At 46.7% G+C, this 142,888-nt stretch overlaps 4 protein-coding genes across 7 annotated transcripts; 2 read left to right on the forward strand and 2 right to left on the reverse strand.

Annotated features, from left to right (window-relative positions):
* Positions 1-3,534: 3,534 nt before the first annotated feature.
* On the reverse strand, positions 3,535-26,138 carry LOC137095848 (cytochrome P450 2C29-like). The gene is made up of 9 exons (XM_067463169.1): positions 25,899-26,138; positions 19,943-20,105; positions 14,322-14,471; positions 11,350-11,510; positions 10,029-10,205; positions 9,284-9,425; positions 9,009-9,196; positions 6,973-7,132; positions 3,535-3,795 (listed from the first exon to the last, which is right to left on the reverse strand). Exons 1-9 carry the CDS (start codon positions 26,079-26,081, stop codon positions 3,614-3,616), a joined length of 1,506 nt encoding a protein of 501 aa, XP_067319270.1. The 5' UTR covers positions 26,082-26,138; the 3' UTR covers positions 3,535-3,613.
* A 4,897-nt stretch (positions 26,139-31,035) lies between these two features.
* On the reverse strand, positions 31,036-92,939 carry LOC132781507 (cytochrome P450 2C18-like). Of its 4 annotated transcripts, none has more exons than XM_067463166.1 (9): positions 92,687-92,939; positions 90,316-90,478; positions 89,208-89,357; positions 86,941-87,101; positions 84,804-84,980; positions 84,067-84,208; positions 83,792-83,979; positions 81,163-81,304; positions 31,036-31,471 (listed from the first exon to the last, which is right to left on the reverse strand). In XM_067463166.1, exons 1-9 carry the CDS (start codon positions 92,867-92,869, stop codon positions 31,290-31,292), a joined length of 1,488 nt encoding a protein of 495 aa, XP_067319267.1. In that variant the 5' UTR covers positions 92,870-92,939; the 3' UTR covers positions 31,036-31,289. The 4 variants fall into 4 exon arrangements, with proteins under 4 accessions (XP_067319267.1, XP_067319268.1, XP_067319266.1 ...); XM_060785798.2 differs by lacking the exon at positions 31,036-31,471 and adding an exon at positions 77,518-77,975; XM_067463167.1 differs by lacking the exons at positions 81,163-81,304; positions 83,792-83,979; positions 84,067-84,208; ... (3 more) ...; positions 90,316-90,478; positions 92,687-92,939 and adding exons at positions 34,403-34,544; positions 35,102-35,518; positions 36,031-36,207; ... (2 more) ...; positions 46,481-46,643; positions 46,965-47,191 and having other exon boundaries at positions 31,043-31,471.
* LOC137095846 (cytochrome P450 2H1-like) lies at positions 53,002-64,743 on the forward strand. The gene is made up of 9 exons (XM_067463164.1): positions 53,002-53,242; positions 54,426-54,588; positions 56,638-56,787; positions 57,577-57,737; positions 61,745-61,921; positions 62,183-62,324; positions 62,412-62,599; positions 63,507-63,648; positions 63,837-64,743. The coding sequence occupies exons 1-9, from the start codon at positions 53,060-53,062 to the stop codon at positions 64,016-64,018; spliced, it is 1,488 nt and encodes a 495-aa protein (XP_067319265.1). The 5' UTR covers positions 53,002-53,059; the 3' UTR covers positions 64,019-64,743.
* Positions 92,940-98,077: 5,138 nt separating the features above from the next.
* LOC132781361 (cytochrome P450 2C29-like) lies at positions 98,078-118,697 on the forward strand. Its single transcript, XM_060785591.2, has 9 exons — positions 98,078-98,343; positions 102,368-102,530; positions 105,899-106,048; positions 106,921-107,081; positions 109,688-109,864; positions 114,668-114,809; positions 116,510-116,697; positions 117,314-117,455; positions 118,351-118,697. Exons 1-9 carry the CDS (start codon positions 98,161-98,163, stop codon positions 118,530-118,532), a joined length of 1,488 nt encoding a protein of 495 aa, XP_060641574.1. The 5' UTR covers positions 98,078-98,160; the 3' UTR covers positions 118,533-118,697.
* Positions 118,698-142,888: the final 24,191 nt, after the last annotated feature.

Raw genomic sequence — 142,888 nt, forward strand, 5'->3', positions numbered from 1 at the left:
AAGCCTCAAAATGTCTGCTTCTGTTAAGTGCAGTTGGCTCCACCCCTTTCTCCATGACAACCTAACTCAGAGTGCTCAGCTTGGTCCCATCCCCCTAGTTCTGCCATTTCTAAATGGCTAACCCTTTATGTACATACATAACTGTCTTTTACCTCCTAAACACATACATATAATAATATTCAACCATCTAAGCATATATATATATATATATATATATATATATATATATATACATACAATCATATTTAACTGTAGAGACACATGTCAGGAACCGGTTTCCAGGCCTTGAGTCTTGGCGCAAAAAACCAGAATCCTGACATGGAGTGCTGATAAGAATGTGCAGCTGGTGGCCTTGGGGGGAAGCAGTTGGCATTTGGCAGGGAATATTGCGCGGGATTCTCGGCCGGCGGGAAAGGGGAATTCAATTGTGAGGGAGGGTATATAAGGGTTAAACTGCGGCTGCAGGCCAATCCTGGCTTTCTTCGTGTATGAATGTCCAGCAGTAAAAGTTCCTGATTGATTACGGATTGGCGTCCTGTGTCGTTATTGGGAGCGGCTGCTGTGAGCTTACAGACACATATTATTATTATTATTATTATTAACTTTATTTGTACCCCGCTAGCATCTCCCGAAGGACTCGATGCTGCTTACACGGGCCAAAGCCTCAAATACAATACAATAGAAAACATAACACAACAATAAACAAAGCAAATCAAAACAATTAAGCAAAATAACCACAATGACAATACATCAAGACACTATTAAAACTGGTTCGGCTGGCGCAATGGGGTACAGGGTTAAAAGTGCTGAGATGGCAGGAGGAACGTAAGATTAAAAGTGCGGTGTGCAGCAACAATAGTTGTGCTAAAGTGCATCTAGGACTTGGGATGGGATTCCTATTCTGCGAAGGCACATCGGAACAGCCAAGTTTTTAGGTTCCTTCTGAAAACTGCTAGAGTAGGGGCCTGACGAAGCTCTTTTGGAAGGGCATTCCAAAGTCGGGGGGCCGCCACAGAGAAGGCCCTGTCCCGTGTCCCCACCAAGCGCGCTTGCGACGTAGGTGGGATCACGAGCAGGGCCTCCCCAGATGACCGGAGTGAGCGTGTGGGTTCGTAGATGGAGATGCGGTCACGCAGGTAGGGTGGTCCCAAACCGTTCAGGGCTTTGTAGGTGAGCACCTGCACCTTGAATTGCGCTCGGAAAATAAATGGCAGCATATACATAAACTATGCTTAACTTACAGTTAAAAATCAATGCTTCATCACAATGCTCCCTATAGTTTGCTTCAGTAAGGAGCTTGGCTGCCACCCGTTATACCAGTTGGAGCTTCTGGGCCATCTTCAAGGACAGCCCCACGTAGAGCACATTGGAATAGTCCAATCTGGATGTAACCAAGGCATGGACCACTCTGGCCAAGTCAGACTTCACGAGGTATGGTCGCAACTGGCGCGCAAGTTGTGCAAAAGCCGACACCTGAGCATCAAGCAACAGCATTGAATCCAGGAGGACCCCCAAGCTATGGACCTGCACCCTCAGGGGGAGTGTAACCCCATCGAGCACAGGTTGCCACCCAATACCTCGGTAGGCCCCATGACTGACTAGGAGGACCCCTGTCTTGTCTCGATTAAGCTTCAACCTGTTAGCCCTCATCCAGTCCATCACAGCAGTCTGACACTGGTTCAGGGTCTGGAGGCTTCCTTGGAGTTTGGTGGAAATGAGTAGTAGAGTTGGGTGTCATCTGCATACAGATGGCATCCACCTCCAAAACTCTGGATGACCTTCCTGACAGTCAGAGCTGGTTTGAGAATAAAATATAGACTGCCTGGGAGTCCAGTGAGTCTCCTTCTCTGGAGATATTTAAGTGGAGCCTGGATGGTCATCTGTTGGAAGGGCTTGCATTGTGTCCTCCTGCCTGGTAGGAGAGGGTTGGACTGGATGGCTTTGAGGGGATCCTCTCCAACTCTTATGAATGGATCAGATTCCAATGGTGAATATATACTGTAAGGATGAAAGTGAGGAATGTGGTGGAATCATGATCCCGTTCCCCTTCATTGAAGTTCTGGTCAGTTGTCCTGTGCTTTTCAAAAACCCAGTCTTTCAATGATAACAGTCCCTCCTGTCAACAAGAATGGTGCCAGAGCCAGATATATAATGAACTCCTATATGCTCTGAGTACATCTGTCTATAAAGGATATTGCAACTTTGGCCATTAGGGCAATTCTTGGCCAACTTGAATCAAAATCTCATATTCACAGAGAGGTCTCCAAAGCAGAGATTTTAGTGAACAAGCAGCAATCAAGACATACACAACAATAGCATTGGAGAAAAACAAACACATGTGTGCTGTCGCATGCTGGGCCTGTGCATCAGACTGTAGACAGGACATAAATTCTGCATGCCCAACAGGACGCCGGGGCTGCTTCAGACTAAAGGCCTTTGGATTTCCTTAAAACAGAGTCTTTAGATTTCTTAAAGGTTCAATAAAGTTCTTTATTAATGAAAACAAACAGGTATTTCAAGGCTTTCTTAATAGTCTATTGGCTCTCTATCAATCCTGTCCACAGGGAACAGGCACTATCTTCATAACTGTATTTTAGCTAATAGGGAAATCCTTATCTTCTAATCTGGGCAGTCTTTCTTTGTCTCTGTTGGTGTGGAGCGCCTGCACCCGGTACCACATGCTTCTGGCTTCCACGAGTGACCCTTACCAAGCAGAGCTTTGTAGACTTCCAGGGAAAAAGGAGTTCAGGTTTCAGTGATGGCTCAGCGAAGGAGCTGTAAGGCTGTATATCTTCCGGCCAAGCTGTAAGGCTGCATCTCTCCGGCCAAGCCGTAGAAGATGAAGCTTTCTACAGGTGCTCTTGGTATTATGTCCTGCATGAAAGGCTTCTCTGTGTGGACTGACCCAAAATGGCTCCTATTCCTTCCAAAAACCCCAAAAGGGGGTGGGACCAGGGAACCTAACTATAATTGACAGGTGGTTTGCCCTATGATTGCAGCCAAAAGAAGCCACCTATCTGCAGAGTCCCTGAAACTTAGGACTACAACAAACATTCAATGCAAAGCAAACAATATTGGAGCTCCTGGTACCTGCACAACATGCTTTGGAAGAGTTCCAAAAATGGCAAACAATACATGCAAAATGCAAACACTAGCAGCTAGAAAAGTACAATTGCTCAGTTGGAAGAGACCACGTGGGCCATCTAGTCCAACCCCAAGTCATGCAGAAAATGCATGGCAGGGGGTTGGAGAAATGCTAACTGAGATCAGGATTGGAAAGGTTTGGAGTTAAGCAATGTGAAGCCATAATGGTTGCTATGGCAAAAAGGGGGTGAAAAAAATTAAGGGAATATAATCATTTCCTTGATAGGCACACTAGAGGAAGAGGAGATGGTTTTGAGGAGCTGCAAGGTGCAGGACAAAGACTCTCCAAAATGAAGAACACCACCTCTGAGGATCCCTGACCTAAAAAAAACCCTGTGGAAGCAAGGTAATGGGTACATATCCTTTTGTGCTGCAAAGTGGAAGGGCTAGTAAACATCTCTTAGCACAGAAACAGAAGCCGGGCCCTCTGGCCATCTGCACCTATGAATGGTGGCCTGGTGTGACCCTCTCATCGGGGCACAATGCAGAGCTGATAGGGCCGTGGGATGTTGCCAATGCCGCTTAGGTGGGGCTTCAAGTCAATGTCCTGGGGGTGGGTGAGGGGCTTCAGCTTGAAGTTCTGTAGGATGGAGGTCAAGAACAAGAAGAGCTCCATGCGGGCCAGGCCTTCTCCTGCGCAGATCCGTTTCCCTGCAAGGAGGAAGAGAAAGGAAGGGAAGTGGTCTCACAGGTCATGTTTCAACATTTCTTTCTGGCATCATATCACTAAGAGGCTGCCAAAGTTGCCACCCTTTTGTCCCATCTACTATTGTCCATCTCCCCGGCATGTCCTGCTGTGACTCCTTTCTTCTCTTCCCTCATGCCACCTTCTTCATTGATTGAACGGAAGTGCAAGAAGACACAGATGGTGCATCTACATTGTAGAATGAAGGCAGGTGGAAACCATTATTATTATTATTATTATTATTATTATTATTATTAGAAACACAACATGATGAGTCCACAGCAGACACTCTGCTGGCTGTTGTATTGAATCACACATTGCACACTTCCCAAGTGTCTAGGACTGTGTGATGTATCGGTGAATAATGCATGCAGATCCCAGTAAGGTAGCCAGGGAAGAGTTTATAAATGACTTGTGAGCCACGATTGCTTCATAGAATCATAGAATCATAGAATCATAGAATCAAAGAGTTGGAAGAGACCTCATGGGCCATCCAGTCCAACCCCATTCTGCCAAGAAGCAGGAATATTGCTTCAGTTGAAGCAACGTTGGATTCGTGCCAAGTTTCCAGCACCAAGGTATGCCTAGCTCATGTTTAGTCTATGGAATATGATCCTGTATTGTTCATAGATTCAAATGCTGCAAGTCGCTTCTTGTCACTTCTGGAGTGAGAGAATCAGCCATCTATGAAGATGTTGCCCAGGGGATGTTGCCCAGGATGTCTTGCAATCCTGTGAGGAGGCTTCTGCAAACACTTAGAAACAAATGCAGTCATCGCTAATAGTCAACATGGATTTATCAAAAACAAGTCATGCCAGACTCATCTGATCTCTTTCTTCGATAGAGCTACAAGCTGGGTAGATGCGGGGAATGATGCCGTGGATGTGGCGTGTCTGGATTTCAGGAAGGCCTTCTTGGACAAGGTCCCCCATGACCTTCTGGCAAGGAAACTAGTCCAATGTGGGCGAGGCAAAACTACGGTGAGGTGGATCTGGAATTGGTTAAGTGGACGAACACAGAGAGTGCTCACTAATGCTTCCTCTTCATCTTGGAAAGAAGTGACAAGTGGAGTGCCTCAGGGTTCTGTCCTGGGCCCGGTCCTGTTCAACATCTTTATTAATGACTTAGATGAAGGGCTAGAAGGCAGGATCATCAAGTTTGCAGACGGGACCAAATGGGGAGGGAGAGCCAAGACTCCAGAGGACAGGAGCAGAATTCAAAACGATCTTGACAGATTAGAGAGATGAAGGGCCAAAACTAACAAAATGAAGTTCAACAGTGACAAATGCAAGATACTCCACTTTGGCAGAAAAAATGAAATGCAAAGATACAGAATGGGGGACAATGCCTGGCTCGAGAGCAGTATGTGTGAAAAAGATCTTGGAGTCCTCGTGGGGAGGAAGTTAAACATGAGCCAGGAATGTGATGTGGCGGCAAAAAAAGCCAATGGGATTTTGGCCTGCATCAAGAGGAGCCTAGTGTCTAGATCTAAGGAAGTCATGCTACCCCTCTATTCTGCTTTGGTTAGACCACATCTGGAATATTGTGTCCAATTCTGGGCACCACAATTGAAGGGAGATGTTGACTCTAAGCTGGAATACTGTGTCCAGAGGAGGGCGACTCAAATGATCAAGGGTCTGGAGAACAAGCCCTATGAGGAGCGGCTTAGGGAACTGGGCATGTTTAACCTGAAGAAGAGAAGGCTGAGAGGAGATATGATAGCCATGTATAAATATGTGAGAGGAAGCCACAGGGAGGAGGAGGGAGCAAGCTTGTTTTTTGCTTCCTTGGAGACTAGGACGCGGAACAATGACTTCAAACTTCAAGAGAGGAGATTCCACCTGAACATGAGGAAGAACTTCCTGACTGTGAGAGCCGTTCAGCAGTGGAACTCTCTGCCCCGGAGTGTGGTGGAGGCTCCTTCTTTGGAAGCTTTTAAGCAGAGGCTGGATGGCCATCTGTCAGGGGTGATTTGAATGCAATATTCCTGTTTCTTGGCAGAATGGGGTTGGACTGGATGATGGCTCAGGAGGTCTCTTCCAACTCTTTGAGTCGGGATGGCTAAACAGAGCCTCCATGTTCACATGCAGTCTACCTTTGTTTCTCAATCATAGAATCATAGAATCCTAGAATCCTAGAGTTGGAAGAGACCTCTTGGGCCATCCAGTCCAACCCCATTCTGCCAAGAAGCAGGAATGTTGCATTCAGATCACCCCTGACAGATGGCCATCCAGCCTCTGTTTAAAAGCTTCCAAAGAAGGAGCCTCCACCACACTCCAGGGCAGAGAGTTCCACTGCTGAACGGCTCTCACAGTCAGGAAGTTCTTCCTCATGTTCAGATGGAATCTCCTCTCTTGTAGTTTGAAGCCATTGTTCCATTGCATCCTAGTCTCCAGGGAAGCAGAAAACAAGCTTGCTCCCTCCTCATCCTCCCTGTGGCTTCCTCTCACATATTTATACATGGCCCTTGCCATATCTCTTCTCAGCCTTCTCTTCTTCAGGCTAAACATGCCCAGCTCCTTAAGCCGCTCCTCATAGGGCTTGTTCTCCAGACCCTTGATCATTTTAGTCGCCCTCCTCTGGACACATTCCAGCTTGTCAATATCTCTCTTGAATTGTGGTGCCCAGAATTGGACACAATATTCTAGGTGTGGTCTTACCAAAGCAGAATAGAGCATGGGGAGCATGACTTCCCTAGATCTAGAGTATTTGTTGCTGTCTTCCTTTATATCAATTTACTGTGGATTACTTTTTACTGCTTTGGCTACATATATTCCTAAATAAACTGCTTGCTGATTTTACCCAACTGGTGTGGTGTAAAGTCAGAGGTGATTCTGCTCTGGAGTACGACACCATGGCAGGGACACCTTCCTAACTTTACCTTTGTGGCATGTGCATAACACGGAAACACTGGTGATGGTGGAAGATACATCTCGCCATTGCAAATGCTGGATGAATACTGAAAGACAGCAGGAACCCATTCTGCTGACATTGGGCTGTGGATCTCAGTGATCTCTCTGGAGGAGAACCAATAGGAAGCCCTTCCTTCTCTCCAAAGGATTCTAAATATTATGGCCAGATTGAGATGGAGATGGCACTGCTCTTCCTTGCCCAAACTGACCCGTCCAAAACCCACCCAAGACCTACAGTGCCATCTTTACCTGTAGAAAAGGGCATGAAGAAGTCGCTCTTCCTGAAGGTCCCATCCTTGTTCAGGAAATGCTGTGGGTCAAACTCTGTGGGGCTGGGAAACTCCTTGCCATCGTGCAGCACCGAGGTCAACACAGGAAGCACTGTGGTGTCCTGCAGAGAAGGAGGCACCCAGGGAGAGAAGTGGTTTACCATTGAGTTCACACTAAGCAGACACCTCACATTCCTTTCAATCTGAGACCTTCTTAAGGGCAATATGGGACCTCACTCGTGGCAACATTCTGTGTGGCTCAATGGGGGGGGGGGGGGGGCTCTTGATGTTGTACATTATGGTATCTACATAAGCACAAAAATAATGAGTGGAATAATATCTTTGCTACTATTGGGCTCATCAACACCGCAAGTCCTTCCTTCCACTGCGAAGCCCTGGCCCTTGAGCCCTGTAGTTGGAGGTCAGCTGTGACCAGTGCTATGGAATTTGAAGGGACACTAATAGAGGGTGAAAAGGAGAAAATTGCCAAGAGGAAGCTAACCTTGACTGGGACTGCCTTCCACTTGGAAACCAGTGTCCTCATTGTAGAAGAACGTGTGGGTCAAGAATAGGGCTCTACAGTCACCTACGTATCCACCGCTAAGACACTACACTTGGAAGGCCATCATACTCAGACAACGAGGGATGGTCTAAATAAGTAAGTAAGCATTGGTTCATTCCCAAGCAAGATTCAAGTGGTGCGATGTGGCAGTAAAGAAGCCAACATCATTCTAGCTTCATCAATAGGAGTCTAGTGTCCAGGTTGAGGAAAGTCATGGTCTCATTCTATTCTGCTTTGGTCATAGAACAGCTGCCTGAAATGTGTTTGTCTGCAAGTCTTTAAATAGAGGCTGCATGGCTGTGTGTGGGGAGGGCTCGGATTGTGTATTCCGCCATGGCAGAAGGGCATTCAACTGGAGATCCTGGGGGGTCTCTTCCAAAATGAAAAAAAAAAGAATGAATTGCATAGATATAGAAAGCGTGGCAGAGAATACTTGCAAAATAGTCAAAGGACTTCAAATGCCTCTCAAGTGGGTCACCAGGAGAAATTGTATAGTTCTACATGTGAAATGCACAGATTTAGGGTCAATGAGACCTTGAAAACAGTTCTTGTGGAAGGGATCTCAGAGTCTTAGGAGACTCCAAGCTGAACATGAGACCAGAGTGTGATGAAGCAGTGAAAAAACCAATATAGTTGTAGTCTATATCAATAGGAGTCCTGTGTCGAGATTGAAAAAAGTCATAGTCCCACTCTGTTCTGCTTTAGTCAGATCTCAGAATTCAAAGAAAATATGGATAAGTTGGTTAAAGGTTTGGAAACCATGGATCCCTATGAGGATGGAGTGGACTTGGTTTGTGTGACAGAAGAGCTAGATGTTGAAGTAGTTTAAAAATGTGTAATGTAGATTTCAAAGTATGTATGTATGTTTGTTTAAAATGCAATGCTATGTGCCAAGAGTATTCCTGTGTGGAAAGGGTTAACTGTATCATGAAGGGAAACAGCATTCCTACAGAGGTCATAAATCAAAGTGCATAGAGCAATCAATGCAGTGTTGTGAGTCCTACGCCATACGTCACTCTGGAATGCAGGAGGTGTGGACTGCTACTGATAACAGCTGGTCTATGTTTGTTCGCGATGTAGCTGCCGGATGGAGAGGAAGCAGTTTTACAATGTGCTTAGCTTCTAATGTGAATAGTTGAATAAATAAATTAGTTGATAGCCTAAAGGAGACTGTGATCGATCTGTTTCCTTGCCTTGCTGTGCGGTGATGCCACTAACACTAGATTGAATGGCCCTGGAGGTCTCTTCAGGATTCAACAATTTTACTGCTTTTGACATGGAAAGCCCACTCTAATTTGGGTTTATGACAGATCAAGGATGGTATTTTTCTATCAAGCCTTCCCAGACCTTCATGGGTGATATTTGAAGGCCGTAACCAATTCCCTCCTTCATAGAGGGATAACCTTGAGTTCTTGAATCAGACAGAGAAGAGTTACCTTGGGGATGGTGTATCCTCTGAACAGTGTGTCTTTGGCCACTGAATGGGGAAGACTCATTGGGATGAGAGAAATGAACCTCTGAATCTCATGGATGACAGCGTCTGTGTAGGGCATCTCTCCGCGGTCAGCCATGCAAGGAAGTCGTGAGCGCCCAACCACCCGGTCAATCTCCTCTTGCACTTTCTCTGCCAGGAGATGAAGGAGACTCAATGTCAGGAAACCAACTTGCAGGAAACATCAGAGGAATCCTGTAGGGCCTGCATTTGTTTTACCTTCTATCTCTGGGTACTTCTGGAAGATCAGGAGCCCGTATCTGAGGGTGGTGCTGGTTGTTTCAGTCCCTGCCGCAAATAAGTCAATGGTGGACATTAGCAGGTTCTCAGTGGTGAACTCAGATGCCTCGTTGTTCTTTTCCTGGAGAAATGCACATCATGAGCAGTGGGATCAATTTAATTCCATTCAGTCATCTTTAATACCAAAGATCAAAGGTGGTAGAAAACAATCTGTCCATGCAGCCATTGGAGGAGTTAAGAATCTGTCAGAAGATCAGAGATACATTTGAAGGACAATGCCTGTCTCTGCCAAAAACTTTGCAGAATTGCAAACAAGTTGGAAGCATCTGAGAAGAACAAGGTGGACCACCAATGTTGTTATGCAGATGAACATGTGGGTCAAGAACAGGGCTCCACAGTAACCTACGTACCCACCACCAGGACACCGCACTTGGAGGACAATCTTACTCGGACAACAAGGGATCACCTAAGTATCACAAGAGGCTGCTGTTGCAAACCCTTCTTGCTTGAGACTAGCCACTCTTCTTATTTCATTCAAATGTATTGGAGAATTGATTGGCTGATTAATTGATTGATTGATTGATTGATTGAAAAATGATAAGGAACACAGAGGAACAAGGGGATGGTCAACTGAAGAGGGTCCACCTAGAATTAAACCATCTTCCTGGATGATCCAGACTCCCAGGACCCCCTCCTGGCTTGAAGGGTCCATGGATGGTCTTACCTGGTCCAGTTTGATAAAGAAGCAGTCAATGAAATCCCGAGGGGAGCTGGGGTCCAGGGTCTCCCTGTGGGCCTCCATTTCCTCCATGACAAACACCTTGGCTTTTTCCAAGTTTGTCCCCACTCTGTGATGAGGTCCCGGGACCAAACCCATGAAGGAAGGGAAAGTGTTGGCCACCTGGAACAGAAGGAAGAAGGAATGGATTGAACTTCCTTGAAAAAATTGAACTTCCTTGAAAAAATCATTTTTCATTTCCTGGCCCCAACGACCTGGATATGCCTTTATATTTTATCAGTCCTAACAGACACACCCTAGGACCTGGTCTCCATCCTGCCAGTTCTCCTGTTCTAGAGCTCTCTTGTTCTAGAACACCTTGAGGTAAATTTCCAGCTTTTTAGGGTTGTAACATTGTAAATCATACAATCATATAAAAAGCTGGAAATTTACCTCAACGTGTTCTAGAACAAGAGAGCTCTAGAACAGGAGAACCGGCAGGATGGAGACCAGGTCCTAGGGTGTGTCTGTTAGGACTGGATAAAATATAAAGGCATATCCAGGTCATTGGGGCCAAGAAATGGAAAATGATTTTTTCAAGGAAGAGAAAAATTAAGCATGGGTTAAGCAGAGGGGAGAGGGAGCAAAAAAGAATGAAAACTGAAAGAATTTGGGATAGATAAGTATTGCTATGTGCCAGAACTATAGATTTGGGAAAGAGGTAAAGAGAGACATCAACTTGACCTGATAGAGATTGAAGGAGGGGGAAATTGTGCAGAACTTTACCTGTCCAAATGTATCTCCCTCTCCACCAAGGACACTAAGACTTATTGCACCATTTGCAACTGCTCTTTGAGTTACTCCAGCCTGTCAGAACCTGACTGGGGACTGTCTGAGGACCTTTTCATCAGCCGCCCCAGAACTGTGGAATGACCTGCCAGTAGAGCTCTGGCAGCTAGATCAGCTGTTGCAATTCAAGATACAAGGGAAGACCTATCTCTTCTGGCAGGCCTGTCCAGACAGTTTTAATTTAAAAATTGCATCTTATTTTTAATCTCTGTTTTGTGTATCTTGTGTAAATATATTTTAATATGTTTATTTTAAAGCATGTTTTTAGGTGATTGTATGATTTACAATGTTGTAACCAGCCACAAGCTGTATTCCCCAAAGTCTCATTGCAAGACAACTACTATATTTCTCCAGTTGCCTAAATATAGCTCACTCACCCTTCCAGGATTCCTTAAGTTCTCCACATACCATAAAAAAAAACAAACCAATATCTGCAACGTACAGGGGTGTATTTGCAACCAAGCAGCAAAGGACGTACCTGGCCCCAAGGAGAGCTGACAATCTCAAAGTTGTCATTCATTACAGCCATGATGGCGAGGAACTTCTTGTCGTCATAGTCGTAGTGCTTTCCAAAGACAATGGAGCAGATGATGTTGGAAGTAGCGCAGTTGAGCAGGAAAGTGGGGTCGAAGGGTCGCTCTGGAAGGACAAGAGGCAACAAGGCTTGGTGATCTGAGCTTGGCTTGGCTGCATTTTCAGGCTTCACCAAGACTTTGACTCACATCAAGGCATTACACTACGCTATCAACTGCCTTGGTGGCCAATCCATGCTGTAGCAGGTTGCCTACAGTACATAAAGGCATCCCATCCCTTTTGTTGGTGGTTTCACTTTCTGCATCTCCCTCAGTGAAATAGACCCTGACCATCCTTGGCCCAAGATCTACAACAGTGGTTCTCAACCTGTGGGTCCCCAGGTGTTTTGGCCTACAACTCCCAGAAATCCCAGCCAGTTTACCAACTGTAAGGATTTCTGGGAGTTGAAGGCCAAAACATCTGCGGACCCACAGGTTGAGAACCACTGATCTACAAGGATAAGAGTCCCCTTGGATTGGGTTATGCACTCCTCTATGCAAGTAGGAGGCTACAACTTCTTCTTGAAGGCATTGCCTGAATAATAATGAAGAATATGCGGAGTTGGCTTTGCTATCAGAAACGACCTGGTGAAGCACCTGTCCAAAGCACCCATTGGCCTTAATGAATGACTCTCAACCCTCTCAATTAACCTTACCAAAAACCAGCAGGCAGCTATCATAAGTGTCTATACACCAACACTTATGCTCAAAGTGTGGCAGACCTGAGGAGTCTGTTCCACCTGCTATGCTCTGCTCCATGGGAAGGAAAGAGATAGTGTACCTATGGAGAGTGGCAGATTTGCACGGGAGCAGTCTGGTCACTTCCTTCTCAAGGGAAGAGGAAGAAGTGCACTTTTGGAGTCTTGGATTTTGTACATGGAGTCAGGTTCTGCTTTATGGAAAACAGAGGTCTGGTCCTTGGCATTGATCTTAGAAAAGAAGTTTTGGCATCTTGGCGTTTTGAAATTCTGGTGTTATGGAAGTTATGGAACTATGCATTGACAGGCGGCAGGAAATCAAGGTCTGGCCTAACAGGTGCTTCTCCAAGGAGAGAGAAAAGGATATGGTAATCATAGAATCCTAGAATCCTAGAATCAAAGAGTTGGAAGAGACCTCATGGGCCATCATCCAGTCCAACCCCATTCTGTCAAGAAGCAGGAATATTGCATTCAAAGCACCCCTGACAGATGGCCATCCAGCCTCTGCTTAAAAGCTTCCAAAGAAGGAGCCTCCACCACACTCTGGGGCAGAGAGTTCCACTGCTGAACGGCTCTCACAGTCAGGAAGTTCTTCCTCATGTTCAGGTGGAATCTCCTCTCTTAGAGTTTGAAGCCATTGTTCCCTTGCGTCCTAGTCTCCAGGGAAGCAGAAAGGAAGCTTGCTCCCTCCTCCTCCCTGTGGCTTCCTCTCACATATTTATACATGGCTCTAATCATATCACCTCTCAGCCTTCTCTTCTCCAGGCTAAACATGCCCAGCTCCTTAAGCCGCTCCTCATAGGGCTTGTTCTCCAGACCCTTGGTCATTTGAGTTGCCCTCCTCTGGACACATTCCAGCTTAGAGTCAATATCTCTCTTGAATTGTGGTGCCCAGAATTGGACACAATATTCCAGGTGTGGTCTAACCAAAGCGAAATAGATCATGGGGAGCAGGACTTCTCTAGATCTAGACACTAGGCTCCTATTGATGCAGGCCAAAATCCCATGGGCTTTTTTTGCCGCCACATCACATTGTTGGCTCATGTTTAACTTGTTGTCCATGAGGACTCAATCTACAAACAATTCTGTAGATTCCATTTGTATTGCCCCTGAAAAATTCTGCACATCTCTTGGGACGATAGGTAGAATGATATCAGTGTTCTAAAAGGAGAAGCAAAGACCACCAGCAATGAAGCCATGATCCTCTGTGATCAACTCTGCTGTTCCGACCACATTGTCCAAATGCCCAAAGATCGTCTTCTCCCAAAGCAGTTACTCTACTCCTAATTGAAGAATGGAAAATGGAAGGTTGGGAGACAGGAAAAGAGATTGAAAGATGGGCTTAAAGCCATCCTTTAAAACAGTGGCAGAGACACCAAGAGAGAGCTGGAAAGGCCTGGCCCTTGAGCATTCTCTCTGGAGCCTAGCAGTTAAAAGGAGAAACGTGTCAAGAGGAACGTGTGTCAAGACAAACCTTGTCGAGACCACCTTCCATCTGGAAATTGATGTCCTCACTATGAAGGAACATAGAGATCAAGAATAGATCTCACTCTTGACAGTCCACCTACAATCCACCACCAAAATCCTACACTTGGAAGGCAATCACACTCAGCCATGAGTGATAGTCTATGAGATGCAAGTAGGAATGGGGGATGATCAACCTCTGAAGGTCTTCTTGGGCAAAAACCAAACAAAGGAAGCAGAATAGAAAAACGGTGACCCATCTTACCCCATTATCATCATGAGAACAATACAAGCAAGCAAGAAGAAGAAATTTGAAGCCTGGTCTCCAGAGTCAAAGTCCAATGGTCAAACCACTTGACTACATTGGCTCTACAGAAGATGGAAATTCCCCTTCCCTCATTCCACTTAAAGAGGTTGGAATGCCTGACTTGGCCAGATGCCTCCATCTCTAAGGGAGAAATGCCCTAAAGGTCCAAGATAACATCAGGCCATAGATCCTTCAAGCTCTTGGTAGGAAGTTCTCAGATACTTGCTGAGCCCCCAAAGAGGTGAGTCACTAACAGGCAACACAGCTCTCCAAAAGGTCCCAAGACCAAATGCATGCAACGGTTCCAGTTTCTACCCTCTCTGCTTCTGGGCAAGAAGAAAGGGAGGAACCTTCCAGAAGGCCCATAACTCAATGGAGGTGGTGATGGTGGTTGACCCAATCGATGTACCTTTTGTGGCCTGCAGCTGTTCCAGGAGATACTGGGCTTCTTCTCGGATCCTCTCCTCGATGCTCTTCTTCCCCATCCCAAAGTTGCGGAGGGTGGTCAGGGCAAAGCGCCGGAGCTGCTTCCATCCTTCCCCGTTGTTGAATATGATCCCTGCAAAGGGAAGGAGGTAGCAGAGGCACGTTCTATATCCTAAGAGTACTAAGAGAAAAATTATTTCTCCAGACCAACTGGTATCCTGTTCAGCAATTAGAAGGTGAGTCAAAACTATAGGAGAATAATAATAATAATAATAATAATAATAATAATAATAATAATCTTTATTTAATACCCCACCACCATCTCCCCAATGGGGACTCAGAATCATAGAATCCTAGAATCCAAGAGTTGGAAGAGACCTCATGGGCCATCCAGTCCAACCCCCTGCCAAGAAGCAGGAATATTGCATTCAAATCACCCCTGACAGATGGCCATCCAGCCTCTGCTTCAAAGCTTCCAAAGAAGGAGCCTCCACCACACTCCGGGGCAGAGAGTCCCACTGCTGAACGGCTCTCACAGTCAGGAAGTTCTTCCTCATGTTCAGGTGGAATCTCCTCTCTTGTAGTTTGAAGCCATTATTCCAATGCGTCCTAATCTCCAGGGAAGCAGAAAACAAGCTTGCTCCCTCCTCCTCCCTGTGGCTTCCTCTCACATATTTATACATGGCTATCACATCTCCTCTCAGCTTCTCTTCTTCAGGCTAAACATGCCCAGCTCTTGAAGCCGCTCCTCATAGGGCTTGTTCTCCAGACCCTTGATCATTTTAGTCACCCTCCTCTGGACACATTCCAGCTTGTCAATATCTCTCTTGAATTGTGGTGCCCAGAATTGGACACAGTATTCCAGATGTGGTCTAACCAAAAGTCAAAACTATAGGAGAGTAATAATAATAATAATAATAATAATAATAATAATAATCTTTATTTAATAGCCCCCCACCACCACCACCACCACCACCATCTCCCCAATAGGGACTCAGGGTGGCTTACACGAGGCCAAGCCCAACAGCATATTACAATAAAGTAAAAACCAAAACAAAATAACAACACAGCAAAATACATACAACATATGAGTAAAAATTTATTTATTTATTTATTTCACTTACTTATACCCCGCCCTTCTCACCCCGGGGGGGACTCAGGGCGGCTTACAGTGGGGGCACAATTAGATGCCCAAATCCATTGACAAGCAGTACAAAATACAAAGCAATTCAACAGTTAAATTAAAAACATCAATACATCATACAATAATAAAACAGTCTCATGCTCAGGGTTCAGAGTCCATATATCCATTCCATTCCATTTGCCCTTGTCTATCATCAGATCCTTAAATTAGTTGTCAGAATGACCAAAGGCTTGGTCCCACACCCAGGTCTTCAGTTTTTTCCTAAACACCAGAAGGGAAGTCGCCGATCTAATCTCCCTGGGGAGTGAGTTCCACAGGTGGGGGGCCACCACTGAGAAGGCCCTGCTCCTCATCCCCGCCAACCTCACTTGTGAGAGTGGCGAGGTCGAGAGCAGGGCCTCCCCAGAAGATCTTAAGCTTCGAGGTGGGACGTAGAGGGAGATCCGTTCGGACAAATACACTGGGCTGGAACCGTATAGGGTTTTGTACGTCAAAACCAGTACTTTGAATTGTGCTCGGAATTGGATCGGCAGCCAGTGGAGCTGGGACAACAGGGGGGTGGTATGCTCCCTGTACGCTGCTCCAGTGAGCAATCTGGCTGCTTCTCGCTGGACTAGTTGGAGTTTCCGAGCAGTCTTCAAAGGCAACCCCACGTAGAGTGCGTTGCAGTAGTCCAACCGGGATGTGACAAGAGCGTGGACCACCATGGCCAGATCTGACTTCCCAAGATACGGGCGCAGCTGGCGCACAAGTTTTAATTGTGCGAAAGCTCTCCTGGCCACCGCTGAGACCTGGGTTTCCAGGCTCAGCGATGAGTCCAGGGTCACTCCCAAGCTGCGAACCTGCATCTTCAGGGGGAGTGTAACCCCGTCTAACACAGGCTGTAACCCTATACCCTGTTCGGCCTTCTGACTGACCAGTAGGACCTCTGTCTTGTCTGGATTCAATTTCAATTTGTTAGCTCTCATCCAGTCCGACACAGCGGCCAAGCACCGGTTATCATACATAGTAAAATAAAATAACATAACATTACAATGAGTGGGCCACATGTGCAAGATAAAAACTAAGATACTAAAAAAATAATACTCAAATCAGGATGAGATAGGGATGGAGCAAATTGTTTGTGGGGGAGAAACTTGTCTGTGGAGGAAAAACTCACGGAAATGTGGCAGAAGTCCCTTTGGAAGGTAAAACATCCAATTTTTTTTCGAATTACGCCACTTCCGAGTGAACCTATCCAACCCTACCAGGTACATAAGCTAGAACATGATTACATAAATAACCACAGTTCAGGTGGATTCCATGAATATATTCCTTGTCCCTATTTTCCCTGCCTGGTTTAGTGGGTTTCCTCGTAAGCGTCTTTCCTTCCAGGAAGCCAGAAAAAAACATTTGCCACTTTAAATGTCCCTGCCAACACAGTCTCAGTTCGTGGAAGTTCAGTTGGTGGCTCCTCCCTCGCAAAAGCTAGCCAAATGGTCCAGAGTCCATTTGGCAGAAGGCCAGAGGGCAGTTGGCTGGGTCTGACTTGTGGCAACCAAAAGGAGGGCCTCCCATGGGGTTTCCTGAGGCTGAGAGTGTGTGGCCCCCAGAGACTGAATAGCAGAAGGAGGTTGGGCTGGATGGCCCTGGGAGTCTCCTCCAGCTTTGTCATGATTCTATGATTCTATGACCCAGTCTGCAAGGCAGGAAAGATACCATTCAAGCCCTCCTGATGGATGGCCACCTAGACTCTGCCTATAAACTTCAAGAGACAGAGACCCTGCTGGATTTCCAGGAAGTGTAGATTCCAGTAGAATTGGAAGGGATCCCCTAATCCAGGCATGGGGAACCTTCGGCCCTCCAGGTGTGGTGGACTTCAACTCCCACAATTCCTTGAGGCTCGGCATTCGCCCCAAAGGCTTACCTTGGCCCAAGGAATTGTGGGAGTTGAAGTCCACCACACCTGGAGGGCCGAAGGGTCCTGACCCCTGCCCTAATCTATTCCAAACAACACCTTTCCATGCAGGAAGGCACAATCGAAGCCCTCCCCATAGACAGCCATTCAGCCTCTGCTTAAAAACCTCCAGAGAAGGAGACAAATTCCAGAGAAGGAGCATATTGCACTGCCGAATGGCTATGACCATTAGACGTCCTACCTAATGTTTTGGTGGAATTGCTTTTCCTGCAGTTTGAACCCATGCCTCTTGAGTCCCAATCTCAGATAAGCAACTTGGCCTCTTCTGCTCAATGGGACATCTTTTCAGATCCTTAGAATCATAGAATCATAAAATCAAAGAGTCGGAAGAGACCTTCTGGGCCATCCAGTCCAACCCCATTCTGCCAAGAAGCAGGAATATTGCATTCAAATCACCCCCGACAGATGGCCATCCAGCCTCTGCTTAAAAGCTTCCAAAGAAGGAGCCTCCTTCCACCACACTCCCCCTGGGGCAGAGAGTTCCACTGCTGAACGGCTCTCACAGTCAGGAAGTTCTTCCTAATGTTCAGATGGAATCTCCTCTCTTGTAACACGCATCATGTCCCCTTCTCTCAGCCTTCTCTTCTCCAAGCCAAACACCCCCATCTCCCTCAGCCACTGTTTTTGAGCCAGGTGCCCCCCTCTTCCTAGATCTGTGCATTTCATATCTTATCCTCATATTCATTCTGCAATTCTTCACCATTTTGAAGCAACGGAGTGTTGTGTAGTTTTGCGGCTGAACAGCATTTTCTCCTGACGTTTTGCCTGTATCTGTGGCTGGCATCTTCAGAGCATCTGAAGGACCACAACAGGGAGAGACAGCACTAATAGAAATGCCAGGACAACATCATCCTCTGGGATGGGCCTCGGGGGCGCGGTTCTGTCGTGGCTCCGGTCCTTCCTGGAGGGACGGACCCAGATGGTGAAGCCGGGAGACGCCTGCTCTGACCCCTGGCCTTTGACCTGTGGGGTCCCGCAAGGCTCCATTCTGTCGCCCATGCTTTTCAACATCTACACGAAACTGCTGGGAGAGGTCATCTGGAGTTTTGGAGTTGGGTGCCATCTTTATGCGGATGACACACAACTCTACTACTCCTTTCCACCTAACTCCAAGGAGGCTTCTCGGGTGCTGGACGAGTGCCTGGCCGCTGTGTCGATCTGGATGAGGAAGAACAAGCTGAAGATCAATCCCGACAAGACAGAGGTCCTCCTGGTCGATCGTAAACCGGATCGGGGTATAGGGTGGTCACCTGTGTTGGACGGGGTTACACTCCCCCTGAAGCCACAGGTCCGCAGTTTGGGAGTCCTCTTGGATTCATCGCTCACACTTGAGGCTCAGGTGTCGGCGGTATCCGGGAGGGCCTTTGCGCAACTGAGACTTGTGCGCCAACTGCGACCGTACCTCGTGAAGGCTGATCTGGCCGGGGTGGTCCACGCCTTGGTCACCTCTAGAATGGATTACTGCAATGCGCTCTACGTGGGGCTGCCCCTGAAGACGGCTCGGAAACTTCAATTGGTCCAGCGGGCAGCAGCCAGGATGCTAACTGGGGCTCCTTATCAAGAGAGGTCAACCCTCCTGTTTAAGGAGCTCCACTGGCTGCCATTTATATTCTGAGCCCAATTCAAGGTGCAGGTGCTTACCTACAAAGCCCTAAACGGTTTGGGACCACCCTACCTGCGGGACCGCATCTCCATCTACGAACCCACGCGCTCACTTCGATCATCTGGAGAGGCCCTGCTCGTGATCCCACCTACGTCGCAAGCGCGCTTGGTGGGGACACGGGACAGGGCCTTTTCTGTGGCGGCCCCCCGACTCTGGAACGCCCTTCCAAAAGATCTCCGACAGGCCCCTTCTCTAGCTGTTTTCAGAAGGAATTTAAAAACTTGGCTGTTCCGTTGTGCCTTCTCAGACTAGGAATCCCCACCCCAAGTCCTAGTAGCACCTTAGCATAACTAATCGTTGCTGCACACCGCACTTTTAATCCTACGTGCCTCCTGCCATTTCAGCACTTTTAACCCTTGTACCCCATTGCACCGGCCGAACCAGTTTTAATAATGTCTTGATGTACTGCCATTGTCGTTATTTTGCTTATTGTTTTGATTTGCTTTGTTATTGTTGTGATTTGTTTTCTATTGTATTGTGTTTTGAGGCTTCGGCCTGTGTAAGCTGCATCGAGTCCTTCGGGAGATGCTAGCGGGGTACAAATAAAGTTAATAATAATAATAATAATAATAATCCTCTGAAGATCCAGCCACAGATGCAGGTGAAATGTCAGGAGAAAATGCTGCTAGAACACAGCCATACAGCCTGGATATGACACAACACCCCAGTGATTTTGGCCGTGAAAACTTTCAACATATTTGAAGCAACTTTCTCCCCTCTGTTTCTTCCTCCCATCGTTTTCATCTGCGTGCTTCCAAATCCCTTGTACTTGGGGGGAGAGAATTCCCCTTGGTCCCCATCAGTGTCTCCTCTTGGGAGCCGGAAAACACCACGATGTACCTTTGCCTCGAAAGTATTTATCAATGAATGGCATCTTCCCTCGTGGAGCAAACTCCTCGGCCTGATCAATCAGGGCTTCTTTGACGGCATCGTAGCCATGGAGCACCACAACGGGCTTCGTTCCAAAGTGCAAGGAGAAGACGGGGCCATACTTCTCACTCAGCTGCAAAAAATATTATTTGTTTATTTATTTACTGTATTTCTATACCACCTTTCTCACCCCTGGAGGGACTCAATGGCAAAAATTCAATGCCAACATACAATACACAAAGAAATTATAATAACATAATAATAAGCGCGGTTAACAATAGCAAAATTCAATGCTCAAAAACATCATAAAACAGTTAAAAACAATTAAAACAGTAGCATAATAAACAGTCAACTTCTATATAAATAAAAATGTCATGTTCGTTTGTGGGATTAACAGAACTCAAAAACCACTGAACGAATTGACACCAACTTTGGACACAAGACTCCTAACAGTCCAATGTATGTCCTTCACTCAAAGAAATTGATTTTGTCATTTGGGAGTTGTAGTTGCTGGGATTTATAGTTCACCTACAATCAAAGAGCATCCTGAACCCCACCAACGATGGAATTGAACCAAATGTGGCACACAGAACTCCCGTGACCAACAGAAAATACTGGAAGGGTCTGGTGGGCATTGACCTTGAGTCTGAGAGTTGTAGTTCACCTACACCCAGAGAGCACTGTGGACTTAAACAATGATGGATCTGGACCAAACTTGGCACTAACACTCAATATGCCCAAGTGTGAACACTTGTAGAGTTTAGGGGAAATAGGGCTTGACATTTGGGAGTTGGAGTTGCTGGGATTTATAGTTCACCTACAATCAAAGAGCATTCTGAACTCCACTAACAATGGAATTGAACCAAACTTGGCACAAAGAATTCCCATCACCAACAGAAAATACCAGAAGGGTTTGGTGGGCATTGACCTTGAGTTTGGGAGTTGTAGTTCACCTACATCCAGATGGCACTGTGGACTTAAACAATGATGGATCTGGACCAAACTTGGCACTATCACTCAATATGCCCAAGTGTGAACACTTGTAGAGTTTAGGGGAAATAGGGCTTGACATTTGGAAGTGTAGTTGCTGGGATTTATAGTTCACCTACAATCAAAGAGCATTCTGAACTCCACCAACGATAGAATTGGGCCAAACGCTCCACACAGAACCCCCATGTGGGCCACAGCAACACGTGGCGGGGGATGGCTAGTAAATCAATAAAACATCTCATTAGTAGGCCTGGGTAACAACGGAAAAAATTGTTTCTAAAATTGATTTGTATTTGGGTTTTTTTTGCTTCGATATTTAAAATAATTACAAAATTTTCCTTTTAAAAAGTTCGATATTTACAAAATTTCGTAAATGGTAAAAAATTAACGAATCGATTTCCGAAACAATAACGAATCGATTCGTTAATGGCGGACGCGACCGCGAAGTACGCTAAAAAACCTCCAAAACCTTCTGAAGCTTCCCTCTCCCTCTGTTGTTGACTGTTGGTGTGATATTATAATTTTTTTCCACTAATTAAACCATAAAACTGGCCCAGACATGCGGAAATAATAACGAAACGACCTCAAAACAATAACGAAACGAATACAATATTGAAATACGAAGCATTTACAAAACGTTTTTGAAAATTCGTTTTTTTTAATAATTGCTCCAGAATGGTTCGTTATCGTTTTGTAATTGAAAAAATTAACGAATTATTAACGAATTACGAATTAACGAAACGAAACCGCCCAACCCTACTCATAAGCATCTCATCATTAAAATCAAGATCCAATCTCATCGTCCATTTGTTCCATTTTCCTATGTTCGTTACACTGCCTATTCAAATGCCTGCTTGAATAACCAGGTCTTCACTTTCCTCCGAAATATCAACAGGGAGGGGGCCGATCTAATATCTTTAGGAAGGGCATTCCACGCCGAGGGGCCACCATGAGAAGGCCCTGTGTTGTAGTTCAGCATGGAAGTAGCGTTGTTACTACAGGGAGAAGGGGGAAGAGGGCTGCACAGCTGGAGGAGGAGGAACAGCAGCGAAAGCGCATTAGGGAGATTTTACTGGCTCCATCTGACACAGAGGAATTTGAAGGTTTTGTTGCTGAGGAACTGGAAGAAGGGGAGGAAAGCAGGGGAGTCAAGCGGGTTACTCGGGATTCCGATTCTGATGGGGAGTTGCAAAGAAAGCGTGTTAGGGATATCTTTAGCACTCAAACTTCAGACGAAGAATTTAGGGGTTTTGATAGGTCCTCGAGTGAAGATGAAGAGGATCGTGGATTAGACTGGACCTGTGTACAGGAGATTCAGAACATATGTAATCAGCCTACCTCGAGCGAGGAGTTTGAAGGTTTTATGGGGGATTGGCAAGCGGGGAGTTCCTGGATGGATGCTAGCCTTGAGCAGCGTTGGAGGAATGGTCATCAATCTGGTGGGGGAGATGACTCAGCTGACAGTGCTAATGAGGCAGAAGGGAGTAGTCTCAGTAGCGATAGCGATTGCTAAATAAATATTGGGCTGCTAGCATTAGTTCCTCGCAGAGGACAAAGCGTCGTATTATGTGTTATTCTTTGTTGCTGCCAAACTTTTGATTGAATCCTTGGATTACAGCTTCCGTGTTTTCGTGTACCCTGACTCCTGGACTGAACTCTGTAAGTGACGTCATCATCCATCTTGCTGACTTCGGACCGTCTTGTTGACTACGCTACCTGTTTTCTGGACTACGTTATCTCACCTCTTCGTGTATTGACCTTGGACTGGTTTTCCTCTACGATTCCGTGTACTCCAATCCTGTCGTTAAAACCTTTGTTTTGCTTTTTGAACTGCCAGAAGGCTGCCTTTATGTTCTCTTACTCAGGGATAATCCAGTTTATCTTTCAGTTGCTTTTTCTGCCTTAAAGAATGTTTGGTTGCTAGTGGCACTGCAGTTAAGTGTCACTAGTCTTGCTAAAGTCCAAGTAAAGCTTATTTTTGAACCTTTCCTGCTGTGTTGGGCATTTCTGCACCTCTGGATCGTGACACCCTGTCTCTCGTCCCCGCCAAACGTACTTGTGACACAGGTGGGACCGAGAGCAGGGCCTCCCCAGACGATTTTAACGTCGTAGCTGGTTCATAGCAGGAGATGCATTGTTGTGTTTCTAATAATAATAATAATAACAACTAGGCCTGGGCGGTTTCGTTCGTTAATTTTGTAATTCGTTGAATATTAGTTAATTTTAGCAATTACAAAACGATTACAAAACTTATTTTTAAACCCGGAAGTGTTTTTAAATATCGAAACGGCAGGCGCCAAAAAATTTTGTATTTCCGTCCATTTCGGAAATACGTAAGATGGCCGCCTGGCGATGCTTGCTGGGAGCTCTCCTCTCTCTCCTCTTCTTAGCCAATCAGAGGCAGAGCCTGAAAGAGGAGGAGGAGGAGGAGGAGGAGGAGGAGGAGAGGGCGGGGAAGGCGCCGGCTGAGCAAGCGAGCGAGAGGGCGAGCGACCCTCAGCGGGAAGGCGGCCCGTCCCTCCTTCCTCACCTTTGCGGTGGGTGTGCTTCGTTCTCCCAATTCCGCACTGAAACCTTAGCGGAGGGCTGGGCTAGATGGCCTTTGGGGAGCCCTTCTCCCAATTTCGCATTGCTTCGGAGGAGCCGGGCCCGACTCGGCGGCAGCGCTTGAGGGCCCGCCAGAGTGAGTGAGTGCCTGCCTTACCTCCTTAATAATAATTTCTCCTCCCTATTCTACTAAATTAATAATTAAATTAAAAAAATATTTTAAAAATATTGAAAAAAAAGGGCGCCATCTTTACAAAATGATTTGTAAATATTAACGAAATTTCGTAAATACCGAACTTTTTTAAGGGAAAATTTTGTAATTATTTTAAATATCGAAACAAAAAAAAAAAAACCCCAAATACAAATCGATTTTAGAAACAAATTTTTGCGTTGTTACCCAGGCCTAATAACAACAACAACAACAACAACAACAACAACAACAACAACAACAACTTTATTTATACTCCGACACCATCTCCCCAAGGGGACTCGGGGCGGCTAACATGAGGCCAAGCCCAACAAATTACAACAAGGCAGAAAGAGTACAAATCTACAATAATGCACCGGGATTGTGGCGCAGTTGGCTGAGTGTCAGCTGCATTAAGATCACTCTGACCAAAAGGTCATGAGTTCGAAGCCAGCCCAGGTTGGAGTGGGCTTCCAACCATTGTGTAGCCTGTTGTCGACCTTTGCAACCCGAAAGACAGTTGCATCTGTCAAGTAGTAAAATAAGGTACCACCTTAAAGTATGGGGAGGCTAAATTAACTGATTTATGAGCCATAAAGAAGACTCCAGCAAAGCATTTTAGCGGGGAAGCATGCGGGGAATGCGGAAGTGCTTCATCAGCATCGCAGATGGACAAGGAAAGCGACAGCTCCCCTGGTGGCCAGAAAAAGTTAAATAGCCTCTGTGTATGTCTGTATATGTTTGTATGTCAAAGATTGGCATGGAATGTTTGCCATATATGTGTACACTGTGATCCGCCCTGAGTCCCCTGCGAAGTGAGGAGAAGGGCGGAATAGAAATACTGTAAATAAATGAATAATAAATAATACATCAAATAAAATATAACAAAACAAATAATACAAAATAAACACAGATGGATGAGTGGGGTAGTGTGTCTGGTGGGAAGTTCAGATGGGACAAGCGATGGGGATTAATTTCACTAAAGGGTGAGATAAGGTGCACCGAAGGGCATTTTGTAGGCCTGGGCAGTTTCGTTTCGTTAATTCGTAATTCGTTAATAATTCGTTAATTTTTCCAATTACAAAACGATAACGAACCATTCTGGAGCAATTATTTAAAAAAACGAATTTTTAAACACGTTTTGTAAATGCTTCGTATTTCGTTATTGTATTCGTTTCGTTATTGTTCTGAGGTCGTTTCGTTATTATTTCCGCATGTCTGGGGCAAGTTTTTTGTTTAATTAGTGAAAAAAAATTATAATATCACACCAACAGTCAACAACAGAGGGAGAGGGAAGCTTCAGAAGGTTTTGGAGGTTTTTTAGCGTATTTCGCGGTCGCGTCCGCCATTAACGAATCGATTCGTTATTGTTTCGGAAATCGATTCGTTAATTTTTTACCATTTACGAAATTTCGTAAATATCGAACTTTTTAAAAGGAAAATTTTGTAATTATTTTAAATATCGAAACAAAAAAAACCCAAATACAAATCGATTTTAGAAACAAATTTTTCCGTTGTTACCCAGGCCTAGCATTTTGTACTGAGTTGGTCAAGGTATGGGGATTTGTCGTTCGTTCCTCAAAGGTACATCAAAACAGCCAGGTTTTTAAGATCTTCCTAAAGGCTGCCAAGGTGGGTGCTTGCCTAATCTCTCCAGGTAGCGGGTTCCAGAGCCGAGGGGCCACCACAGAGAAGACCCTCTCTTCGTCCCCACCAACAGCACTTGTGGCAGAGGTGGGAGTGAGAGGAGGGCCTCCTCAGAAGATTGAAGGGATTTAACAGGGTCATAGAAGGAAATGCCATCGCGAAGGTAGGCGGGTCCCAAACCATTTGTAGGTGATAACCTGCACCTTGAATTAGGACTGGAAAATGACCAGCAGCCAAAGGAGCTCCTTAACTATGAACTTAAAATCAATTGAAACCATTTAACATAAGATATACATAAAATTTAATAATCAGACAAAGCATAAAACCATAAGAAAGAGGCACATCACCGAAGAGCCACCAAAGCATTGCCATTAATGGGTAGAGGGCCATTCCACATCTATCCTTCAAACCATTATGGTGTGTCCTCTTGGTACTCTCTTTAAATGGAAAGTAAGTCCCTTGGAAAGAGAAGCACGAGCAAGCTAACAATCCTGCAATGAAGCAGACCATATCGCTCAATTGAGGAGATGGGGGGGGGGGGGTCCTTGGACTTGCCTTGCAAAGAGTCAGGTCCAGGCGGTTGGTCTTGAGCTGCAGAGCGTTCCCGATGATGGGCAATGGGGGTGGTCCAGGGGGCATTTCCCCCCTCTTGTTGGCCTGGCTCTTCCAGATGGCAGACAGGAGAAGGCAGGAGAGGCAGATGACCAGCAGAACTGTCGATGTCCCCAAGGGCTCCATCCCAAAAACTGAAGGGAGCACAACAACGTCTCCAGATCCAATGAAAGGGAAGGTGAGTTGTGGTGCCCCACACCCAGAGATTTATACTCCGGGAATCATGGCTTTATCAGAACAAGTTCATTAATCATTAAGTCCTCCAGGTTCCTCGCCATCATCTGAAATGAACTTCTCTCTATTTTTTATTTGGCATTGATCTCTAGGGTGTTATACAAGTCCTGTGTACTCTCTGGCCAAGTGTGAGTGGAGGTGTGGTCATGATGGTTTTCTGTAGGGTGTTATATAAGTTCTGTATGCTCCCTGGCCAAGTGTGTGTGGGGGGGGGGGGGGGGACGTTCATGCCATAACAAAACCAGCTAGAAGCCACACAATCAGAAAAGCATACAGTTGAAGACTACTGTGTGTGATTCCTGTTTTTGGTCCCATTTTAGGCTCCCCCCCTGCTCCATTCACCAGGAGATTCTCGAAATTGGGAGGTGGAAACTACAATTCCATAAACCATCAGCCGGAAGCTCCATTTTCGGTCCAGGAAGATCCTAATTTCCTCCCTTTATTCCTGGATCTTCCTGGACCGAAAATGGAGCTTCTGGCTGATGGTTTACGGAATTGTAGTTTCCACCTCCCAATTTCGAGAAGAGAGCGGAGGGCCGCTACCATCAACACATACACACACACACAACACAACACACACATGGGTTATCCAAAAAGTAAGGTTACAAGGCACGCAGCTCTTGTGGGGAATTTTCAAAGAGGAAGTGTTGCACTCCAGGTCATGAAGAAGCCCTCTGACTTTAAAACACACCACACGAAGAGTGAAGAAACAAATCCTCTTTTATTGAAGCTTAGTAAATAGCCAGAAGAAATAAATGCTTTTAAGAAGATAAGAAGGTTCCAAAAAGTAAGAAGTTCATAAAAAGTAGTGGCTTCAAACTACAAGAGAGGAGATTCCATCTGAACATTAGGAAGAACTTCCTGACTGTGAGAGCCGTTCAGCAGTGGAACTCTCTGCCACGGAGTGTGGTGGAGGCTCCTTCTTTGGAAGCTTTTAAGCAGAGGCTGGATGGCCATCTGTCAGGGGTGATTTGAATGCAATATTCCTGCTTCTTGGCAGAAGGGGGTTGGACTGGATGGCCCATGAGGTCTCTTCCAACTCTATGATTCTATGATTCTATGATTCCAGTAACACAAAGTGATGTCCACACCAAATATAAAAGCAATCCAAGACAGCATTAATCCAGACAGGAATCAACAGGATGCAAAGACAATCCAAAAGGCTAAAAAAACTCCACAGGAACAAGACCCCTTGAACAGGATTTCCATGGCACATGAACTTGGTTTCCAAACGATGCCTGATCTAACAGGTTTCCCCTTGAAGTAAACCTTATATCCCAAAACTCAGGAATTGGTTTTGCTTTCCCCCACATTCCCCCCTTATCAGACAAAGCCTTTCAGAGCAACGTAAACACTGAGTTTGCTATCGATCCTGGCTAATCCCCAGCCGACTATTCTTCAGCTCCCTATCTGGCTGCTCATTAAAATTCCCAGGTGTCAGATTGTTTTCCAAATCCAAATCTTGAGAGCTCAGAGAGAGAAGGAATGAACCATCACTGTGAGGCCCAGCAGGGATATTCTCATGAGAATCTGCCCTTTCCACTGGGGCCTCTCTGTCATTGTCTGCCTGAAAATCATTGACCAAACCATCTCCATCTTGTACTTCAGCCTCAGCACCATCATTTCCCTTATCATTTCCCTCATCATTTCCCACATCAGGATCCTGAAACACAAACACAGGTTGATTCCCAACAGGAAGTTGGTTTCACTGCCATGTAGCAGGAAGACAGCAGAAGCAAATGAGCAGCACCAGTCGTCAGTAGCTCAATGACTGGCCTTGTGGTGAAGGTTAGAGATAAGCATCCTCTTTCTGTTTCCCTTTAAGTGTGAAGTTCATAGTGTAATACGCTACCTAAATGCTAAGGGCATGAACAGCTCTGCGATTCACCGCAAAATTGTGTCAGTTTATAGAGAGGGCGTAATGTCAAGACAGCATATGACAAAACGGGTATGGAATATATTGTAAGACCATGAAGAAACTTTGCAGAGCCATAAACAACAAAGTCGTGTGATGCTGATGGCAGGAGTCTCACCTTCATGACAATGCGCATCCGCACACCACTCATGCAACACAAAAGTGGTTGATTTCATTTGGTTGAGCTGTTTTAAGCCACCCCTCTCACAGCCCTGATCTCGCACCCAGTAACTCTCATCTGTTCACTAAACTGAAGGAACACCTGGGTGGAAAACACTTTTGCGATGATGATGAGGTGAAATTCGAAGTGAGGAACTGGCTGAAAAAAGTGGAGAAAAACTATGACACAGGCACGAAAAACTCATCCCATGGATGACAAAGGATGAAAGTGAGGAATGTGGTGCAATCATGACCCTGTTCCCCTTTATTACAGTTCTGGACAGTTTTCCTGTGCTTTTCAAAAATCCGGTCTTTCAACAGGAATGGCCCCAGAGCCAGATATATAATGAACTCCTGCACGTTCCGAGGACATCTGTCTATCAAGGATATTGCAACTTTGGTCATTAGGGCAATTCTTGGCCAACTTGAATCAAAATCTCATATTCACATAGACATCTCCAAAGCAGGGATTTTATTGAACAAGTGGCAATCAAGGCATATACAACAATTGCATTGGGGAAGAACAACACATGCTTTGGAAGAGTTCCAAAAATGGCAAACAAGACATGCAAAATGCAAACACTAGCAGCTAAGAAAGTGCAATTGCTCAGGCTGGAGAAAGGCAAACTGGGATCAGGAAACTTGCAGGACTGGAAAGGCCTGGGATTAAGCCACATGCTCATAGGTAAAAATAATAATAAAGAGAATGTAATCCTTTCCTTGATATACACACCAGAAGAAGAGGGGGTGGTTTTGGGGAGGTGCAATGTGCAGGGAAAGGACTCTCCAGTGGTTTGAGCCTTGAACTGTGGTTTTGGAAACCTTCTCAGCCTAGGAAATCCCTTGGGTCACACTCTCTCAGCCCCAGAAAAGCCTGGACAGGATTGCCTTGGGGTCATCACCATAGAAATGACTCGGAGGCACACAAGAATACGGAACTGGAAAATGAGCAAAAGCTTGTGTCTCACCCAATTCATGGACTTGGGGTACATGGAGAGGTGGGTTCAGCCTAAAAGGAGCAAAACCCCAGCTAAGTGGGGATTTTGGCCCCAGAAGAAGGCAGAGGGAAGCCAGAACTGCACCAAAGGCCTCTTGTGGGAAAGAGAGAATCCCTCGGTCAACTGCTTCTCAAGTGGAAGAAGAACAGGTTCCTGTTGCTTCCCATGCAAGCCCTCAACTCGCTAATATGTAGGACACGTGGACCCTTCTCCTTGCTCTGCTGATAATGCATTTTCTTTAATTCATGAGGAATTCCTCCATCAGAAACATGTTCATTTGTTTATATCTGGTGCCTGGCAAGTGTTTAGTTGTATATTTTTGCTTCAAATCACTTGTCAAATTTCAGCAGCCCTGTGTATTTCACAGAGTTTCCTTAGGCAAGGAAGGCTGCTCTGATTTGGAGTTGGCCTCTTCCTTCCTCTGAAGCAACACCTGCAGTTTTTTTTCTTTCTTTTTTTTTTGTATTTCTTTCCTATATATATATATATATATATATATATATATATATATATATATAAATACATACACAACATTTATAGTTCCCACCACCACGAGGATTGTTTTCTTTTACATATTAATCCTTTTTGAGATGAACCTTATAGATTAACATTCTATATAACATTTGTCTCCTATTTCTTTTTTTTCTTAATTTTTTTAATTAATTATTCGACACAATCTCATATATAATCAAAAAATAAACGTTCAGAAGTACTGGAACATGTCTAGATCCGTATGTAGACAGCAACTTGTACAAAGTAAGTATAACACATGCCATTCACTCGAGTTTAAGATGCTTTCAAAGGAAAATCCATGCAAACTATTCCTAACTAGAACTGTGTCTATCTAGCTAACAGCAATAGTGTCATCAGCTACTCCCACCCCCATATCATATGCAAAAAATAAATGCCAATTTTTTTTGGGGGGGGGGGATTCCTTACAAGGCAAGAAATGTATCTTCATGATCAAGATGGTTTCAGAGTATGCCCAAATACATCTTGATATTACATCAATAAAAAAGAAAACAAGAATGGGAGCAGGCAACCAAGTACTCTCTAATGACTATTTTACATAGATAGGCATGGACAACTGCAAAGACCCAGTTTGCCTAAATTGAAAGATGTCCAAAACCATAATCAAATGTTTCATTAGCATTATGCCAACATATACAACTTTTCCAGGAATCACCTGCAGTTTGTTGGTGGTCTCCCATTCAAGTCCAAACCGGGGCTGACCCTGCTGAGCTTCCAGTATCTGGTGCCTTTGAGGTGTTTACAACAGAGGGGAGACAAACTTCTCCATGCACTTTGCTTAGATGAGAAAAACTGGGACTTTTCAGGCAGAAGATTCCATCCAAGGACGAGTCCAGAACGGGTTAGTTCTTGGGTAGGAGACCACCAATGAATGGCAGCTGCTCTAGGCTCTTGTTCAGCGGAACGAATGAATGAGCGAAGAACAGTGCCTCTGAGGATCCCTGGCCTAAGAAAACCCAGTGAAAGCAAGGCATAGACACATATACTCTTGTGCTGAGAAGTGGAAGGGCTGGTAAACATCTCTTAAAACAGAAACAGAAGTTGGGTCCTCTGGCCATCTGCACCTATGGATGGTGGCCTGGTGTGATTCCTTCATCGGGGCATGACGCAGAGCCCCATGCACTTTGCTAAGTTGAGAAAAACTAGGACTTTTCAGGCAGAAGGTTCCATCCAAGGACAAGTCCAGAATGGACTAGTTCTTAGGTAGGTGACCACCAATGAAGGGGAGTTGCTCTAGGCTCTTGTTCAGAGGAATGAATGAATGAATGAATGAATGAATGAATGAAGAACAGCGCCTCTGAGGATCCCTGGCCTAAGAATACCCAGTGAAAGCAAGGCATAGACACATATCCCTTTGTGCTGCAAAGTGGAAGGGCTAGTAAACATCTCTTAGAACAGAAACAGAAGCTGAGCCCAGCCATGAAAGCCTTCAACAATACACAGAAGTCGGGTCCGCTGGCCATCTGCATATATGGATGGTGGCCTGGTGTAATTCCTTCATCGGGGCATGACGCAGAGCCTATATTTCGGGGGAACGTTGCCCACGCTGCTCAGGTGGGGCTTGATGTCGATGTCCTGGGGGTCTGTGAGGGGCTTCAGCCTGAAGTTCTGGAGGATGGAGGCCAAGAACAGGAAGAGCTCCATGCGGGCCAGGCCTTCTCCTGCACAGACGCGCTTCCCTGCAAGGAGGAAGAGAAAGGAAGGGAAGCAAAGGGAGAAGTGTCACAGGCCATGCTTCAGCATTTCTTTTGGTCTTGTATCACTTAGAGGCTGTCAATGGGACCACCCTTTTGTCCCATCTATTATTGTCCATCTCCTCAGCCTCTCCTGCTGTGACTAAACAACAACACACAGGCAGATCCCAGGAGTTTGCTCATACCACCTGCACCATGTTAGACAGAAATGCCTCAGCATTGAGTTTATGTGTAAAATACAGTTCTGATGGACATGTGATAACACACCTGTGGAAGGACTAAGAGGATAATGATGAAATACCTAAAGGGCAGGCGGAAATGGATACGTCATGGTCATGTTAGGTTCATGACAAGAGGTTGCATCACTCATAGAATCATAGAATCATAGAACCAAAGAGTTGGAAGAGACCTCCTGGGCCATCATCCAGTCCAACCCCATTCTGCCAAGAAGCAGGAATATTGCATTCAAATCACCCCTGACAGATGGCCATCCAGCCTCTGCTTAAAAGCTTCCAAAGAAGGAGCCTACACCACACTCCCTCCAGGGCAGAGAGTTCCACTGCTGAATGGCTCTCACAGTCAGGAAGTTCTTCCTCGTGTTCAGATGGAATCTCCTCTCTTGTAGTTTGAAGCCATTGTTCCATTGAGTCCTAGTCTCCAGGGAAGCAGAAAACAAGCTTGCTCCCTCCTCCTCCCTGTGGCTTCCTCTCACATATTGATACATGGCTATCATATCTCCTCTCAGCCTTCTCTTCTTCAGGCTAAACATGCCCAGTTCCCTAAGCCGCTCTTCATAGGGCTTGTTCTCCAGACCCTTGATCATTTGAGTCGCCCTCCTCTGAACACATTCCAGCTTGTCAATATCTCTCTTGAATTGTGGTGCCCAGAATTGGACACAATATTCCAGGTGTGGTCTAACCAAAGCAGAATAGAGCATGGGGAGCATGACTTCCTTAGATCTAGACACTAGGCTCCTCCTATTGATGCAGGCCAAAATCCCATTGGCTTTTTTTGCCGCCACATCACATTGTTGGCTCATGTTTAACTTGTTAGGTTCATGACAAAAGGTTGCATCACTCATTTGTCCTTTACTGGTGACAAGGTGGGTATAAAAGGAGAGAGGAAATGCTGAAGCTCTCTCTTGCCTGTCTCTCTTTTATGTCTCTCTAGCCCAGTGGTTCTCAACCTGTGGCTCTTCCGATATTTTGGCCTTCAGTTCCCAGAAATCCTAACAGTTGGTAAACTGGCTGGGTTTCCTGGGAGTTGTAGGCCAAAGCACCCGGGGACCCACAGGTTGAGAACCACTATTCTAGCCTGTGTCTCTGTATCTCTATCCTGTGGCATGTCATTGATTTAATGGAAGTGCAAGAAGACAAGGAAGACACAGAGGGTGCATATACATTGTAGAATAAATGCAGGTGGAAACAACAATTATTATTGTCGAAGGCTTTCATGGCCGGAATCACTGGGTTGTTGCAGGTTTTTTCGGGCTGTATGGCCATGCTCTAGAGGCATTCTCTCCTGACATTTTGCCTGCATCTATGGAAAGCATCCTCAGAGGTAGTGAGGTCTGAGACCTCACTACCTCTGAGGATGCCTGCCATAGATGCGGGTGAAACGTCAGGAGAGAATGCCTCTAGAGCATGGCCATACAGCCCGAAAAAACCCACAACTCAACAATTACTATTATTATTATTATTATTATTATTATTATTATTACTATTATTATATTTATTATGACTCTTAACTGCCATGGCTCGATGCTATGAAGTTCAAAGAGTTGTAGTTTTGCAAGGGATTTAACCTGCTGTGCCTAAGAGTGCTGGTGCCTCACCAAGCTACAACTCCCAGGATTCCATAGCAACCCATGTGGCGGCAAATTGCATTCATTCTACAGTGTAGATGCAGCCAAAGAATTCCTGATCTCTGCCATGGGAGGTCCATGCATCAGGTCTGAAGTGCCTTATAGTTCCCATGTGTTGTGGATCAAGACCATGAAACACATCAGGCCCAGAACAGAGACAAGGGTTGCATCTGCACCTTGCAGTTGATACACTTCAGCTTCCATTGCTTCATCCCATGGGATCCTCAGCACGGCAGAAGCTTGTTGAAGGACTTGATATTCTGTACTAGAAAAATGTAGGAGGAGGGATCTGACTTTTCCTCCTTGACCTATAAATCCCAGGATTTGGCAGAATGAAGCCATGGTGTTTCCAAACTGCTGCAAATTTGCAGAATGGATTCAGCAACGAACTTCCCTAAGGCAGGGAAACCTTCCTTCTTTGGCTTTGTGGTATGTGCATAACATGTAAACAATGGTGACGGTGTACAATGCATCTTGCCATTCAATTATGATACTGGAGGATAGCATGCAGAACACCAGGAACCAATCCTGCTGGCATTGGACTGTGACCCTGTGACCTGGAAGTCATAGGGAGGAGGGAGAAAGCTTCCTTTCTGCTGCCCTGGAGATTAGGACATGGAGCAATGGCTTCCAACTACAAGAGAGGAGATTCCACCTGAACACGAGGAAGAACTTCCTGACTGTGAGAGCTGTTAGGCAGTGGAACTCTCTACTCTGAAGTGTGGTGGAGGCTCCTTCTATGGAGGCTTTTAAGCAGAGGCTGGATGGCCATCTGTCAGGGGTGCTTTGAAAGTGATTGTCCTGCTTCTTGGCAGGATGGGGTTGGACTGGATGATGACCCACCAGGTCTCTTCAAACTCTAGGATTCTAGGATTCTATGACCCTCAGAAGTCCTTCTTGAGGAGGACCAAGGGAAGGCCCTTCCTTCTCTCCCAATGTTTCTGTATATTATGGTCGGATTGATCACCCAGCAGGAGATGGAGAGAGCACTGCTCTTCCTTGCCTGAATGGACCCCCCAAAACCCACCCAAGACTTGCAGTGGTATCTTTACCTGCAGAAAAGGGCATGAAGTAGTCGCTCTTCCTGAAGGTCCCATCCTTGTTCAGGAAATGCTGTGGGTCAAACTGTGTGGGATTGGGGAACTCCTTGCCATCAAAAAGCACTGAGGTCAACAGAGGAAACACGGTGGTGTCCTGCAGAGAAGGATGCATACAGGGAGAGAAGTGGTTTACCATTGAGTTCACACTAAGCAGACACCTCACATTCTTTACATTCTTTAAATTTGTGGCATCCTAACCATAGCCAGATTCTGTGTGGCTCATTGGAGGCCAAGGGGGGTGGGTGGGGGTGCTCTTGATGGCATCTACATAAGCATTGAAACTATGCTTGCTGCTATTGGGCTCACCAAAACTGCAACTCTTTTCTTTCACTAGTTCCTTCCCAAGCAGGGTTCAAGCAGTATGATGCAGCAACTTAAAAAGCCAACATGATTCTAGGCTTCCTCAATAGGAGTCTAGTGTCCAGGTTGAGGAAGGTGATAGTCTCTTCCAACTCTAGGATCCTACAATTCTACTGCTTTTGACCTGGGAAGCACTTTCTAGTTTGGGTCTATAAAAGATCAAGTATGGCATTTTCCCTCTCAAGCTTCCCCAGTTTTGAGGCCCTCATGGGTGATATCTATAGGCTGCACCAATTCCCTTCTTCATAGAAGAATCATGTTGAGTTCTTGAAGTAGAAAGAGGGCCCTTGCCTTGGGGATGGTGTATCCTCTGAATGGTGTGTCTTTGCCCACTGAATGGGGAAGACTCATCGGGACGAGAGAGATGAACCTCTGGATCTCATGGATGACGGAGTCCGTGTAGGGCATCTCTCCACGGTCAGACATGCAAGGAAACCGCGAGCGGCCAACCACCCGGTCAATCTCTTCTCTCACTTTCTCTGACAGGAGACGAAGGAGACTCAATGTCAAGAAACCAACATGCAGGAAACATAGGAGAACTCCTGTAGAACCTGCATTTGTTTTACCTTCTATCTCTGGGTACTTCTGGAGGATCAGGAGACCATATCTGAGGGTGGTGCTGGTTGTTTCAGTCCCTGCTGTAAATAAGTCAATGGTGGACCTTATCAGGTTCTCAGTGGTGAACGCAGATGCCTCGTTGTTCTTTTCCTGGGGAAATATGCATCAGAAGCAGTGGGATCAAATTAATTCAATTCAGTCATCTATAATACCAAAGATCAAAAATGGTGGAAAACAATCTGTCCATGCAGACATCGGAGGAGTCAAGAATCTGGCGACACATAAGAAATACATTTGAAGGACATTGCTTGTCTCTGTCAAAATCTTTGCAGAAATGCAAACAATTCAACGGAGGAAGGAAAGTGGGAAGTGTCTACGAAGAACAAGGTGGACCATCCAGGATGTTATCACACAAAACTCTTAAAATGGTTTTTGCTGTTGCAAATGCTTCTTGCTTGACACTAGCCATTCTCCTTATTGCGTAAAAACTTGTTGAAAGCTTGATTGACTGATTGGTTGGTTGATTGATTGAAAGAATGCTAAGGAACACAGGGGAACAAGGGGATGGTCAAGAGTTTCCACCTAGAAGAAGACCATCTTCCTGGATGATCCAGACTTCCAACACCTCCTCCTGCCTTGAAGGGTCTATAATGTGGTCTTACCTGGTCCTGTTTCACCAAGAAGCAGTCAATGAAATCCCGAGGGGAGCTTGGGTCCAGGGTCTCCTTGTGGGCCTCCATTTCCTCCGTGACAAACGCCTTGGCTTTTTCCAAGTTTGTCCCAATTCTGTGATGAGGCCCCGGGATCAAATTCATGAAGGAAGGGAAAGTGTTGGCCACCTGGAAAAGGAAGGGAGAAGGAAGGGATTGAGCTTCACCATCCGAAGAGCTGGAAATTGACCTTGTCTCCCAAGGATAGCAAAGTGTCCTTCAAAGGCTCTAGAACAGAAGAACCTGGGATGTGTCTACACTACAGAATGACTGCCTTTTGGCACCACTTGAGCTGCCATGGTTCAATGTCATGGAATTCTGGGATTTGTGTTTTTACCTGGTATGACGATACCTCACCAAACTACATCTTGCAGGACTCTATAGTATTGAGCCATCACAATTAAAGGGGTATCAAACTGCATTCATTTTACCATGGAGATGCCCCCCTAGAGAGTACTCTGGTGCTCTTGTCATCTCACCAGTTGGATAGCAATAGATATGTCAAAACATGTCAATGAGGAATCCCACTCTCCCTGCCAAGTGGGAGAACCAAGCTTTTTGCACCAGTTGCAACTACTTTGTGAGCAGAAATGCATGTGATTTTCCAAAGTAGAAGAGATGTTTCCCAGTTCCCCAAAGACTCATTGTATCACAACTCCTGTATTTCTCCTGTTGCCTAGATATTCCTCATTCACCCTTCTAGGAATCCTTCTGTTCTTCTCCCTCCCACATTACTTAAGAACTTACTGCACTATTTGAGCCTAGACCCAGCCTGATTCTTCTGTTTTTCAGCCATAATATTGTTTTAATGTCATTGTTGTTGTGATTTTGTTGTGTTTTTATTTGATTGATTTTCATGTTGTTGTGTAATCTTGATTCTTGTGCTTGTCCCCATGTAAGCCACCCGAGTCCCCCTTGGGGGGATGGTGGCAGGGTATACAATTATTATTATTATTATTATTATTATTATTATTATTATTAATTATTATTATTATTATTATTATTATTAGGGCTGGGCAACCACGGAAAAAATTATTTCTAAACTCGATTCGTTTTTAGGGGGTTTTTGCGTTTCGATTTTTAAATTAATTCCGAAATTTTCCTTTAAAAAAATTCGATATTTATGAAATTTCGTAAATTACGAATCAATTACGAATCAATTTCGAAACAATTACGAATTGATTCGTTAATGGCGGGCGCAATCGCGCAATACCCAAAAAAAAAAACCTCCAAATGGGAAAGGAAGCTTCCCTCTCCCTCTGTTGTTGACTGTTGGTGTGATAATTTATTTTTTTTTCACTGAGAAAACAAACAACGACTATAAAACTTGCACCATACATACGGAAATAATAACGAATCGATTTCAAATCCATTATGAATCGATTTCGAAACAATTACGAAACGAATTGAAAAAATTCGTTTTGTTTTTTAGTTGCTCCTGAATGGTTCAATATTGCTTCGTTATAAAAAAAATAACGAATTAATAATGAATTACGAAATTAACGAACGAAACCGCCCAGCCCTAATTATTATCCGTCTGTGTACAAGGAGGTACTACATACCACAACAAACTAAATCTGCACAATCAAGAAGTGTATTTTGAACTGCTGAAGACCTACCTGGCCCCAAGGAGAGCTGACAATCTCAAAGTTTTCATTCATTACGGCCATGATGGCGAGGAACTTCTTGTCATCATAGTCATAGTGTTTTCCAAAGACAATGGAGCAGATGATGTTGGAAGTAGCGCAGTTGAGCAGGAAAGTGGGGTCGAAGGGCTGCTCTGGAAAGACAAGTGGCAACAAGGCTTAGTGCCCTGAGCATGGCTTGGCTGCACTCATCTTATACCAAGGCATTTGACTATGAGACTGAGAACACAATATCAGCTGCCTTGGTGGCCAATCCACACTGTAGCAGGTTGCCTGCAGCAAATGAAGTTGCCCCATCCCTTAGGTTGGTGATATCAGCATCTCCCTGACCATCCATGGTCCAAGACCGAAGATCCATATGGAAGGATGGCACTCCTCTGTGCACTCCTCTGTGCAAGTAGGAACAGGGGATGATCAACCTCTGAAGGTCTTCTTGGGCAAAAACCAAACAGAGGAAGGAGATTGGAGCAAGAGTGACCCATCTTGCCCCATTATCACCATGAGAACAATACAGGCAAGCTAAAATAATGGATTTGAATCTTGGTTTCCAGAGTCAAAATCCAATGATCAAAGAATTGGTCTATGTTGGCTCTTCAGAAGATAATAATCCCCTTCCTTTTATTCCAGTTAAAGAGGGTGGAATACCAGACTTGGCCAGGTGTCTCTATGCTGTCGCACGCTGGGCCTGTGATAATGTTTGTTTACAGGCCGTGCTTTCTGTATGCTCAATGGGACACCGGGGTGCCTCAGCTAAAGGGTCCCATAGGTTTCCCAACACAAAGTTCTGTAGAGGATCAAAATAAGTTCAACAAAGTTCTTTATTAAATCTTAAATTTTCGAACAAATGAATTAAATGCTTTATAATCTTAAAAGTCTGGTAGCTTTCTCGATCTGCCAACAAGGGACAGGCAACTGCTTGAAAAACTGTTCCTATCTTCTTTAGGGAAACCTCCCAACCCCTCCTTGGGCAATCTTTCTTAACCCTGCTCGTGTGAGGCCCCAACTCCTGGCTCCAAGCTGCGTTATGGGTAGCCTGAGTGGTCCCTTACCAGGCAATGGTTGCTGTAGATCTGCCAAGCTGGTGTCCTTTAGTTTCTCCACTAAGGTTGTAGGAACTATTTCTTTTTCCCCAGCAAAAGCTGGATGTATTCCTCCAGCAAAGCAGTAGAGGTTTTCCTTTTTGCCCAGCAAAAGCTGTGGAACTATCCTTTTTTCCCCCCAACAAAAGCTGTAGAGGTGAAGCTTTTTGCAGGCGGGGCAGAGAAAGCCCACACGTCCTGCTGTGAGGCTCCAAACTGTGAGACTGAACTAAAAGTCCCCTTTCCCCTCCAAACCTGAGGAAAGGGGTGGATCTAAAGGCTCTAACGGTGATTGATAGGTTGTTGGCCCTATGACTGCAACCTGGGGAAAGCTACCCAATCGCAAAATGCATGGCCCAAATAGATTCATGCAAAGTAACAGTGCAAGAAAAGGAATTCAAATCTCCTGGCACAGCCGTGCCAGCACAGTCTCCATCTCTAATGGGGAAACGCCCCAAAGCTTCCAGATAACATCAGGCCATAGATCCTTCAAGCTCTTGGGGGGAAGTTCTGAGACACTGGCTGAGTTTTCGAATGGGGAGTCACTAACAGACAAAACAGTTCCCCAAAGGGTCCCAAGACTAAAATGCATGCAAGGGTTCCAGTTTCTAACCTTTCTGCCTTTGGGCAAAAGAAAGGAAGCTCTCAGAAGGACCATAACTGAATCACAGTGGTGGTGGTTGACCCAATTGACGTACCTTTTGTGGCTTGCAGCTGTTCCAGGAGATACTGGGCTTCTTCTCGGATCCTCTCCTCGATGCTCTTCTTCCCCATCCCAAAATTGCGGAGGGTGGTCAGGGCAAAGCGACGGAGCTGCTTCCATCTCTCCCCATTGCTGAATATGATCCCTGCAAAGGGAAGGAGATAGCAGAGGCACATTATGGGCTGAGAATGGCGGTTAATAAGTGCATCAAATAAATTATCCACCCTTCTAGGCAGGCCCGTAGCCAGGATTTCGTTTGGGGGGGGGGGGCTAAAAAATTTTCAGGGGGAGTTTCGGGGGGGGTGAGTTTCGGGGGGGGGGGCTGAGTCTGAGTGAAAGAGGGTCTAGCCTAGCAAACCTTTTGTATCATTACCCCAATACCCCCATACATATGGGATATATTGAGAATGGTGATCAAATCATGATATTAATAAACATAACAGTTTAAATAATGCACCAGTAAGGCCTTTTCGCGAACCACCATGAAAATTTCGGGGGGGGGGGGGGCTGAGGCCCCCCGAGCCCCCCCCCCCCCCCTGGCTACGTGCCTGCTTCTAGGAATCCAGTAGGGTTGGACAGAGTTGATCGGAAAAGTCATAAGAAAAACTTCCAAATTTTGCCTTCCGAAGCAGTTTCAAACCATGCAAGAAAGGTGGAAGGGGCAAATCCGAATTTGAACCATTTATCTTCTTTTTCAGAAATATTCCCTAATGTTTGGATTTCTCCCAAGGTTATTTAACTTCTTCCTTCTCTGCTTTCCCCATGCTTCTTATCCCTCTGCCTCGGTTTGAGCTGGGCCAGCCACAAGAGGAGGAGGGAAAGCAGAGAAGGAAGGAATTTCTTCCACTTGCTTTTCTCTGCTTCTTGAAGCCCAGGCAGAGGGACAAGAACCGGGGGAAAGCAAGTGGAGGAAATTCCTTCCTTGTCTTCTTTTCCCCCACTTCTTGTGGCTGGCCCAGCTCAATATTCCTGCTTCTTGGCAGAATGGGGTTGGACTGGATGGCCCATGAGGTCTCTTCCAACTCTTTGATTCTATGATTCTGTGATTCAAGGCGATCTGTTTGCTTTTCCCCGCTTCTTATCCCCCAAAGCAACATTAATTCTTCAGTGTAGATGCACCACAGAGGTAGGGCAGATGTATTGGATAAAAAGACAACACAAACATCTCCTCTCCTCTCTCCTCCCCTCCTTTCAAGAACTGAGCAGAGGAATATTGTGTCCAATTCTGGGCACCACAATTCAAGAGAGATATTGACTCTAAGCTGGAATGTGTCCAGAGGAGGGCGACTCAAATGATCAAGGGTCTGGAGAACAAGCCCTATGAGGAGCAGCTTAGGGAACTGGGCATGTTTAGCCTGAAGAAGAGAAGGCTGAGAGGAGATATGATGATAGCCATGTATAAATATGTGAGAGGAAGCCACAGGGAGGAGGAGGGAGCAAGCTTGTTTTCTGTTTCCTTGGAGACTAGGACGCAATGGAGCCATGGCTTCAAACTACAAGAGAGGAGATTCCATCTGAACATTAGGAAGAACTTCCTGACTGGGAGAGCCGTTCAGCAGTGGAACTCTCTGCCCCGGAGGGAGTGTGGTGGAGGCTCCTTCTTTGGAAGCTTTGAAACAGAGGCTGGATGGCCATCTGTCAGGGGTGATTTGAATGCAATATTCCTGCTTCTTGGCAGAATGGGGGTGGACTGGATGAAGGCCCAGGAGGTCTCTTCCAACTCTTGGATTCTATGATTCTATGAAATGGGTGGAAAGAGAAAACCAAAAATATAAGGTGGGATCCAACCCCTTTCCCCCTCATTCTTCAGAGGAGGTGCAGGCAAGGAGCACATTGAAGTTTGCCGGCTAGATCTATCACACCATATAATATGAATTGAATTGCATTGCATGGGTCTAAACTGCATTAAAGAGACCCCAGAAAGAGGAGAAAAGACAGAAGAGTGACTTAAAACAGATGGCAGAGAGGGGCGAAGATGGGATCGAGTTGCAAGCAAAGGAAGCAAGCTGGAAGCAAAGGAGGACACTATCCAACCCATGCAATGCAGTTCAAACCAAATTCTATGGCATATAATATGGATTGAACTGGATTGCATGGGTCTTAACTACATTATGTTGTTGTTCATTCAGTGTAAATCCAGAAACCGTTGACTGCCTGGTGACATTTGACGGGGATTGTTTTGGAATGAAACCCTGAAAGGAAGGAGAGGAGGAAGAGACCCCAGAAAGTGGAGAAAAGACAGAAGAGTGACTGAAAATGGATTGCAGAAAAGGGTGAAGATGGTTTTCAAGTTGCAAGCAAAGGAAGAGAGTTGGAAGCAAAGGAGGACACTATCCAACCCATGCAATGCAGTTCAATCCATATAATATGGATTGAACTGCATTGCATGGGTCTTAACTGCATTATATGGCAGTGTAAATCCAGAAACCATTGACTGCCTAGTGACATTTGACGAGGATTGTTTCGGAGTGAAACCCTGAAAGGAAGGAGAGGAAGAAGAATCATAGAATCCTAGAATCAAAGAGTTGGAAGAGACCTGGTGGGCCATCATCCAGTCCAACCCCATTCTACCAAGAAGCAGGAATATTGCACTCAAAGCACCCCTGACAGATGGCCATCCAGCCTCTGTTTCAAAGCTTCCAAAGAAGGAGCCTCCACCACACTCCAGGGCAGAGAGTTCCACTGCTGAACGGCTCTCACAGTCAGGAAATTCTTCCTCATGTTCAGGTGGAATCTCCTCTCTTGTAGTTTGAAGCCATTGTTCCATTGTGTCCTAGTCTCCAGGGAGGCAGAAAGGAAGCTTGCTCCCTCCTCCTCCTCCCTGTGGCTTCCTTTCACATATTTATACATGGCTATCATATCTAGACCCCAAAAGAGGAGAAAAGACAGAAGAGCAACTTAAAATGGATTGCAGAGAAGGGCAAAGATGGGGATCAAGTTGCAAGCAAAAGAAGCAAGTTGGGAGCAAAGGAAGACACTATCCAACCCACGCAATGCAGTTCAATCCATATTCTATGGCATATAATATGAACTGCATTGCATGGGTCTTAACTGCATTATATGGCAGTGTAAATCCAGAAACTGTTGACTGCTTGGTGACATTTGACGAGGATTGTTTTGGAATGAAACCCTGAAAGGAAGGAGAGGAGGAAGAGACCCCAGAAAGAGGAGAAAAGACAGAAGAGTGACTGAAAATGGATTGCAGAGAAGGGTGAAGATGGGGATCAAGTTGCAAGCAAAGGAAGAGAGTTGGAAGCAAAGGAGGACACTATCCAACCCATGCGATGCAGTTCAATCCGTATTCTATGGCATATAATATGGATTGAACTGCATTGCATGGGTCTTAACTGCATTATATGGCAGTGTAAATCCAGAAACCATTGACTGCCTAGTGACATTTGACGAAGCTTGTTTGAGGATGAAACCCTGAAAGGAAGGAGAGGAGGAAGAGACCCCAGAAAGTGGAGAAAAGACAGAAGAGTGACTGAAAATGGATTGCAGAAAAGGGTGAAGATGGGGATCAAGTTGCAAGCAAAGGAAGAGAGTTGGAAGCAAAGGAGGACACTATCCAACCCATGCAATGCAGTTCAATCCATATTCTATGGCATATAATATGGATTGAACTGCATTGCATGGGTCTTAACTGCATTATATGGCAGTGTAAATCCAGAAACCATTGACTGCCTAGTGACATTTGACGAGGATTGTTTCGGAGTGAAACCCTGAAAGGAAGGAGAGGAGGAAGAATCATAGAAACATAGAATCCTAGAGTTGGAAGAATCATAGAATCCTAGAATCCTAGAGTTGGAAGAGACCTCATGGGCCATCCAGTCCAACCCACTTTCTGTCAAGAAGCAGGAATATTGCATTCAAAGCACCCCCGACAGATGGCCATCCAGCCTCTGTTTAAAAGCTTCCCAAGAAGGAGCCTCCACCACACTCTGGGGCAGAGAGTTCCACTGCTGAACAGCTCTCACAGTCAGGAAGTTCTTCCTCGTGTTCAGGTGGAATCTCCTCTCTTGTAGTTTGCAGCCATTGTTCCATTGTGTCCTAGTCTCCAGGGAGGCAGAAAGGAAGCTCGCTCCCTCCTCCTCCTCCCTGTGGCTTCCTTTCACATATTTATACATGGCTATCATATCTAGACCCCAAAAGAGGAGGAAAGACAGAAGAGCAACTTAAAATGGATCACAGAGAAGGGCAAAGATGGGGATCAAGTTGCAAGCAAAAGAAGCAAGTTGGGAGCAAAGGAAGACACTATCCAACCCACGCAATGCAGTTCAATCCATATTCTATGGCATATAATATGGATTGAACTGCATTGCATGGGTCTAAACTGCATTATATGGCAGTGTAAATCCAGAAACCATTGACTGCCTAGTGACATTTGACAAAGCTTGTTTGAGGATGAAACCCTGAAAGGAAGGAGAGGAGAAAGAGACCACTTAAAATCCAGTTTCTGCTTCCTGCAAAATTCTGGGGTTTATAGTTTAGCTTCTTTGGAGGCTTTGAAGCAGAGGCTGGATGGCCATCTGTCAGGGGTGATTTGAATGCAATATTCCTGCTTCGTGGCAGAATGGGGTTGGACTGGATGATGGCCCAGGAGGTCTCTTCCAACTCTAGGAGGGAGGAGGGAGCAAGCTTCCTTTCTGTTTCCTTGGAGACTAGGACGCAAGGGAACAATGGCTTCAAACTACAAGAGAGGAGATTCCATCTGGACATGAGGAAGAACTTCCTGACTGTGAGAGCCGTTCAGCAGTGGAACTCTCTGCCCCGGAGGGAGTGTGGTGGAGGCTCCTTCTTTGGAAGCTTTTAAGCAGAGGCTGGATGGCCATCTGTCAGGGGTGCTTTGAATGCAATATTCCTGCTTCTTGGCAGAATGGGGTTGGACTGGATGATGGCCCAGGAGGTCTCTTCCAACTCTTTGATTCTATGATTCTATGATTCTAGGATTCTAGGATTCTATGAGGCTGTTAAAGGCTCCTCCCTAAACTGCAAACCCCAGAATTCTGCAGGAGGCAGAAGCTGGATGGAAAGCGCATGGAAAGAATATTCTAGGGAAGGAGCAGATTCCACTGCCAAAGGGCTCTGACCATTAGATATCCTTCCGAATGTTTGGGTGGAATCACTTTCCCTGCAGAATGAACTAATGGCTCGCTTGGGTCCCAGACTCTGGAGCAGCGGGAAAGCAGCTTGGCCCCGTCTGCTCAATGGGACATCCCTTCAGATCCTTAAACATTAGGCCTGGGTAACAACGGAAAAAATTGTTTCTAAAATTGATTCGTTTTTTGGGGTTTTTTGTGTTTCGATATTTAAAAGAATTCCGAAATTTTCCTTAAAAAAAGTTCGATATTTATGAAATTTCGTAAATGGTAAAAAATTACAAAACAATAACGAAACAATAACGAATCGATTCGTTAATGGCGGCCGCGATCGCGCAATACGCCAAAAAAACTTCTGAAGCTTCCCTCTCCCTCTGTTGTTGACTGTTGGTGTGATATTATAATTTTTTTCACTAATTAAACAAAAAACAACTATAAAACTTGCCCCAGACATGCGGAAATAATAACGAAACGACCTCAAACCAATAACGAAACGAATACATAACGAAATACGAAGCATTTACGAAACGAATTGAAAAATTCGTTTCGTTTTTAAGTTGCTCCAGAATGGTTTGTTATCGCTTCGTTAACAAAAAAATAACGAATTTTTAACGAATTACGAATTAACGAAACGAAACCGCCCAGCCCTATTAAACATGGCTCTCAGGTCCCCTTCTCTCAGCTGTTTCTTCACCAAGCAAGACACTCCCATCTCCCACAGACACTGTTTTCCAGCCAGGTGCACCCCTTCCTAGATCTGTGCATTTCATAACTTCTCCCTCATATTCATTCTGCAATTCATCCCCATTCTGAAACAACTTTCCTCCCTCTGCTTCTTCCCCCCATCGATTTTATCTCTGTGCTTCCAAATCCCTTGTATTTGTGCGGAAGAGTTCCCCTTGGTCCCCATCATAGAATCCTAGAATCCTAGAGTTGGAAGAGACCTCCTGGGCCATCATCCAGTCCAACCCCATTCTGCCAAGAAGCAGGAATATTGCATTCAAATCACCCCTGACAGATGGCCATCCAGCCTCTGCTTAAAAGCCTCCAAAGAAGGAGCCTCCACCACACTCCGGGGCAGAGAGTTCCACTGCTGAACGGCTCTCACAGTCAGGAAGTTCTTCCTCGTGTTCAGATGGAATCTCCTCTCTTGTAGTTTGAAGCCATTGTTCCATTGCGTCCTAGTCTCCAGGGAAGCAGAAAGGAAGCTTGCTCCCTCCTCCTCCCTGTGGCTTCCTCTCACATATTTATACATGGCTCTCATCATGTCTCCTCTCAGCCTTCTCTTCTTCAGGCTAAACATGCCCAGTTCCCTAAGCCGCTCCTCATAGGGCTTGTTCTCCAGACCCTTGATCCTTTTAGTTGCCCTCCTCTGGACACATTCCAGCTTGTCAATATCTCTCTTGAATTGTGGTGCCCAGAATTGGACACAATATTCCAGGTAAAGTGGTCTAACCAAAGCAGAATAGAGGGATAGCATGACTTCCCTAGATCTAGACACTATGCTCCTATTGATGCAGGCCAAAATCCCATTGGCTTTTTTTGCCGCCACATCACACTGTTGGCTCATGTTTAACTTGTTGTCCACGAGGACTCCAAGATCTTTTTCACACGTCCTGCTCTCAAGCCAGGCATTGTCCCCCATTCTGTATCTTTGCATTTCGTTCTTCCTGCCAAAGTGGAGTATCTTGCATTTATCACTGTTGAACTTCATTTTGTTAGAATGCAAATGCAGTGTCCCTTCTTGGCAGAATCAGTGTCCCTTCTTGGCAGAATGGGGTTGGACTGGATGGCCCATGAGGTCTCTTCCAACTCTTTGATTCTATGATTCTGTGATTCTATAATTCTTTGGAGCCAGCAAGCACCACAACATACCTTGGCCTTGGAAGTATTTATCTAGTAACGGCATCTTCCCTCGGGGAGCAAACTCCTCGGCCCGATCAATCAGGGCTTCTTTGACAGCATCATAGCCGTGAATCACCACAACGGGCTTCGTTCCAAAATGGAGGGTGAAGACGTGGCCGAACGTCTCACTGAGCTGCAAAAAAATTGTGTATATGAATTTGTGCCCCGGCATTGAATGTTTGCCATATATATGCTGTGCTCCACCCTGAGTCCCCTTCGAGGTGAGAAGGGCGGAATATCAATGTTATTAATTAATTAATTAATTAATTAAAAAGAGGCACATCACTGAAGAGCCACCACAAATGGCAACACATAATATCTATCCTTCAAACCATTATGGTGTGCCCTCTTGACACTCTCTATACATTGAAAGTGGCTTCCTTGGCACAAGCAAGCAAACCGTCCTGCAATGAAGAAGGCCGTAAAGCCTTATTGAGGAGATGGAGGCTCTTGCACTTGCCTTGCAAAGCGTCAGGTCCAAGTGGTTGGTCTTGAGCTGCAGAGCGTTCCCGATGATGGGCAATGGAGTTGGGCCAGGGGGCATTTTCTTCCTCTTGTTGGCCTGGCTCTTCCAGATGGCAGAAAGGAGAAGGCAGGAGAGGCAGATGACCAGCAGAACCGTCGACGTCCCCAAGGGCTCCATCCCCAAAACTGAAGAGAGCACAACAATGTCTCCAGATCCAATGATGGGGAAGGTAAGTCTTGTTGTTCCACATGCTGAAATTTATACTCCAGGAATCATGGCTTTATCAGAAGGATTTGCGTTAATCATTAAGTTCTCCAGGTTCCTTGCCATCATCTGGAAATGAACTTCTCTGAACTTCTCTCTGTGTTCCCTTTTGCAATGATTGCTAGGGTGTTATATAAGTCCTGGGTGCTCCCTGGCCAAGAGTCAAAGTTATCATTAACAAAACCTGCCAGAAGTCATAGAATCATAGAATCAAAGAGTTGGAAGAGACCTCCTGGGCCATCATCCAGTCCAACTCCATTCTGCCAAGAAGCAGGAATATTGCATTCAAATCACCCCTGGCAGATGGCCATCCAGCCTCTGTTTCAAAGCTTCCAAAGAAGGAGCCTCCACCACACTCATAGAATCAAAGAATCAAAGAGTTGGAAGAGACCTCATGGGCCATCCAGTCCACTCCCTCCGGGGCAGAGAGTTCCACTGCTGAACGGCTCTCACAGTCAGGAAGTTCTTCCTCATGTTCAGATGGAACCTCCATTCATGTAGTTTGAAGGCATTACTCCATTGCATTCTAGTTTCCAGGAAGCAGAAAGGAAGCTTGCTCCCTCCTCCTCCCTGTGGCTTCCTCTCACATATTTATACATGGCTATCATATCTCCTCTCATCCTTGTCTTCTTCAGGCTAAACATGCCCAGCTCCTTAAGCCGCTCCTCATAGGGCTTGTTCTCCAGACCCTTGATCATTTTAGTCGCTCTCCTCTGGACTCATTCCAGCTTGTCTATATCTCTCTTGAATTGTGGTGCCCAGAATTGGACACAATATTCCAGACGTGGTCTAACCAAGGCAGAATAGAGCATGGGGAGCCTGACTTCCCTAGATCTGGACACTATGCTCCTCTTGATGCAGGCCAAAATCCCATTGGCTTTTTTTGTCGCCACATCACATTCCTGGCTCATGTTTAACTTGTTGTCCACGAGGACTCCAAGATCTTTTTCACACGTCCTGCTCTCGAGCCAGGCCTCATTGTCCCCCATTCTGTCTCTTTGCATTTCGTTTTTTTTTCTGCCAAAGTGGAGTATCTTGGATTTGTCACTGTTGAACTTCATTGTGTTAGTTTTGGCCCATCATCACTCTCATCTGTCATGATGGTTTTCAATCCTGCTCCTGTCCTCTGGAGTCTTGGCTCTCCCTCTCAATTTGGTCCTGTCTGCAAACTTGATAATCCTGCCTTCTAACCCTTCATCCAAGTCATGAATGAAGATCCTGAGCAGGACCAGGCCCAGAACGGAACCCTGCTGATGGCCCTCTGCTCGTCACTTCTTTCCAGGATGAAGAGGAGGAAGCCTTGGGGAGAATCACCCTCCGGGTTCGTCCATTTAACCAATTCCAGATCCACCTCACCGTAGTTTTGCCTCGCCCACCTTGGACTAGTTTCCTTGCCAGAAGGTCTTGAGGGACCTTGTCAAAGAAGGCCTTACTGAAATCCAGACAAGCTCCATCCACGGCATCATTCCCCGCATCTGTCCAGCTTGTAACTCTATTGAAAAAAGAGATCAGATTAGTCTGGCATGACTTGTTTTGGATGACTTGTCCAGCCTCTGTTTAAACACCTCCAAAGAAGGAGGGAGACTCCACAAGTCTCCAAGGCATAATATCCCATAGTCAGATGCTGTTATCATTAGCAGGCCTTTCCTTGTCCTTCAGTGGAATCACCTTTCCTTCAATTTGAATCCATGTTATGTTTACTGCCTTGTTCTCCTTTGCTTTTGGCTATTGGAAGTCATTGTAGCCCAATGAGAGAAGGGCCAGCGCATTGCCCCTCGCACAGCATTCAGGGGACGGCCTAGGCGCAAAGGGGCTCCAGCCTCTCTCTACATGACCTAAAACATTACCCTATGTAACACCATTTTGGTTCCTGAGGTAAGCAGGGTAAGCACCACACATTTAAAAGGCAATAACGCTTTCAGGTGTTGTTACATAATGTTATCTGAACTCAGCTGACCTCCCCAGCCTCCTCTTGCAATGCCCTGAACTTCGCTGAAGGTTGTGCAACTTTGCTGGCTTTTGCACGGGAAGAGCTGATAAAGTGATAGCAAGGGATGAACCCTTCTGAACTGCTGCAGGACCCTGGGCAACACAAACACTGCATGACTCACTAGGCTTTTCTGCAACATATGCAAACTGAGGACCCCCCAAGAGAGTTGCCTTGTGGAAATCTCCACATGTAGGCACATTCTGCAATCTGTTGTGTTGAATGGCAAACTGCAGCAATCCAATGCACAGGCCAATGCACCCCCAGGGGCCCAATGAAGCAGTGTATGTAACCCACCATCTGGGACATGATCTGAATGTGGGCATCAGACCTCTATGTGTGGTATGCATACAATACCCTCTCAGCAAGTGTTTGTGCATTTGAGGGAAATGGAATGGCTGATCCGTGAACAATACTTTGTCATTCTGTTACCACTCCTGCCACCATGTAATGAAATCTTGTTTATTATGGGATCAGAAGCATGGAATGGGCACCAGAAATGTAAGAGTGGGTCACATAAAGTGGGGCATGGGGTCTTGTGGATGGCAGTTGTGCACAGGAACTCTCCAGCCCCTTCCCCTTGCACCCAACAATGAAGGCGTGGTTTGTTTGCTTCCTTCACGAAGCACCTCATAGCTGACAGCTGTCCATAAGTCAAGCAGGGCCTCTGGTGGCATGCTGTAAACTGTGGTTGTCTCTACTTTTGGCCTCTCCTCTCAATTAGAGGACATTTTGCAATGTCACTCATGCAAATGCAATGAAGCCCAGGGAATGACTGGTTTTAATTAAAATACACCTCCAGAGGATAATATCGAGGATAGTTTTGACGGTGTGGTGAGTGAATTAGAACCAGACATCCTGAGGAGTGAGGTTGAATGGGCCTTAAGAAGCATTGCTAACAACAAGGCAGCAGGAGACGACGGGATCCCAGCTGAACTGTTTAAAATCTTAAAAGATGATGCTGTCAAGGTGATGCATGCCATTTGCCAGCAAATATGGAAAACACAAGAATGGCCATCAGAGTAGGAAGAAATCAACTTATATCCTCATCTCAAAAAAGGGAAATGCGAAAGACTGCTCAAACTTCTGTACAGTGGCCCTTATTTCTCATGCCAGGAAGGGAATGCTCAAGATCCTGCAAGGAAGACTCCAGCAATACATGGAGTGAGAGTGGCCAGATGTTCAAGCTGGGTTTAGAAAAGGCAGAGGAACGAGAGACCAGATTGCCAATATCCGCTGGATAATGGAGAAAGGCAGGGAGTTTCAGAAAAACATCTACTTCTGCTTCATTGACTACTCTAAAGCCTTGGACTGTGTGGATCATCATACATTGTGGCAAGTTCTTAGTGGGATGGACATCCCAAGCCCTCTTCCCTCTCTCCTGAGGAATCTGTACAAGGACCAAGGAGCAATAGGAAGAACTGACCACGGAACAGGAGACTGGTTCAAGATTGGGAAAGGGGTATGGCAGGGTTGTATCCTCTTCCCCAACCTATTCAACTTGTATGCAGAACACATCATGCGATGTGCGGGGATTGACGAATGCAAAGCTGGGGTATAAATTGCTGGAAGAAACATGCACAACCTTAGATATGCAGATGATACCACTTTGATGACCAAAAGCAAGGAGGAGCTGAGGAGCCTTCTAATCAAGGTGAAAGAAGAAAGTGCAAAGGTTGGGTTGCAGCTAAACATAAATAAAAAAAAAACAAGATTATGGCAACAAGGATGATTGACAACTGGGAAATAGAGGGAGAAAACGTGGAAGCCATGACAGACTTTGTATTTCTAGGTGCAAAGATTACTGCAGACACAGACCGCAGCCAGGAAACAGGAGACACTTACTTTTTGGGAGGAGAGCAAGGACCAATCTTGGTAAAAGAGTGAAGAATAGAGACATCAGACTGGCAACCAAGATCCATTGCCTAGTCAAAGCCATGGTATTCCCCGTAGTCACTTACGGATGTGAGAACTGGACCTTAGGGAAGGCTGAGCAAAGGAAGATCGATGCTTTTGAGCTGTGGTGTTGGAGGAAAATGCTGAGAATGCCTTGGACTGTGAGAAGATCCAACCAGTCCATACTTCAGAAAATAAAGCCCAACTGCTCATTGAAGGGAAGGAGATGAGAGACCAAGATGAAGTCCTTTGGCCACATCATGAGAAGACAGGAAAGCTTGTAGAAGACAATGATGCTGGAGGAAATAGAAGGAAAAAGGAAGAGCGGCTGACCAAGGGCAAGATGGATGGATGGATTGAGCTGGAGGTGATGACAGCCGATAGGGAGCTCTGGCATGGGCTGGTCCATGAGGTCATGAAGAGTTGCAAATGACTGAATGAATGAACAACAACAACAACACCTCCAGAACAATGTGTGGGGACAAGGGTGGATAGATAATGGGAACCCCTCTGGAGAGCCTCTAGTTGAGAATGATAGCAATAATAACATTATTTTTTGTACCCCGCCTCCATCTCCTCAAAGGGACTGGGGAAGAGCCCAAACAGCATGATTAAATAGCACATTAAAACATATTACGGCAACATAAAACAGAAGGCTGTGCCATTGGTCCCATTGAGGTGCCTTGGAGGGTGGTGGGCTTTCCTCCACTTGCGCCCCTTGCTTGTAGACTGGTTGCGTCTTCTCTTGCGCTAGCAAGCGGATGTAGAGGAGTGTCCCTGCCTTTGTGGACTCTGGAACACCATGTGAACAGCGTGTCCCTCTTGACTGGGTCACTGCCTGAACTTCCCTGACTCTCCATCTCATCTGGCATCACCTGCCTCATGGAGGATGAACTTGGCTGAACTTTTGGAGGTGCCGCACAGGCTCCAGATCAGAGAGAACAAGGATCAGGATGGCCTCCTGAGAAATCCCACTGCATTGGAACAAGGGGAAGGAAGAGGAAGGAGAAGGGGAAGGAAAACCAATCCAAGCTTCCAGATTTCACAGTCCTGCCCCTGTCGCCACTCACTGATCGCCATGGGGCTTTGATTGGTTTGTTTTTATTTTCTTTGGAAGACGCCTGTGCGTGGGTTTTTTTAATGTGTGGAGGTCAGTGCACAACTGATCAACACACAGACTTCACAGAGTGAGGTTCCACTGGTGATGTAGTTTAACACAATGACCGTGGCTTCTCAGTCTGTTGCAGCCTTCTTCCGCCTTCGCAGCCATTGTAACATGTGCCATGTTATCCTCCGCCTGCTCCGCCGTTGAGGTCTTTGCGTCTTCGGACTGTGCTTGGTCTGGAACCTCCCCCGCAGCCACTCCTGGGAGTGCACGACTCCAGTTGTTGTGCCTACAGGTTCATCGGAACGCGCAAGCCCCCTCACCACGACAAGGTGACAGTCCATCGAGGGGGTATGGCACCTAGGAGTTGGGATGCTTGCAAGAGATGCAGGCGAAACATCAGGAGAAAATGCTTTGGGAACATGGCCATACAGCCTGAAAAACCTACAACAACCCATAATATGAATACATCCCAGGGATTGGGTTGTTGTAGGTTTTTCGGGTTATATGGCCATGTTCTAGAAGGATTCTCTCCTGACGTTTCTCCTCTATCTATGGCAAGCATCCCCATCATGACCACACCTCGGCTCACACTTGGCCAGGGAGAACACAGGACTTCTATAACACCCTAGAAATCAATGCCAAGAAAAGCTCAGAGAGAAGTTCAGAGAAGTTCATTTCCAGATGAACCTGGAGGACTTAATGATTAACACAATTTGTTCAGATAAAGACATGATTCCCAGAGTATAAATCTCTGGGTGTGAAGCATTAAAACACACCTTCCTCTTCATTGGATCTGGAGACATTGTTGTGCTCTCTTCAGTTTTTGGGATGGAGCCCTTGGGGACGTCGACGGTTCTGCTGGTCATCTGCCTCTCCTGCCTTCTCCTTTCTGCCATCTGGAAGAGCCAGGCCAACAAGAGGAGGAAAATGCCCCCCGGCCCAACTCCATTGCCCATCATCGGGAACGCTCTGCAGCTCAAGACCAACCGCCTGGACCTGACTCTTTGCAAGGCAAGTACAAGGGCCCCCATCTCCTCAACAGAGCTTTATGGCCTGCTCAGGGGCGGCTCGTCCATTACACAAAATAAGCGGTCGCAGAACACTTTTCTTTGCCAGGGGCGTAGAGGCACCTCTGTAAATGCCCCTCGACCACCACTTGAGGAGCGCCCCCTCAGCTCACAACAGCCCTAGCAGTCTGGGGGGAGCCTCGGCTTTCTTGCCTTTCTGCCGCGATCCTCTTCCCAAAGGGGCTGGGCCCTTGAGCCTCGCCTCACCCCTCTCGTTCCTGCTCCACCCGGCCACCGGGTGCGCAAGCAGAGCCGGCGCTCAATCGTTCTCTGCGTTCGATCCCTTCCCCATGACCGGCTCCCTTTCCCGATCCCCTGGCACTCCACCCGCCTCCTCTCCTCTCCCCAATCTGTGGGTGGGCCAAGGGGTGGAGCCACCGTGCCTGGCCCACTTCGAGTCCGGAGGCAAGTCTGAAGACCCCAGCGTGCGCACCAAAAGTCGCCTCTTCTTCTGACTTTCTCTTCAGCCATTGGGACCGAGAGAGAGAGAGAGAGAGAGAGAGAGAGAGCCCCTCCGGCTGGAGGTATCTCCCACCTCCGCTCCCTCCTTTGTTTTTGTGCCTACCTTCAGGAAAGGTGGGCATCTCCAGCTCTCTCTCTCTCTCTCTCTTGGTCCCAATGGCTGAAGAGAAAGTCAGGAGAAGAGGTGACTTTTGGTGCACACGCCGGGGTCTTCAGGCACTCCTCTGGACCCAAAGCGGGCCAGGCAAGGGAGCAAGTGCGGCAAGTGTAGTTACTGGGATGTATAGTTCACCTACAATCAAAGAGCATTCTGAACTCCACCAATGATGGAATTGGACCAAATATGGCACACAGAACTCCCACGATGAACATAATATATATATCAATGATTGGTTGGGGGGGGGGGGGCGCCAAAATACTATTTGCTTACCGTTGAAAATGACCTAGGGCCGCCTCTGGGCCTGCTTCAGTGCAGGACTATTTATTTGCTTGTGCTTCTCTATCTTGCCGAGGAAGCCGCTTTCAATGTATAGAGAGTGTCAAGAGGGCACACCATCATGTTTCGAAGGATGGATGGGGAAAGCCCCTCGCCCCATTTATGGCAACACTTTGGTGGCTCTTGAGTGATGGGCCTCTCTTTTCTCTCTCTCTCTCTCTCTCTGCAGCTCAGTGAGAAGTACGGCCCCGTCTACACCCTCCATTTCGGAATGAAGCCCGTTGTGGTGCTCCATGGCTACGATGCCGTCAAAGAAGCTCTGATTGATCAGGCCGAGGAGTTTGCTCCCCGAGGAAAGATGCCGTTAGTAGATAAACTCGTTCAAGGCAAAGGTATGTCGTGGTGCTTTCTGGCTCCCAAGAGGGGACACTGATGGGGACCAAGGGGAACTCTCTCCCCCAAGTAGAAGGGATTTGGAAGCACGCAGATAAAACGATGGGAGGAAGAAACAGAGGGGAGAAGAGAATGCCTCTAGACCATGACCATCTAGCCCGAAAAAACCTACAACAACCCAGTGATGCCAGCCAGCACCTTTAACAGTGACAAATGTAAGATACTCCACTTTGGCAGGAAAAACGAAATGCAAAGATACAGAATGGGGGACAATGCCTGGCTCGAGAGCAGTACGTGTGAAAAAGATCTTGGAGTCCTCGTGGACAACAAGTTAAACATGAGCCAGGAATGTGATGTGGCAGCAAAAAAAGCCAATGGGATTTTGGCCTGCATCAATAGGAGCATAGTGTCTAGATCTACGGAAGTAATGCTGCCCCTCTATTCTGCTTTGGTTAGGCCACACCTGGAATATTGTGTCCAATTCTGGGCACCACAATTCAAGAGAGATATTGACTCTAAGCTGGAATGTGTCCAGAGGAGGGCCACTAAAATGATCAAGGGTCTGGAGAACAAGCCCTATGAGGAGAGGCTTAGGGAACTGGGCTTGTTTAGCCTGAAGAAGAGAAGGCTGAGAGGAGATATGATAGCCATGTATAAATATGTGAGAGGAAGCCACAGGGAGGAGGAGGGAGCAAGCTTGTTTTCTGCTTCCCTGGAGACTAGGACGCAAGGGAACAATGGCTTCAAACTACAAGAGAGGAGATTCCATCTGAACATGAGGAAGAACTTCCTGACTGTGAGAGCCGTTCAGCAGTGGAACTCTCTGCCCCGGAGTGTGGTGGAGGCTCCTTCTTTGGAAGCTTTTAAGCAGAGGCTGGATGGCCATCTGTTGGGGGTTATTTGAATGCAATGTTCCTGCTTCTTCGCAGAATGGGGGTGGACTGGATGGCCCATGAGGTCTCTTCCAACTCTTAGATTCTATGATTCTATGAAAGTCTTCAACAATACAGAGGGGAGAAAGCTGCTTTGAAATCTCATTGAAGGCTTTCACGGCCAGAACAGGGGGTTGTGTGGTTTCCAGGCTGTATTGTGTTCTAGCAGCATTTTCTCCTGATGTTTCGCCTGTATCTGTGACTGGATCTTCAGAGGATGATGTTGTCCTGGCATTTCTTGCCTTGCTCTGAAGTTGAGAGTGTGTGATGTTCCCAAGTCCCCAGGAGTTCGGAATATGTTCTTCTAACTGCTGAACAGGATGCCAGTTGCTTTGGGGAAATCATTTTAGTAATATATCTGGATATAGAATTATTTATTTATTTATTTATTTACTTTATTTATATACCGCTTTTCTCAGCCTTTAGGCGACTCAAAGCTGTGAACAACAGCAAAATTCAATGCAAAACATCATAAAACGATCATGGGACAGTTAAAGCAATAGCATCATCAACAATTAAACATCAATATAACAATCATTAGCATCCCATCAGTAAAATCAGAATCCAATCTCATCATCCATTAATCCGTGTTCCTATATTCATTACACTGCTTAATCGAATGCTTGTTCGAACAGCCAGGTCTTCACTTTCCTCCAAAACGCCCATAGGGATGGGGCTGATCTGATATCTATAGGAAGGGCGTTCCACAGTCGAGGGGCCACCACTGAGAAGGCCCTGTCTCTCGTTCTCACCACTCATGCCTGTGATGCAGGTGGGACTGAGAGCAGGGCCTCCCCAGATGATCATAATGTCCTAGTTGGTTCATAGGAGGAGATGCGTTCGGAGAGGTAAGTAGGGCCAGAACCGTTTGGGGCTTTATTGGCTAACGCCAGCACTTTGAATTGTGCCCGGAAGCAAACTGGCAGCCAGTGGAGCTGGCGCAACAGAGGAGTGGTATGCTCCCTGAGTGCCGCTCCTGTTAGCAACCTGGCAGCCTAACGCTGGACCATTTGAAGCTTCCGAGCAGTCTTCAAAGGCACCTCACGTAGAGAGCGTTGTAGTAGTCTAAGTGGGATGTAATCAGAATGTGCCTCTGCTGTCCTCTTCCCTTTGCAGGGATCGTATTCAGCAACGGGGAGAGATGGAAGCAGCTCCGTCGCTTTGCCCTGACCACCCTCCGCAACTTTGGGATGGGGAAGAAGAGCATCGAGGATAGGATCCGAGAAGAAGCCCAGTATCTCCTGGAACAGCTGCAGGCCACAAAAGGTAGGTTGGTTGAGTCAACCACCACCACCACCATCCAGTGATGGACCTTCTGGGAGGTTCCTTCCTTTCTGAGCAGTTGTGCCTTGAGTATTTCACTCTTGAGAAACTCCCATCCATCCGTAGCTCCCTTGTCTTTTAGTATCTGTGTCCACGGAATGCTGCTCAGCGTTTCCTTCATTTTTTGGAAATCAGCTCTCCTAAAGTCCAAAATGCGGGTTTGACTTGTCTTAGTTTCGGCCTTCCTTTGTACCTCAAATTGCAGGAGCACATGGTCACTTGCCCCTAAGGATCCTACCACTTCGACCGCATCGATCAGGTCCTCCGCATTTGTTAGGATGAGATCAAGAGTAGCCAATCCCCTTGTTGCCTCTTCTACCTTCTGGACCATGAAATTGTCTGCAAGGCAAGCGAGGAATTTGTTGGACTTTGTACTCTTGGCCGAGTTTGTTTTCCAGCAAATATCGGGATAGTTGAAATCGCCCATGACTACTACATCTCTTCTCTGTGCCTGTTTGGTCAACTGTTTGGTCATCTAGTTCTTCCTCCTGGCTTGGGGGTCTGTAGTAGACGCCTACAACAACATCTTTTTGAGTCCCAGTTCCCTTGATTCTTATCCAGATGCTTTCAAGCTGGTTTCTCGGATTGCTGTCTTGCAAATTCGGATTTGCACCTCCGACTTTTCCTGCATGTTTCAAAACTGCTTCGGAAGTCCAAAGTCAGTAGGATTTTACAACTTTTAGGTTTTTCCAAACCGAACCTATCCAACCCTATTGCCTCTTGTCTTTCCAGAGCGGCCGTTCGACCCCACATTCTTGCTCAACTGCGCTACTTCCAACATCATCTGCTCCATTGTCTTTGGAAAGCACTACGACTATGACGACAAGAAGTTCCTCGCCATCATGGCCATAATGAATGACAACTTTGAGATTGCCAGTTCCCGTTGGGGTCGGGTAGGTCTTAGCAGCTCAAAACAAACTTCTCTATTGTGCAGACTTAGTTTTGTATGGTATGTAGTGCTTCCTTGCACACAGGTCGATGGGGGAGGGAGGAGAACAGAAGCATTCCTAGAAGGGTGGATGGAGTATATTTAGAAGAGAGTTATAGGAGTTGTGGGGAACTGGGAAACATCTACTTAGGAAGATCACATGCACTACTGCTCAAAGAGTAGCTGCAGCTGGTGCAAAAATCTTGGTGCTCCCACTTGGCAGGGAAAGTAATGTGGGATTCCTCATTGACAAGTATTTACATATCTTTTGCTATCCAACTGGTGAGATGAGCAAGAGCACCAGAGGACTCTCTAAGGGTGTATCTCCATGGTTAAATGAATGCAGTTTGATACCACTTTCATTGCTATGGCCCAGTGTTACAGAACCCTGGGAGATGTAGTTTGGTGAGGCACCTAAAAATCCAACTTCCACAATTCCAGAGCATTGGACCATGGCAGTTCAAACATATCAAAAAGCATTCATTCTCTAATGTGGACATTCCCTAGGAATTGGTCTCCATCCCTCCTGTTCTCCTGATCTAGAGCTTTGGAAGGACACTCAGTTCTTGTGGGTTTTTTCGGGCTATATGGCCATGTTCTAGAGGCATTTCTCCTGACGTTTCGCCTGCATCTATGGCAAGCATCCTCAGAGGGTGAGGTCTGCTGGACCTGGGAAAAGAGGGGTTTATATATCTGTAGAATGACCAGGGTGAGACAAAAGGCTTTTGTAAGTGGGCTAGGTGTGAATCTTTTCAATTGACCACCTTGATTAGCATACAATGGGCTGACTGTGCCTGGAGCAAACTCTTCTTGAAAGTTGATTAGATGTCCCTGCCTGTTTTTCTCTCTGCTGTTTTAATTTTAGAATTTTTTAATACTGGTAGCCAGACTTTGTTCATTTTCATGGTTTCTTCCTTTCTGTTGAAATTGTCCACATGTTTGTGGATTTCAATGGCTTCTCTGTGTAGTCTGACATGGTGGTTGTGAGAGTGGTCCAGCATTTTTGTGTTCTCAAATAAAATGCTGTGTCCAGGTTGGTTCATCAGGTGCTCTGCTATGGCTGATTTCTCTGGTTGGAGTAGTCTGCAGTGCCTTTCATGTTCCTTGATGCGTGTCTGGGCGCTGCGTTTGGTGGTCCCTATGTAGACTTGTCCACAGCTGCATGGTACACGGTAGACTCCTGCAGAGGTGAGAGGATCCCTCTTGTCCTTTGCTGAACGTAGCATTTGTTGGATTTTTTTGGTGGGTTTGTAGATTGTTTGTATGTTGTGTTTCCTCATCAGCTTCCCTATGCGGTCAGTGGTTCCCTTGATGTATGGCAGGAACACTTTTCCTCTGGGTGGATCTTCATCTTTACTCTTGTGGCTTGTTCTTGGTCTTGCAGCTCTTCTGATGTCTGAGGTGGAGTATCCATTGGCCTGGAGAGCCCAGTTGAGGTGGTTCAGTTCATCTTGGAGGAGGTGGGGTTCGCAGATTCCTTTTGCACGGTCTGCCAAGGCTTTGATGGTGCTTCTTTTTTGACTTGGGTGATGGTTGGAGTTTTTATGTAGATATCTATCTGTGTGTGTGGGTTTTCTGTAAACGGTGTGACCCAATTGTTGATCTGGTTTGCGGATGACTAGGACATCTAGAAAAGGCAGTCTTCCTTCCTTTTCTTTTTCCATGGTGAACTGGATGTTTGGGTGGATGCTGTTCAGATGTTCCAGGAATCTGTTGAGTTCTTCTTCTCCATGGCTCCAAATGGTGAAAGTGTCATCCACATATCTGAACCATATCGTGGGCTTTTTGGTTGCTGTTTCAAGAGCTTGTTTTTCAAATTGTTCCATGTAGAAGTTAGCTATGACCGGGCTGAGAGGGCTCCCCATAGCTACTCCATCTTTCTGTTCGTAGAATTCATTGTCCCACTGAAAATAGCTGGTGGTGAGGCAATGGTGAAACAGCGCCGTGATGTCTTCTGGGAACCTCTGGTTGATGAGTGCCATGGTGTCTGCAACTGGGACCATGGTAAATAGAGACACCACATCGAAGCTGATCAGTTTGTCGTTTGTATTTAGCTTGAGATTGCTGATTTTTTCAATGAAATGGGCTGAGTCCTTGATGTAGTGTGTTGTGAGCCCAATGTGGCTTTGTAACTGTGCAGCAAGAAATTTGGCTAAGTCATATGTGGCTTTATGGACTCCCCAAAATCCATAAGGACTCCACCCCACTCAGACCAATTGTGAGTGCCATTGGGTCCCCCACATATGACTTAGCCAAATTTCTTGCTGCACAGTTACAAAGCCACATTGGGCTCACAACACACTACATCAAGGACTCAGCCCATTTCATTGAAAAAATCAGCAATCTCAAGCTAAATACAAACGACAAACTGATCAGCTTCGATGTGGTGTCTCTATTTACCATGGTCCCAGTTGCAGACACCATGGCACTCATCAACCAGAGGTTCCCAGAAGACATCACGGCGCTGTTTCACCATTGCCTCACCACCAGCTATTTTCAGTGGGACAATGAATTCTACGAACAGAAAGATGGAGTAGCTATGGGGAGCCCTCTCAGCCCATTCATAGCTAACTTCTACATGGAACACTTTGAAAAACAAGCCCTGGAAACAGCAACCAAAAAGCCCACGATATGGTTCAGATATGTGGATGACACTTTCACCATTTGGAGCCATGGAGAAGAAGAACTCAACAGATTCCTGGAACATCTGAACAGCATCCACCCAAACATCCAGTTCACCATGGAAAAAGAAAAGGAAGGAAGACTGCCTTTTCTAGATGTCCTAGTCATCCGCAAACCAGATCAACAATTGGGTCACACCGTTTACAGAAAACCCACACACACAGATAGATATCTACATAAAAACTCCAACTATCACCCAAGTCAAAAAAGAAGCACCATCAAAGCCTTGGCAGACCGTGCAAAAAGAATCTGCGAAGCCCACCTCCTCCAAGATGAACTGAACCACCTCAACTGGGCTCTCCAGGCCAATGGAGACTCCACCTCAGACATCAGAAGAGCTGCAAGACCAAGAACAAGCCACGAGAGTCAAGATGAAGATCCACCCAGAGGAAAAGTGTTCCTGCCAGACATCAAGAGAACCACTGACCGCAGAGGGAAGCTGATGAGGAAACACAACATACAAACAATCTACAAACCCACCAAAAAAATCCAACAAATGCTACGTTCAGCAAAGGACAAGAGGGATCCTCTCACCTCTGCAGGAGTCTACCGTGTACCATGCAGCTGTGGACAAGTCTACATAGGGACCACCAAACGCAGCGCCCAGACACGCATCAAGGAACATGAAAGGCACTGCAGACTACTCCAACCAGAGAAATCAGCCATAGCAGAGCACCTGATGAACCAACCTGGACACAGCATTTTATTTGAGAACACAAAAATGCTGGACCACTCTCACAACCACCATGTCAGACTACACAGAGAAGCCATTGAAATCCACAAACATGTGGACAATTTCAACAGAAAGGAAGAAACCATGAAAATGAACAAAGTCTGGCTACCAGTATTAAAAAATTCTAAAATTAAAACAGCAGAGAGAAAAACAGGCAGGGACATCTAATCACCTTTCAAGAAGAGTTTGCTCCAGGCACAGTCAGCCCATTGTATGCTAATCAAGGTGGTCAATTGAAAAGATTCACACCTAGCCCACTTACAAAAGCCTTTTGTCTCACCCTGGTCATTCTACAGATATATAAACCCCTCTTTTTCCAGGTCCAGCAGACCTCACCCTCTGAGGATGCTTGCCATAGATGCAGGCGAAACGTCAGGAGAAATGCCTCTAGAACATGGCCATATAGCCCGAAAAAACCCACAAGAACTGAGTGATTCCAGCCATGAAAGCCTTCGACAATACTTTGGAAGGACACCTTGGTATCCTTGAGAAATGAAGTCAATTTTCAGCTCTTCCGATGGTGAAGCTCAATCCTTTCCTTCTCCCTTCCATTCCAGGCGGCCAACATTTTCCCTTCCTTCATGAATTTGATCCCAGGGCCTCATCAGAGAATGGGGACAAATTTGGAAAAATCCAAAGAATTTGTCATGGAGGAAGTGGAGGCCCACAGGGAGACCCTGGACCCCAGCTCCCCTCGGGATTTCATCGACTGCTTCTTTATCAAACTGGACCAGGTAAGGCCACAAGGGCCTTTCAAGGGAGGAGATGGTGTTGGGACTCTGGATCATCCAGGAGGATGGTCTCCTTGTAGGTGGAACCTCTTGAACATCCCTTCCCTGAGTCCCCCCAATTCTGCAAATATTTTGACAGAGACAAGCAATGTCCTTCAGTGTCCTCTTAACTCCTCAAATTGCTGCATGGACAAATTGTTTCCCACCATCTTTGATCTTTGGTATTATAGATGACTGAACTGCTTCTGATGCATATTTCTCCAGGAAAAGAACAACGAGGCATCTGAATTTACCACTGAGAACCTCCTAATGTCCACCATAGACTTATTTACGGCAGGGACTGAAACAACCAGCACCACCCTGAGATACGGGCTCCTGATCCTCCAGAAGTACCCAGAGATAGAAGGTAAAGCAAATGCAAGTCCTACAGGACTCCTATGGTGTTTCCTGCATGTTGGTTTCCTGACACTGAGTCTCCTTCATCTCCTGGCAGAGAAAGTGCGCAAGGAGATTGACCAGGTGGTTGGTCGCTCACGGCTTCCTTGCATGGCTGACCGTGGACAGATGCCCTACACTGATGCCGTCCTCCATGAGATCCAGAGGTTCATCTCGCTTATCCCGTTGAGTGTTCCCCATTCAGTGGCCAAAGACACGCTGTTCCGAGGATACACCATCCCCAAGGCAAGGGCCCTCTTTCTGCTTCAAAACCTCAACGTGATTCCTCTATGAAGGAGGGAATTGGTTGTGACCTTGGAATATCAACGATGATGGAGGCTTGAGATAGACAATAACGTCTTTGATCTGTTATAGGCCCAAACTAGAGAGGGTTCCCAGATCAAAACCAGTAGAATCCTGGAGATGGAAGAGATCCCCAGGGCCACTCGGCCCAGCCCTTCTGCCACACAATCCAAGTCTACTCAATCCTCATAGGGATTCATGGTTTCCAAAACTATGACCAGCTTATCTAAACTTTCCTTGAATTGTGAGATCTGACCAAAGCAGGACAGAGTGGGACTATGACTTATTTCAATCGTGACATCCTAGAATCCTAGAGTTGGAAGAGACCTGGTGGGTCATCCAGTCCAACCCCATTCCACCAAGAAGCAGGACAATCGCATTCTAAGCACCCCCAACAGATGGCCATCCAGCCTCTGATTGAAAGCCTCCAAAGAAGGAGCCTCCACCACACCTGCAGAGAAGCACATTCCCAGGCAGCTGTTTTATGACCAAAGCAGAATTGAATGAGGCCATGGCATCCCTTGATTTAGTGTTCAGACTCCTATTGATGCCACCTAGAATCGTGTTGGCTTTTTTAGATGTTGCATCACACCATTTGAACGCTACTTGGGAATGAACGAGTGGAAGAAACGAGTGGCAGTTTTGTTGAGCCCAATAGTAGCAAATATAATACTCCAACCCTATTTTTTGTGGTTGTACAGGCTCTCTAATGTACAACATCAAGAGCCTCCTCCCCATTGAGCCACACACAGTATTGCCATGAGTAGAGTCCCACAGGAATGTGAGGTGTCTGCTTAGTGTGAACTCAGTGGTAACCCACTTCTCTCCCTGGGTGCATCCTTCTCTGCAGGACACCATCGTGTTTCCTCTGTTGACCTCGGTGCTTCATGATGGCAAGGAGTTCCCCAACCCCACACAGTTTGACCCACAGCATTTCCTGAACAAGGATGGGACCTTCAGGAAGAGCGACTACTTCATGCCCTTTTCGGCAGGTAAAGGTGGCACTGGAGGTCTTGGGTGGGATTTGGGGCGAACGTTCTGGCAAGGAAGAACAGTGCCATCTCCACTTCCTGCTGGATGATCAATCTGACCTTAATATACAGAAACATTGGGAGGGAAGCATTATTTGTGAGACCTCTCTCTCCCCTTTGCTTCCCTCCCTTTCTCTTCCTCCTTGTAGGGAAGCTCATCTGTGCAGGAGAAGGCCTGGCCCGCATGGAGCTCTTCTTGTTCTTGACCTCCATCCTCCAGAACTTCAAGCTGAAGCCCCTCACTGACCCCCAGGACATCGACATCAAGCCCCACCTGAGCAGCATTGGCAATGTCCCCCAGCACTATCGGCTCTGTGTCGTGCCCCGATGAAGGAATCACACCAGGCCACCATCCATAGGTGCAGATGGCCAGCGGACTCAACTTCTGTGTATTGTTGAAGGCTTTCATGGCTGGGCTCAGCTTCTGTTTCTGTTTTAAGAGATGTTTACCAGCCCTTCCACTTCTCAGCACAAGAGTATATGTGTCTATGCCTTGCTTTCACAGGGTTTTCTTAGGCCAGGGATCCTCAGAGGTACTGTTCTTCGCTCATTCATTCGTTCCTCTGAACAAGAGCCTAGAGCAGCTCCCATTCATTGGTGGTCTCCTACCTAAGAACTAGCCCATTCTGGACTCGTCCTTGGATGGAATCTTCTGCCTGAAAAGTCCCAGATTTTCTCATCTAAGCAAAGTGCATGGGGAAGTTTGTCTCCCCTCTGTTGTAAACACCTCAAAGGCACCAGATATTGGAAGCTCAGCAGCTTCAGCCCTGGCTTGGACTTGAATGGGAGACCACCAACATACTCCAGATGCTGCAGGCGTTGCTTCAGAGGAAGGAAGAGGCCAACTCCAACTCAGGGCAGCCTTCCTTGCCTAAGGAAACTCTACGAAATACACAGGGCTGCCAAAATCTGACAAGTGATTTGAAGCACAAATATACAACTGAACACTTGCAAGGCACCCGATATAAACAAATAAATATAGAATCATACAATCCTAGAATCAAAGAGTTGGAAGAGACCTCCTGGGCCATCATCCAGTCCAACCCCATTCTGCCAAGAAGCAGGAATATTGCATTCAAATCACCCCTGACAGATGGCCATCCAGCCTCTGTTTCAAAGCTTCCAAAGAAGGAGCCTCCACCACACTCCGGGGAAGGCAGAGAGTTCCACTGCTGAATGGCTCTCCCAGTCAGGAAGTTCTTCCTCATGTTCAGATGGAATCTCCTCTCTTGTAGTTTGAAGCCATGGCTCCATTGCGTCCTAGTCTCCAGGGAAGCAGAAAACAAGCCTGCTCCCTCCTCCTCCCTGTGGCTTCCTCTCACATATTTATACATGGCTATCCAGTCCCCTCTCAGCTTTCTCTTCTTCAAGCTAAACATGCCCAGCTCCTTAAGCTGCTCCTCATAGGGCTTGTTCTCCAGACCCTGGATCATTTTAGTCGCCCTCCTCTGGACACAGTATTCCAGCTTGTCAATATCTCTCTTGAATTGTGGTGCCCAGAACTGGACACAGTATTCCAGGTGTGGTCCAACCAAAGTGGAATAGAGCATGGGGAGCATTACTTCCTTAGATCTAGACACTAGGCTCCTCTTGATGCAGGCCAACATCCCATTGGCTTTTTTTTGCCGCCACATCACATTCCTGGCTCATGTTTAACTTGTTGTCCACGAGGACTCTAAGATCTTTTTCATGCTTCTGATGGAGGAATTCCTCATGAATCAAAGAAAATGCACTATCTGCAGAGCAAGGAGAAGGGTCCAAATTGTCCCCTCTGGCTGGTGTCCACATGTCCTACATATTAGCAAGTTGAGGGCTTGCATGGGAAGCACAAAACCCTACGAGTAACAGGAACATGTTCTTCTGCCACTTGAGAAGCAGTTGACCGAGGGCTTCTCTCTTTCCCACAAGAGGCCTTTGGTGTAGTTCTGGCTTCCCTCTGCCTTCTTCTGGGGCCAAAATCCCCACTTAGCTGTGGTTTTGCTCCTTTTAGGGTGAACCCACCCTTCCATGTCCTCGTGGTCCATGACTTGGGTGAGACACAAGCTGAATTGGGTGAGACACAAGTCATTTCTATGGTGGTGACCCAAAGTAATCCCCTACTAGTCTTTTCTGGGGCTGAGAGAGTGTGACCCAAGGGTTTTCCAAGGCCTACCAGGTTTCTAAAGCCAGAGCCCAAGGCTCAAACTACTGCAGCATGCTGCTTTTGAGGAGTCTCTTTCCTGCACGTTGCAGCTCCCTAAAACCACCCCCTCTTCCTCTGGTGTGTGTGTATATCAGGGAAAAATATTATATTCTCTTTATTTATTTTTTACCTATGAGCATGTTGCTTAATCCCAGGCCTTTCCAGTCCTGCAAGTTTCCTGATCCAAGTTTGCCTTTCTCCAGCCTGAGCAATTGCACTTTCTTAGCTGCTAGTGTTTACATTTTGCATGTCTTGTTTGCCATTTTTGGAACTCTTCCAAAGCATGTGTTGTTCTTTTCCCAATGCAATTGTTGTATATGTCTTGATTGTTACTTGTTCAATAAAACCCCTGCTTTGGAGACCTCTCTGTGAATATGAGATTTTGATTCAAGTTGGACAAGAATTGCCCTAATGGCCAAAGTTGCAATATCCTTGATAGACATGCAGAAGTTCATTATATATCTGGCTCTGGGGCCATTCCTGTTGACAGGAGGGACTGTTATCATTGAAAGACTGGATGTTTGAAAAGCACAGGAAAACTGACCAGAACTTCAATAAAAGGGAACAAGGTCATGATTCCACCACATTCCTCAGTTTCATCCTTACATTATGTATTCACCGTTGGAATCTGATCCATTCATAACTATTCCACAAGGAAATAGGGTCATAGAGTTGGAGCAGATTCCCTCAGAGCCATCCAGTCCCACCCTCTTCTGCCAGGCAGGAAGACACAATGCAAGCCCTTCCAACAGATGACCATCCAGCCTTCGTTCCAGAGGAGGAGACTCACTGGACTCCTAAGCAGTCTATGTTTAACTCGTAAAACAGCTCTGATGGGGATTCATGGGTTTTGCTGACCCTTCTCTGAACACCCTCAATTCCGTCCACCTCCTTCATGATTTGCTTTGCCCAGAACTGGACTCAGGGTTATTATTTCAGGTCTTCCCCTCAGTTCTGAACAAGGCTGTGACTTCCCTCCATGTAGACACTCCTCTTGATGCAGCCTAGAATCACTTTGGCCTTTCTATCTGCCACATTCCACGCTTGAGTCAAGTTCTGCTTGTGGTCCATTAAGACTCCCAGATCCCTTTCACATGGACTGTTGTCAAGGCAGGTCATCCTCATCCCGTTCCTGGGCATTCCAGTCTAAGTCATGATTAGAACAGATGCACACTGAAAGCCCACAAACAAGTGACCACTATTATCCCTGTGAGCCACCTTTCTTGGAAAGCACCATTCCTGAGGAAATAGGATGATAGAATTGGAGGGGATCCCCTCAAAGATATCCAGTCCAACCCTCTTCTGCCAGGCAGGAAGACACAATGCAAGCCCTTCCAACAGACGACCAGTCTCTCCACTCCAGAGAAGAAGACTCACCAGACTCCCAGGCAGTCTCCATTTCACTCCCAAAACAGCTCTGACTGGGATTCGTGGTTTTCGCTGACCCTTCTTTGAACACCTTCCATTCTGTCCATCTCCTTCATGATTTGCTTTGCCCAGAACTGGACTCAGGGTTATTATTCCATCACTTTCCTGACTCAAGCTTAGCTTGTGGTCCATTAAGACTCCCAGATCCCTTTCACATGGACTGTTGTCAAGGCAGGTCATCCTGATCTCGTTCTTGGCCATTCCAGTCTAAGTCATGATTAGAACAGATGCACACTGAAATCCCACAAGCAAGTGACCACTATTATCCCTGTGGGCCATCTTTCTTGGAAAGCACCATTCCTTAGGAAATAGGATGATAGAATTGGAGGGGATCCCCTCAAAGATATCCAGTCCAACCCTCTTCTGCCAGGCAGGAAGACACAATGCAAGCCCTTCCAACAGACGACCAGTCTCTCCACTCCAGAGAAGAAGACTCACCAGACTCCCAGGCAGTCTCTATTTCACTCCCAAAATAGCTCTGACGGGGATTCGTGGTTTTCGCTGACCCTTCTTTGAACACCTTCCATTCTGTCCATCTCCTTCATGATTTGCTTTGCCCAGAACTGGACTCAGGGTTATTATTCCATCACTTTCCTGACTCAAGCTTAGCTTGTGGTCCATTAAGACTCCCAGATCCCTCTCACATGGACTGTTGTCAAGGCAGGTCATCCTCATCCCGTTCCTGGGCATTCCAGTCTAAGTCGTGATTAGAACAGATGCACACTGAAAGGCCCTCGAGGTTCCATGCACAAGCAAGTGACCATTACTATCTATGTGGGCCACCTTTCTTGGAAAGTGCCATTTGTAATCATTCCTGAGGAAATAGGATGATAGAATTGGAGGGGATCCCCTCAAAGATATCCAGTCCAACCCTCTTCTGCCAGGCAGGAAGACACAATGCAAGCCCTTCCAACAGATGACCAGTCTCTCCACTCCAGAGAAGAAGACTCACCAGACTCCCAGGCAGTCTCTATTTCACTCCCAAAATAGCTCTGACGGGGATTCGTGGTTTTCGCTGACCCTTCTTTGAACACCTTCCATTCTGTCCATCTCCTTCATGATTTGCTTTGCCCAGAACTGGACTCAGGGTTATTATTCCATCACTTTCCTGACTCAAGCTTAGCTTGTGGTCCATTAAGACTCCCAGATCCCTCTCACATGGACTGTTGTCAAGGCAGGTCATCCTCATCCCGTTCCTGGGCATTCCAGTCTAAGTCGTGATTAGAACAGATGCACACTGAAAGGCCCTCGAGGTTCCATGCACAAGCAAGTGACCATTACTATCTATGTGGGCCACCTTTCTTGGAAAGTGCCATTTGTAATCATTCCTGAGGAAATAGGATGATAGAATTGGAGGGGATCCCCTCAAAGATATCCAGTCCAACCCTCTTCTGCCAGGCAGGAAGACACAATGCAAGCCTTTCCAACAGATGACCAGTCTCTCCACTCCAGAGAAGAAGACTCACCAGACTCCCAGGCAGTCTCTATTTCACTCCCAAAATAGCTCTGATGGGGATTCGTGGTTTTCGCTGACCCTTCTTTGAACACCTTCCATTCTGTCCATCTCCTTCATGATTTGCTTTGCCCAGAACTGGACTCAGGGTTCTTATTCCATCACTTTCCTGACTCAAGCTTAGCTTGTGGTCCATTAAGACTCCCAGATCCCTTTCACATGGACTGTTGTCAAGGCAGGTCATCCTGATCTCGTTCTTGGCCATTCCAGTCTAAGTCATGATTAGAACAGATGCACACTGAAATCCCACAAGCAAGTGACCACTATTATCCCTGTGGGCCATCTTTCTTGGAAAGCACCATTCCTTAGGAAATAGGATGATAGAATTGGAGGGGATCCCCTCAAAGATATCCAGTCCAACCCTCTTCTGCCAGGCAGGAAGACACAATGCAAGCCCTTCCAACAGACGACCAGTCTCTCCACTCCAGAGAAGAAGACTCACCAGACTCCCAGGCAGTCTCCATTTCACTCCCAAAACAGCTCTGACTGGGATTCGTGGTTTTCGCTGACCCTTCTTTGAACACCTTCCATTCTGTCCATCTCCTTCATGATTTGCTTTGCCCAGAACTGGACTCAGGGTTCTTATTCCATCACTTTCCTGACTCAAGCTTAGCTTGTGGTCCATTAAGACTCCCAGATCCCTTTCACATGGACTGTTGTCAAGGCAGGTCATCCTGATCTCGTTCTTGGCCATTCCAGTCTAAGTCATGATTAGAACAGATGCACACTGAAATCCCACAAGCAAGTGACCACTATTATCCCTGTGGGCCATCTTTCTTGGAAAGCACCATTCCTTAGGAAATAGGATGATAGAATTGGAGGGGATTCCCTCAAAGATATCCAGTCCAACCCTCTTCTGCCAGGCAGGAAGACACAATGCAAGCCTTTCCAACAGACGACCATCCAGTCTCCACTCCAGAGAAGAAGACTCACCAGACTCCCAGGCAGTCTCTATTTCACTCCCAAAACAGCTCTGACGGGGATTCGTGGTTTTCGCTGACCCTTCTTTGAACACCTTCCATTCTGTCCATCTCCTTCATGATTTGCTTTGCCCAGAACTGGACTCAGGGTTATTATTCCATCACTTTCCTGACTCAAGCTTAGCTTGTGGTCCATTAAGACTCCCAGATCCCTCTCACATGGACTGTTGTCAAGGCAGGTCATCCTCATCCCGTTCCTGGGCATTCCAGTCTAAGTCGTGATTAGAACAGATGCACACTGAAAGGCCCTCGAGGTTCCATGCACAAGCAAGTGACCATTACTATCTATGTGGGCCACCTTTCTTGGAAAGTGCCATTTGTAATCATTCCTGAGGAAATAGGATGATAGAATTGGAGGGGATCCCCTCAAAGATATCCAGTCCAACCCTCTTCTGCCAGGCAGGAAGACACAATGCAAGCCCTTCCAACAGATGACCAGTCTCTCCACTCCAGAGAAGAAGACTCACCAGACTCCCAGGCAGTCTCTATTTCACTCCCAAAATAGCTCTGACGGGGATTCGTGGTTTTCGCTGACCCTTCTTTGAACACCTTCCATTCTGTCCATCTCCTTCATGATTTGCTTTGCCCAGAACTGGACTCAGGGTTATTATTCCATCACTTTCCTGACTCAAGCTTAGCTTGTGGTCCATTAAGACTCCCAGATCCCTCTCACATGGACTGTTGTCAAGGCAGGTCATCCTCATCCCGTTCCTGGGCATTCCAGTCTAAGTCGTGATTAGAACAGATGCACACTGAAAGGCCCTCGAGGTTCCATGCACAAGCAAGTGACCATTACTATCTATGTGGGCCACCTTTCTTGGAAAGTGCCATTTGTAATCATTCCTGAGGAAATAGGATGATAGAATTGGAGGGGATCCCCTCAAAGATATCCAGTCCAACCCTCTTCTGCCAGGCAGGAAGACACAATGCAAGCCCTTCCAACAGATGACCAGTCTCTCCACTCCAGAGAAGAAGACTCACCAGACTCCCAGGCAGTCTCTATTTCACTCCCAAAATAGCTCTGACGGGGATTCGTGGTTTTCGCTGACCCTTCTTTGAACACCTTCCATTCTGTCCATCTCCTTCATGATTTGCTTTGCCCAGAACTGGACTCAGGGTTATTATTCCATCACTTTCCTGACTCAAGCTTAGCTTGTGGTCCATTAAGACTCCCAGATCCCTCTCACATGGACTGTTGTCAAGGCAGGTCATCCTCATCCCGTTCCTGGGCATTCCAGTCTAAGTCGTGATTAGAACAGATGCACACTGAAAGGCCCTCGAGGTTCCATGCACAAGCAAGTGACCATTACTATCTATGTGGGCCACCTTTCTTGGAAAGCACCATTTGTAATCATTCCTGAGGAAATAGGATGATAGAATTGGAGGGGATTCCCTCAAAGATATCCAGTCCAACCCTCTTCTGCCAGGCAGGAAGACACAATGCAAGCCTTTCCAACAGATGACCAGTCTCTCCACTCCAGAGAAGAAGACTCACCAGACTCCCAGACAGTCTCTATTTCACTTCCAAAACAGCTCTGATAGGGATGGCTTCACAGTCACTTGTGGACCCACCCCCAGATCAAGAATAGGGCTCCACAGTCACCTACGGACACACCCCCAGGACACTGATGTTGGAGGACCATCAACCTCAGACTACGAGGGATCACCCAAGTAAGTAAGTAAGTAAGTAAGCAATTTACTCAAGGTTTATTTTTTGCTCTCTCATTTGATTTAAGATGAAGACGCCTTATTTTGTGTTACTTACAAAGACTATGCAAGTTTCCTGCATGGTTTGTGTTCTGTCCCGCACTGGGCCTGTAATAATTGTCTTTTGAAATAGGACGTGCGCCTTGTGCCCAACGGGAAGCCAGGGAGCCATGAAAGAGGCCCTCAAGGATTTCCCTGTAGAAATGGTCTTGAGATGGCTTGAAAGGTTTATTACTGAACAAATTAAACAGATATTTCTCAAATCTTCAATGAGTCAAACCAATGCTTCAAGGCTTTTAAACAACTGGTGGCTTCCTTAATCTTGTCCACAAGGGACAGGCAACTGTCTTCGTTAACTGTTCTTATACTTTGAGAGGAAAACCCTTTTTTAACCTCTCCCAGGCTGTCTCTTATCTAAGCTTTGTTGGTGTGGGATCTACTACCGATTCCAAACTGCGTCTTGGTACCGAGTAAACCTACCAGGCAAAGCTTGTAGATTCTCCAGCTGGAGTTCTTTGGGTCTGTGAAGCTGTTTTCCCTCTGGAATTTCTTTAAGACTTTAGGGCTGTTTCCCTCAGGTGCTGTAAGGCTGAGAAGCTGCAAGCTCCCAGCCAGAGCTTTGGGAATTTTTCCCCCCGGAATGTCTTGAGAAATGAAGCTTTTCTGCAGGTGAAGCTTGTCCACGTCCTCTAACTTAGCTTTCCTCACTAAGAATAACTAAAAATGCCCCCCTCTTTCCTTCCCATCTCCCTGGGAGAAGGGGCAGATTCAAACTTCACAATGATAGACAGGTGGCGTGCCCTATGACTGCAAACCAAAAGAAGCCACCTTTTTGCAGAATCCCTGAAACTTTGGAATGCATGCAAATATTAAAATAGAAAGAAAATGAAGTTGGAGCTCCTGGTACAGACGGACCAGCACAGTTTGATTTTTGTATGCAACATTGCAAGTGTATGTTCCATCTCTGCTATTAAGAGTAAAGTTTTTTTTTTCTGTTCATTTTTACTCTGGTCTGTAAGTCTTTTGGCACTTGGACTTTGGGCACTGGATAAAATCCGCTGCTGTACAACAAATTGCTCATCAGCCTCATTATTCAAAGACAGCCTAGAGATGGTACATGCAGTCCTTTCCCTGGAAAAGTCCAGCCTCTCCGTCTAAGCGTGTCCACTCCTTTGTCCTAACCCTTTCATGCTTGGTGTGGTCACTACATGCCTAGCAGAAGGGGCTTTTACCTTTACGTATCTATCCATCTAAATCTCAACAGAGGGGACTTGGGTTCGAGGCAGAAAACCCCCCCACAGAGCTAAATCTCAGTGTGCATCTGCACTGAGCTGATGTGGTTTGGCACCCCTTTAACACCCATGGCTCAGTGTTACGGAATCTGACACCAACATGATGGTCTATAAAGCCTTTCGGTTTGACTTCTGTGGGAATGTATTGTTTCTTATGGTTAGAAGAACCACAAAAGCAGTTTTCACAACCAACTGAAATGCACTACCTGGATATGCCTGCGAGGCTAGAATGCTTCCTTTGAACCTGAGCCCTAGTCAGGGCTGTCAGTGTGATTGTGTTACAATGGTGCTTTCATTTGTGTGGTTTTGTCTGCATGCACTGTTGTCTTCATGCTGGTATTTTAGCTGCAAAAAGGGGGACATGGCCTGGGATGGAGGAGGTCTTCTTCTTTCTATCTCTTTCTCTTTAAAAAACCAACAACAACACATTCTTGACATTACAAAAACACAAAGGAACCCAGTTGCCCCTGAAGGACTCCTTGGGCAAAAGCCTTTTTCAGCCTCAGCTTCCTTCCATATTATTTATTTATTTATTTATTATTCCAACTTCTATGCCGCCACTCCCCTGGGGCTCGGAGCGGCTTACAAGAATGGCTAAAATTTAACAAAGTTTAAAACAATTTAAAAACAGCAATATCAAAGATCAAAGGCATGTCGAAACAGAGATGTTTTACATGCCCTGCGGAAAGCTGGTAAGTGCCACAAGGCACGGACTTCAGGTGGCAGAGTGTTCCAGAGAGATGGTGCCACTGCTGTGAAGGCCCTGCGTCTGGTTGCTGTTAGGCGCAAGGTCTTGACACTGGGAATTTCCAATAGATCTTGGTCCTCAGAGCGGAGGGATCTCTGGGGTTGGGAGGGGGTGAGGAGGCGGTCCCTCAGGGACATAAGCCCCAGACCATGCAAGGCCTTCAAGGGGAGTCCCATCCCTTTGAAAGAGATCCAGTGCTTGATTGGTAACCAATGCAGCTGTAGAAAGATTGGTGTTATGTGGCATCTCATCGGAATTCCCGCAAGAAGCCGAGCAGCTGCATTTTGTACCAACTTGAGCTTCCGGATCACCGACAGAGGAAGGCCAATGTAGAGAGCGTTACAGTAGTCCAGTCTTGAGATGACCGTGGCCTGGATCACCATAGCGAGGTCGTCCCTGGACAGGGAGGGGGCCAGCCATCTAGCCTGCTGCAGGTGGAAGAAGGCAGTTCTGCTCACGACGGAGACCTGGGCCTCCATCATCAGCAGAGGGTCCCAAAGGACTCCCAGACTCTTGACCAAGGATGACGGGCGTAGCGCCTCCTTGCCATCTGGATATCCCCACTGCCCGGTCGACCCAGCCACAGGATCTCCGTCTTTGCTGGATTCACCCTCAACCTGCTGGCACACAGCCATCCAGTCACGGCCTCGAGGCACGGAGGGAAGGAATCGGGGACAGAGTCCGGTCGGCCTTCCATCTTCAGCACCAGCTGAGTGTCATCAGCGTACTGGTCACACTCCAGCCCAAAACCTCGAACCAGCTGAGCAAGTGGTCGCATATAGATGTTCAACAAGAGAGGGGAGAGACTGGCCCCCTGAGGAGGAACCCCACAAGAGAGAGAGAGGGGACCTCTCAGAGACCAGGCCTCCCCTCTCAACTCACTGTCCACGGTTGTGAAGGAAGGAGGGGAGCCAGTTTAAAGCTCTCCCCCTGACTCCAGCAACAGCAAGGCGGTGGGTCCAAAGATTGTGGTCAACTGGACTGCAGTTCGTACAGAGACCAAGGCTGAAGTCCATATAAACTCTTGCTTTCCATAGTTGCTCTCCAAGGTGCTGATGGGTTCCATCCCTTTTTCTTCCAATGATGTAAAATCACAAGAAGGAAAGCTCTTTCTCTGCAAATGCAATCCCATGCCCATGCCTTGGGTCCACTGCATTTATTTATTTATTGTGTTGTAGGTTTTTTCGGGCTATATGGCCATGTTCTAGAGGCATTCTCTCCTGACGTTTTGCCTGCATCTATGGCAAGCATCCTCAGAGGTAGTGAGGTCTGTTGGAACTAGAACAAAGGGTTTATATATCTGTGGAATGACCAGGGTGGGACAAAAAACTCTTGTCTGCTGGAGCTAGGTGGGAATGTTTTAACTGACCACCTTGATGAGCATTTGATTAGCATTAGCAAAGTGCTGGTGTTAACCTATAAAGCCCTAAACGACTCCGGCCCTGTTTACCTCTCCGAATGTATTCTCCCCTATGAACCATCAAGATTATTCAGATCGTCTGGAGAGGCCCTGCACTCGGTCCCACCAGCCTCACAAGCGCGCCTGGTGGGGACAAGGGACAGGGCCTTCTCGGTGGTGGCCCCACGACTCTGGAACTCTCTCCCACTGGAGTTCAGAACCACCCCTTCTATCCTGACATTTAGGAAACAGGTGAAGACGTGGTTATGGAGACAGGTCATTCGACGAGTGAGCCAACACCCTGAGATATGGATGGAGGATGATGAGCAACGATTTTAGTGTGACGACTGACCATTATAGTTATTGATTGAAATTGCTGTTTTAATGTTTTACTGTAATATGTATTATGATGTTTTATTGACTGTCTGTGATATTATGGTTGGAAACCGGTCTGAGTCTCTCAAGAGAGGTGAGAAGGTCGGTATACAAAACTTTTAAATAAATAAATAAATTGATGGCCTGACAGTGCCTGTAGCAAACTTTTGTTGAGAGGTGGTTAGATGTCCTTGTTTGTTTCCTCTCTGTTGTTGTGTTGTTGTAATTTTAGAGTTTTTTTTAATACTGGTAGCCGGTAAACATTTAGACAACGAATGACATTGGACATACAGACATACAGATTCTATGCAACTACATTGGATTTACAATTACATTGGTTAACAAACAAACAAACAAAGGGGAATTACATTTTCACTCAACATTCACGCCACATATACATGCATTCGTCCACATGCATCCAAATATTACCATATCCTTTTCTCCCTCCTTGGAGAAGCTCCTCTTAGGCCAGACCCTGCTCTCCTGCAGCTTAACAATGTATAGTTCCATAACTTCCATAACGCCAAAACTTCAAAACGCTGAAATGCCAAAACTTCTTTCTCTAAGCACAATGCCAAGGACCAGATCTGTGTTTTCCACACAGCAGAACCTGACTCCCTGCACAAAATCCAAGACTCCAAAAGCGCACTTCTTCCTCTTCCCTTGAGAAAGAAGCCCCAAAGTGACCAGACTGCCCCCTTGAAGATCTGCCACTCTCCATACGTCCACTATCTTTCTCCTTCCCATGGAGCAGAGCATGGCGGGTGGAACAGACTCCTCAGGTCTGCCACACTTTGAGCATTATTAGACTGAGTCTTTTATAGGAATATCCTGCTGATGTCATCCCAAAGTTGTAAATTAATGCCAGACATCTTCCATCCTGGATCCATCTCAGTTTCCTAGCCAGATGTTGATCTTTTTGATTGGTGTTGATCTTATGTTGACTTCCTTCTTAAGATAAGGAATGTTGCAAACATTTCCTTTATCACTGTCCCGTTCTTATCAGGGTTTCTCATTAGCAAGTCCAGCAAGCAGGTAGTTTGTCATTGCAGGCCTTAATATTCTACTGGTGTTTCCAAAATTATTAGCTCCAACCAAACATTCTTCCATTCTCCCATTCATTTCCACACATAATTATTAAATTCATATTTATTTATTTATTTATTTATTTATTTATTTATTTATTATTTAAACTTATATGTGGCCACTCCCCTGGGGCTCGGAGCGGCTTACAAGAATGGCTAAAATCTAACACAATTTAAAAGAAATTTAAAACAATTTAAAAACAACAGTATCAAACATTAAAAGCCTGTCGAAACAGGTATGTCTTACATGCCCTGTGGACAGCTGGTAAGTCCCGCAAGGCATGGACTTCAGGTGGCAGAGTATTCCAGAGCAATGGTGCCACTGCTATGAAGGCTCTGCGTCTGGTTGCTGGGTCTTGACACTGGGGACTTTCAATAGATTTTGGTCCTCAGAACGGAGGGATCTCTGGGGTTGGGAGGGGGTGAGGCGGTCCCTCAGATACATCGGCCCCAGACCATGCAAGGCCTTCAAGGTGAGTCCCATCCCTTTGAACGTGATCCGGTGCTCAATGGGTAACCAATGCAGCTGTAATAAGATTGGGGTGATGTGGCATCTCATTGGAATTCCCGCAAGAAGCCGAGCAGCTGCATTTTGTACCAACTTGAGCTTCCGGATCACCGACAGAGGAAGGCCAATGTAGAGGGCGTTACAGTAGTCCAGTCTTGAGATGACCATAGCCAGGTCGTCCCTGGACAGGGAGGGGGCCAGCCATCTAGCCTGCCGCAGGGGAAAGAAAGAAGGCGGTTCTGCTAACGGCGGAGAGAGACCTGGGCCTCCATTGTCAGTAGAGCGTCCAAAAGGACTCCCAGACTCTTGACCAACGATGACGGGCGTAGCGCCTCGCCACCCAGGGTAGGCAGCTGGATGTCCCCACTGCCTGGTCGACCCAGCCATAGGATCTCCGTCTTTGCTGGATTCACCCTCAACCTGCTGGCACGCAGCCATCCAGTAACAGCCTTGAGGCACTGATGGACATAATCGGGTACAGAGTCCAGTCGGCCTTCCATCTTCAGCACCAGCTGAGTGTCATCGGCGTACTGGTAACACTCAAGCCCAAAACCTCAAACCAGCTGAGCAAGTGGTCGCATAGAGATGTTAAATAACAAATAAATTTGTCAAATTTGTACATTGAATTTCTTATTACACGCACAGACGATATTGTCATTAGCATACTGGAGTTCTATAACAGATGTTGTTGTAACCATGGTTTTGGCTTTCAGTCTGCTGAGGTTAAACAGCTTGCCATCTGTCTGATAGATGATTTCCACTCCGGTGGGAAGCTTTCCGTCAACAAGATGAAGTATCATAGCGATGAAGATGGAAAATAAGGTTGGGGTAATGATGACACATAATCCCTGTTTCACACCTGATTCCACCTTAAATGGGTACAACCCGCTCATCGGGGCACAACGCAGAGACGATACGACCGGGGGATGTTTCCCAAGCTGCTCAGGTGGGGCTTGATGTCGATGTCCTGGGGGTGGGTGAGGGGCTTCAACTTGAAGCTCTGGAGGATGGAGGTCAAGAACAAGAAGAGCTCCATGCGGGCCAGGCCTTCCCCTGCGCAGATGCGCTTCCCTGCAAGAAAGAAGAGAAAGGAAGGGAAGGAAAGGAAGAGAGAGGTCTCAGAGGCCATGCTTCAGCATTTCTTTTTGGCATCATATCACTGAGAGGCTGCCAAAGGGATGCCCTGAGTCCCCATTAGGGAGATAGTGGCGGAGTATAAATAAAGATGATGATGATGATGATTATTATTATTATTATTATTATTGTTATTATTATTATTATTATTATTATTATTATTATTATTAATTCCATACTGTCCCCCATGCTGTTTAACATCTACATGAAGCCGCTGGGTGAGATCATCCGGAGTTTCGGGGTGCGGTGTCACCTGTACGCAGATGATGTCCAACTCTGTCACTCCTTCCCACCTGCTACTAAGGAGGCTGTCGAGGTCCTGAACCGGTGCCTGGCCGCTGTAACGGTCTGGATGAGGGCGAACAAACTGAAACTAAATCCAGACAAGACAGAGGTACTCCTGGTCAGTCGCAAGGCCGAACGGGATATAGGGTTACAGCCTGTGCTGGACGGGGTCGCACTCCCCTTGAAGGCGCAGGTTCGCAGCTTGGGTGTGACCCTGGACTCATCGTTGAGCCTGGACCCCCAGGTTTCAGCGGTGACCAGGGGAGCACGCCAGCTGCGCCCGTATCTCGGGAAGTCTGACTTGGCCACGGTGGTACACTCTCTTGTCACATCTCGCCTGGATTACTGCAACGCTCTCTACGTGGGGCTGCCCTTGAAGACGGCCCGGAAGCTTCAGCTGGTTCAGCGCGCGGCAGCCATGTTACTAACTGGAGCGGGTAGCAGGGAGCACACAACGCCCTTGTTGTCCCAGCTCCACTGGCTGCCGATTTGCTATCGGACCCAATTCAAGGTGCTGGTTTTGGCCTACAAAGCCCTAAACGGTTCCGGCCCAAAATACCTTTCGGACCGCATCTTGGCCTACGAGCCCACGAGGACCTTGAGATCATCTGGGGAGGCCCTTCTCTCGATCCCGCCTGCGTCACAGGCACGGCTGGCGGGGACGAGGGAGAGGGCCTTCTCGGTGGTGGCCCCCCGGCTGTGGAACACTCTCCCTGCTTACATCAGACAGGCACCCTCCCTCATGTCCTTTCGGAGAAGCCTTAAGACATGGCTGTTCGAGAGGGCATTTAATTAAGTGCTAAACAACAAAACAATACAGTAATGAGAACTGGAATGGAACAAGGAATATGAGATTGGCTATGATTCCACTAAGAGACGAAGCGGATTTTTAGTGTAGTCTGTAATTTGTTGTATTGTTTATATGTTATTGAAAATGGCTTTGTAATTGTCTTTTATGTGTACTGTACACCGCCATGAGTCGCCCTTATGGGCTGAGAATGGCGGTTAATAAGTGCATCAAATAAATAAATAAATAAATCTACACTGTAGAATGAAGGCAGGTGGAAACCACTTACTTTACTTACTTACTTATGCGATCCCTCGTTGGACGAGTAAGATGGTCTTCCATTATGGATTCCCTTGTGGGTCCGTATGTGGCTGTGGAGCCCTCTTCTTGACCTGCATCTTCTTCCGCAGTGAGGAGGGCATTGGTTTCCAGGTGGAAGGCGGTCCCGGTCGGGGTTGGCTTGATGTGCCTTCCTCCTGGCACATTTCTCTCTTTCGCCCTCCATTCGTGCCTCCTCAAATTCTGCAGCACTGCTGGTCACAGCTGACCTCCAGCTGGAGCGCTCAAGGGTCAGGGCTTCCCAGTTCTCAGTGTCTATGCCAGAGTTTTTAAGGTTGGCTTTGAGCCCATCTTTCAATCTCTTTTCCTGCCCACCAACATTCCATTTTCCATTCTTGAGTTCGGAGTAGAGCAACTGCTTTGAGAGACGGTGGTTGGGCATCCGGCAATGTGGCTGGTACAGCGAAGTAGATGGCGGAGGACCATGGCTTCAATGCTGGTGGTCTTTGCTTCTTCCAGCACGCTGACATTTGTCCGCTTGTCTTCCCAGGAGATTTGCAGGATTTTCCGGAGGCAGCGCTGATGGAATCATTCCAGGAGTTGCATGTGACGTCTGTAGACAGTCCACGTCTCACAGGCATAGAGCAGGGTTGGGAGGACAATAGCTTTATAGACAAGCACCTTGGTCTCCCTACCACTATAGTAGTAGTAGTAGTAGTAGTAATAGTAGCAGTAGCAGCAGCAGCAACAACAACGATTATTTCTTTGCCTCTCCTAATTGCTATGGCTCAATGCTATGAGGTCATAGAAGTTGTAGATTTCTAAGGGCTTTACCCTGCTCTGCCTAAGAGTGCCGGTGCCTCACCAAACTACAACTCCCAAGATTCCATAGCAGTTAATCTGGTGCCAAATTGCATTCATTCTCCATGGGATCCTCATCCTGGCAGCTTGTTCAGGACTTTGGATTCTCTGCTAGAAAGACCTAACTCTATAAGCTGGTGGGATGGAGTTCCCTGGAGGAAGGATCTGATTCCTCCTCTTCGATCTACAAATCCCAGTATCTGGTAGAATGAAGCCATGGGTGCTAAAGTAGCTTCAAACTGCTACAAGTTTGTAGAGTGGGTTTATCTATGAACTTCTCCCTGGAGGCACTTTGTCTTTGCAGTATGTATAACATGTGGACTTGGATGGTAGGGAAGGACACATATCCCCATTACAAATACAATGTGGGAAATGGCTCCAAACGCCAGGAACCCGAATGGCTGCCCTGATATTGGATCATGATCTCTCCCTTTTGGAGGAGCCAAGATTTGGGTGCTTCTTTTTCTCTGAAGGATTCGATATATTATGGTCAGACTGATCATCCAGCAAAGACTGATCAGTGGCGCAGTGGGATAAACTGTCGAGCTGCTGAACTTGCTGACCAAAAGGTCACTGGTTCAAATCTGGGGAGCAGGGTGAGTTCCCTTTGTTAGCCCCAGCTACTGCCAACATAGTAGATCAATATCTCCAGCAGGAAGGGAATGGCACTCCATGCAGTCATGCTGGCCACATGAGCAAGGAGGTGTCTATGTATAATGCTGGCTCTTCAGCTTAGAAATGGAGATGAGCACCAACTCTCCACAGTTGGACACAACTGGACTTAATGTCAGGGGGAAAGCTTTACCCTTTTTGATCGTCCAGCAGGAGATGGAGAGAGCACTTCTCATTCTTGCCTGAATGGACCCCCCCCCCCCCCCCAAACCCACCCAAGACCTGCAGTGGCATCTTTACCTGTAGAAAAGGGCATGAAGTAGTCGCTCTTCCTGAAGGTCCCGTCCTTGTTCAGGAAGTGATGTGGGTCAAACTCTGTGGGGTTGGTGAACTCCTTGACATCATGAAGCACCGAGGTCAACACAGGAAGGACTGTGGTGTCCTGCAGAGAAAGATGCACCCAGGGAGAGAAGTGGTTTACCACTGAGTTCACACTAAGTAGACACCTCACGTTCCTTCAAATCTGCCCTACTCCATAAGGACAATGTGGGACCCCACTCATGGCAACAACTGTGTGGCTCAATTGGGGGCAGGGGGTGGCTCTTGATGTCATACATTATGGCACTTGGATAAGCACAAAAAATGATGGTTGGAGTAATATCTATGCTCCTGTTGGGCTCACCAAAAGTGCAACTCCTTTCTTCCACTGTGTTGTTTCTCAGGCTAAGATTCACCTTGCTACCTTTAACAAACCAGCCACAGTTGTGAGGTATAAAGTTTATTGTGAGGTATTCAAACAAAGCAGTACATAAGCAGTGAGAAGATCAGAAGTACAAGGTAAAAATCCAATATAATCCCTTTTGCCAAGGCAGGAGACTTGAAGCATAGAATCAGAGTAAAGTCCAGGAAATAGCATGAGGTAACATGAAGCAGCCTTTTCCAAGGCCCCAGAGCCAAAGCAAGCCATAAAGCAACGTTGGAACTAACACTGAGCAAGCTCCAAGGCAGAGTATTTATACGCTAAACATCAAAACATTGAAATATCAAACAAGCAGTAAACAAGCAGCTAACAAGCAGTTTTCCCACCAACGGATGATCTCAACATTTGGCTGCAATCCGTGGGCTCTGTCTCAACACCTGGCCAGCTTGACCCGGATTCCCACCGACTGCCTTATCAGCTGCATTCCGTTCTTGTGAGAACAGCAACTTGTCTCTAGCTACAGGCTGTGACTGAGAAAACTGAAAGCCAACATCTGCACTCTCATTCCCAGCATGTTGTTCTGCACTCTCAATCCCATCATGCTGTTGCTGTTGAACCACAACACACTGGTTCATTCCCAACCAGGGTTTAAACTGAAGGGACTGAGATCTTCAAAGTGTGAATTTTATAAGAGGAAAGCTTGGAGAACAGGTTAAAGAAAGGTGAGGAGGAAGTGAAAATGTGTGTGAAAGGTGAGGAAAGATCAGAATGGCCTGGAATCCTAGAATCCTAGAGTTGGAAGAGATCTGGTGGGCCATCTAGTCCAACCCCATTATGCCAAGAAGCAAAAAAATCACCTTCAAAGCACCCCCAACAGATGGCCATCCAGCCTCTGCTTAAAAGCCTCCACAGAAGGAACCCCCACTACGCTCCAGGACAGAGTTCCACTGCTGAACAGCTCTTTCTCACAGTCAGGAAGTTCTTCCTCATGTTCAGGTGGAATCTCCTTTCTTGTAGTTTGAAGCCATTCCTCCATTGCGTCCTAGTCTCCAAGGAAGCAGAAAGGAAGCTTGCTCCCTCCTCCTCCCTGTGGCTTCCTCTCACATATTTATACATGGCTATCATATCTCCTGTCAGCCTTCTCTTCTTCAGGCTACACATGCCCAGATCTTTCAGCCACTTCTCATAGGGCCCTTGATCATTTGAGTCGCTCTCCTCTGGACACATTCCAGCTTAGAGTCAATCTCTCTCTTGAATTGTGGTGCCCAGAATTGGACACAATATTCCAGGTAAAGTGGTCTAACCAAAGCAGAATAGAGCATGGGGAGCATGACTTCCCTGGTCATAGACACTAGGCCCCTCTTGATGCAGGCCAAAATCCCATTGACCTTTTTTTGCCACCACATCACATTCCTGGCTCATGTTTAACTTGCTGTCCACAAGGACCCCAAGATCTTTTTCACACGTACTGCTCTCAAGCCAGGCATCGTCCCCCATTCTTTCTCTTTGGATTTCATTTTTTTTCTGCCTAAGTGGAGTCTCTTGTATTTCTCCCCGTTGAACTTCATTGTGTTAGTTTTGGCCCATCATCTCTCTAATCTGTCAAGATCCCTTTGAATCCTGCTCCTGTCTTCTGGAGTCTTCGCTCTCCCTCCCAATTCGGTGTCGTCTGCAAACTTGATGATCCTGCCTTCTAACCCTTCATCTACACTTGAAATGCACAGGTAAAGGATAGTTAATGCCTTCCTTTAAAAAAGGTTTAGTGGAAGGGATCTCAAAGCCTTAGGAGACACCAAGGTGGACATGAGACAAGAGTGTGATGCGGCAGCAAAAAAGCCCATATGATTCTAGGTTACCTCAATAGGAGATCTATGTCAAGATTGAAAAAAGTCATAGTCCCACTCTGTCTACTTTGGTGAGATCTCACAGTTCAAGGAAAGTGCAGAAAGCTGGTCAAAGGTATGGAAGCCATAGATCCCTATGAGGATGGAGTGGGCTTGGACTGCGTGACAGAAAGCCTGGATTGAGTGGCCCTAGGGGTTTCCTCTAACTTCAGGATCCTACTTATTGACCTGGAAACCCTCTCCAGTTTGGATCTATAACAGACCAAGGACGGCATTGTCTCTCTCAAACCTTCCTCATGGGTAATACATATTTCTAGGTTGTAACCAATCCCCTCCATCATAGAGGAATCATGTTGAGTTCTTGAAGCAAGAAGAGGGGCCTTGCCTTGGGGATGGTGTATCCATGGAACAACGTGTCTTTGGCCACTGAATGGGGAAGACTCAATGGGATGAGCGAGATGAACCTCTGGATCTCATGGATGACGGCTTCTGTGTAGGGCATCTGTCCACGGTCAGCCATGCAAGGAAGTCGCGAGCGCCCAACCACACGGTCAATCTCCTCTCGCACTTTCTCTGCCAGGAGATGAAGGAGACTCAAGGTCAGGAAACCAACATGCAGGAAACATTGGAGAACTCCTGTAGGACCTGCATTTGTTTTACCTTCTATCTCTGGGTACTTCTGGAGGATCAGGAGACCATATCTGAGGGTGGTGCTGGTCGTTTCAGTCCCTGCTCCAAATAAGTCAATGGTGGACATAAGGAGGTTCTCAGTGGTGAACTCAGATGCCTCGTTGTTCTTTTCCTGGAGAAATACACATCAGAAGCAGTGGGGTCAATTTAATTCCATTCAGTCATCTGTAATACCAAATATAAAAGGTGACAGAAAACAATCTGTCCATGCAGCCATTGGAGGAGTTAAGAGACTGGTGACAGAAAAGAAATACATTTGAAGGACATTGCTTGTCTCTGTCAAAATCTTTGCAGAATTACAAACAATTCAATGGAGGAAGGAAAGTGGGAAGCATCTAAGAAGAATAAGATGGACCATCAAGGATGTTATCGCATGAAGTTGCTGTTTCGAACCCTTCTTGCTTGAGACTAGCTACTTCTATTGCATAAAGACTTATTGAAAGCTTGATTGATTGGATGTTAAGGAACACAGGGGAACAGGGGGATGGTCAAGAGGTTCCACCTAGAAGAAGATCTAGGTGGAACAAGGGAATGGTCAAGAGGTTCCACCTAGAAGAAGATCTAGGTGGAACAAGGGGATGGTCAAGAGGTTCCACCTAGAAGAAGATCTAGGTGGAACAAGGGAATGGTCAAGAGGTTCCACCTAGAAGATGATCCAGAGTCCCAGCACCTCCTCCTGCCTTGAAGGGTCAATAGAGTGGCCTTACCTGGTCCAGTTTGAGAAAGAAGCAGTCAATGAAATCGCGAGGGGAGCTGGGGTCCAGGGTCTCCCTGTGAGCTTCCACTTCCTCCATGACAAATGCTCCAGCTTTTGCCAAGTTTGCCCTTACTCTGTGATGAGGCCCCGGGACCAAATCCATGAAGGAAGGGAAAATGTTGGCCACCTGGAAAGGAAGGAAGGAAGAAGGAAGAGATTGAGCTTCACCATCAGAAGAGCCAAAAATTGACCTCATGTCTGAAGGATACCATGTCCTTCCAAAGCTCTAGAACAAGAGAACAGGAGGGGTGGAGACCAATTCCTATGACATATTATCTATTCTACAGAATGAATGCAGGTTGACACCACTTGGTTAATTGAAATTCTAGGAGTTGTATTTTTTACCTGGTATGCTGGTGCCTCACCAAACTACATCCAGAGGCGGCTCATCCATTACGCAAAGTAAGCGGTCGCAGAACACTTTTTTTTTGCCAGGGGTGCAGAGGTGCCTCTGTAAATGCCCCTCGACCGCCACTTGAGGAGCGCCCCCTCAGCTCACAACAGCCCTAGCAGTCCGGGGGGAGCCTCGGCTTTCTTTCCTCGCTGCCGGGCGATCCTCTTCCCAAAGGGGCTGGGCCCTTGAGCCTCGCCTGGCCCCTCTCCTTCCTGCTCCACCCGGCCACGGGTGCGTGAGCAGAGCCAGCACTCAATCGTTCTCCGCGTTCAATCCCTTCCCCATGACTGGCTCCCTTTCCCGATCCCCTGGTGCTCCACCCGCCTCCTCTCCTCTCCCCAATCCGCGGGCGGGCCAAGGGGCGGAGCCGCCATGCCTGGCCTGCTTTGGGTCCGGAGGCGTGTCTGAAGACCCCAGCGTGTGCACCAAAAGTCGCCTCTTCTCCTGACTTTCTCTTCAGCCATTGGGACCAAGAGAGAGAGAGAGAGAGAGAGAGCCAATCCGGCTGGAGGTATCTCCCACCTCCGCTCCCTCCTTTGTTTTTGCGCCTACCTTCAGGAAAGGTGGGCATCTCCACCTCTGTCTCTCTCTCTCTCTCTCTCTCTCTCTTGGTCCCAATGGCTGAGGAGAAAGTCAGGAGAAGAGGTGACTTTTGGTGCACACGCTGGGGTCTTCAGGCACACCTCCGGACCCAGAGCGGGCCAGGCAAGGGAGCAAATGCGGCAAGTGTACTTACAGGGATGTATAGTTCACCTACAATCAAAGAGCATTCTGAACTCCACCAATGATGGACTTGAACCAAATATGGCACACAGAACTCCCACGACAAACAGGAAATATATAGCAATAATTGGTTGGGGGGGGGGGGCTCCAAAATACTGTTTGCTTACCGTTGAAAATTATCAAGGGTCGCCTCTGACTACATCTCCAGGGATTCTATAGTACTGTGCCATGGCAATAAAAGTGGTGTCAAACTGCATTCATTTCACCATGTACATGCACCCCTAGTGAGATAAGTATGTGAGAGGAAGTCATAGGGAAGAGGGAGCAAGTTACCTTTCTGCTTCCTTGGAGACTAGGACGCAATTGAACAATGGCTTCAAACTTCAAGAGAGGAGATTCCATCTGAACATGAGGAAGAACTTCCTCACTGTGAGAGCTGTTCAGCAGTGGAACTCCCTGCCCCAGAGGGAGTGTGGTGGAGGCTCCTTCTTTGGAAGCTTCCAAATGGAGGCTGGATGGCCATCTGTCAGGGGTGCTTTGAATGCAATATTCCTGCTTCTTGGCAGAATTGGATTGGATTGAATGGCCCATGATGTCTCTTCCAACTCTAGGATTCTAGGATTCTATGATACTCTAGTGCTCTTGCTCATCTCTCCAGTTAGTTAACAAAAGATATGTCAATATAAGTAAATGAGGAATCCCACTCTCCCTGCCAGTTGCAGCTGCTCTTTGAGCAGAAATGGATCCCTTCCAGAGTAGAAGAGATGTTCCCCAGTTCCCCAAAGGCTCATTGTGACACAACTCCTACATTTCTCCTGTTGCCTAAATATGCCTCATTCACTCTTCCAGGACTCCTTCTGTTCTCCTCTCTCCCGCTTCTGTCTGTGTGCAAGGTGACACTTCATACCACAGAAAGCTAATATCTGCACAACACTGAGGTGTATTTGCAACCAAGCAGCGAAGGACCTACCTGGCCCCAAGGGGAGCTAAGGATCTCAAAGTTGTCATTCATTAAGCCCATGATGGTGAGGAACTTCTTGTCATCATAGTCGTAGTGCTTTCCAAAGACAATGGAGCAGATGATGTTGGAAGTAGCGCAGTTGAGCAGGAAAGTGGGGTCGAAGGGCCGCTCTGGAAAGACAAGTGGCAACAAGGCTTAGTGCTCTGGGCTTGGCCTGGATGCACTCTCAGGCCTCACCAAGAGCTCATCTTATACCAAGACATTACATGTTGAGACTCAGCGTTTGTCTCATGCACCTACTACTAGTAGTAGAAGGAAACGTGGTTTAGAGGATGAAGAAGCTCAGCAACAGCTGAAACGGATTAGAGACTTGTTCTTAGAGACTACGGATGAGGAGGATTTTGAGGGTTTTACTCGCGAGGAAATGGAGCTGGAAGATTACAGAGGTGTAAAGAGAGTAGCCAGCAGCTCGAATAGCGATGTGGGATCTGTTGCTAAACGCCTTAGAGATATAGCTGATTGTGGGGAGTTTGACAGCGAAGAGGAAGAGCTGGACTGGACTAAAGTTCAGGAAGTAATGGATGTGATTACTGCTCCCACCTCTAGTGATGAATTCCAGGGTTTTGATGATACTTGGGTTGCAGATAATACTTTGCAGGATGGAGCCCGAAGTACTGACTGGCAACAATGGCGCAGCCGGGATTCACCTGTGGAATTAGACGCAGCTGAAAGTGACTCCAGCGACTCTGACGAGATTTAAGGAGCAGTTTGGGGACAAACTGATCGCAGAGTTCAAAGTGTCGCATTACCGTGTGCCTTGTGTTTAACTCCTGCCGTGAGCTCTTGTTTGCAGCTTCGTGTTTCCTGATCGTGTGAACAACCCTGCCGGAACCAGACTCGTGAGTCTTCCTTGCCTTGACCCTCGGACTGCCTGACTACGCCTCTGCTAATCCCTGGAACCTTCGTTGGACCGCTCTTCATGCGGATTGCTGTTTGCTGTTTTGTTTGCCTTTGAAACAAACTGTGTTTTACTGCTGAATCCAAGCTGCCTGCTTCTGTTTAGACTTACTTTCCTTTTGCCAGCAAAGACTGACTGAGACCAGTTTGTTTACATTCCTGCTGACCGCAAGCCTTTTGTGTTTACAACTCTGACTTTAAGAGCCTCCTTTTGTTTTGTTAATAGACATTAAAGACCTTCATTTAACTCTTACAGTGCCGTTTGCTTTGCTGGTTTGCCTGGGTCTTGACATTAGACAATGAGACTGAGAGTACAAGATCAGCTGCCTTGGTGTCCAAGCCATGCAGGTTGTCTTTAGCCAATGAAGGCAGTCTATCCTCTTTTTTTGGTGGTTTAAGAATCTTTCTGACCATCCCTGGTCCAAGACTGAAGATCCATGTGGAGGGATGGATTAGGCACCCGTCTAATCAAGTAGGAACAGGGGATGATCAACCCCTGAAGGTCTTCTTGGGCAATAACCAAACAAAGAAAGCAGAATGGAACAACAGTGAACCATCTTACTCCATTATCACCATGAGAACAACACAAACAAACAAGAAGAAGGGATTCAAAGCCTGGTCTCCAGAGTCAAACTACTGGACTACATTGCCTCTTCAGAGGATAGAAATTCCCTTTTTCCATTTAAACAGATTGGAAAGCCTGACTTGGCCAGATGCCTCCATCTCTAAGGGAGAAATGTCCCAAAACTTCCTGATAACATCAGGCCATAGATCCTAAAACTCTTGGTGGGAAGTTCTCAGACACTGGCTGAGCCCTTGAAGAGGTGAGTCACTAACAGACAATGCAGCTCTACAAAGGATCCCGAGACCAAATGCATGCAAGGGTTTCCATTTCTAACCGTTACACAAAAGGAAGGGAGGAACCTCGCAGAAGGTCCATAGCTGAATGATGGTGGTGGTAGTTGACTCAAGAAATGTATGTTGGCTCTTCAGAAGATAGTAATCCTCTTCCTCTTATTCGAATTAAAGAAGTTGGAATGCCAGATTTGGCCAGGTGTCTCCATCTCTAATGAGGAAATGACCCAAAGGTCCAGATAACATCAGGCCATAGATCCTTCAAGCTTTTGGGGGGAAGTTCTCAGACACTGGTTGAGCCTTCAAAGAGGTGAGTCATTAACAATCTAACAGGTCCCAAGACTAAAAGGCATGCAAGGGTTCCACTTTCCAACCTCTCTGCCTTTGAGCAAGAAGAAAGGGAGGAACCTCCCAGAAGGTCCATAACTGCATGGTGGTGGTGGTGGTTGACTCAACCAACATACCTTTTGTGGCCTGCAGCTGTTCCAGGAGGTACTGGGCTTCTTCTCGGATCCTCTCCTCGATGCTCTTCTTCCCCATCCCAAAGTTGCGGAGGGTGGTCAGGGCAAAGCGCCGGAGCTGCTTCCATCTCTCCCCGTTGCTGAATATGATCCCTGCAAAGGGAATCATAGAATCATAGAATCAAAGAGTTGGAAGAGACCTCATGGGCCATCCAGTCCAACCCCCTTCTGGCAAGAAGCAGGAATATTGCATTCAAGTCACCCCTGGCAGATGGCCATCCAGCCTCTGTTTAAAAGCCTCCAAAGAAGGAGCCTCCACCACACTCCGGGGCAGAGAGTTCCACTGCTGAACGGCTCTCACAGTTAGGAAGTTCTTCCTCATGTTCAGATGGAATCTCCTCTCTTGTAGTTTGAAGCCATTGTTCCATTGTGTCCTAGTCTCCAGGGAAGCAGAAAACAAGCTTGCTCCCTCCTCCTCCCTATGACTTCATAGACTCCTAGAATCTAAGAGTTGGAAGAGACCTCCTGGGCCATCATCCAGTCCACCCCCATTCTGCCAAGAAGCAGGAAAATTGCATTCAAATCACCCCTGACAGATGGCCATCCAGCCTCTGTTGAAAAGCTTCCAAAGAAGGAGCCTCCACCACATTCGAGGGCAGAGAGTTCCACTGCTGAACCGCTCTCACAGTCAGGAAGTTCTTCCTCATGTTCAGATGGAATCTCCTCTCTTGTAGTATGAATATGAAGCCATTGTTCCATTGTGTCCTAGTCTCCAGGGAAGCAGAAAGGAAGCTTGCTCCCTCCTCCTCCCTAGGACTTCCTCTCACACAAAATTATACATGGCTGTCATATCCCCTCTTAGCCTTCTCTTCTTCAGGCTAAACATGCCCAGCTCTTCAAGCCACTCCTCATAGGACTTGTTCTCCAGACCCTTGATCATTGATTACTTCATTTTGTCATTCATTGCCATTTTGAAGCACCTTTCTCCCCTCTGTTTTTCTTCCCATTGTTTTCGTCTGCGTGCTTCCAAATCCCTTGTACTTGGGGGGAAAGAATTCCCCTTGGTCCCCATCAGTGTCCCTCTTGGGAGCCAGAAAACACCACAACGTACCTTTGCCTTGAAAGTATTTATCTATGAATGGCATCTTCCCTCGGGGAGCAAACTCCTCGGCCTGATCAATCAGGGCTTCTTTGACGGCATCGTAGCCATGGAGCACCACAACAGGCTTCATTCCGAAATGGAGGGTGAAGACGGGGCCGTACTTCTCACTGAGCTGCAGAGAATAATAATAATAATAATAATAATAATAATAATAATAATAATAATAATACACAAAAGCAGAAACAATCAATTAGAACAAAAAAAATTAAGTAAAATACAAATACAAAGCTGGGTTGTAGCTAAATATCAAAACAACCAAGATGATGGCAACAAGGATTGACAATTCAAGGTGTTGGTACTGGCCTATAAAGCCCTAAATGGTTCCGGCCCAAGATACCTAGCTGACCGCATCTCGGCCTATGAACCCACCCGGACTTTGAGATCTTCCGGGGAGGCCCTACTCTCAATCCCACCGGCCTCTCAAGGATGAGGGATAGGGCCTTCTCGGTGGTGGCTCCTCGGCTGTGGAACGCCCTTCCTGTAGATGTTAGGCTGGCACCATCGCTCATGACATTCCGTAGAAAGCTCAAGACCTGGATGTTTGTGCAGGCGTTTGAGTAACTCAGTGCAACTTGGCAATTTGGAACATAGGAACGGAACAATGGATGACGAATTTGGATCACGTTTGGATGATGAGGCGATTGGGGGTGGGATTTGTGATAATTGTGTATTGTTGATTGTTTATTAGCGACTAATGGAATTGTTGTAATTTAACTGTTTTGTATATGGATTATTGCTGTTTTTATTGTCTTTGCTGTCTGGAAACCGCTGTGAGTCGCCCTCGGGCTTGAGATACAGCGGTATACAAGAATAGTAAATAAATAATAAATAAATAAACTGGGAAATAGAGGGAGAAAATGGGGAGGCCGTGACAGACTTTGTATTTCTAGGTGCAAAGATGAGTGCAGACGCAGACTGTGGCCAGGAAATCAGGAGACGCTTCCTTCTTGGAAGGAGAGCAATGTCCAATCTCAACAAAATAGTAAAGAGTAGAGACATCAGACTGGCAACCAAGATCCATTGCATAGTCCAAGCCATGGTATTATTCCCTGTAGTCACCTACGGATGTGAGAGCTGGACCTTAGGGAAGGCTGAGCCAAGGAAGAGAGATGCTTTTGAGCTGTGGTGCTGGAGGAAAGTGCTGAGAGTGCCTTGGACTGCGAGAAGATCCAACCAGTCCATCCTCCAGGAAAGAAAGCCCGACTGCTCATTGGAGGGAAGGAGATGAGAGGCCAAGATGAAGTCCTCTGGTCACATCATTAGGTGACAGGAAAGCTTAGAGAAGACAACCATGCTGGGGAAAATGGAAGGAAAAAAGGAAGAGGAGCTGACCAAGCGCAAGATGAAATGGATGGTATCCTTGAAACGACTGGCTTGACCTTGAAGGAGCTGGGGGTGGTGACATCTGACAGGGAGCTCTGGCGTGGGTTGGAATCTCCTCTCTTGTAGTTTGAAGCCATTGTTCCGCGTCCTAGCTTCCCTGGAGACTAGGACGCGGAACAATGGCTTCAAACTACAAGAGAGGAGATTCCACCTGAACATGAGGAAGAACTTCCTGACTGTGAGAGCCATTCAGCAGTGGAACTCTCTGCCCCGGAGTGTGGTGGAGGCTCCTTCTTTGGAAGCTTTGAAGCAGAGGCTGGGTGGCCATCTGTCAGGGGTGATTTGAATGCAACATTCCTGCTTCTTGGCAGAACGGGGTTGGACTGAATGGCCCATGAGGTCTCTTCCAACTCTTTGATTCTAGGATTCTATGATTCTATGGTCCATGAGGTCTCTGTGCTCTATTTGTTCCTTGGTTTGCTGTGCATTGCCATGAAAGACACTACAAATCCCATACATTCAAGCCTCTCCTTCCCTAACTTGTGAAATCTGCTTCCAAGGCTCTAAAATGTCCCTCTCTGTGCTCTGTTTGATTCGTTTGCTGTACTTTGCCACAAAAGACACTACAAATCCCATACATTCAAGCCTCTCCTTCCCTAACTTGTGAAATCATCAGGATTGGTTTAGAAATGAGGGAGAGAAAATCCCCTGAAGTTTACCCAGTGCCATTTGCTGATTTCCACGTATTGCACAATCCTGTTCGCCATTGACAAAGCAATTCAAAATTTTTGAAAATTTCAGTAAGTTCTGATTTTTTTTTGGAAAAATTCGGAATTCAATTCCGAATTGAACCACCAGCACCCCCTACATCCAAAATGAGTTTTGAACCATTTTGTTTGGATCAACCAAGCCTACTTTCTACAGCTATTCTTCAAACCATTATGGTGTGCCCTCTTGACACTACAAATCCCATACAGATGGAGGCCCTTGTACTTGCCTTGCTAAGAGTCAGGTCCAGATGGTTGGTCTTGAGTTGCAGAGCATTCCCAATGAGGGGCAATGGGGGTGGTCCAGGGGGCATTTTCCCCCTCTTGTTGGCCTGGCTCTTCCAGATGGCAGAAAGGAGAAGGCAGGAGAGGCAGATGACCAGCAGAACCGTCGACGTCCCCAAGGGCTCCATCCCAAAATCTGAAGGGAACACAACAACGTCTCCAGATCCAATGAAGAGGAAGGTGAGTTGTGGTGCTCCACAGCCAGAGATTTATAGTCCGGTAATCATGACTTTATCAGAAGGATTTGTGTTAATCATTAAGTCCTCCAGGTTCCTTGATGTCATCTGGAAATGAACTTCTCTGAACTTCTCCCGGTGTTTTCATTGGCATTGATTTCTAGGGTGTTATATAAGTCCTGGTTGCTCCCTGGCCAAGAGTCAGGGGAGAGGAGGCCATCATGGTTGACTTAGCAAAACAAACCAGAAATCAAAGAGGCTAAGACATCCCTTGGACATGCCAGTCCAATCCCCTTCCACAAAGGAAGACACCATCCAAGCCATCCCAACAGATGGTCATCCAGTCTCTTTTTAAAAACCTCCAAAGAAGAAAGGAGACTCCACAAGTCTGCAAGACATAATATCCCACAGTCAAATGCTGTTATCATTAGGAGGTCCTTTCTTCTGTTTAGGTTGCATCACTTTTCCTTTAGTTTGAATCCATGGCTCCATTGTCTCTGGTGCATGAGAAAGTAAGTTTGGCTCCTCTTCCTAATGTGGTCTCATCTGCAAACTGGATCTGCATCCAGGTCATCAATGAAGATATTGAAGAGCACTGGGCCCAGGTCTGAACCCTTTTTCTGGCACTCCAATAGTCACTTCTTTCCAGGATGAAGAGGAGGAACCATTGGGGAGAAGTACCCTTTGAGTTTGGTCACTTAACCAATTACAGATCCACCCAAGAGTAGCATTGCCTAGCCCAAATTGGACTAATTCACTTGCAAGAAAGTAATGGGAGACCTAGTTGAAGGAAGGTCTCCTGAAATCAAGATCTGCTCCATCCACAGCATTCCCTGCATTTACCCAGCTTGTAGCTCTATTGAAAAAAAAGATGAGCCTAGCATGACTTGTTTTTGAGAAATCCATGTTGACTTTGAGTGATCCCATCATTCCTTTCCAAGTGATTACAGACTGCGTCCTTCATGATCTGCTCATGATCTGCTTCATGATCTCCAGAATCTTCTCTGGTCTTAATATCAGGCGGACTGGACATTGCTCATTGTGCTGTCCCTCTTTTTTCCCCTTCTTGAAGATTGGGACAACATTTTCTCTACTCCACTCTTCTGCTGGGACATCTCCTCCAAGAATTCTCCAAGATTATGGCCAACGGTTCTGAAAGGAGTGCATGCATGGGATTGGGGTGCTGTATTCTGGGATGGTGGACAGTCTGGAGTCATATAAGTCAGTGGCCAGTTAGATGGTGAAACTGCCCATCGCCCTGGATAAAACAAACATTGCAGAGCACCCTAGGATTCTTTTACAACACATACAGGCTGAGGAACCCCAGGTGAGTTGCTTTGTGCAAATTTCCACATGTGGACATGCTATGCAATCTGTTGCGATGAATGGCAAACTGCAGCAATCCCAGGAACCCAATGAAGCAGTGGATGCGACCCACCATCTGTGACCATGAACTGAATATGGACATCAGACTCCCATGTGTGGTATGTGCACATGTCCCTCTGAGCAAGTGTTTGTGTCTTTGAGGAAGAAACACAATGACTTCCCCATGAACAGTATTTTGTCATTCTGTTACCACTCCTGCCACCATGTGATGAAACCCTGTGTATTGTAGGACCAGAAGCATGGAATCGGCACCAGAAACATCGAAGTAGGGCATGTAAAGTAGGGCACAGGGTCCTGTGGGTGGCCATTGTGCATAGGAACACCTCAACCCCCCAACCCCTTGCACCCAACAATGAAGGTATGGTTTGTTTGCCTCCTTCACTAAGCACATCGCAGCTGACCACCATCCAAAAGCCAAGCAGAGCCTCTGGTGGCATGCCACAAACTGGCAAGACTAAGGCGAAGGCAAGGCCAAGGCCAAAACCAAGGCGATGGCAAGGCGAAGGCAAGGCAAAGGTGAAGGCATGGCCAAGGCAAGACAAGGCGAAGGCAAGGCGAAGGCAAGGCGAAGGCAAGGTGAAGGCAAAGGTGAAGGCAAGGCACCTAAGAGGAAACCCAGAGGCCCAAGCTGGGAAGGAGGGGGACATTCCTGAGTCTGGGTCCATTACACTGGCATGAGCCTGAAGAGGCTCAAGGGGTGACTATTGATCCATGAGTGCAAACCTTTGTATTGGGAACCCCTCCCCCACCTGGCCCATCTCTAAAGAGCTCAATCAAGGTGGCATTTTTAGCCAATTTAAATCAAAAGAAAGAAAAATAGAGCAGTTGAAGATTAAACCACTGGACGAGTTCAAAGAATGATAGCTTGGTATGGCGATCTTTCTTCTTTCTCAAGGCTTTGGAATCCTGTGAGCTGCAGTTTTACAAGGACTGTAGCCATCTCTGCCAAAGAGTGTTGGGGACTCACCAAATTAGAACTCCCAGGGTCCCATAGCAGGGTGGGATAGAGGTAAAACTCTAAAATTAGAACAGTACAACAACAGAGAGGAAACAAACAAGGACATCTAATCACCTCTCAACAAAAGATTGTTCCAGGCACTGCCAGGCCATCCAATTCTAATCAAGGTGATCAGTTGAAACATTCACACCTAGCTCCAAGTCCTTTGTCCCACACTGGTCATTCCACAGATAAACAAACCCATTTTTCTACTTCCAACAGACCTCACTACCTCTGAGGATGCTTGCCATAGGTGCAGGCGAAACGTCAGGAGAAAATGCCTTTAGAACATGGCCATATAGCTCAAAATAAACCGACAACAACCCAGTGATTCTGGCCATGAAAGCCTTCAACAATACATGGGAAAGGGTTTTTTTTTTTTGTAACTTTGTTTGTGTGGGAGGGATGCCATCCTGACCCGTTGCAGCCGCACATTTTGCTCTAGTTTTCCAATGACTGTCCCATGCAATTCAACCTAGTTTGTGGCCAGCACAAAAACAAAGCTTCTGGAGTAGAACAAGTGCCTTCAAAGTAAGCAATTACCGCACAATTAAGGAGGAAACAACTCTTTCAGATGTGGTTACATAATGTGTCCTGAACTCGGCTGACCTCCCCTGCCTCCTCCTGCAACGCCCTGAACTTCTCTGAACATTGTGCAACTTGGTTGGTTTTTGCAAGGGAGGGGCAGGGACGGGGAGAGCAAGGGCTGGACCTCCCTCAACTACGACCAGCAGAAACATTGAAAGCGGCAGGATGGTTTCCTGTCTTCCTGGGAGGAAAGAGGGCTAAGAAGAAGCCCACACATCCAAGTGCGGAGAAAGAAGATACCTGCTCGATCCACCTGAGCCGAAGCCAAGATCTTTGGGTAGGACCAGAAGGGAGCTTTATGCATAATATAGAATACTGATGATGATGATGATGATGACGATGATGATGACGATGATGATGATGATGATAATGATGATGATTTTATTTATTATTATTTCGGTTACTTCTACCCTGCCCTTCTCACCTCGGAGGGGACTCAGGGTGGCGTATAAAGGCACAATTCGATGCCGGCATCAACATAACAGTAGAATAAAAACAATATAGCAGCAATTAAACAATCAACAATCAGTTTCAGGGGCCACCACTGAGAAGGCCCTGCTCCTCATCCCCAGCAACCTCACTTGTGATAGCAGAAGTCCATGTGTTCTAGCAATGTAGCAAGTTTCATCAGGTCTAAAAATGAGGGAGGGAGAATCCCCTGAATTTCCCTAGTGCAAGGGCTGATTTTTTTTCCTACTGCGCATGTGTGTCCGCATAGAATCATAGAATCATAGAATCATAGAATCAGAGTTGGAAGAGACCTCCTGGGCCATCATCCAGTCCAACCCCATTCTGCCAAGAAGCAGGAATATTGCATTCAAATCACCCCTGACAGATGGCCATCCAGCCTCTGTTTAAAAGCTTCCAAAGAAGGAGCCTCCACCACACTCCCTCCGGGGCAGAGAGTTCCACTGCTGAACGGCTCTCACAGTCAGGAAGTTCTTCCTCATGTTCAGGTGGAATCTCCTCTCTTGTAGTTTGAAGCCATTGTTCCGCGTCCTAGTCTCCAAGGAAGCAGAGAACAAGCTTGCTCCCTCCTCCTCCCTGTGGCTTCCTCTCACGTATTTATACATGGCCCTCATCATATCTCCTCTCAGCCTTCTCTTCTTCAGGCTAAATATGCCCAGCTCCCTAAGCCGCTCCTCATAGGGCTTGTTCTCCAGACCCTTGATCATTTTAGTCACCCTCCTTTCGTAATTGTTTCGAAATTGTTTCAAAATTGTTTCAAAATTGTTTCAAAATTGTTTCGTAATTATTTCCGCATGCCTGGTGCAAGTTTTATAGTTGTTGTTTGTTTTATCACAACAGCAGTCAACAACAGAGGGAGAGGGAAGCTTCAGAAGTTCCCCCTGTCCCATTTGGAGGGTTTTTTAGCATATTGCGCAATCGCATCCGCCATTAACGAATCGATTCGAAATTTACGAAATTTCGTATATTTCAAAATTTTTTAAAGTAAAATTTCAGAATTCTTTAAAGAATCGAAACGTGATGGACCCCTTAAAAACGAGTTTAGAAACAAATTTTTCCGTGGTTACCCAGCCCTAATACTGATGTATCTATTAGGTTCTTTCGGAAATGTATTAGGATACAAAAATACAAGATACAAACTACAAGAGAGGAGATTCCACCGGAACATGAGGAAGAACTTCCTGACTGTGAGAGTCATTCAGCAGTGGAACTCTCTGCCTTCCCCGGAGGGAGTGTGGTGGAGGCTCCTTCTTTGGAAGCTTTGAAGCAGTGGCTGGATGGCCATCTGTCGGGGGTGATTTGAATACAATATTCCAGCTTCTTGGCAGAATGGGGTTGGACTGGATGAGGGCCCAGGAGGTCTCTTCCAACTCTAGGATTCTAGGATTCTATGATTAGGAAGAACTTTCTGATTGTAAGAAGAGCCGTTCAGCAGTGGAACTCTCTGCCTGGGAGTCTGGTGGAAGCTCCTTCTTGGGTGGCTTTCAATTGAGGCTGGGTGGCCATCTGTCAGGGGTGCTTTGATTGTGCTTTCCCTGCATGAAGGCAGAAGGGCGTTGGACTAGATGGCCAACTTTATGTTTCTATGAAATGAATTGCCTGGAAAAAAGATCTCGGAGCAAAGTGCAAACATGTTCATTGCCAGCTGATAAGGAACGAGAGACATTATGTAATGTTTAAACGAAATGATTCAGATAAATAAAATCTAGTGGTTAACTTGGACCTTCCCTGTGCTTTGCAGGAGAGTGGACTCCCTCCAAGCCTTGGCTGCCTCCAAAGAGAGGGACAGCCTTGCACCTCAGGGATGGAGCCCTTGGGGATGTCCACCGTCCTCCTGCTCACCTGCATCTCCTGCCTCCTGCTCTCTGCCCTCTGGAGAAGTGGGGCCCAGCAGAAGGGGAAGATGCCCCCCGGGCCCACCCCGCTGCCCCTCATCGGGAACGCCCTCCAGCTCAAGACCCACCACCTGGACCAGGTGCTCCAGAAGGTCAGTGGAGGAAGGACTTGATTAGAGGGCAAGGTGTATTGTGGGGGATGGTCCTTGAGTGCTGTTTGGAGATGGGCTCGTCTGGAAGGCTTGGGTGTTCATTTTGCGCCTTGTCTTTCTTCCTTGGAGTATTCGCTTGGGAGCGATCTTGATAGCCATCGTGGATTGGATTGTCCTGTGGTCTGTCCAGCAGTCGTCAGCACCTGTCATGGCTCTTGTGAGGAGCACCTCACGGTGGTCTCTAGCACGTGTGATTACATAGTCTAAGACAGTGTTTCTCAACCTCCAGAAGGTCCAGTGGGCAAAGGACTTGATTAGAGGGCAAGGTGTATTGTGGGGGATGGTCCTTGAGTGCTGTTTGGAGATGGGCTCGTCTGGAAGGCTTGGGTGGGTCGCGAGGGGGTGTCAGAGGGGTCGCCAAAGACAATTAGAAAACACAGTATTTTCTGGTTTGTTGTTTTTTCGGGCTGTATGGCCATGGTCTAGAGGCATTCTCTCCTGACGTTTCATCTGCACTTTGGCAAGCATCCTCAAAGGTAGTGAGGTCTCATTACCTCTGAGGATGCTTGCCAAAGTGCAGGTGAAACGTCAGGAGAGAATGCCTCTAAACCATGGCCATACAGCCCAAAAAAACCTACAACAAAACGGTATTTTCTGTTGGTCATGGGGGTTCTGTGTGGGAAGTTTGGCCCAATTCTATCATTGCTGGAGTTCAGAATGCTCTTTGATTTTAGGTGAACTATAAATCCCAGTAACTACAACTCGCGTATGTCAAGGTGTATCTTCCCCAAACCCCACCAGTGTCCCCATTTGGGCATATTGAGTATTCATGCCCAGTTTGGTCCAGATGCATCAGTGCTCTCTGGATGTAGGTAAACTACAACTCCAAAACCCAAGGTCAATGCCCACCGAACCCTTCTAGTATTTTCTGTTGGTCATGGGAGTTCTGTGTCCCAAGTTTGGTTCAATTCCATCATTGGTGGAGTTCAGAATGCTCTTTGATATTGTAGGTGAACTATAACTCCCAGGAACTACAACTCCCAAATGACAAGCTCAATCTCCCCTCAACCCCACCAGTATTCAAATTTGGGCGTATCGATTATTTGTGCCAAATAATGAAAATATATCCTGCATATCAGATATTTACAAGATGATTCATAACTGGAGCAAAATTACAGTTGTGAAGTAGTAACGAAAATAATGTTATGGTTGGGGCCATCACAACATGAGGAACTCTATTAAGGGGTTGCGTCATTAGGAAGGATGAGAACCACTGGTCTAAGAGGTGCCAATGCTTTGACCGGGGGTGCTTCCATGATGTCTTGAGCTTGTTTTTCTGGCGGAAGAGCGTGTTGGTGATGACAAGGTTGTGTTCCGCACATTTGGTGAGAAGCAGGATGCCATTTGAGTTGCTGTTTCCAACCCCGTCTTTTCCGATGGTCCCTGGCCACAGGTCGAAGTCTCGCCCGACTCTTGCGTTGAAGTCCCCCAGGAGGATGATTTTGTCCTCCTTAGGTAGCAAATATGGAAAACCCAAGAATGGCCATCAGACTGGAAAAAATCAACTTATATCCCCATACCGCAAAAGGGAAATGCAAAAGACTGCTCCAACTTCCGTACAGTGGCCCTTATTTCTCATGCCAGGAAGGGAATGCTCAAGATCCTGCAAGGAAGAAGACTCCAGCAATACATGGAGCGAGAGTGGCCAGATGTTCAAGCTGGGTTTAGAAAAGGCAGAGGAACGAGAGACCAAATTGCCAATATCCGCTGGATAATGGAGAAAGGCCGGGAGTTCCAGAAAAACATCTACTTCTGCTTCATTGACTACTCTAAAGCCTTTGACTGTGTGGATCCTAATAAATGGTGGCAAGTTCTTGGTGGGATGGGCATCCCAAGCCCCCTTCCCTCTCTCCTGAGGAATCTGTACAAGGACCAAGGAGCCACAGTCAGGACTGACCACGGAACAGGAGACGGGTTCAAGATTGGGAAAGGCGTCCGGCAAGGCTGCATCCTCTCACCCAACCTTTTTAACTTGTATGCAGAACACATCATGCGAGGATGTGCGGGGCTTGAGGAATGCAAAGCTGGGGTGGAAATGGCTGGAAGAAACATTCACAACCTCAGATATGCAGATGACACCACTCTGATGGCCGAAAGCGAGGAGGAGCTGAGGAGCCTTCTAATCAAGGCGAAAGAAGAAAGCGCAAAAGCCAAGTTGCAGCTAAACGTCAAAAGAACCAAGATGATGGCAACAAGAATGACTGACAACTGGGAAATAGAGGGGGAAAACGTGGAGGCCGTGACAGACTTTGTATTTCTAGGCGCAAAGATGAGTGCAGATGCAGACTGTGGCCAGGAAATCAGGAGACGCTTCCTTCTTGGGAGGAGAGCAATGTCCAATCTCGATAAAATAGTCAAGAGCAGAGACATCAGACTGACAACAAAGATCCATTGCCTAGTCAAAGCCATGGTCTTCCCTGTAGTCACCTACGGATGTGAGAGCTGGACCTTCGGGAAGGCTGAGCCAAGGAAGATCGATGCTTTTGAGCTGTGGTGTTGGAGGAAAGTGCTGAGAGTGCCTTGGACTGCGAGAAGATCCAACCAGTCCATCCTCCAGGAAATAAAGCCCGGCTGCTCACTGGAGGGAAGGAGACTAGAGGGAAAGTGGAAGTCCTTTGGCCACATCATGAGGAGACAGGAAAGCCTAGAGAAGACAATTATGCTGGGGAAAGTGGAAGGCAAAAGGAAGAGGGGCCGACCAAGGGCAAGATGGATGGATGGCATCCTTGAAGTGACTGGACTGACCTTGAGGGAGCTGGGGGTGGTAACGGCCGACAGGGAGCTCTGGCGTGGGCTGGTCTATGAGGTCACGAAGAGTCGGAGACGACTGAACTAATGAACAACAAGGTATCCCTGATAGGACGTTGTCCAGCTGACAGTAGAATTTCTCCTTGATGTCTTCATCAGCATCTAGTGTTGGTGCATAGGCACTTATGACGGTTGCCCATTGGTTTTTGGCAAGATCAATTCGGAGGGTTGAGAGTCGTTCGTTGATGCCAGTGGGTGCTTCGGTCAGATGTTTCATCAGATCATTTCTGATGGCGAAGCGAACTCCGTGCATTCTTTGGTCTTTTTCGGGCAGTCCCTTCCAGAAGAAGGTGTAGCCTCCTTTTTCTTCCTTCAGCTGTCCCTCTCCTGCTCTCCGGGTCTCCTGAAGGGCTGCTATGTCGATGTTGAAGCGTCCCAGCTCCCTTGCAATGATGGCAGTTCTGCGTTCGGGGCGTTCACTGCCACTGTTGTCCATCAGTGTCCGTATGTTCCATGTACCGAAGTTTATTTTTCTTTTTTGGCCGCAGGGTGGTGACCCCACTGGACGCGGCAGTCCAGTCAGGGATGAGAGAGGCAGACAAAAATGGTGTCATCATCTGGCACCAAGTGAAAACATGGCTCTTTGCTAGAAGATCTGAACCTGAATTGATTTCATCCGAATCTCTGCAGGCTTTATGGCAGGCATGGGCAAACTTGTTACAGTAAGGCATAGCAGGATCAAGTGTGTGTGTGTGTGTGTTAAAGAAAAACCTTATGATGTTAATTATTATGTGCAGCTGGTAATGTAGGCCAGCCAGCATGTTTGGCCCACACCCCATAGGGTATAACTGTACGGATTTTAGAATACAGTTTGGAGAAGCAATCTGAGGAGGAGAAACAATATGCTGTAATGCTGCTCTGCTCTACCAGCGATGCTCTTTGCTATGGCGGAATAGCTATTTACTCAAAGTTTATGTTTTACTCTCTCACTTGAATTTATTTATTTATTTATTTATTTATTTATTTAACTATATTTGTATCCCGCCTTTCTCAGCCAATTGGCGACTCAAAGCGGTTTCCAACAAATCAGTATACATAAAACATAATAGATAAAAAACATTAAACAATATAAGACATCACAAAAACAATAAAAGCAACATCACCAACGTCTCATTATTCTCAAGCATTGTGCCTCTGCCTTTGTCTCCTCCCCCAGATGAGCGAGAAGTATGGCCCTGTGTTTACCCTCCATTTCGGGATGGCTCCCGCTGTGGTGCTCTACGGCTACGAGGCCATCAAAGAAGCCTTGCTGGACCGCGGCAATGAATTTGCAGCCCGGGGCAAAGTCCACTTGATGGAGAAAACATGCAAAGGCAGAGGTATGCGGGGCTGAGTTCTCCATGGCAGCGGGGCGGGCAGGTGGGGCGGCCCCATATCTTTCCACCTCTTCAGCTTGGGAGTGATCCTGGACTTATCGCTGAGCCTGGAACCCCAGGTCTCGGCGGTGGCTGGGAGACCTTATGCACAATTAAAACTTGTGCACCAGTTGCACCCATACCTTGGGAAGTCTGATCTGGCCACAGTGGTCCACACTCTTGTTACATCCCGAATAGACTACTGCAACGCACTCTACGTGGGGTTGCCCTTGAAGACTGTTCGGAAACTTCAACTGGTCCAGTGAGTGGCAGCCAGATTACTCACCGGAGCGTCATATAGGGAGCACACCACCCCCCTGCTGTGTCAGCTCCACTGGCTGCCGGTTCAGTTCCGAGCACAATTCAAGGTGCTGGTTTTGACCTACAAAACCCTGTATGGTTCCGGTCCAGCGTATCTGTCCGAACGTATCTCCCTCTATGTCCCACCTCGGAGTTTGAGATCATCTGGGGAGGCCCTGCTCTCGACCCCACCGCTATCACAAGTGAGGCTGGTGGGGACGAGGAGCAGGGCCTTCTCAGTGGTGGCCTCTCACCTGTGGAACTCACTCCCGGGGGAAATCAGGGCATCTACATCCCTCCTCTCCTTCAGGAGGAAGGTAAAAATGTGATTGTGGGACCAGGCCTTCGGGCAATCTGACAACTAGATAAGGACAACCAGACGATTAGGACTGACAGGACTGACAATTGTGGAATTGGAATTTGGACTATGAGACAGCGAATGCTGACCGTCTATGAGGAGTAATTGGGTTTGTATTGTTTTATTGGTTTTATTGGTTTTATGGTTGTAATGCAGGAATTGTTGTTTAACTGTTCAACTGTTTAACTGTTTAATTGATGTTATTTTGTTTTACTACTGTTATGTGATGCTGGCATCGAATTGTGCCTCTGTAAGCCACCCTGAGTCCCCTTCGGGGTGAGAAGGGCAAGGTAGAAGAAACCGAAATAAATAAATAAATATAAATGTGTGTTTTGGGGGGAGGCAGCAGAGCATTGGGACAGAAGCCTGGGGAAGGAAATACACACAGTAGAAAGATGGTCAAAGCAATATGACTGCATGGAGAGCAGGGAGTGAGAAGGCAACTCAAGACCCTTCCACGCAGCCCTATATCCCAGAAAACCATCAAGGTAGGAAATCCCACAATATTTGCTTTGATCTGGGTTATCTGAGTCCACACTGCCATATATTCCAGTTCAAAGCAGATATTGTGGGGTTTCCTGCCTTGATATTCTGGGTTATATGGAAGGCCCTCAGTTTTATTGTTGTTGTATTCTCCCAATGCCAGGGCACTTTCATTGAGCATCATGTGCCGCAAGGCAATTCCCCATTGAAATGCCCACATGTCTTTCAACACACTGTACTTCATATGTACACCTTTTTTATGACTTTCACATGCATTCCCATTGAGATTGGAGTCAATGTCCTTCCATATCCCAGCCAAACATAGCTTTTTATTGAAGCCCTCGTGGGCCTAATTGACTTGATTCAACTTGTGTTTATGGCAAGTGCTGTGGTTGACAACACCCTAAAGTTTTAAAACTAGTTTTATATGGTCTGACTTGAACTGTTTATAGAATCATAGAATGGATTTCCTTGTTAGTGTTTGGGCCTCCGGTCAGAATATTTTTGGGGCTTTATTGAGTTTATCCATATTGATATAGAGCAAGCTCAGGATAAAGGCTGGAATAGTCAACTAGGGTATGAAGAGCCTGCTTGGGCAACGAAAAATATCTCAGCCATACAGGAAGAAGGCAGTGGCCAAACTCCTCTGAATCTCTCTCTCTTTCTCTCTTTGAGACATAGAATGGTCATTTGAGCATTGGGTTTGGGCTCCTCAAGACCAAAGTAATAAGAACACTTTTCAACTCCTTCAATCATAAAAGACTCCTGAATGACTTTAGACAAGTCATACTCTAGATTGGATTGTTGTAATGCACTCTACATGGGGCTACCCTTGAAGACGGCCCAGAGACTACAACTTGTCCAACGTTCGGCAGCCAGATTAATAACTGGAGCTAGTTATAGGGAGCGGTCAACTCCCATGTTTAAGGAGCTCCACTGGTTGCCGTTTATTTTCCGGTCCCAATTCAAGGTATAGGTTATCACCTACAAAGCCCTAAACGGTTTGGGACACACCTACCTTCATGACCGTATCTCTCTCCACGTACCAACCTGGGCCCTCAATCTTTGGAGGAGGCCCTCCTTTCACCCCTACCAACCTCACAAGCTCATCTTGTGGGCACAAGGGAGAGAGCCTTCTCTTCTGTGGCTCCCTGACTCTGGAACTCATTACCTGGAGAGATCAGGAAAGTCCCTTCACTAGAAATGTTCAAAAAGAACCTTAAAACCTGGGTCTTCCGCTGTGCCTTTGGCGAGTAGGTGTATAACATGATACTATTGCTCCCCTCAACGCTTCTGCCACTGGAGTACACGCCCTCCAAATGGGAAATAAAGATGATGGTGATGATGATGATGATGATGATTATTATTATTATTATTATTCTGAGCCAAAGAGAGGAAGACAATGGGAAACCTTTTAGGAATGGGTGTAGTGGTTTGAGCTTTGGATTAGAACTCTCAGATGTTGTTGTTGTTCATTCGTTCAGTCATCTCCGACTCTTCGTGACCTCATGGACCAGCCCACACCAGAGCTCCCTGTTGGCCGTCACCACCCCCAGCTCCTTCAAGGTCAGTCCAGTCACTTCAAGGATGCCATCCATCCATCTTGCCCTTGGTCAGCCCCTCTTCTCAGATAGGTCAGGTGTAATGCAGATGGGATACAATGTGTCCTGCAGAAGTGGGGATGAAATGCCCATTGCAGATTTTTCATTGGTTCCCTGCAACTTCCCTCCACAGATCTTAAGTTTAGGATGTGAGTGTTCCTTTCTATAGCTTTAGTTCCTAGCAGCATTTGAAGCCTTATACACAGCCTTAATGTAACAGCTGTAATGGGCCTAGTCACCCAAAAAATCTGTGAATCTCCATAAGGGAAGTGTATATTTGCATACTAACAGAGTGCTTCTTGTTCTCCCCTATATCAACAAACTGGGATTCCAGTACTTAAGAATGCTTCAGTGGGATGTGGACTGGATGCCTATTTGGACTTGACCATGGTTCATCAGTTGGGACTCCAGGTGACCAGAAAGAGAGAAAAGGGTCTACTCAACACAGAGAAAATAGCTGAAAGGCATAAGAGTCCCTCAGACACCAGAGTAAACAGATAGCAATGAGGACCCTTGCTTCTTTGGCCGTTCTTTCTCACCTCGGCCCAGCCTACTCTTCCATTGCAGCCTCTTGTCTTCCCTCTTTCCAGGGATCATATTCAGCAATGGGGAGAGATGGAAGCAGCTCCGGCGCTTTGCCTTGACCACCCTCCGCAACTTTGGGATGGGGAAGAAGAGCATCGAGGAGAGGATCCATGATGAAGCCCAGTATCTCCTGGAGCAATTCCGCAACACAAAGCGTGAGTAGATTCCGTGTCCATCCTGACCCGTCTCCCCCACCACTACCACCACCACCACCATTGGGACTTCCCAGGAGATTCCTCCTGGCGTGTCTTGTGTGCATCCTAGTTTTAGGATCCTTCTATTTGTAGAGTTTCCCATACATGAGGGTTAGGGTTGTTTCTTCCAGTCAGGTGGCCCATCCAGAGTCCTGGAGGTTGAAGATTCTGTGCCTTGGTCTTTTCTGGGAGACTTTGTGCTCCAGATATTCCAACTCAGATATTCAGATATTCTAAATCTTTAAAGGGTTGCAGGGAAACTGGGCAACGATGGCATTCCTATACCACTTTCCACAATTGGAAACCATCAGTTAGAAGTTCATTCTCAACTAAAGTGGTTTCCGCCATTGATGGCACTTGGATTTCACATGTCAGAATGTGGACTTCAAAGACCAAGAGTAGGATGTCCTTCCTGTTATGGATGGGAGAGAAAGGGGCAAGAAAGGACCATACAGTTTCCAAGGCTCAGGTGGAGCAGGAGAGGTTTGAGGTCCTTTGAGTGCCATGAACCCAGAGGTCATGCTCAGCAGAGGTCAGTCATGTAGAACCAGCAATGCCACATCTCCTACAGTCTACACAGGACTAGAATTAGAACTGGGAAAGGCCACAAGGAAAATCTAGCCCAGCCTCCCTTGAGTGCAAGAGTCCTCAGGGAAGTCCTCATGGAAGGTCTGAGGCCACCAAGAACTTGAAACTGTGTTGCCTGAAAGAAAGCCCCCATTGCCGTCCAACCGTAAGAGGCGTAGTGCGAGTTTCCAGAGTGAATTGCAAGATCTCTTCTGGCCCAAGAGCTGGACTCAGGTGAGAAGACGAATACCCTTTTGTCCTTCCAGAGCAGCCCTTTGACCCTCACTACCTGTTCAGCTGTGCCACCTCCAACGTCATCTGCTCCATCGTCTTTGGAAAGCGCTTCGATTACAAGGATGAGAAGTTTCAAGCCATGATGAACTTAATGAATGAGAACTTTGAGCTTTTTAACTCTTCTTGGGCTCAGGTAGGCCCTTGTTCTTTGAGACCTGTTGCATGATTAATGTATTCCGTTTGCATGTTTGGTGCCCCTGCATGAACATGCATCTGATTTTGTGCTTCTGTTTATGTACATATGACGGATTTGGGAGTGAGGGGGGTGAGCAGTTCCCTGTCCTCTGGCACTTAGCAACTATAGGTTGCCAGTTGAGGAAAAAAGTATGACAAGGAGATGCAATGAATTCTGAGGGAAAGAACCTTTATAGGGTTACAAGGAAGCATCAACAGGTGGGATAAATGCAGCAACTTGTGGTGGAAAGAATGGCTCCTCTCACATAGAGACATTTCCCCTTCATAGGAGACTTCAGCCTCTTTTCCAACACAGAGAGGCATGCAACTCATCACATGTTCCAGGGTTGAAAAGAGGCAGAAATGCCCTGAAAGGAGGGAACTCTGAACATGGGCCAGCCATCCTGTCCAGAGTGTTGTGGCTGAGATGTTCTCTGATGATGAGGATGATGGGATTCAGATTCCTGGCTCTTTTTCTGTGCCTCAGATCTCTGGGCCTGCTTCTAGGTCTTTTTCTGAGGCTCCCACAGACAGTGCAGAGTCAACACAGCAGTTCTCAGAAGAAAAGAATGTTAACGAAGTAGATAGCGAACAGGTGGAGAGGCCTTTACCTCCTTCCCACGCTGATAGTGAAAGTGCAGAAAGCCTTGATAGCGACCTGACCCGGCAAGCCCGTCTTGATTTGCGGGTCAGGAGGAGTTCTCACCTAACTGGCAGACGAGAAGCCAGCTCGAGGGAAGGTCATTGCAATGCTTTCATGTTGGGGAGAGCATAATGTTTTCATATTAGAAAGGTATTTAGGCTTCTTGCAAACAGAGAGAAAGTGTCAGTTCAACATAGCTTATTAGCTTGAAAGCTTCATGGAATACCTTAGCTGGAAAGCAACACGCTTGGGATTTCTTGCATTGTGATTCTTGGGGCAATTGTTTTATTGCTTGTACCTTGGACTCTGTTTTGAATTTTGCCTATAGGGTTGTGCCTCTTGTTTTTACCTGAAGATCTTTGGAACTATATTCTGCATTTAACCTTAATCTTTGAAAATTTGCAATGCTTATTCTTTATTTTGACTTGGACTTTTTCCTCAATAAACTATAAAACTACAGCTCTTGTTTGGTGGTGTTTGTAAGCAAGGCGAAGCTTACTCTGAGTTGCAACACAGAGCTCCTGTATCTTATACTTTACTCCTATGGTTCCATGCAGATCCCAGTAAGGTGGCCTTCTGCAGATGGCAGGTGGTAATTTTGTCAGCACCGATTGTGTTTAAGTGCAGGCCAAGTGCAGGCCAAGGTCTTTAGGTACTGCACCCAGTGTGCCGATCACCATGGGGACCCCCTTGACTGGCTTGTGCCAGAGTCTTTGCAGTTCGATCTTTAAATCCTCATATCCTCATATCATGTCAGCTTTTCCAGTTGTTTCTCTGCAAACCTGCTGTCACCTGGGATTGCAACATCAACAATCCATACTTTGTTTTTTAACACAATTGTGAGGTCAGGAGTCTTGTGCCCGTGCAAATCTGCCACTCTCCATATGTACACTATCTCTGTCCTTGCCATGGACCAGAGGACGGCGGGTGGAACAGACTCATGCATTCCGCCACACTTGAGAATTATTAGATTGAGTCTTTTATAGGAATATTCTGCTGATGTCGTAAATAATTTTCCTGACTTGAGTCTTCACCTCCTGGCAGATGTTGATTCTTCTTTATTGGTGTTAGCCTTGTATTGACTTCCTTCTTAACATTGTAAACATTTCTGTTATCATTGTCACAATTCTTATCACAGTTTACTTTTTCAGTTGTCATTAGCAACTTTTAATTACAGTCCAGCAAACAGGTAGTTAGTCATTGCAGGCCTTAATAATAGACTGGTGTTTCCAAAATTATTAACTCCCATTTGTTCATTTCTTCCATTCAGTTCATTCCTATGCACACAATAGATTAAAGCCATAGTTATCAAATCTGCAATGATATTTTGTGACATTTGTATCCTCCGTGGTTTCATGCAGAACCATAGAATCCCATGGAAAGAAATGGTTTTAAACTGGTGCGAGTCTCCTTGAATGTAAGAGACTTTGGGCAGGGCAAGGGATCACCTGGCTTTCAGATATGGTTATTTCTCCTGATTAAGAACAAAAAAGTAATACCGACCTTGTGATGAATGTAAGAGGAATGTATTTCCAGCTCTTGGTTTTCCATGTGTGAGTGTGATGGGGAGGCAGAAGACAAAATGGGACTGCAGACAATATAAAGAGGGATGATTCTCTACTCTCCAAGGGATGGTCACCCAGGCTTTCCCCTCTCGATGTGATGAGGTAGTCAGACTAGATGGCCCTTCCAACTCTATGATTCTAACATAGGGCAGAAGCATGACAATACCTGGCGGGGCCTAAGCATGGTGTCCTGAGAGGCTTTCTTGTCCCTTTTGCACCTCGTTGGCCTTTGGGGATCGGAGTGATTTCCTGCTGTGCTGAACGAGGCGCTTGCTTCTTTCCCAAGGATCCACAAAAGCAAAAGAACGCAACCACTTATCTGACAGGGACATCTCTCTGTCTCCTTTGGTCTTCCAGCTCGCCAACACCTTCCCTACCCTGATGGATTGGATCCCTGGCCCTCACCACCGCTTAGTGTCCGGCAGCCTTCGATCCGAGGAGTTTGTTTTGGAGGAAGCCAAGGAACACAGGGCAACTCTGGACCCTAGCTCCCCACGGGACTTCATCGACTGCTTCTACATCAAAATGGATCAGGTAAGGGGGGGCCTCATGGAAGCCGTTGGGCGGGAGCAGACTGTAGAGGATCAGTGTGTTGCTCTCTAGTCATGAAAAAGCCCTCTGACTTTAAAACACACCATACGAAGAGTGAAGAAACAAATCTTCTTTTATTGAAGCTTAGTAAATAGTCAGGAGAAATAAATGCTTGTAAGAAAATAAGAAAGTTCCAAAAAGTATAAAGTCCATAAAAAGTAGAAACACAAAGCAATGTCCACACCAGATATAAAAGCCATCCAAGATAGTATTAATCCAGACAGGAATCAACAGGATGCAAAGACAATCCAAAAGGCTAAAAAACTCCACAAGAACAAGACCCCTTGAACAGGATTTCCATGGAACATGAATTTGATTTCCAAATGATGCTTGATCTAAGAGGTTTCCCCTTGAGGTAAACCTTATATCCCAAAACTCAGAAATTGGTTTGGCTTTCCTGCACATTTACCCCTTATCAGATGAAGCCTTTGTGTTTGCTGTCAATCCTGGCTAATCTCCAGTCACCTATTCTTCAGCTCTCTATCCGGCTGCTCATTAAAAATCCCAGGTGTCAGATTGTTTTCCAAACCCAAATCTTGAGAGCTCACAGAGAGAGGGAGTGAAGGATCATTGCGAGGCCCAGCAGGGATATTCTCATGAGAAACTGCCCTTTGCACTGGGGCCTCTCTGTCACTATCTGCCTGAAAATCATTGACCAAACCATCTCCATCTTGTACTTCTGCCTTGGCTCATCATTTCCATCAATATAGCAATATTTAAAACTGATATTGTATTATGTTCATAGAATGATAGAATCATAGAATCAAAGAGTTGGAAGAGACCTCAAGGGCCATCCAGTCCAACCCCCTGCCATGAAGCAGGAATATTGCATTCAAATCACCCCTGACAAATGGCCATCCAGCCTCTGCTTAAAAGCTTCCAAAGAAGGAGCCTCCACCACACTCCGGGGCAGAGAGTTCCACTGCTGAACGGCTCTCACAGTCAGGAAGTTCTTCCTAATGTTCAGATGGAATCTCCTCTCTTGTAGTTTGAAGGCATTGTTCCGCGTCCTAGTCTCCAGGGAAGCAGAAAGGAAGCTTGCTCCCTCCTCCTCCCTGTGGCTTCCTCTCACATATTTATACATGGCTATCATATCTCCTCTCATGTTAATAATATATTGTATGTATATATACCTTGTAAGCCGCTCTGAGTCCGGCATCCCGCTCTGAGGGCGGCATATAAATGTCGTAAATAAATAAATAAATAAATAAATTTCCCACATCAGGATCTTGAAATACAAACACAGGCTGTTTCCCAACGCAGTGCCCCAAAAAGCCTTAGTATCTATTTCCAAGCAGACACTAGAGATGAGGAGATTTAAAATACAATAGTTTAATCTGAGGAATTAAACTATTGGGTGCAAGAGAAAGTGCACCACATTAGACTGATCTGCATCATAGGTTTCATAGAATCATGCCATGAATGACTTTTCAATAACTTTGAAGCATAGCTTCTTTTTATTGCAATTTCCAGTGTGAGAGGGGACATCAGATTACAGGAAAACATTCAGACAAAGAATGACATTGGACATACAGACATACAGATTCTATGCAACTGCATTGGATTTACATTACATCGTTGTGGGAATCATGGGGTGCCGGTTTGTTAGCTGCCCCGAGTCCCTCTGTGGAGGTTGAGAGAGGATGGGATAGAAATGTCCGAAATAAATAAATAAATAAATAAAGGCTAACAAACCAACAAAGGGGAGTTACATTTTCACTCATAGAATCATAGAATCATAGAATCAAAGAGTTGGAAGAGACCTGATGGGCCATCCAGTCCAACCCCATTCTGCCAAGAAGCAGGAATATTGCATTCAAAGTACCCCTGACAGATGGCCATCCAGCCTCTGCTTAAAAGCTTCCAAAGAAGGAGCCTCCACCACACTCCCTCCGGGGCAGAGAGTTCCACTGCTGAACGGCTCTCACAGTCAGGAAGTTCTTCCTCATGTTCAGGTGGAATCTCCTCTCTTGTGGTTTGAAGCCATTGCTCCGCGTCCTAGTCTCCAAGGAAGCAGAAAACAAGCTTGCTCCCTCCTCCCTGTGGCTTCCTCTCACATATTTATACATGGCTATCATATCTCCTCTCCTCTCTATCTCCTCTTCCTAATGTTCAGATGGAATCTCCTCTCTTGTAGTTTGAAGAGGGGTGTGGTTTGAAGGGGGTGTGGCCTTCAGGAAGAGCTGTTCTTAGCCACACCCACCTCATCCCTCTTCAGGGAAACTGCGAGATTTTAAAACTGTTTGTTTAGGCTTTCTGACTTTGTCAAAGTTACTTAATGGTTCTGAAGGGAGGGAGGGGCACCTTCCATTAACGAAGCAAATGAAGCGATTCGGATTTCTGCAATTTCCGATCTTTTTTTCAAGAAAATTTCAGAAATTATTTCAAAATCGAATCACCAGCGCCCCTATATATGAACCAAGTTTAGAACCATTTTTTTCTTGATCACCCAAGCCTACTATGCACCCAAATATTACCATACCCTTTTCTCCCTCCTTGGAGAAGCATCTGCTAGGCCAGACCCTGCTTTCCTGCAGCCTTTCCAACACATAGTTCCAGAACTTCCATAACTTCAAAACTCCAAAATGCATCCTTTCCCTAAGCAGTGCACAATGCCAAGGGCCAGATCTGTGTTTTCCATACAGCAGAACCTGACTCCCTGCACACAGCCCAAGACTCCAAAAGCGCATTTCTTCCTCTTCCCTTGAGAAAGAAGCCCCAAAGTGACCAGACTACTCCCATGCCACTCACTGAATACACCATCTCTCTCCTTCCTATGGAGTAGAGCACAGCGGGTGGAACGGACTCCTCAGGTCTGCCACACTTTGAGCATTATTAGATTGAGTGTTTTATAGGAATATTCTGATGATGTGGTTCCAAAGTTGTAAATTAATGATAGACGTCTCCCATCCCGGCTCCATCTCAGTTTCCTGGCCAGATGTTGATTCTTCTTGATTGGTGTTGACTTCCTTCTTAACATAAGGAATGTGGCAAACATTTCTCTTAACTTGAAAAAAACATTGTCACAGTTCTTATCAGAGTTTACTTTTCAATTCTCATTAGCAACTTTTAATCACAGTCCAGAAAGCAGTCACTGCAAGCCTTAATATTTTACTGATGCTTCCAAAACTCATCCATGCATCCTTCTATTCTTCCATTCAATCCCACACGTCATATGAAATCCACATTTGTCAAATCTGCAATTATATTTTCGTGACAAATGTGAGTTGGAAGAGAACTCGTGGGCCATCCAGTCCAACCCCCTGACCAGAGTGTACACAAACCAAACCTTTTCCCCTTTCCTCCACTTTTCCTTCCCAGTTCTATCCTTCAATTCAGTGCCTTTCTCTTCCAAAGCAATTCTCCTGCCCTTCCACCTCCCATCTCTTCCTGGTCATAGAATCATAGAATCAAAGAGTTGGAAGAGACCTCCTGGGCCGTCCAGTCCAACCCCATTCTGCCAAGAAGCAGGAATATTGCATTCAAAGCACCCCTGACAGATGGCCATCCAGCCTCTGTTTAAAAGCTTCCAAAGAAGGAGCCTCCACCACACTCTAAGGCAGAGAGTTCCACTGCTGAACGGCTCTCACAGTCAGGAAGTTCTTCCCCATGTTCAGATGGAATCTCCTTTCTTGTAGTTTGAAGCCATTGTTTCGCGTCCTAGTCTCCAAGGAAGCAGAAAACAAGCTTGCTCCCTCCTCCTCCCTGTGGCTTCCTCTCACATATTTATACATGGCTATCATCATATCTCCTCTCAGCCTTCTCTTCAGGCTAAACATGTCCAGCTCCTTAAGCCGCTCCTCGTAGGGCTTGTTCTCCAGACCCTTGATCCTTTGAGTCGCCCTCCTCTGGACACATTCTGGCTTGTCAATATCTCTCTTGAATTGTGGTGCCCAGAACTGGACACAATATTCCAGGTGTGGTCTAACCAAAGCAGAAGAGAGCATGGGGAGCATGACTTCCCTAGATCTAGACGCTATGCTCCTATTGATGCAGGCCAAAATCCCATTGGCTTTTTTTGCTGCCACATCACATTGTTGGCTCATATTTAACTTGTTGTCCACGCGGACTCCAAGATCTTTTTCACTCTGATCTTTCTTCCCCTTTCACACACATTTGCTATCTTTTCCACCTCCTTCGCTCTTTTCTCTCCCTCCTCCCTTCTCTTTAACCCACTCTCAAAACATTTTTCTAATACAACCCACAGTTTTGAAATCTCAGCCTCTTCAAGACCCTTGCATGGGAGCCGTACTCAGCCCCCAAACAGCAGTGGAGGTTGGTGACTCCTGGGTATCTGCTCTAGGGTTCAGGTGGCATTTCCTATAGAGCACTCTGACGGGGTCATTGTCAGGATTAATTTAGTTATATATGTGTTTTAAATGTGCTTCTATGTATTGCCAAGATGGATGCTACTGTGAATTAGAAATGCTGTGCAGAATGTTTACACCATGAGGCTGTGATTAAGTAAACTTGAGAAAAGTAAGATAAGGTTTGCTCTTGCTGGGAACAGAAGGGAGTAGCCAGTCTCGGCAAGAGAGATAAGCAGATGTGAAGAGGCTTTTGTTTTGACTAGTTCCTGATTGTAGCTCGCTGTAGTAAGACGTGTCTGATGTATGTGCTTAGTAAACTTAGTTTCTTTTGTAACTCAAAGCCTGCAGAGTCCTTATTTTGTAACTCAGTGTCTGCTGATCTAGCATTCCTTCTGCTGGGCATCGTCTGATCTCTGACAGTCATGTGTATCCCCAGGAGAAGCACAATGAGGCCTCCGAGTTCACCATGGAGAACCTGATCTTCTGCAGCCTGGACTTGTTTGGCGCAGGAACCGAAACGACCAGCACTACACTCCGATATGGGCTCTTGATCCTCCAGAAATACCCAGAGATTGAAGGTAAAAGAGATGGGCACACTCCAGGCCAGCTGCTTCCACCAGGTTCTTGGCTCTCAGCATCTGCAGATTGAATGTGAACAGTTCTGATCCAATGCATTTGGCCTAAAAATAGGGCCTGGAGGTGGCTAATTCTGAACTGTTCCATTAGTTTTCACATCTTTGGGGGGAATTAGGAGGAAGGTGTTTACGGGCTAATGCTGCTCATGGCCATTTGGGAGTATTTTTGGCTAAACAATTCAACTTTGGGGAGAATCTGGGGGTTTGCAAGGGAGGCAGGTGGGGCATCAGTGGCATCAAGGAGAATGAAGGCCTTCTCCACATCGTGGACATTTTTCCGTTACAGAGATGGCTCAGTTTTACATCCCCTCAACAATGGCAGATCCAATATTGTCGAAGGCTTTCATGGCCGGAATCACTCAGTTCTTGTGGGTTTTTTCGGGCTATATGGCCATGTTCTAGAGGCATTTCTCCTGACGTTTCGCCTGCATCTATGGCAAGCATCCTCAGAGGGTGAGGTCTGCTGGAGCTGGGAAAAGAGGGGTTTATATATCTGTGGAATGACCAGGGTGAGACAAAAGGGCTGGGTGTGGATCTTTCAACTGACCACCTTGATTAGCATACAATGGGCTGACTGTGCCTGGAGCAAACTCTTCTTGAAAGGTGATTAGATGTCCCTGCCTATTTTTCTCTCTGCTGTTTTAATTTTAGAATTTTTTAATACTGGTAGCCAGACTTTGTTCATTTTCATGGTTTCTTCCTTTCTGTTGAAATTGTCCACATGTTTGTGGATTTCAGTGGCTTCTCTGTGTAGTCTGACATGGTGGTTGTTGGTGTGGTCCAGCATTTCTGTGTTCTCAAATCATCTGCTGTGTCCAGGTTGGTTCATCAGGTGCTCTGCTCTGGCTGACTTCTCTGGCTGAAGTAGTCTGCAGTGCCTTTCATGTTCCTGGATTCTTGTTTGGGCAATGCTGCGTTTGGTGGTCCCTATGTCGACTTGTCCACAGCTGCATGGTACACAGTAGACTCCTGCAGAGGTGAGAGGATCCCTCTACTACACAGAGAAGCCATTGAAATCCACAAACATGTGGACAATTTCAACAGAAAGGAAGAAACCATGAAAATGAACAAAGACTGGCTACCAGTATTAAAAATTTCTAAAATTAAAACAGCAGAGAGAAAAACAGGCAGGGACATCTAATCACCTTTCAAGAAGAGTTTGCTCCAGGCACAGTCAGCCCATTGTATGCTAATCAAGGTGGTCAGTTGAAAAGATCCACACCCAGCCCAACTTACAAAAGCCTTTTGTCTCACCCTGGTCATTCCACAGATATATAAACCCCTTTTTTCCCAGTTCCAGCAGACCTCACCCTCTGAGGATGCTTGCCATAGATGCAGGCGAAACGTCAGGAGAAATGCCTCTAGAACATGGCCATATAGCCCGAAAAAACCCACAAGAACTGAGATCCAATATGTATGGAATAATTGAATTCTATGGCATTACTGAAGGACTAACTATCATCCCCTGTTATTCAGAGAAAGGGCCTGTGTGGGTTTCCTAGGAGATCAATTCACACTAATCTGGGGTCCAAACTTCCCAAGACATTTCTTGCTCTCTTGCCATGAGTCAGAATTTGCATGATTTCTGAGATGTTCCCTGGATGTTTCTTTCTTGACAATGAGCCTCTTGCGTCTCCTGACAGAGAAAGTGCAGGAGGAGATTGACCGGGTGGTTGGCCGCTCCCGGTTGCCCGGCATGGCTGACCGCGGACAGATGCCTTATACAGATGCCGTCCTCCACGAGATCCAGAGGTTCGTCTCTCTCGTCCCAGTTGGCGTCCCCCATGCCGTGGACAAAGACACACCGTTCAGAGGATATGTCATCCCTAAAGTGAGTTCTTTGCTTCTCCTTCCAGGCATTATTGTCTCCCAAACGGAGTCAGGATACAGGAATGGATCCCCAAACTGCATTGCTGGGTTTGACACCAATGTTCAGATGGAGATTCCATCTGAACATTAGGAAGAACTTTCTGACTGACTGTCAGGAGTGTTTTGAATGCAATTGTCCTGCTTCTTGACAAAATGGGGTTGGACTGGATGGTTCATGAGGTCCCTTCCAACTCTAGGATTCTATGATTCTTTGATTCTATGATTCTAATTCGGAATTAAATCCTCTGCAAATTCCAGCTGAATTAAGTTCAGAGCCAATCTTATCTGTTCAGATGGCCACTCTGTAACTGCTCAAATCCATGCACATGTATCTAGACCAGTGGTTCTCAACCTGTGTTCCCCAGATGTTTTTGGCCTTCAAGTCCCAGAAATCCTAACAGCTGGTAAACTGGCTGGGATTTCTGGGAGTTGTAGGCCAAAAACATCTGGGGACCCCAGGTTGAGAACCACTGGTCTAGACCAAAGGCTAGGCCACTGTCCAATGTCAAAAACCCCTACAACCACATCTAGTCTAGATATTTCCATTACTATCTCACCATATCCTTCACTTTCCACAGGGCACCATAATAGTTCCTGTTCTGACCTCAGTGCTGCATGACAGCAAGGAATTCCCCAACCCCACAGAATTTGACCCAGGACACTTCTTGAATAAGGATGGGACCTTCAGGAAGAGCGACTACTTTGTGCCCTTTTCGACAGGTAAGGCCCTCCCTTTTCCCAGTTTGAGAAGAAACACATGGTTGAGAGGCTCCTTTTGGTTTCCTGGGACATCCATTGCTGCAGAAACAGGAGTGTGGCCTTCCCAACTGTGGCCCCCATTGGACCATCACAGGGCTGTGAGGTGTGGAATGCTTCAGGCTGGAGAGAGCTGATTGGCTCTTTCCATCCTCACTTGGAGCCATTGACCATGATGCCATGCTCCCATGATGACCAACCTGGACTTTTTTTACACTCAGTGATGGAAGGACTCTTGCAAGTTCTCTTCTGCTGTCCCATGAGAGTTATTGTGATCTGTTTATTTGCAACCATAGACTCATTGAATCTTATCACTGGCAGGGGCAACAGGGAATACGTAAACATAGAACTCTACGTAGAGATCTCCAGGGAAAGAAGGTCCATACATAGACGACATCATTATTGGCCCACTCTTGTCCTCAAAAGAGTACTTCTTGGGTTTAGATGGAATCTTTGTAGATTTCATCAAATAGTTCACATCTTAGTCTCTGGATCAGCATCAAAGACACTTGCTCTATCCTGTCCATACTCTTCTTTCACATACTTGAGGTTGGCTCTATCACATCACCTCTCAACTTTCTCTTCTCCAAGCTAAACATGGCTAGATCTCTTAGGTTGCTCCTCAGAAGGCTTGGTTTCCAGACCTTTGACCATCTTGAGTTCCCATCTTTAGATACGTTCAACTTGTCAATATTCTGTGATATCCTGAACTAGACACAGGATGCGAGGAGAGCGGGCCTGACCAAAGAAGAACAGAATGTGACTTCTGATCCCCTTTCTCTGTAGACTGCATTCTGTTGAGGGCATCCTATGGCTCCCTTTGTGACCCCTTCTCCATGTCTTCTTGGTCTCCTTACAGGCAAACGAATCTGTGCTGGGGAAGGCCTGGCCCGCATGGAGCTCTTCCTGTTCCTCACCTCCATCCTCCAGAACTTCAAGCTGAAGTCCCTCACGGACCCCAAGGACATCGACATCATGCCTCGGCTGAGTAGCTTGAGCAACGTCCCTCAGCCCTACAAGTTCTGCCTTGTCCCTCGCTGAAAAGATCACTGATGGAAGACAAAGCAAGCAATTGCCTGAGGATCTCAGCTTGGGCTTCTAATTAACCCAGACCTTTGGTGTTGAGAAAATTATGCTGGAGCTCCTTGAAAGCCTTTCCAGCCTCAATTGAAAGCATGATTTTGTATTAAAGCTATGGGGGTCAAACTGGAGTCCTCCAAATCTATACAGGTGGATGGATTTAACTCACTCAATGGTTTAATATTCATTTAATCTGCTTAACGTATTCTCTATTTTTAATTATTTTCAACTGATTTTTTGGTATACCAGTCTGAGGTCCCAATGATGTAGGAAAGGGGAGAAATATGTTAATACCTAACATGAAATAAGTCTATTGAAGTGCTACTACTACTATTCTGCTTTGGTTAGACCACTTTACCTGGAATATTGTGTCCAATTCTGGGCACCACAATTCAAGAGAGATATTGACAAGCTGGAATGTGTCCAGAGGAGGGTGACTCAAATGATAAAGGGTCTGGAGAACAAGCCCTATGAGGAGCGGCTTAAGGAGCTGGGCATGTTTAGCCTGAAGAAGAGAAAGCTGAGAGGAGGCATGATGAGGGCCATGTATAAATATGTGAGAGGAAGCCACAGAGAGGAGGGAGCAAGCTTGTTTTCTGCTTCCCTGGAGACTAGGATGCAATGGAACAATGGCTTCAAACTACAAGAGAGGAGATTCCATGAGGAAGAACTTCCTGACTGTGAGAACTGTTCAGCAGTGGAACTCTCTGCCCCGGAGTGTGGTGGAGGCTCCTTCTTTGGAAGCTTTTAAGCAGAGGCTGGATGGCCATCTGTCAGGGGTGATTTGAATGCAATATTCCTGCTTCTTGGCAGAATGGGGTTGGACTGGATGATGGCCCAGGAGGTCTCTTCCAACTCTAGGATTCTAGGATTCTATGATTCTACTAGCCAACAAATAAAAGATAGCTGGACTCTGCCAATCTGGAAAAGTACTGACTGCCCATAGGAAAAGGAGGAAGGTTTTCCCAATGAGACAGCTGAGGTGGAAAGCCAGATTCCATGAGTCAGAGTCTCCATCAGGTCTCCCTTGAAGGCAACCAAAGGTCTCCTCTCAACAGGAGACACGGCCATTGGGAAAGCAGAGGGACAAAACCACAGAATATCAGTGGAGTCTCTCCATGGATGGACTTCCTCCTGGTCCATGGATTTCATGACTGGAAAGTCCTCTTTGGGGGAATGAATAAAACTCAAGCCACGCAGTGTCCTGAGTTGCCCTTCAAAAACAGTCTTAATACAAGTCTCCATAGGGACCACCAAGCACGCCCAACATGAAAGGCACTGCAGACTACTCCAACCAGAGAAGTCAGCCATAGCAGAGCACCTAATGAACCAACCTGGACACAGCAGATTATTATTTGAGAACACAGAAATGCTGGACCACTCTCACAACCACCATGTCACACTACACAGAGAAGCCATTGAAATCCACAAGAAGCATGTGGACAATTTCAACAGAAAGGAAGAAACCATGAAAATGAACAAAATCTGGCTACCAGTATTAAAAAACAACAACAAGACAACAGAGAGGAAACAATCAGGGACATCTAATCACCTCTCAACAAAAGATTGCCCCAGGCAATGCTAATCAAGGTGGTCAGTTGAAACATTCACACCTAGCTCCAGCAGACAGGACTTCTTTGTCCCACCCTGGTCATTATTCCACAGATATATAAAACCCATTTTCCTAGTTCCAACAGACCTCACTACCTCTGAGGATGCTTGCCATAGATGCAGGTGAAATGTCAGGAGAGAATGCCTCTAGAACATGGCCATACAGCCCGAAAAAACCTACAACAACCCAGTCTTAATACAGTGTTGAAAGTAAAAGAAGAATGTTTTACTTCAGCAGACATGAAGGATAAGCAAATGCAGTTGAAAAGTGCAAAAGAAAACAAGAAAGTCTTAATCCCGACACAAATGAAAGTGTCTTGCAAAGTCTCAAACGAAACAGCAGTCTTCCATCAGACAACAGAGAATGAACTAAGTTTTTAGCAGCAGACACAAAGCAGATTCCATTGGAGTGAAAACATCAGTATCAGGGTTGTCGTTACCAGCAAAACAATGCTGGTAACAACGTTTATATGCCTTCACGTTGTTTGGAATTCATAGTAACATAATGCAAGCACATCACAGGGGTTTCCAAGCAAAGGTTCATTGAAAAGAGGGTTGGCAGGAAGCAGGCTCCTGCTAATGATTTATAGCTCTGAATTCCCCATGCAGGAGGTACTAGGGCATCTCCCAATTAGCTCAGCGTTTTTAGCAGCTATCCTAGCTGAATGTGTCTGTGCTCTGTCACTTTTCATCTCTCTAGAAATGTGGGCACTTTCAAGACCTCACTGTCTGATTCTTCTCCTGCCTCCAATTCCTCAGCACTTCCCTGCTCCCCTTAGAATCATAGAATCATAGAATCATAGAATCAAAGAGTTGGAAGAGACCTCAAGGGCCATCCAGTCCAACCTCCTGCCAAGAAGCAGGAATATTGCATTCAAATCACCCCTGACAAATGGCCATCCAGCCTCTGCTTAAAAGCTTCCAAAGAAGGAGCCTCCACCACACTCCGGGGCAGAGAGTTCCACTGCTGAACGGCTCTCACAGTCAGGAAGTTCTTCCTAATGTTCAGATGGAATCTCCTCTTCCGAAGATGAGGAATCCCTAACACAAAGGGCCCCAGCAAGGGAGAGGAACCATTTGGAGACAAGGCTCTCTGGTAGGCTTGGTTGATCAAGAAAAAAAATGGTTCTAAACTCGTTTTGTATATTGGGGGCGCTGGCGGTTTGATTTTGAAATTATTTCTGAAATTTTCTGGAAAGAAAGGATTGGAAATACCAGGAAATACGAATCGTTTCCTTTGTTTCATTAATGGAAGGTGCCCCTCCCTCCCTCCAGAACCATGAAAATCTCGCAGTTTCCCTTCCTTCACTTGCGGCGAGCTTCCATGCAGAAGGGAGAGGTGGGTGTGGCCAAGCACAGCTCTCCTTGGAGGCCACACCCCCAGTGACCTCCAAGTAGGGCTTTGCTTGGCCACGCCCACCTCTTCCTTCTGCATGACAGCTTGCCAGGGAAGTAAAGCTGAGAGATTTAAAAACTAACACTTTTAAAATCTCTCACCTTTCCTTCCCTTCCTGGCAAGCTGTCAGTCATGCAGAAGGAAGAGGTGGGCGTGGCCAAGCACACCTCTCCTTGGAGGTCGCTGGGGGCGTGGCCTTCAGAAACAGCTGTTCTTACCCACGCTCACCTCCTTCCTCTTTGCTCAGTGGCTTTGCGAGGTGGGCTTTGTGAGGTGGGCGTGGCTACGCCCAGCTGTTCTGCATCACCGCTTGTCGCCAGGGAGGTAGCCACGCCCATCTCGCAAAGCCACTGATGCAAAGAGGAAGGAGGTGGGCATGAGTAAGAACAGCTGTTCCTGAAGGCTACGCCCCCAGCATTTACGATTCACTGGCAGAAGTCGTAAGGAAGATGGCGGACGCGGCTTCGATATGGCAAAATCACTTCCGGGTTGCCAAAACGCGTCGATATCGCTTCAAAAGGTAATTTATTTACGATTTCATTACGAGTTAAGAAACTTACGACTTGGATCAACCAACCCTTCTCTCTGGGATGATGGAGGGTCCCTCACAGGTGGAGCCTGGTCTCCTGATAGCCTTTCACATTTCAGACATGGCCATCCGTTCTCTCCTCAGTACTCTTAATGGACCAGGACCAAAGGCAGGGAGCTGGAAGCCACACCCAGGACAGTGAAAACACTCCATTCTCTGCAGGAAGAACCATTCCCTCCTGAATTCATGGAATATATTGAAACACATTTGAAAAGGTGCAATATGTGGCATTTTGTGCTCACACACAACCAGCATTGTGTAAGAGGCTGCTTCCTTAACAATGCATTGCAATATGAGTAGCACATATATATTATAATTTGGAGATACGTTTCGTATAGGAAGTAATGTGCCTCTGTGGCCCCGGGCCATGCTATTCTCTCCTAAGCAAGTTCCCCAGACTGCCTGATGTCTATGAGATAAAGGCTGAGATGGAAATGTCTGGCTGACTTGTTATTTTTATATGCCTTCACATTGTTTGGAATTCATAGTCACATAATACGAACACATCACGGGGGTTTCCGAGCAAGGCTCGTTGAGAAGAGGGTTGCCAGGAAGCAAGCATTGTGACAAGGCTCTGGGTTCAGTCACGTGAAAAAGGGCTTTGAGGGAGGAATAGAATCAAGTGTTTTGTTGTGTTCTGTGAAAAAAAGGATATAATCTACAAAATTCGGCAATTGGAATACAAGTATTATTATTTCCCAATCCCACCACCCCCTTCTGGTTGCTTCTGGTTGCTACTGTAAACCACGGCCTCCTCCTGAGAAAAATGTATAGTATCACAAAGGACGACCACCTCACCCGCCTCATAGGAAACCTGCTACAAAACAGGAGCTTCTTTGTTGAGTTCCAGGGCCAGGGAAGCAGATGGCGGAAACAGAGGAACAGCCTGCCTCAGGGGAGCGTGCTCACTCCATCCATGTTCAACTTCTACACAAATGACCAGCCACTGCCAGAAGGGACAGAGAGCTTCATCTATGCTGATGATCGTGCCATCACCGCTCAAGCAGAGAGATTTGAGATGGTAGAACAGAAGCTCTCCGAAGCTCTAGGTGCTCTTACCACCTACTACAGGGAAAACCAACTGATCCCTAACCCATCTAAAACACAGACATGTGCCTTTCACTTTAAGAACAGACAAGCATCCCGAGCTCTGAGGATTATTACCTAGGAAGGAATCCCACGGAAGCATTGCAGTGCACCCCAATACCTGGGAGTGACTCTGGACCGTGCTCTGACCTACAAGAAGCACTGCCTGAACATCAAGCAAAAAGTGGGTGCCAGAAACAATATCATACGAAAGCAGACTGGCACAACCTGGGGATCACAACCAGACACAGTGAAGACATCTGCCCTTGCGCTATGCTACTCTGCTGCTGAGTATGCATGCCCAGTGTGGAACACATCTCACCACACTAAAACAGTGGATGTGGCTCTTAATGAGACATGCGACATTATCACGGGGTTTCTGCACCCTACACCACTGGAGAAATTACACTGCTTAGCCGGTATTGCACCACCTGACACTGGGATTGTGGCGCAACTGGTTGAGTGTCAGCTGCATTAAGATCACTCTGACCAAAAGGTCATGAGTTCGAAGCCAGCCCGGGTTGGAGTGGGTTTCCAACCAATTGTGTCTAGCCTGTTGTCGACCTTTGCAACCCGAAAGACAGTTGCATCTGTCAAGTAGGAAAATTAGGTACCACCTTAAAAGTGTGGGGAGGCTAAATTAACTGATTTATGAGGCCATAAAGAAGAAGACTCCAGCAAAGCATTCCAGCGGGGAAGCATGCGGGGAATGCGGAAGTGCTTCATCGGCGTCGCAGGCGGACGAGGAAAGCGACAGCTCCCCTAGCGGCCAGAAAAAGTTAAATAGCCTCTGTGTATGTCTGTATATGTTTGCATTTCAAAAACTGGCATTGAATGTTTGCCATATATGTGTACACTGTCATCTGCCGTGAGTCCCCTGCGGGGTGAGGAGAAGGGCGGAATATAAATGCTGTAAATAAATATTAATAAATAAATAAATGAAATCCACCGAGAAGTAGCAGCCAAAGAGTCCTTTGTCCCACCCTGGTCATTCCACAGATATATAAACCCTTTTTCCTAGTTCCAACAGACCTCACTACCTCTGAGGATGCTTGCCATAGGTGCAGGCGAAACGTCAGGAGAGAATGCCTCTAGAACATGACCACATAGCCCAGAAAAACCTACAACAACCCAGTGATTCTGGCCATGAAAGCCTTCGACAATATTCCTAAATCTCTTTTAAAGGACTGTTTTCCAGCCAGATGTCTTCCTTGGTTTGCCAGGGCCGGCTAGTCATACATAATGTATATGGATCTGAATATGGAAGCTCCCCAAAACATCCTCATGAAGTAAAAGCACATCCTGGGTGATGCCATTCCCCTGGAAGGCCTCAGCTGGTGAGTCTGCACTTGTGCGGAGACCATGGCTTTGTTGGTCCTGGTTCTGTCTTACTGGAGCCATGTCATTGCAGGGTCATAGAATCATAGAATCCTAGAATCAAAGAGTTGGAAGAGACCTCCTGGGCCATCCAGTCCAACCCCTTTCTGCCAAGAAGCAGGAATATTGCATTCAAATCAATCCCAATTCCAAAGAAGGAGCCTCCACCACACTCACTCCGGGGCAGAGAGTTCCACTGCTGAACGGCTCTCACAGTCAGGAAGTTCTTCCTCATGTTCAGCTGGAATCTCCTCTCTTGTAGTTTGAAGCCACGGCTCCATTGTGTCCTAGTCTCCAGGGAAGCAGAAAGGAAGCTTGCTCCCTCCTCCTCCCTGTGGCTTCCTCTCACATATTTATACATGGCCCTCATCATGTCTCCTCTCCGCCTTCTCTTCTTCAGGCTAAACATGCCCAGCTCCTTAAGCCGCTCCTCATAGGGCTTGTTCTCCAGACGCTTGATCATTTTAGTCGCCCTCCTCTGGACACATTCCAGCTTAAAGTCAATATCTCTCTTGAATTGTGGTGCCCAGAATTGGACACAATATTCCAGGTAAAGTGGTCTAACCAAAACAGAACAGAGCATGGGGAGCATGCTCTATTCCACTATTCCTGCTTCTTGGCAGAATGGGGTTGGACTGGATGGCCAATGAGTTCTCTTCCAACTCTTTGATTCTATGATTCTACTTCCCTAGATCTAGACAGTGTGCTCCTCTTGATGCAGGCCAAAATCCCATTGGCTTTTTTTGCCACCACATCATATTGTTGGCTCATGTTCACCTTCCTCCCCACGAGGACTCCAAGATCTTTTTCACACGTACTGCTCTCAAGCCAGGCACCCCCCATTCTGTATCTTTGCATTTCATTTTTTCTGCCAAAGTGGAGTCTCTTGCATTTGTCCCTGTTGAACTTCATTTTGTTAGTTTTGGCCATTCATTTCTCTAATCTGTCAAGATCCCTTTGAATCCTGCTCCTGTCCTCTGGAGTCTTGACTCTCCCTCCCCATTTGGTGTCGTCTTCAAACTTGATGATCCTGCCTTCTCGCCCTTCATCTAAGTCATGAATGAAGATCCTGAGCAGGACCGGGCCCAGGGGGGAACCCTGCTTGTGGCCCTCCGCTCGTCCCTTCTTTCCATGATGAAGAGGAGGAAGCCTTGGGGAGAATCACCCTCTGGGTTCGTCCATTTAACCAATTCCAGATGCACCTCACCGTAGTTCTGCCTCACCCACCTTGGACTCGTTTCCTTGCCAGAAGGTCATGGGGGACCTTGTCGAAGAAGGCCTTCCTGAAATCCAGACACGCTCCATCCACGGCATCATTCTCTGCATCTGTCCAGCTTGTAACTCTACCGAAAAAAGAGATCAGATGAGTCTGGCATTGATATCGAGCTCTTTTGGGAGGGTCTTCCCAGCGGGGAAGATCCCTGGAGATCGCGAAAGGGATCTTTGACCTTGGTGAGCTGCCAGCAAAAGCCAATCCAAAGCGCAAAATATTAAGAATTAATCCCACCAGAGGCTGAAGAGGTATCCAGTGACCGAAGCGTTTATTTAGCGATTCAGCTGAAAAGGATGCATTACAGGGATATTTCCTCTATAAGCATACAGTACAGTAAATTTCAGGCATATTTATACAGAAGAAACAAAGAAATCCTGGTTTGAATCTCCCGCCCGCCTCCTGTCAGTCCCCTCTGTCCTGATTGGCCGGCTCCAGAACAGCTGGGAGGAGGCTTGGCTGCTGGTCCCGCCTTCCCTCCAATCGCCGGCCGCTGTCGCCTCCAGGGGGCCAATCAGGGCCCTCGGAGCGCCTCTGAAGATCGTCCAATCAGCGGCCAGGAGGCGGGATGTAATTTGACAGCGCAGAGGGGCGGAAATGCCTGGAGGCGTCCGCCAGCTGATTGAACACCTTTTGTTCTTCGCACGGCAGGGAGGCGGAAGGGGAGACAAGGGATTTCCTGGGTTTCGATAAAGGATGTGTATAGGAAAATAAGGGCGGCTATGGGTGGTGTCTGGATCTCAACCCTGTGGCGAAGGGAGTCCTTTGTCCCAGGGGAGCGTACACAGAACACCATGATTGGATTAATCAGTCTGTTTTTCCGGGCCTTTTGGCTGACAGATTTCTGGTCTTTGTTCGTCCGACTCTGAAAACAAAGCCATAGATCTGCCAGTATTTGTCCATGCAATGTAAATATGAATGGAGCCTCTTCCAGGGAGATTGGATTTCCTTAACTGTAATCCCAGGTCACATATCTTTCAATAGGGCAAAGTTAAACGGGGGAAAGGGCAAGGAAGGAGGGTGAGGGTACATTTCATCTCATTTCATTTCATTTCATCATATACTTCATACATATTTCCTTCATAGGTTTTCATAACTCATAGATTCCATAGGAAAGATCCCCATCCCATCCCAGCAAAGTTTATTAGAAAACACAGCAATTTGATAAGGGCAACCAGCAGAGTTCTTGAGGTTTGATCCTTGCAACAAGGGCATGCACACACAGGCGGGGAGCTCCTTCTCCCCAAACGGCTTGGTTTTGAGTTCATGGAGGAAGCCCGTGATGCCAGGGCACCAAGTCAATCAGAAAGGGCAGAAAAGGTCCGCAAAAGAATCTGCAAATAGTGGAGAGTGGGGCAATGTCCTTTGGGGAACTGCATTTCCCTGATCGGGGGCCAGGGTCCAGTGCACAAGCCAGAGAATTCACAGAGAGGAGACAGGAACCCAGTTATGGGTGCTGGGTCAGGAAGCAGCAGAATCCATTTTCCGGCCCTTGGTGAACTACAAATACTTGGGGGGAAGATGCTCTGCATCAGCATGACTTGTTTTGGATAAGTCTGCAGTTGTGCGGAGACCATGGCTTTCTTAGTCCTGGTTCTGTCTCACTGGAGCCATGTCATTGCAGGGCCATAGAAAGGTACGCACCAGGTGAGGGTTCGTTGACGTGCACATCTCCTCCTGTGTCACCCTTGCCATCTTCAGTCAGCAATTCCCTCCTGGAGTCAGCTGTGAGTCTCTACGATAAAACACTAAATGGGCGTAGATTGGGCCTCATAAAATGGCAATGCTCCCAAAAGGCCAATGAACAAAGTTAATGTTTGAAAGCCAAAGGGCGAGGAAGACGAGGTCTCCTGGGCACTCCAGGGACGCTGCCAGATTGCATGTGTTCGTATACAGTGAATGGAGTTGATCTATGGCATTGCAGCCATGTGCTCCATGCCGAACCTGTGAGTTCTTGCCATTGAGGAAAGGGAAGTGGAAGCTGCAGAGAAAGCACTTTGGAGAAATTAATTGCCAGAAACAGATGGCGAGCCAACAGGGCTGATTCAGCCAACGCAGACACACTACGCTGGCGCTAAATAAAATCTGTCACTAATTATGGGAAACAAAACAATGGCCCACAGATTGGAAGCACTCCGTGCACATCCCCATCGGCAAGACAGAAAGGCACCAGAGGTTGATGTAGCCGTAGGGACGTGGCATCAATTTCCCATGCAAGCAAAGCAGGGCTCAGCATCCTACAGAAATAGTCTTTTACCAGACATGGAGTGCAAAAGGCCAGGCATCCAAACTGGGTTCAGGAAGGGGAGAGGCACTCGGGATCATGTTGCAAGCACGCACTGCCAAATACAGCATTAGCAAAAGAATTCCAAACAAACCCAGTCTGCGCTTTCCCATTTATAGCAAAGCGTTGGATAGTGTAGGTGGTGAACAACTATGGATCACTCTTAAAGAAATGGGGATGGCAAAGCAATTGGTTATTGGGTTGTTGTAGGTTTTTTCGGGCTATATGGCCATGCTCTAGAGGCATTCCCTCCTGACGTTTCGCCTGCATCTATGGCAAGCATCCTCAGAGGTAGTGAGGTCTGTTGGAACTAGGAAAGTGGGTTTATATATCTGTGGAATGGCCAGGGTGGGACAAAGGACCCTTGTCTGCTGGAGCTAGGTGTGAATGTTTCATCTGTATTGTCGAAGGCTTTCATGGCTGGAATCACTAGGTTCTTGTGGGTTTTTTCGGGCTATAGGGCCATGTTCTAGAGGCATTTCTCCTGACGTTTTGCCTGCATCTATGGCAAGCATTCTCAGAAGTAGTGAGGTCTGTTGGAACTAGGAAAAAGGGTTATATATTAGGCTTGGGCGGTTTCGTTCGTTAATTTCGTAATTCGTTATTAATTCGTATTTAAATTAGCTTACGATCCAATATTGAGCCATGCAGGACTACTGTGAGGAGTAATTAAAAATTGAAACAATGTTTCCAATTTATTTCGTATTGTTTCGTAATTGGTTCGTAATTGGTTCAAAATTGTTTCGAAATTGTTTCGTAATGATTTCCGTATGTCTGGTGCAAGTTTTATAGTTGTTGTGTGTTTTATCACACCAACAGTCAACAACAGAGGGAGAGGGAAGCTTCAGAAGTTCCCCCTGTCCCATTTGGAGGGTTTTTTAGCATATTGCGCAATCGCGTCCGCCATTAACAAATCGATTCGTTATTTTACGAAATTTCGTATATTTTGAACTTTTTTAAAGGAAAATTTCAGAATTCTTTAAAAAAACGAAACACAAGGGCCTCCCTAAAAACGAAATGAGTTTAGAACCAAATTTTTCCGTGGTTACCCAAGCCTATTATATATCTGTGGAATGACCAGGGTGGGACAAAGGACTCTTGTCTGCTGGAGCTAGGTGTGAATGTTTCATCTGGTCACCTTGATTAGCATTTGATGGCCTGGCAGTGCCTGGAGCAATCTTTTGTCGAGAGGTGATTAGATGTCCTTGTTTGTTTCCTCTCTGTTGTTGTGCTGTTCTGGCAGGGGGTTGGACTGGATGGCCCATGAGGTCTCTTCCAACTCTTTGATTCTATGATAAGACATTAGAATGTTCTTCCTAATGAGAGGGGATATGATAGCCATGTATAAATATGTGAGAGGAAGCCACAGGGAGGAGGAGGGAGCAAGCTTGTTTTCTGCTTCCCTGGAGACTAGGACGCAATGGAACAATGGCTTCAAACTACAAGAGAGGAGATTCCACCTGAACATGAGGAAGAACTTCCTGACTGTGAGAGCCGTTCAGCAGTGGAACTCTCTGCCCCGGAGTGTGGTGGAGGCTCCTTCTTTGGAAGCTTTTAAGCAGAGGCTGGATGGCCATCTTTCAGGGGTGATTTGAATGCAATATTCCTGCTTCTTGGCAGAATGGGGTTGGACTGGATGGCCCATGAGGTCTCTTCCAACTCTAGGATTCTATGATTCTATGATTCTATGTTTGTGTGTTATCTCCTTCCCTGCAGTTTGAACCCATAGCTGTGTTATACTCCAGTTTTTGGATCAGGAGAAAACACGTCCCTCGAGAGCCACGCTGAAACATTGGAAAGGAGATGCTATGAACTCCCCATGCTCACTCCCCCCTCTTTCAAATCTTTCAACATGGCTCTCAAGTGACTGTGAGATTTCTCATTTGTGGGGTCAACAAGGTATTTGCATGCAAAAGCAATGCTTCCTTTTCCCAAAGCGTGGAGAACGTCACCCTGTGTGACTCCTCTTCACGGAAGGTGTCTGCCACATGGGAGCCTCCTGAGCGCATTGTCTCTTTCTGCCACATTCTCCATTTCCTCTTGAGGGGTTTCTGCGAAGGTGACACAGGGCAGGCTGGGCCTCTGCAGAGGGTTTGCCATTGTTGTTGTGCACATTCAGGTGTGAATGTGTTGCCTGGAAGCGGAGTGGTGGAGGTGCATGCTTGTCTCCCTGCTATTTCTGGGTCCTTCTAGAGGATCAGGAGCTCCTACCTGAGAGATGAGCTGGTTATTTCTGTCTCTGTCCCAAACAAGTCAATCAAGCAAGTGGCAACGCTCTCGATGGTGAATTCAGATGGAGAATGGAGACAACTCTCACAGAATCATAGAATCCTAGAATCAAAGAGTTGGAAGAGACCTGATGGATCATCCAGTCCAACCCCATTTTGCCAAGAAGGAGGAATGTTGCATTCAAATCACCCCTGACAGATGGCCATCCAGCCTCTGTTTAAAAACTTCCAAAGAAGGAGCCTCCACCACACTCCCTCTGGGGCAGAGAGTTCCACTGCTGAACAGCTCTCAAAGTCAGGAAGTTCTTCCTCATGTTCAGGTGGAATCCTAGAACCAAAGAGTGGGAAGAGACCTCCTAGGCCATCATCCAGTCCAACCCCACCGGCACAATACCGGACAACGAAACACGGCACCCCTGGGAACCGCCGGATGTTCCCTCCCCGGCCAGTAAGGGAGGGGCAGAAACCGGATCCATAGAATCCTAGAATCATAGAATCCAAGAGTGAGAAGAGACCTCCTGGGCCATCATCCAGTCCAACCCCATTCTGCCAAGAAGCAGGAATATTGCATTCAAAGCACCCCTGACAGATGGCCATCCAGCCTCTGTTTAAAAGCCTCCAAAGAAGAAGCCTCCACCACACTCCCTCCGGGGCAGAGAGTTCCACTGCTGAACGGCTCTCACAGTCAGGAAGTGCTTCCTCATGTTCAGGTGGAATCTCCTCTCTTGTAGTTTGAAGCCACTGTTCCATTGCGTCCTAGTCTCCAAGGAAGCAGAAAGGAAGCTTGCTCCCTCCTCCTCCTCCCTGTGGCTTCCTCTCACATATTTATACACGGCCCTCATCATGTCTCCTCTCAACCTTCTCTTCTTCAGGCTAAGCATGTCCAGCTCCTTAAGCCGCTCCTCATAGGGCTTGTTCTCCAGACCCTTGATTGTTTTAGTCTCCCTCCTCTGGACACATTCCAGCTTGTCAATATCTCTCTTGAATGGTGGTGCCCAGAATTGGACACAATATTCCAGGTAAAGTGGTCTAACCAAGGCAGAATGGAGCATGGGGAGTATGACTTCTCTGAATCTAGACACTAAGCTCCCGTTGATGCAGGCCAAAATCTCATTGGCTTTTTTGCCGCCACATTACATTCAGCAGTGGAACTCTCTGCCTTCCCTGGAGTGTGGTGGAGGCTTCTTCTTTGGAAGCTTTCAAACAGAGGCTGGATGGCCATCTGTCAGGGGTGATTTGAATGCAATATTCCTGCTTCTTGGCAGAATCGGGTTGGACTGGATGATGGCCCAGGAGGTCTCTCCCAACTCTTTGATTCTATGATTCTATGATTCCTGGCTCATGTTTAACTACCTGTCCACGAGGACTCCAAGATCTTTTTCATACGTCCTGCTCTCGAGCCAGGCATTGTCCCCTATTCTGTATCTTTGCATTTCATTTTTCCTGCCAAAGTGGAGTATCTTGCATTTGTCACTGTTGAACTTCATTGTGTTAGTTTTCGCCAATCATCTCTCTGATCTGTCAAGATAGTTTGGAATTCTGCTCCTGACCTCTGGAGTCTTGGCTCTCCCTCCCAATTGGGTGTCATCTGCAAACTTGATGATCAGGAGGGAGCTAGCTTGTTTCCTGCTGCTCTGGAGAGAGACTAGGACACAATGGAGCAATGGCTTCAAACTACAAGAGAGGAGATTCCACCTGAACATGAAGAAGAACTCCCTGACTGTGAGAGCCGTTCAGCAGTGGAACTCTCTGCCCCGGAGTGTGCTCCTTCTTTGGAAGCTTCTTTGGAGGCTGGATGGCCATCTGTCGGGGGTGCTTTGAATGCAATATTCCTCCTTCTTGGCAGAATGGAGTTGGACCGGATGGCCCATCAGGTCTCTTCCAACTCTTTGATTCTAGGATTCTATGATTCCAAATTCGCAGGAGTGAGAGAATAGCTAACAAGAGGGAGGCTGGAGGCTAGAGAAGCGCCTTCATGTTTTGCAAAGGGTATTAAACAGTGTGTTTGAGACCAGATCTTTGTCAAAGCTACTTCGCGTTTACCTAAGGAGTTTGCCTAAGCTAGGCTGGATTATCTTGCAGTTTTGTTGCTCATGGTTCCAGGAGTTTGTCATGTTCTCTTGGGTCTTGCTTTGCTGATGCCTTCTTGGATTTAGCTTCAAGTGCTATGTTATATTGATATTTCAGAACATTAACCTTTGCTTTTAAGAACTTTTTTACCTTTTATTTTTAATAAACCATACAGACACAGTCAAAGCACTACTGGCAGATGGCCATCCAGATTCTGCTTAAAAGGCTCGAGAGAAAAAAGCTGCACCACTCCCTGATGTGCTTGTCTTGTCTGTGTGCAGTTTGGTGTTCTTCAGCAAGGTGAATCTACTCTGAGGTGCAACAACTGGTCCATTAGGTCACGAAGAGTCGGAAATGACTGAACGAATGAACAACAACAATGATTGCCAATTGTAAGCCATCCTGAGTCTCCCTTTCAGGGATGAGAAGGATGAAAGACAAGTGCGCTGAATAAATAAAATAAATAAACATTCAGAAAACACCATTTTGGAACACTTTTCCCCATATTTTCCAAACATCATCAGTATATGCACCAGGATTGTGGCGCAGGTGGCTGAGTGTCATCTGCATTAAGATCACTCTGACCAAAAGGTCATGAGTTCGAAGCCAGCCCGGGTTGGAGTGGGTTTCCAACCAATTGTGTGTAGCCTGTTGTTGACCTTTGCAACCCGAAAGACAGTTGCATCTGTCAAGTAGGAAAATTAGGTACCACCTTAAAGTGTGGGGAGGCTAAATTAACTGATTGATGAGGCCATAAAGAAGACTCCAGTAAAGCATTCCAGCGGGGAAACATGCGGGGAATGCGGAAGTGCTTCATCAGCCCAGGTTGGAGTGGGTTTCCAACCAATTGTGTGTAGCCTGTTGTCGACCTTTGCAACCCGAAAGACAGTTGCATCTGTCAAGTAGGAAAATTAGGTACCACCTTAAAGTGTGGGGAGGCTAAATTAACTGATTGATGAGGCCATAAAGAAGACTCCAGCAAAGCATTCCGGCGGGGAAGCATGCGGGGAATGCGGAAGTGCTTCATCAGCCCAGGTTGGAGTGGGTTTCCAACCAATTGTGTGTAGCCTGTTGTCGACCTTTGCAACCCGAAAGACAGTTGCATCTGTCAAGTAGGAAAATTAGGTACCACCTTAAAGTGTGGGGAGGCTAAATTAACTGATTTATGAGGCCATAAAGAAGACTCTAGTAAAGCATTGCAGCGGGGAAGCATGCGGGGAATGTGGAAGGGCTTCATCAGCATTGCAGATGAATGATGAAAGCGACAGCTCCTCCGGTGGCCAGAAAAAGTTAAATAGCCTCTGTCTCTGTCTGTATATGTTTGTATGTCAAAAATTGGCATTGAATGTTTGCCATATATGTGTACAGTGTAATTCACCCTTAGTCCCCTGCAGGGTGAGGAGAAGGGCGGAATAGAAAAGCTGTAAATACATAAATAAATTCAACAATATAAGCCGATATATATATATATATATATACACGCACATTTTATCCTCCCATCTCTCTCTCATATTCTCTCATATTCTCTCATATATCTATATCTATATCTATATCTATATATATAATAAAGAAGAGTGTTTGTATCGGACAGAGGAAGGGCGGAGGGCGGAAGGGGTATGTGGCAGCGTTCTGATTGGCCAGCCTGAAAGTTCCAACATTCGGATTGGCTGCCGCAGTGGTGCTATTTGCATATGGTCTCTGATTGGCCAGCTTCAAGAGGAGCCCCTGGTGGAGAAAAGAGTTCATGACAGAAATGGAGTCATGAGAAGGAAATTTGCATATGCTCTCTGATTGGCCAGCCTCAATTCCAACATTCCGAGATGAGAAAGAGAGGAAAGGAAAGGCCAAAGGGGGCTGGGTCAGAACACTACCAATACAGACCGAAATAGGCACACAGAGCCCCTATCACCCACTCTACATCCTACTGCAGTTTGGAGGACTATGAACCATGGATGATGGGACTTGCAGTACCACCACTCACATTCTGAGACCGCTGTTAACCTTATCCAATGACTGATCAGGACCAAATTTCACACAGAGACCTCTCATGACCCACTTTACGTCCTGGTGTGGTTTGGCCGAGATGGACCGTGGATTATGGGACTTGCAGTACCACTGCTCAATTCTTCAGACCACTGCAACCCTCATCCAATTACCGATAAATACCAAACTTGGCACACTGAGTCTCCATGACGCACTCTACATCCAGGTGCAGTTTGAGGGAGGATGCACCATGGATGATGGAACTTGCATTACCTGCACTCCCTTCCTAAGACCATTACAACTGCCAACGATGACAATGGATGATGGGACTTGCAGTCACTTCACTCACTTCCTGAGACCACTGAGACCCTCGCCAATGACTCATCAAGACTAAACTTAGCACATGGAGCTTCAATGACCCACTCTACATCCTGGAGCAGTTTGGAGGATGACAGACCATGGATGATGGGACTTCAAGTACCTCCACTATCCAAGACTACTGCAAAACTCATCTAATGACCAATCAAGACCAAAGTTGGCACACAGAGCCCCCATGACCCACTCTACATCCTGCTGCAGTTTTGGAGAAGGGTGGACCATGGATGATGGAACTTCCAGTACCTTCACTCACATTCTGAGACCTCTGCAAACCTCATCCAATGACGGATCAACACCAAACTTGGCACATAGACCTCTCATGACCCACTTTACGTCCTGGTGTTATTTGGAAAACTTTGGAGATGGATGATGGGACTTGCAGTACCGTTGCTCACCTCCTGAGACCACTGAGACCCTCGCCAATGACTAATCAAGACTAAACTTGCCACATGGAGCTCCAATGACCCACTCTACATCCTGGTGCAGTTTGGAGGAGGACAGACCATGGATGATGGGACTTCAAGTACCTCCACTCCCTTCCAAAGATTGCTGCAACCCCCTTCTAATGACCAATCAAGACCACACTTGGCACACAGAGCCCCCATGATCCACTCTACATCCTGCTGCAATTTGAAAGGGGATGGACTTTGGATGATGGGACTTGCAATACCTTCACTCACTTACTGACACCACTGCCACCCTCATCTAATGACTGATAAAGTCCAAACTTGGCACACAAAGCCCCCATGACCCACTCTATATCCTGCTGCTGTTTGTAGGAGGATGGCCCATGGATGATGGGACTTCAAGTACCTTCACTCACTTCCTGAAAATAATGCTGCCATTATCCAAAGACCAATAAAGACCAAACTTGGCATACAGAACCGCCATTACCCACTTTCTCTAATAACCCGGGCAACGCCGGGTCCCCAAGCTAGTATATAATAAAGAAGAGTGTTTGTATGGGAAGGACAGAGGTGCGGAGGGCGGAAGGGGTATGTGCCAGCGTTCTGATTGGCTGCCGCTGTGGTGCTATTTGCATATGGTCTCTGATTGGCCAGCTTCAATAGGAGCCCCTGGTGGAGAAGAGGGCTCATGGCAGAAACGGGGCATGACAGAAGGAAATTTGCATATGGTCTCTGATTGGCCAGCCTCAAATCCAACATTCCGAGATGAGAAAGAGAGGAAAGGAAAGGCTGGGGGCTGGGTGAGAACACTCCCAATACAGACCGAAATAGGCACACAGAGCCCCCATCACCCACTCGACATCCTACTGCAGTTTGGAGGAGGATGAACCGTGGATGATGGGACTTGCAGTACCACCACTCACATTCTGAGACCGCTGTTAACCTTATCCAATGACTGATCAGGACCAAACTTCGCACATAGACCTCTCATGACCCACTTTACGTCCTGGTGTGGTTTGGCCGGGGATGGACCGTGGATTATGGGACTTGCAGTACAATTGCTCAATTCTTCAGACTACTGCAACCCTCATCCAATTACCAATAAATGCCAAACTTGGCACACTGAGTCTCCATGACGCACTCTACATCCAGGTACAGTTTGAAGGAGGATGCACCATGGACGATGGGACTTGCAATACCTGCACTCCCTTCCTAAGACCATAACTGCCAACAATGATGGATCAGGACCACAATTTACACAGAGAGCCCGCATAACTCACTCTACATCTTGGTGCGGTTTGGAAGAATTTGACAATGGATGATGGGACTTGCAGTCATTTCACTCACTTCCTGAGACCACTGAGACCCTCGCCAATGACTCATCAAGACTAAACTTGGCACATGGAGCTTCAATGACCCACTCTACATCCTGGAGCAGTTTGGAGGACGACAGACCATGGATGATGGGACTTCAAGTACCTCCACTCCCCAAGACTGCTGCAAAACTCATCTAATGACCAATCAAGACCAAAGTTGGCACACAGAGCCCCCATGACCCACTCTACATCCTGCTGCAGTTTTGGAGAAGGGTGGACCATGGATGATGGAACTTCCAGTACCTTCACTCAAATTCTGAGACCTCTGAAAACCTCATCCAATGACGGATCAACACCAAACTTGGCACATAGACCTCTCATGACCCACTTTACGTCCTGGTGTTATTTGGAAAACTTTGGAGATGGATGATGGGACTTGCAGTACCTTTGCTCACTTCCTGAGACCACTGAGACCCTCGCCAATGACTAATCAAGACTAAACTTGGCACATGGAGCTCCAATGACCCACTCTACATCCTGCTGCAGTTTGGAGGAGGACAGACCATGGATGATGGGACTTCAAGTACCTCCACTCCCTTCCAAAGATTGCTGCAACCCTCTTCTAATGACCAATCAAGACCACACTTGGCACACAGAGCCCCCATGATCCACTCTACATCCTGCTGCAATTTGAAAGGGGATGGACTTTGGATGATGGGACTTGCAGTACACTTACTGACACCACTGCCACCCTCATCTAATGACTGATAAAGACCAAACTTGGCACACAGAGCCCCCATGACCCACTCTATATCCTGCTGCTGTTTGTAGGAGGATGGGCCATGGATGATGGGACTTCAAGTACCTTCACTCACTTCCTGAAAATAATGCAGCCGTTATCCAAAGACCAATAAAGACCAAACTTGGCATACAGAACCACCATTACCCACTTTCTCTAATAACCCGGGCAACGCCGGGTCCCCAAGCTAGTATATATATATATATATATGCATTTTTATCCTCCCATCTCTCTTTCTATATATATATATAAAATGCTGCATTTTTATCCTTCCATGATGCCACTTTCCTGTAAGTCAGGAGCCTCGCTGCCAAACCAGAACAGTTGAAGGGTACGAAATCCACCTCTTCTATCCCTTAAAGTGTTTAATAAATCCAGAGCCATTTTATGTTTGCACGCTCTCAGTGCGTCGGTTTCCCTTTCACTCGGCTCCAAGAACGTTAGACGGAAGGTGAGATGCAAACATATTAAGAACACAAATCAGAACGTCATGCTCTGAGGCTGAAATGTTGCATTGGAAAGAGGAGCAAGGCACCTGTCAATGGAGATGTGTCTGCAGAGCATCTAGGGTGTCAAATTAATGCAGCTTGGCCCCACTTCAGCCGCCATTGCTCAGTGCTATGGAAGGAGGGAAGCTGGAGTTCGGCAAGGCACCACCACCCAAGACCTTGTCAGACTTCCACAGCATTGAGCCACAGCAGTTAACATGGGGACAAACTGCATTAACTTGACAGTCCAAGTGGTCCCTGGTCAAGGTGGGCCTTGGTCAAGGTGGGTCCTGGTCAAGGTGGGACCTGGTCAAGGTGGGACCTGGTCAAGGTGGGACCTGGTCAAAGTAGGCCCTGGTCAAAGTGATCCCTGATCAAAGTGGGCCCTGGTCAAAATGGTCCCTGGTCAAAGTGGGCACTGGTCAAGTTGGGACCTGGTCAAGGTGGGCCCTGGTCAAGGTGGGCCCCATTCAAGTTGGGACCTGGTCAAAGTGGTCCCTGATCAAAGTGGGCCCTGGTCAAGGTGGGCACTGGTCAAGGTGGGCACTGGTCAAGTGGCACCTGGTCAAGGTGGGCCCTGGTCAAGTGAGCCCTGGTCAAGTTGGGTCCTGGTCAAGGGGGTGCCCTGTTCGTAGGCCCTGGTCAAGGTGGGACCTGGACAAGGTGGGCCCTGGTCAAGGTGGGACCTGATCAAGGTAGGCCTTGGTCAAGGTGGGTCCTGTTCAAGTTGGTATCTGGTCAAAGTGGTCCCTGATCAAGGTGGACCCTGGTCAAAATGGTCCCTGGTCAAAGTGGGCACTGGTCAAAGTGGTCCCTGATCAAGGTGGGCCCTGGTCAAGGTGGGCACTGGTCAAGGTGGGCACTGGTCAAGTGGCACCTGGTCAAGGTGGGCCCTGGTCAAGTGAGCCCTGGTCAAGTTGGGTCCTGGTCAAGGGGGTGCCCTGTTCGTAGGCCCTGGTCAAGGTGGGACCTGGACAAGGTGGGCCCTGGTCAAGGTGGGACCTGATCAAGGTAGGCCTTGGTCAAGGTGGGTCCTGTTCAAGTTGGTATCTGGTCAAAGTGGTCCCTGATCAAGGTGGACCCTGGTCAAAATGGTCCCTGGTCAAAGTGGGCACTGGTCAAAGTGGTCCCTGATCAAGGTAGTCCCTGGTCAAGTGGTCCCTGGTCAAGTTGGGACCTGGTCAAGGTGGGCCCTGATCAAGGTGGACCCTGGTCAAAGTGGTCTCCGATCAAAGTGGGCCCTGGTCAAAATGGTCCCTGGTCAAAGTGGGCACTGATCAAAGTGGTCCCTGATCAAGGTAGTCCCTGGTCAAGGTGGGCCCTGTTCAAGTTGGGACCTGGTCAAAGTGGTCCCTGTTCAAGGTGGACCCTGGTCAAGTGGGCTCTGGTCAAAGTGGTCCCTGATCAGAGCAGGCACTGGTCAAAGTGGTCCCTGGTCAAGGTGGGCCCTGGTCAAGGTGAACCCTGTTCAAGTGGGCCCTGGTCAAGTTGTTTCTCTTCAGTCCTGCTCTCACCTGGGATTGCAACATTGACAATCCATACTTTTTTTAAACACGATTGTAACGTCAGGAGTCTTGTGCTCCAAAACTCTGTCAGTCTGAATTCAGAAGTCCCAGAGGAGTTTGACGTGTTCATTCTCTGTAACTTTTTCTGGCTTGTTATCCCATCAGTTCTTTGTCGCAGGCAGATGGTGTTTGTGGCACAAGTTCCAATGAGTCATCTGAGCAAGGGTGTTGTGCCTCTGCTTGGAGTCTATCTGCGTGATCTTCCTGCAGCAACTGAGGATGTCATCCATTGTTTCATCTGCTTCCTTGCAGAGTCTACACTTGGGATCTCTCATTAACTTTTCAATTCTGGCTTTGATGGCATTGGTTCTTTTTCTTGTTGCTGTTGTCATTGTTGTTGTTGTTGTTATTATTATTATTCAGAGGCAGGATGGCCATCAGGATGGCCAGAGAAGGAAGGGAGGAAGGAAGGAAGGAAGGAAGGAAGGAAGGAAGGAAGGAAGGAAGGAAAGAAGGAAAGAAGGAAAGAAGGAAAGAAGGAAAGAAGGAAAGAAGGAAAGAAGGAAAGAAGGAAAGAAGGAAAGAAGGAAAGAAGGAGAGCAGGAGGTAATGCATGGCACACACAACACAGAGAAGGAAGGAATGAAAGAAGGAAAGAAGGAAAGAAGGGAGGAAAGAAGGGAGGAAAGAAAGAAGTAAAGAAGGAAGTAAAGAAGGAAGGAAAGAAGGAAAGAAGGAGAGCAGGAGGTAACACATGGCACACACAACACAGAGAAGGAAGGAAGGAAAGAAGGAAAGAAGGAAAGAAGGAAAGGAGGAAAGAAGGAAAGAAGGAAAGAACGAAGGAAAGAACGAAGGAAAGAAGGAAAGAACGAAGGAAAGAAGGAGAGCAGGAGGTAATGCATGACACACACAACACAGAAAAGGAAGGAAGGAAGGCAGGAAGGAAGGAAAGAAGGAAGGAAAGAAGGAAGGAAAGAAGGAGAGCAGGAGGCAATGCATGGCACACACAAAACAGAGAAGGAAGCAAGGAAGGAAGGAAGGAAGGAAGGAAGGAAGGAAGGAAGGAAGGAAAGAAGGAGAGCAGGAGGTAACGCATGACACACACAGCACAGAGAAGGAAGGAAGGAAGGAAGGAAGGAAGGAAGGAAGGAAGGAAGGAAGGGGGGAAGGAAGGAAGGAAGGGGGGATGGAGGGAGAGAGGGAAGGAAGCCCCCCAGAAAGTGCATGAGACACAAAGGAACACAACATACTGCTGATCATCCCTCTTCAATGAGCAAAAGGCAATGGTGGAACTTTTCTCAAAGGGGCATTTTGTCTCTCCCACCCCCCCCCCCCCCCAATTGTGTAACCATAACATTTTAAAGCTGAGAACAATGAATACCATCACACGACAGAATGGCCATTTTGCCCATCTCCATCTGGATAATTTGTAATAAAGCTTAGAAAGCTGGTTAAATGCCACGATCTCTCACTTGAAAGCGATGCCACGTAATGAATACAGTAGGCTGCATTTCCTAAGTGGGTGGCTCGGGAGTATTTAAATGAATGTGATGAGAAGAGGAGCAGGGGCCCTTAGACTTGGTAAAACTACAACCTTTGGGCCCCATAGCATTGAGTCACGGCAGTTCATGTGAAGCCAAACCTACATGAGTCCTGCTGTGTAGAGGCAGCCTGAGTCTGTGTCTGTCTCTTTCCTCTGCAAGGAAGGAAGCCATGGAAGAAACTCACAATTTGGTGTTTGCAGTTTTGCAAAAAAGACCAGGTCCTGTTTCTATGGCAACCTGGTCCAGAAATGCCAAGCCTCCCCCTTCAGAGACCCCTCCTTCCCTTTCCTAGGTGGCACCTCAGACCGCCTTTGCATATGGCCATTCTTTTGCCGGATGTGAAGAAGGAGCCAGATTGGCCATTGACGGGATCTGCAATACTGTGCGAACCCTTCCTTTGCATGCCTTTTGGAAGGCCCTGATCCACAACAAAACCAGGTGCGGATGAATGGGGACACTGAGCTCCTTTCAGCCAAACTCAGAGCGAATGGCATCCAAGGCCGGCTCCTTTCTTAAACACTGGCTGCATTCTGAAATAAAGACGGCATAATATAAGAGCAAACATGGTACAAAAAAGCAGCACGTTATGATATAACATCAAAGTGCTGGTGTTAACCTATAAAGCCCTAAATGGCTCTGGCCCAGTTTACCTGTCCGAACGGATTCTCCCCTATGAACCATCAAGGCTATTAAGATCTTCAGGGGGGGGGGGGGCTGCTCTCAGTCCCACCACCCTCGCAATCACGGTTGGTGGGGACGAGGGACAGGACCTTCTCGGTGGTGGCTCCCCGGCTTTGGAACTCCCTCCCACTAGAGATCAGATCAGCCCCCTCCCTCCTGACATTCAGGAAATAACTAAAAACCTGGCTCTGGAACGTGGCATTCGAGGACTGAACCTAGAACCTCTCCTTGTGATGAATCATGATGAACTGTGACTACGAGTATGACTATGACCATGACTGGATTGACGATTTGGCTTAGGTAATTGTAATGATGATGTTTTATTGTAGTATATTGTACTACTTTAATATGTAATGACTTTGCACTTGTTGTTCTTTATAGGATTGTATTTTATATATGCTGTAAACCGATCTGAGTCCCTCGTCGAGGTGAGAAGGCCGGTATAGAAAACTTCTAAATAAATAAATAAATTAAAACTAATTAGGCAGCAACCCAACTAGCCCTACAACACACTACAGAATTTATTCATCCAGGATTTAAACGGTTAGTTTTTAATTAATACCATTAATGTTCAATTCTACTTTAATGTTTGTATATTTTTGGATTTTAAATTGTATTGAAATGGGTTGTTGTAGGTTTTTTCGGGCTATATGTTCTAGAGGCATTCTCTCCTGACGTTTCGCCTGCATGTATGGCAAATATCTTCAGACCTCACTACCTCTGAGGATGCTTGCCATAGATGCAGGTGAAACGTCAGGAGAGAATGCCTCCAGAACATGGCCATATAGCCCGAAAAAACCTACAACAACCCAATGATTCTGGCCATGAAATTTATTTTATTTTATTTATTTAGAAATTTTATAAATTTATTTATTTATTTATTTACTTTATTTACTTTACTTGTATACCGCAGTTTCTCAGCCTAACAGGCGACTCAACGCGGTTTACAACAAAGGTACAACAGTCAATAATATAAAATTTAAAACCATAAAAGCATAATACACAATACTGACACAACAATAACAACCCAATGCATCTCCTGACTAAAATCGTGATCCAATTTCATCGTCTGTGATTACCAGTCCTTGATCGTCAGATTCGTTGCACAGTGTTAACCGAATGCTTGTTCGAACATCCATGTCTTCAGTCTTTTTCGAAACGCCACCAGCGAGGGGGCTGATCTTACCTCTATGGGAAGGGCGTTCCACAGCCGGGGGGCCACCACAGAAAAGGCCCTGTCTCTCGTCCCCGCCAGCCGCACCTGTGAAGCAGGCGGGATAGAGAGCAGGGCCTCCCCAGAAG

This window comes from Anolis sagrei, chromosome 1, assembly GCF_037176765.1.
Source record: "Anolis sagrei isolate rAnoSag1 chromosome 1, rAnoSag1.mat, whole genome shotgun sequence".
Taxonomy (NCBI): Eukaryota; Metazoa; Chordata; class Lepidosauria; order Squamata; family Dactyloidae; genus Anolis; species Anolis sagrei.

Bases quoted from the DNA above. Each gene is read 5' to 3' on its own strand.
- LOC137095848 (XM_067463169.1), bottom strand. From the start codon at position 26,081: ATGGAGCCCTTGGGGACATCGACAGTTCTGCTGGTCATCTGCCTCTCC. The intron at 20,106-25,898 runs GCAAGTCCAAGG...TATTTTTTGCAG, and splicing joins TGGACCTGACTCTTTGCAAG to CTGAGTGAGAAGTATGGCCC. The intron at 7,133-9,008 runs GTAACTCTTCTC...CCTTCTCTGCAG, and splicing joins GAGGATACACCATCCCCAAG to GACACCACAGTGCTTCCTGT.
- LOC132781361 (XM_060785591.2), top strand. From the start codon at position 98,161: ATGGAGCCCTTGGGGATGTCCACCGTCCTCCTGCTCACCTGCATCTCC. The intron at 98,344-102,367 runs GTCAGTGGAGGA...CTCCTCCCCCAG, and splicing joins TGGACCAGGTGCTCCAGAAG to ATGAGCGAGAAGTATGGCCC. The intron at 114,810-116,509 runs GTAAAAGAGATG...GTCTCCTGACAG, and splicing joins GAAATACCCAGAGATTGAAG to AGAAAGTGCAGGAGGAGATT.
- LOC137095846 (XM_067463164.1), top strand. From the start codon at position 53,060: ATGGAGCCCTTGGGGACGTCGACGGTTCTGCTGGTCATCTGCCTCTCC. The intron at 56,788-57,576 runs GTAGGTTGGTTG...TTGTCTTTCCAG, and splicing joins ACAGCTGCAGGCCACAAAAG to AGCGGCCGTTCGACCCCACA. The intron at 63,649-63,836 runs GTAAAGGTGGCA...TCCTCCTTGTAG, and splicing joins CTTCATGCCCTTTTCGGCAG to GGAAGCTCATCTGTGCAGGA.
- LOC132781507 (XM_067463167.1), bottom strand. From the start codon at position 47,153: ATGGAGCCCTTGGGGACGTCGACGGTTCTGCTGGTCATCTGCCTCTCC. The intron at 39,652-46,480 runs GTATGTTGTGGT...TTCCCTTTGCAG, and splicing joins TAAATACTTCCAAGGCCAAG to GGATCATATTCAGCAATGGG. The intron at 31,472-34,402 runs GTAAAGATACCA...TCCTCCTTGCAG, and splicing joins CTTCATGCCCTTTTCTGCAG to GGAAGCGCGTCTGTGCAGGA.